Genomic DNA, 144179 nt, shown 5'->3' on the forward strand with positions numbered 1-144179 from the left:
CAGGCGAATGCATCAGGAAGTTTTTAAAACCGGAAACAGTCGTCGATAGAGCGAACTACAAGGGACAATTTCAAATCATCTGCATATACTAATCTGCAGTCAACACTGAGCAGCGACACAGTATCATTGAAGAACAGCAAGAACAAAAGTGGACTTCTATTGCTGCCGCGAGGAACTCCTGAGAAGTTTGAGAACGGATATGTACAAAGTAGGCGAGGTTTATTCGCAAAACTCTACCACATAAGTAAGAACAAGTCAGTGTATTTCCGGAACTGGCAATTCAATCCAAATAAAATCAAATAGGAACCTATGGAACTATGTCGAACAACAATCATTAACAAGTTTATAACAAAAAGCATTTTTTCGTAACAAGTGCTGAAACGCATCTAGTCTCGTTAGTATTTAAAATCACAAAATTTTCTAACATGTTATAAGTTAGGAATGTTATGTTTGTAAAAATGTTTTCATTTGTGAAAACCGTCCACTAGCAATAATTAGAGTAAATGAACAATGACCCAGTAAAATGATACTCGATAGAAGTAAATCACGACCAGAGACTGTGCCACTGAGAAAGGAAAGGAATGTTAGTCCGATACTCGTTGTTCCTGGAGACAGCGGGTACCACTGCATCTTCACAGGTATCACAGAAAAGGAAATGTATCAGTAGAGATGAGAAAAGATCAGGATATATCTTGGTAAACAACACGATCCTAATAGCGAACATGATGCACGAAGCGATCAACGCAGGAATTCACAAAACTCCAGACAGCCGGATCTTTTATTTGATTTTTTTCTTGATAAAACGATTGATCAAAGGATTGATAGAAAAAAATATCGTCAAGCGAGATGTAATACTGTAAACAATTTGTAAACTGTAAATGTAAATTGTAAACTGATTCTCAAACCAGTGCTCTTTAAATGTGCACGGAACCACCCGCGATCCCATTTCAACCAGAATATTAGTTGATTTTCTGAATTCGATTGGTTAAAATGTGGTACAACTAATCGATTGTTGTTTTAACTAAACTGTCATTTTTGTTTTTCGGTTAGCAGAAACGATGGTTGAAACAACTAATTTAACTGCTTGAAAAAAATGCTGTCAATTAGTGAGGACACATACCTTTCAATTTCAACAAATATTTTAGTTAAATAACTGGTGTTGTTATTGAAACAAAATTCTGCTAGTTCAAAAATAAATCGGTTTTATTTGTTTTAGACATTGCAAATAGTTGAATCAACTCGAACAATGTTATTGATTTGCGAAAATAATCAAAATATACTTACTGATACACGTCATTATCTTTTTGAAATAAGTTCGGTATGTTGAGATACATGAAATAAATATCGTTTCTAAAATATAGACAGTATTTTATATTGACATGTAATATCATTAGTTATAAACAGGGCTGGGAAAACCACCGATCACTGCTGATTTCAAGTGATCTTAACCAAGGAATAAATTATCATTACCAATTCAGAACTGATCTGATCTCAAAGTGATTTTGATTTTTGTATGATCATGATCATGTCAAGTCGAGATCAGTAAAGATCTACATTCTAAAAATATACTTCTGATTCGATCGGAAATGATTGATGTAGAAAAACGTTTTTTATCAGCAAAAGTGCTCGGAGGGGCGAGTAAATTAGCGAAATTATTGAATTTACCTAAAATGATTATTGAAAGATGATGTCTTCAAACGGTTGAACTAAAGTTATGCACTGATAATTTTAGTCAATTTATAGGAGCTTACGTGCATCAGCCGCTGGGAATTGTTATTTTGCGACGGCAATTCAAACGCGCCATTCAATCGCAGCGCGTTCTGTGTGTTTGAAACCCTTCGCTCTTGTTACTTTTATACATTAAATTCATGTCAAAAAGCGTTTTATTGCTAATGCATGAACATCATCATCGGTATCAAACAGCTTAAAGTAAAACAGTCTGCTGGAAGTAAATCAATGATCGAATTTGAAGCATAAAATTTTTGCGCATACCTGAAAAATTACGTGATGATCATTCATTAACATCTAATTTGTCATCAAATCTTTTTCATCTTAAACAAGGTTAACTTTATCACAACACCGCTGTTAGATAAACACTTGTTATCATAAGTTTCTCAACAGAACAGAGTTCAACTAAAAAAGTTGTTGATTTTGCATTGCGATTATTGTTTTGCTTTCAACTGTCTCCGGCATTTGACAACATTCAAAACAACATATTTTTCAACTACTTTAATATATGCTAATCAAAAACCATATTGGTTGAATCAAAAAGAAATTAGTTAAATCTACTATCGCAAAAATTAAAACTGCGATATCGCAATTTTATGATCGAAGGTTTCTCCGTACGAATAATCAGTTTATCTCATCCGTGTTTTCTAAAGATGACTTAAATATCAATTTGAAATTGAACTAAGAACATCATTTAAGGTGATATGTAGTCAAAAAAATGCGCGCGAAATTTTAATTGCTTGAGTTGAACGAATCGTCGCACACGTTTTGTTGGCTTGTAGAAGATACTGATTTTTTCGTCATGTATTGTCAATATTACATAATTTGAAAATACCTTAATTTAGTCTTTATTGTTATTGATTATTATTATTAAACTAGAACTATGAACCATTAGTATTTATAATTTACTAACATGTGATTATATCAACGATTTGTTTTAGTCTTTGTTAAGACGTAGAGCCGTCTTGAGCTAGCTTTTAATATGATCAGTATCTAACGGGGAAACAGACTGGAAAACTGACATATGAACACAATGATGTAGTGAAAACCGCGAAAATGTTACCGCAGAGACGGGACTCGAACCCGTAGCTAACTCCTAACTGGGGAAATTGTTTTTTGTAAGTGAATACCGTGGTGGCTAAGTACAGCGAAGCATGCATTGCTGCACGTTTTAGATACAAAAAATAGATAGAGGCTTTTTCTAAATGTTAATATAAAACGTGTTTAATCCACCTAGCAGTGAGATGATACCTTTTTTTACCAATCTGCATGTGTTTTTTGCATGAATATTCTTCGGTGTTTAAGTTTTCATGACATTATTTAAATGACCGTCGTTTTAAGCGACAATTTGAGATTTTAATTACTCATTACTCTGTAATGTCGAAACTGCAAATCGGATCGAATTTATATCTAGAAGTGTGATAATTGATTAAAGATGCCATGATATGTAAGTTCCACTTTAGAGTTTACGGTAATTTAAGGTACTTCCAGAGCCGGTATTCAGGAACCAGCATAACCCAAACCGATTCGTATGGCCATATGACGAATAAATTACAACTGTTTTGAGTCCAACTTTGAAGCTCAATCCCATCTTCTATATCGGTTTGAATTTTAAAAATTCATCATCATGTATTTCGAGAACCGGAAGTCATAATTGGATAAAATTAATTAATTTTGTATATAAGTTTATTTTAATTTGAATTTTTGTTTCTGATATTTGATTAGGCTTTTTTTTGAGAAAACGATTGAGCTTTGAGAAACGATTTTATACTGGAACCGGAATACTAAAATCGGTATGGCCGAAGTCAGATAAATTCTTCTGAATAGCTGTATAGTTTACATTTGTTTCAAAATATTTGAAAATCAGTGAAGACATCTTTGAGAAATCATAGCACGAATTAAATTTTTAGGTGCCTTCTGAATCGACAAAAAGTTAATTTTTTTTATCGGCTATCCAAATCTGCTAACCCGATAAACCTGATTAATTTATGTGGAATAGACATTTTTATACCAATCACCCTGTATCCCCGAAACCGGATGTTGGATCTGGCTGAAGAGCAAACTGTTTTATAAAATCTTGAAACTTTTCATTCGAATCTTAGATGATTCTTAGAATTCATTTGAATCTTAGATCGGTTCAGCCATCTACGAGTAGAATGAGTAACACAATTTTGATTTCGTTTCATATATCATCCTGTAGTTCCGGAACCAGGGGTCGGAACCAAACATAATTCAGGAACTTTGTTTGGGAGCATACGACTTTTCGTATGAATCTGAATTTGTAGAAAAGAAATTTTCCGAGAAAATTGAGTGAAATTATTTGTCACACACGCATTTGCTGTTCTCGACGAACTGATTCGAATGGTATATGGATGTTATGTTCTTCCAGCATTTATTGCTGTAAGTAGTTTAAAACAATATAATTTAAAAAAATCTGCCATCATCTGGTTTATATATGTCATATTCGAACGATTATGTTGCCAAAAACGAGCCGTGCTAAAATCGGTCCGAGGCTAAATGTCATGGAAAAGGATGCTGTACACAGTCTTTTTGGTACTTAGAAACAATTGTATGTAACAGAATAAAAAATCGTGTTTTCCGTTGCTCCCAAGCATTGCTTTGTCATACAGCGCTCAAAACTCCTACTGCTGGAATTGGGGGAAAAGTCGTTTACACAAAAATTTCGATATCTCCGTTAAAAATGGACGGATTTTAACAATCTATGACTTGTTGGATAGGTATTATCGTGCGGAATCTTAGTCTGAAAACATATTCTGTTTTCAAGGTCAATTGTGACAGATACTGTCAAAAAACTGAAAATTTTGACATAAAACTTCGTATAACTCAAAAAGTAAACATCCGATCTCAAAACCATTCAATAGCGTTTTGGGTGACGGGGAGACCTTTCATTTGCAACTTGTTTGATCAAAATCGGTCCTGCCATCTCTGAGATCTCGACCTCTTAGCTGACAACACACATACAGACACACACACATACACACACACACACACACACAGACATTTGCTCAGTTCGTCGAGCTGAATCGATTGGTATATGTCATTCGGCCCTCCGGGCCTCGGAAAAATTTTCGAAAGTTTGAGCGAATTCTATACCTATTTTTTATATATATAAAAAAAGGTAAAACGTGCATTTTATGTAACATGATTTTTCCGCTGTATTTTTATCAAACTTTTTCCGAAGTGAAAATTTTTAGCCATGTTTTTACCACTCCGAATAATTTAAAATGTTTGTCTATACGTGCGTCTTTCTGCAGGTGTTTAAGTAGCGAGGAAGAAGTCGTGGAAATAGTTGTGATTGGTTTCTGTACTGAAATATATGAATTGAAAATATTCAGAAAGTCATGTCATTTACCGAAAATAGTTGGATCATGTCATATAAAAAAGATGTTGTTGCCAAAAACAAACCGAAATATACCTTAATGCAAAACTAAACGTAGCTGTACACCCAAATCTCCTTCTACGAATCTTATATATGTATGGATGTATGCTTACACACTCACTCGTCAGCATATATGTGTATATATTTATACATATAAATGATCGCTTTTACTTCATCAATATTAATTGTATATGTATTAAGAATTACAAATATTTGCACACATGTGTACGTATAATAATACATAAATACATATATAAGTTTCGTAAATGTAGGTTTGGGTGTATTCAATCTATCAAGTACTCAAAAAACAATGACATATAATAGCATTGAACTGTTGTCCAGCTTTGTTTTGAAGCAATTCGAATTATTGCCTGTAATATATGATGAAAAGGTAGCTATAGAGAGCAATTCGGTAAACCGAAAAAAATGCATCTTACACCAATTTTCTACTGGATCCCCGGAGACCGATAGAGTTGTATACCGCTCGACTCAGCTCAACGAGATCGAAAAAAAACAGAAGTATAAGTGACTTATCGACCAATAGCTTTTTTGTATCTAAACACTATTTTGTCAGAGATTTCTTCAATAATTTCAACAACCAACAACGTTTCGTCTTCGACTCGTCTGTGCTTAACAGTTTATGTAGAACTGTTACGCCACCTAGCAGAACAACATAAACCACAGAGCAGACATAAAGATTTAGATAGTGGTCATTTAAGAGTTAAACTGAAAAAACCTTTCATTTTGTATAAGCGTATTAATTTGTTATTAATCAAAGATGACTGAACAGATTTCGACGAAAGTTGGTTCGCGTGAACCCGCATTTGTGGCGGCGCTCAATAGATTTCGACAAAGTTAGAATAATTTAAACGCTACTGTTAGATCACTTATCAATTATCTTATTAGTGACGTAACCGTGGCTTTTTTATCCCGCCTATTTTTCTGAGATTCCTGATCCGAATTCAAAAAAAAATGACGTATTTTGATACTACTTTTGAGTTATTTGATAAGTTTGCAAATTCATGGCGTTCAGTTTCAGTTTGAGTCTGAATATTTCAAGAACGATTTTTTCTTGGAAAATGGTCACTGTGTGTAAGTGTCCATACATTTTATATACTGTTTAAATGACAGTTCATGGAGTTTTTCTGAATCTTAAAATTTTTTGAATTTGAATTGCTATGTACTGATGACGCGAGCACGAAACGTAAAATCAAATAAATTAAAAAAATTGAATGTACACAGATCGAAAACCTCTAGCGATTTTACGTCTTTTAAGATGCACATAAATGGAGCGTCGTAATTCACACAAATTTATATTCCAGAACATGTAAAATTGTGTGATCCGAAAATTACATGGCTTGATATCCAATAAAATAAAAAGCAAAAGATTGGGAGGTGGCAGCGCGACTTGAACCGAGAAACATTAGTTCAAGAGCACCCCAGTTAATCGACTGAGCCATGGAAGCACATATCAGCTTGATGGAGAATTGATACGAATAAATCCATACAGTGGCAATTGCTAGCCGCGCGCAAATTACACTCGGAGCAAGTACAATTCTGTACGAATGGAATATTGCGTTATTTGACACGTTAAGTAGTTATGAATTGTATCGTTTGTAGAACTACGTCACTTGTAAAATTCATAATTTTTTTCTATGTAGGTTAAAAAGTTTGTCCATAGAATAATAATGTGTTTTCTGTAGTTGTATTTTTTCGGTTTATTTTCTACTTCTTAGAAAAGCATTACTGTATATTTTTATAGTGCTCTATTGAATTTCTGCAAACATATTCTTAGACACCATTTTGGTCGTCAAATGGTGAGATAACTAAGTCCTTACAAGTCCCTATCTCATGCCTCCCCGAGCGTCTATGATGACATTTGGTCAATAGAACGGCGTCGACTGGGTGCTATCGCCTTCTGCGTTAGTAGCAGAATGAGAGGGTGCGAAATGGCTTGTAGGTTGAAGCCCATCCTAAAATGCAGTGTTCATCATAGTATATTACAACATATAATTCTGTTGTTTATTACATCATGTATTATTACTATTATTTTAATTATTATTATTATTATTATTATTATTATTATTATTATTATTATTATTATTATTATTATTATTAGAAGAGCGTAACTTACATTACGACATCAACTGTTATATTGTATCATAGCATATTATTTCATATATTATCGTCTTACACTATTTTATGTTATTATATAATATGTTGTATGGTATTATACTGCATTGCATTATATCATATTATATTGTATTATATTATATTATATTTTATTTTATTATATTATATTATATTATATTATATTATAGGGTTTATTATGAGTAGTACTACGTACCTCTGCGCAAAATATAAATTTGTTTTCCTTATAAGTTATCATTTTTAAAGTAACTTTCAACTAAATATCAAGGTCGTCACAAGGTGAGCTTGGTTCTCACTGGTTCCTGTTTCATGCCTACACGTGTGTCTGTGGTGACAAATGGTCTATGGAATGCGTTGATGGCAGAATGAGAGGATGAGAAATGACATATAAACTCAAGTAATATAATATCATTGCATATCGCAACATATCATTTTATTTATTCTATTATTTATTATATAATTCATTGTACTATATTATATTGTTTTTTTTTGTTATTTTCATAATTATATTTATTGTTATTATTATTAATTTGTCCTCAATAATAATAACATATATTATTTTTATAGATGTACACGGAACGACCGAAATTAGCTCTGCGCCTAATTCGTATTACTGTTTTTGAATTAGTTGATTTTAACATCAAAATTTCCAAAATAACTATAAAATTAGTTAAAATTGAGAATTTACTTTGCTGAAAAAACTCTTATTTTTAGAGAATGTGTTTAGTTGGTGAATATCCTGGACACAAACCAGCAATATTTCAATCCAACACGAAATTCTCATTGACAACTAATTTTGTTATTAAAATCAGAAAATTTGTTTCTATTTATCTATCACCATCATTACTGAAGGACAGCACAAGGAAACCAAAACTGAAATGGGTATTAAGAAGTTTATTAGCCAAAAACTCATGAGAAGTGTCAAAGCAAAACAATCCATTAAAAAGCTAAAAAGGACAGTCTTATTGAAACTGCTTGAAAATTGTTTTGATGTTTTTCGCATGTGTTCGATATATCTTTATTTAAATTTCTAAACCGATATGTAAAAATGTCGTAAACTGTTAGTGGAAATCGTATTTATTCAGAATTTGTGCGCACTTGAAGCGATTGTGCGTAATAATGTTTTAACGCGGAACAGTGAAGTGAATTTCGAATGTTTCACTGTAATTGTGAAGAAGTTTTTTTGTATCTTCAAACCTTCCGAGCTGCGCCGTCCGGTGTACTATTTGTATTCGGTTTTTGTTTTCCGAGTGCTCAAAGTTTTCAGTGAGAATGAAGAAAACAGTGATTAAGAAGAAAAAAATTCAAAACGATGTTTACGTTTGGTTTATGTCTTTTTCTCCACTACAACATCGTATTTATACCTGCCAATATAGAAAATACAACCGCGTCTGAAATTTTTTCGGCAGTAGTGTGCCATCTAGTGGCTAGTAGTCATTACGGTGTTACCGTTTCGGTGACAGGGCGCCATATAGCTGCAGATTGCAGAAGCCAATTCAATCATTCATATTGGTTGAAAACAACATTATATTTCTTTAATTCAACTAAAAAATTAGTTGAATGGAAATGAAATGTGCCTTAGCTAAGAAATGACAGCACGTTTAATTTGTGAATTCAACTAATAAAAATAGTCATTTCAACAAATATTTTATTATTATTAAGGGAATGAGAATAAAAAATTTAAATCAGCAAAAGTAAGATTTTTTTAGTTGTCTCAAAAAATAACTAACTAAAATCAGCAAATCAACTAAATTTTTCGCGAAAATGCTGATTTCGGTCGTTCCGTGTAGATATTATTATTGTTATTAGAAGAGAAATATTCTACTTCCTACAGTATTGCGAAGATAGAAGAGCATAACTGACACTCTACATTAACTGTTATTTTATATCATGTTTTGTAATATATTATATTATATTGTATGACATTGTATTATATTATAATTAATTAAAATATATTATATTATATTATGTTATATTATATTATTTTGTAATCTATTATATCCTTTTATGTTATATTAATTTCATTACACTATGTTTCATTGTATTTATCAATATAAAACATTTTGCACGGGGGCGTAAAGAGGAGGGAGCATCAGGGCATCGGACGAATTGATGACTGGACGAGGGATTGTGGATAGCCAGCCCAAGTCACTTGAAGGAAACTTGTTTCCTTCTGAAGGTTTGACATGAGTCTGACGCGCCCTTCTCAAACAAACCATCAGGCGGGTTCAAGCATGTATAGCGATATGCTTCATCCATGCACTGGATATTATGGTTGGAAGAGCATCTTTTATTCCCGCGGAATACGAGTAAGTGACTCTACTTACGTATCCGCCCAACCCTTTTTGTTCGCTTTTCGGTAACAGCTATAGTAAGAAGGTGAATGGATGAGTCATATCGGGGCTACTGTAAGTCTACCCGCATCCACTGGCAAGTCCTTGAACTGATGGTGGCTTCACTTCACATCACATCACATCACACATATTCTTAGACACCATTTTAGTACCAGTATCAGTTTCCGAGTTATAATGTTTCGAAGAAACAGCATGCCTTTTTCGAATATCAGTTTTGGATCAAATCGATACCATCTTTTGAGGAAAGTTATAATTTAGGAATTATACAAAGTTTCCAACAAATCAGAGCTGTTGTTAATTTCTAGAATTCCAGATTTCAACTTTCGTGGATTTGGTTAAATTGAATATATCGTATAATAACAGGTTGGCTAAATCTGCACATTCCTAAATGAGACAGCCTTTGTAATTTAGTCCTACCTACCGTGGTTGTAAAATAAACGACGCGACTGATGGCTGGAGAAAATGATTCACCAGACCACTCTCAAATTATGCCAATAATTCAGCAAACACCGGAATCTGCGATCAACTCGGAAATATAAATTTCGCTTCTCTTCATATTGCAAAGTAAACCGGAAATTCTGGTTTGTGGCAAATTAAGCGCACATAGAGTCCCTTATAGCAGTTTTCCGCTTGAAACTTCAACCAAAACAGAGGGAAAAGGGATTGTCTCGCGTGACTGAGAACAGCTGCCGTTTGTGAGCCCGGAGAGAGCACTCATTTTCCGACTTTTCTGTTTCTGCTTTACATCGCCGCCCAGTTTCATCGCCGGTTCTCTCTGAGTGACACGGTTGGGTTCCACCGTCAGAACGGAACCAGCTGTCCACAGTGGTGTGTGAAGGCTCCAGCTGCAATGTTATCCTAGATTCAGTTACAATACAGAGTTCGTCTGGAACGCAGCGTTCTGGACCATTCGCGGTAAATATACTGGAACAAGGACCAAGTGACTAAGTGCGCTTGTGGTATTTTGTGACCTCACAGATGATAAACGTTTGTGCTGCTGAGTGGAACACTTTGTGCTAGAAATTCAAAGCTGGATTAAGGATTAAGATTTAATACATTCATTCGAAATATTTGGCTGACTAGTGCTTTTTGTGAAAGACTGGAGAGGAGTGTTTGTGTTTTATTCTCGCTTCATCTTCTTGAATGGAATTTGATTCCACATTAGGTGGTGCAGCATGTTTGCATAGTGGCGCGAGTGACAAACTTCAATTTGATTGATGAGCTTTTGATGTTCCTGGTATACTTACCTGGTACTAAACCAGAACAGTGTACCGATTTCTTCGGTGTCGCCGGCTGCCGTTTGCAATTACAAATTGCGGTAATAGATCATTTGCACTTGGCCAGATAGGACTCGACGATCTCAGTGGGAAGCATGTGCACAGGAAGTGCTAAGCAATAAAATTTTTAATAAAACCGTTTTCCGTGTGGTCCTCACAAAGGAATGCATGGTTGAGGCATGAAGTGATTCATAGAGCGATAAAGTGTGGAAAAATGAGAAGAATAATTGCAAACCGATGATTAATGGAGGTCTTGTTTTTTTACGATCAATAGTGTCTGTTTGCACATAAATTCATTGATAAGAATAACAACGATGGCGATGTAGAGCGAGCGAGAATGATAAATTGGAAAATTAAAAGCTTGTAGTGAGTTAGTGAGTCTTGCAAGGATTAACCAGCGAGCGTCGGTTGAAATGGCCATACTTTCAGAAGGATACAGTGCCTGACCGGAAAAATGGAATCACGGATTATCAGCAGTCTTTTGGGATTATTTATTATTCTGCCCTACATTACTAGCGATGATTTAGGTAAATTAAATAAATTTTTTTTTGATACAAATGGATGAACTGTCTACTAAAATATTTAACATTGAATATTTAATTTTTTTTCACAGTTTTTCTTCCAATGATTATGCTGAACGTTATAGCCATTCAAAATATACTTTGCTTAAGTGCCTATTGTGCACCCTTTTACGAACAGTGCGTTGGATTTTTTTTCATATTCTATTCATTCATAGCTATGAAAAGTTTTCCACAATTCCAAAGTTCTTTCGCAAAAAGTTTTATACGCCAACATGAGTCAATTTTGAATCTTTCGTCTTCGTATGCTCTTCGGACGTGTAAGTAGACTATAACAATAAAGTTTAAGCGAGGATTATAGACGTCGTCCTCGCACATACAATGAGCACTTTTGTACATCGTCTAGCACACCTGGAACAAAGCGTTTTGCTGTCGTCCATAGGCGTTAATGTGTCCCATTCGTGCATTTTTAATGTTTGTAAATACAATAAACAATCCATTGTTGCAAGCCATTTCGTGTTACACTTCTACGATTTATGGTCGCTTGAGAACCCACTAAAAAATTAATTAATAAAAATTTGTCACCAAACAGTTCTCAATGCATTTTTTTAAAGCGATATATCTCGGTGCCATTGCTAGCTGTCGTAAAACGCGTATCACAATTAAAAAAACATTCGTAAATTTCATCTGAATTTCGTAACGAAGACTAATTACCATGTCCGATTCGCAGTGAATATTCGGTTTGTTTTTTTTTTTTATTCAAGAATATAATGTTTAAGGCACACTGCTTAAGCTCTAAGATGCCAAGGGCTTTTACTAATTTTAATTTACGACTAACTTAAAACTAGGGTTGTATCATTGAGTAATGTCATATTTGGGTCGCAATGGTTGACTTTGGCAGATCCAGCCTTCAGCTGGTGATCGGCAGTGGCCGGTGAATTGAATATTTCATGAGAGTCTTCCATATGGCGTTGGTGAATTTTCATGTTGGCCGCATTCTTCGGTCCGTGTGGGTCCGCGGGAAACACCCCCAGGCTACGAAGGCCCGACGGGTGGCCCACAAGCTGGTCATCGACTGGAGCGGTCTTCCGCAGGCGGTGATGGTGATGTTACGGAAGAGAATGAAAAAAGTAAATATTGTGGGAAACGGGGTAAAAAGGGGGTGTGGGAACAAAATGTTTGGAAACGACGAAGATCTAATTAGTTGCCATCGAGATGGAGAAGAAACAGGGAAGGGGGAACGAAAAAGTTAGTGACAAAAAAAAGATCTTGTTAGCTCCAATGAAGATGGTGAACAGGGACTGGGATCGAGAGAATCGGGCGGATGTTAGTGTCGAACCTGTAGGTGGAGATTATACTTTCTGAGTGAGATGTAACAGATTACACTTGCATATTAATGTGTTTAAGGTACTGGTATATGAGAAGCATATATGAACTATCCCGACTCGCCAACACATCCCGAACCGGAACCTCAGGCGGTCTACATCGGGCCCTGACGGATTCCAGTAGCTTCGATCTGGCGTCGCGATACACTACGCACGACCACACGACATGCTCGATGTCCTGATAACCGTCGCCACAGGTGCAGAGCCCGCTCTCCACGATCCCGATACGCCGCAGATGTGCGTTGAATGTATAGTGATTTGACATGAGCCGTGACATAACGCGAATGAAATCACGACTCACGTTCATCCCCTTGAACCACGGTTTCGTTGATACCTTAGGAATAATGGAGTGTAGCCATCGTCCCAGTTCGTCATTCGTCCATGAAGTTTGCCAACTTTCGAGAGTTTTCTGACGAGAAATACTGAAAAATTCATTGAAGCAGATTGGTCTTTCATAAATATCACCTTCTAATGCGCCCACCTTAGCCAATGAGTCTGCCTTTTCATTGCCCGGAATGGAACAATGCGAAGGGACCCAGACTAACGATATTGAATAAGACCGTTCAGATAAAGTTCTCAAGTGTTCCCGTATTTTCCCCAGAAAATAAGGGGGGTACTTTCCTGGCTTCATTGCCCGGAGAGCTTCTATTGAGCTTAGACTGTCCGTGACAATGAAGTAATGGTCTTTGGGCGAGGTTTCAATGATCTCGAGGGTGTACTGAATAGCAGCTAATTCTGCGACGTAAACTGAAGCCGGATCACTGAGTTTGTACGAAGCGGTGATGTTTTGATTGAAGATACCGAAGCCTGTGGACTCGTTGATGTTTGATCCGTCAGTGTAAAACACCTTTTCACAGTTGACTGTTCTAAATTTATTATAAAAAATATTTGGGGCCACTTGAGGGCGCACGTGATCCGGAATTCCACGAATCTCTTCTCTCATGGAAGTATCGAAAAACACAGTAGAATCAGAAGTATCCAACAAATGAGCACGGTTGGAAACAAACGAAGAAGGATTAATATTCTGAGCCATGTAATCAAAATAAAAGGACATAAAACGGGTTTGAGAATTGAGCTCAACTAACCTTTCGAAATTTTCAATCACCAGAGGATTCAAAATGTCGCATCGAATGAGTAAACGATATGAGAGATCCCAGAACCGGTTTTTCAATGGAAGAACGCCCGCCAGCACTTCGAGGCTCATCGTATGAGTCGATTGCATGCAACCCAAGGCAATACGCAAACAACGATACTGAATTCTTTCCAGCTTGATGAAATGAGTGTTTGCCGCGGATCGGAAGCAAAAGCATCCGTATTCCATCACGGACAATATCGTTGTTTGGTACAGCCTGATCAGGTCTCCTGGATGGGCACCCCACCACGATCCGGTTATTGTACGAAGAAAGTTGATTCTTTGTTGGCATTTTCGTTTCATATACCTAATGTGACATCCCCATGTGCCTTTGGAGTCGAACCAGACCCCGAGATATTTAAATGTGAAGACCTGAGCTATGTTTTCACCCCCTAGTTGAAGCTGTAGTTGTGCTGGTTCTCGCTTCCTTGAAAATACAACCAGCTCAGTTTTCTCCGTAGAGAACTCGATACCCATTTGAAGAGCCCATGTGGATAAGTTGGCAAGAGTATCTTGTAACGGCCCTTGCAGATCGCCAGCTTTGGGTCCTATAATAGACACAACGCTGTCATCGGCAAGTTGTCTTAGCGTGCAAGATGTGTTGATACATTTATCGATGTCGTTTACGTAAAAATTGTATAAAAGGGGGCTTAAGCATGAGCCCTGAGGAAGACCCATGTAACTGAATCGTATTGTCGACAAATCACCATGCGCGAAATACATATGTTTCTCAGACAATAGATTATGTAAAAAGTTGTTCAAAACTGGCGAAAGACCATGCTGATGCAGCTTCTCAGATAGGATGTTTATGGAAACTGAGTCAAAAGCCCCCTTGATGTCTAGGAAAACTGACGCCATTTGTTCCTTACGAGCAAATGCCATTTGAATTTCGGTTGAGAGCAACGCCAAACAATCGTTCGTTCCTTTGCCTCTGCGGGAACCAAATTGTGTATCTGAAAGTAAGCCATTAGTTTCGACCCAATTGTCTAGACGGAAGAGAATCATTTTTTCGAACAATTTCCGGATACAGGGAAGCATAGCAATCGGCCGATACGAATTGTGATCGGTGGCTGATTTTCCTGGTTTTTGAATGGCGATCACTTTCACTTGTCTCCAGTCATGTGGAACAATGTTGCCCTCAAGGAACTTATTGAATAAACTCAACAAGCGCCTTTTGGCGGGGTCAGGCAGATTTTTCAACAAGTTGAATTTTATTCTGTCTAATCCCGGGGCTTTATTGTTACATGACAAGAGTGCAAGTGAGAGCTCTACCATCGAAAACGGTGTTTCGTTTGTACTTGGTGTCGCGGCGCGGGTGATCTTCTGTTCCGGAACAGAGTCTGGGCATACTTTTTTAGCGAAATCGAATATCCTATTCGGTTTGTGTTATTTGTTGCATTTTGGTGCCCTAGAGCAATGACTTCGAGAATTTATGAATGCGGGATGCTGCACCAGCTACGATTTTACGTTTCGTGAGCTCAAACTTTGTTTTTCGTGTGAAATGGATACGCAAATCAAAATATTTCGTATGATTTTAATTTAGATTGATAGATATTCATTCGAAGTATTCTAGGCCATATTTATGGTACAGTAATTCCTGAAATTAGTAACAAGTCATCAAATGTTTCACGTTTTCCGATTTGACTAAGCTTATGAACGAGACTTTAATGTAGCAAACCATGTTGTTTTGCTTGGTGAATAAGACCAACTGAACTCAAGACTATTTTTTGAAAAGTGCGAATAAACTTTTGTAAAGACTGTCCCAGAAAGTATGGACGCACTTTGATTTTGCTGTAAATAATTCACTAGTGTTAGATGTTTAAATTTTTTTCGATATACTGATAATATTAGACTACAACAGAATATTATTCTCAACATTTGCTACTGAGCCATTGTAGACTAGCTGGCGCACCTTCTTGCGAACGTTCCTCATTAAATTCCATACAGACTTCTTGGCGACAAGTTTTGACACTTTTTCCAATCTTTTTGGAACTGTTGAATGGTTTCGGCTGCCGAGACATGTTTCCTAAGATGTGCCTTCATCAATGCCCAAAATTCCTTAATTGGTCGAAGTTGTGGACAATTTGGTGGATTCATTCTACCGTTGATCTCGAGTAGTGGCAAGAAGCAAGATCTGGCCAAAAGATAACAGGATCCTTGTGGCTTCGAATCATGGGTATAAGTCGTTATATTTCGCTGTTTATTGAAGCAGTGGTGATAAAGGGATTCGAAATCTTACCGCAGCTACAAATTGCTTACCAGACCATAGCTTTCTTACCAAATTTTTCGACTTCAATCGATGTCTCGGACTGATTTAACACTTCCCTTTACGCACCGTATAATATTGTGGTCCCGGCAAAGATTTGTAATCGAGTTTCACGTAGGTTTCGTCGTCCATGCACGGAACGACCGAAATTAGCTCTGCGCCTAATTCGTATTACTGTTTTTGAATTAGTTGATTTTAACAACAAAATTTCCAAAATAACTATAAAATTAGTTAAAATTTAGAATTTACTGTGCTGAAAAAAACTCTTATTTTTAGAGAAAGTGTTTAGTTGGCGAATATTTTGGACACAAACCAGCAATATTTCAATCCAACACGAAATTCTCATTGACAACTAATTTCTTTATTAAAATCAGAAACTTTGATTCTATTTATCTATCACCGTCATTACTGAAGGACAGCAGTGTCAAAGCAAAACAATCCATTAAAAAGCTAAAAGGGACAGTCTTGTTTAAACTGCTCGCAAATTGTTTAGATGTTTTTCGCATGTGCTACGATATATCCCTATATAATTTTCTAAACCGATATGTAAAAATGACGTAAACTGTTAGTGGAAAGTGTATTTATTCAGAATTTGTGCGCAGTTAAAGCGATTGTGGGTAATAATGTTTTTACGCGAAACAGTGAAGTGAGTTTCGAATGTTGCACTCTAATTGTACACGTCAAATGATGTTTTTTTGTATCTTCTCATTCCGGGCTACGCCGTCCGGTGTACTACTTGTATTCGGTTTTTGTTTTCCGAGTGCTCAAAGTTTTCAATGAGAGAGTCGATTTCGCGAAGTCGAAAGAAGAAAACAGCGATTTAGAAGTAAAATTTTCAAAAAGAAGTTTATGTTTCGCTTATGTCTTTTTCTCCAATACAACATCGTATTTATACCTGCAAATATAGAAAAGATAGCCGCGACTGAAATTTTTTTCGGTAGTAGTGTGCCATCTAGTGGCTAGTAGTTATTAACGTGTTAACGAGCGCCATATAGCTGCTAATTGCAGAAACCAATTCAACCATTTATGTTGGTTGAAAACAACGTTTTATTTCTCTAATTCAACTAAAAAATTAGTTGAATGGATATGAAGCGTGCCTTAGCTAAGAAATGACAGCACGTTTAATTGGTGAATTCAACTAAAAAAATAGCCATTTCAACAAATATTTTATTATTATTAAGAAAATTAGAATTAAAAAATCTAAATTAGCAAAAGTAAGATTTTTTTAGTTGTCTCAAAAAATAACTAACTAAAATCAGAAAATCAACTAATTTTTTCGCCAAAATGCTAATTTCGGTCTTTCCGTGTGATTATGCAATTCAAATTTCCAGCAAGAATCGTATTGTACAGCTTTCAAACCCTCGGTCTGATCGATGCTTCTTGTTTCTGACTATGTTTTGGTTGTTTCTGCTTTTTATAGGTTCGAAGATTCAAACGTTCTTTAGCACTAAGAACATTTGACTTCGAAGTGCCCAATTTTTTGGCCACATCCCGAACTGAAACCTCCTTCTTGTGCTCGAACGCCTTCAGTATACGTTTATCCAACTGAGGGTTAGCAGGACCTTTTTTTCGCCCCTTTTTTTGTTTATCCTCAAAGGGGTTATCCTCCTGATTGCATTTCGCACGGTTTTTTCACTTACTCCTTCCATTTTTGCTATCTTTCTCAGTGACAGTCCGCGTTCTGTGCACCATTTGTACACAATTTTTCGACGTTGTTCTGCTTAAAGTCCACGCAACAAACGAAACGAATCAATGAAAACGAATAAACAACTGCACAGGCGTTTAAGAAAAAAATAGGAAATCAATCGTGCCCTCCAAAAACCTTTCCACAAGAATAAAAACCCTAATTAAATTAAAGTCCAATATCGGTTCTCACAGCAACAATTTTTTGTTGTTTTTTTATTTGGAATTTTGGAAAAACGTTCAATTTTTTCAGTGTACACTGCTATGTAAAAATTTGCACTCACATCTATGTTCATTTTTCAATCTTTCCCAGACAGCTCAATGCAACAGATTTGTTGACAATGATGTATAATAAATGAGTTATAAACATTAACCTTCGATATTTTTGGATTTTTTTTTTGAAGAAAAACAAAAAAAAATTATCACGTCTTTTCACATCAATACGTTGGTTTCGATTTGATTTTGGCCTCACTAACTCTGAAGAACACTCTTTCCACCAATCATTCGACTCTTTCTGGTCGCAATTTCCGCACCTCTGTATCGAGCTTATCTCATAAAAATTCGGTAGGATTTGCATCTGACGATTGTGGTGGCCGTTCCATGAATTTGAGAGCGGTGCAGCTTTTTTTGATCTTAAACAGTTTGTTTAATGTTTTGATGTATGTGTGAGGTCGTTATCTTGCTTAAAGTTTTTCTCATTTTTTTCTCGTTTTTCCATCGATTTTTACCAAGATGTCGAAACCAGCGTAGCAGAAACACCTCTTCACCAGCACACTGCCATCGCCACATTTAACTGTTGGCTTGATACATTTGGGAGGATATTTTTCATTAGATTTTCTGCGAAAGTACGTTCTCTGTTTGTCACCAGTTCCCATTGTTCAATGCATTGGTTTTTGTGTTTGTTTTGCTCATTTGATTCGTTTACAAACGTTAACTAATGACATTTGATAAAATATCGAAAAAGAACTTATTTCCTTACAACTAATAAATTAAAAATCAAAAGTTCAAGAATCATTCATTAAATGTCTTGCCATCAAAAGACGAATATCAAACTGTCTGAAGAAATTGAAAAAAATGACGAATAAAAGTTTGAGTTGGGTCACAAATGGCGACTTTACAGCCATGCCATGTAAAGGGTGATTTTTTAAGAGCTTGAGAACTTTTTTAAACAATAAAACGCATAAAATTTGCAAAATCTCATCGGTTCTTTATTTTAAACGTTAGATTGGTACATGACATTTACTTTTTGAAGATAATTTCATTTAAATGTTGACCGCGGCTGCGTCTTAGGTGGTCCATTCGGAAAATCCGCTTTTTTATCGACAAATTTTGTTCAGCGATGAGGCTCATTTCTGGTTGAATGGCTACGTAAATAAGCAAAATTGCCGCATTTGCAGTGAAGAGCAACCAGAAGCCGTTCAAGAACTGCCCATGCATCCCGAAAAATGCACTGTTTGGTGTGGTTTGTACGCTGGTGGAATCATTGGACCGTATTTTTTCAAAGATGCTGTTGGACGCAACGTTACAGTGAATGGCGATCGCTATCGTTCGATGCTAACAAACTTTTTGTTGCCAAAAATGGAAGAACTGAACTTGGTTGACATGTGGTTTCAACAAGATGGCGCTACATGCCACACAGCTCGCGATTCTATGGCCATTTTGAGGGAAAACTTCGGAGAACAATTCATCTCAAGAAATGGACCGGTAAGTTGGCCACCAAGATCATGCGATTTGACGCCTTTAGACTATTTTTTGTGGGGCTACGTCAAGTCTAAAGTCTACAGAAATAAGCCAGTAACTATTCCAGCTTTGGAAGACAACATTTCCGAAGAAATTCGGGCTATACCGACCGAAATGCTCGAAAAAGTTGCCCAAAATTGGACTTTCCGAATGGACCACCTAAGACGCAGCCGCGGTCAACATTTAAATGAAATTATCTTCAAAAAGTAAATGTCATGTACCAATCTAACGTTTAAAATAAAGAACCGATGAGATTTTGCAAATTTTATGCGTTTTATTGTTTAAAAAAGTTCTCAAGCTCTTAAAAAATCACCCTTTAGAAGGAAGGTGGGGAACTTTAGAACTAGTTTACAAACTAAAACAAGTAAACCAAGATTTCCCATTGCACGGATATACTGACAGCATTTTGAGTGAGAAATGGGTGTACCTTTTCCAGTACCTTAGGTTTTAGTTTTGGTGAAATGTGCAGTCGATTTTATACATAGGGCTGAAATTGAATTGATTGAAAAAGTATTTATTTTAATTCAATCATCATGCGTGAAATTTTCGAGAAATGATTTTCTTGAAAAGATTCGTTATCACTAAAAACAGTCTGTACCGAAAAATCTAATGAAGATACGAAAATTCGCCCAAGACATGAAACGTGCGTCTTTTCCTTAGCTTTCAAATAAGCCATCCCAGGAAGCAATTGTATTGTTTATTCAATGAAAACAGTTTAATGTTCATAAACAAATAGAAAATTTCAAAGTTCAGTTTAATTTTTTTTTGTTGTTGAAAAATGTAGCTTTAGGGGTTCGACTCAATCATGGCAAAGGTTTAGAGTGAAAAGATTAATACTTTCGGATTTGAGGAGAAACAAACTTTTGTTATGATTATAAATACTTTTTGAACGCACTTGGCGATGATATATTAAAATTAGCTTAAGAATTCTAGATAGTGTTTCACAATTATTAGTCTATTTTTCAAATTTAAATGTTTTGATGAGAGAGTTTCAAAACTGCATTTTTAATGTCATTATGATCGGTGGTGTCTCGTACACAAACCTGCAATTTTTTTAACCTCATTGGTTCCTTCCCAGAATATGTTTTAAAGGTGGTTAAGACTTGGGAATGGTCACTAAGCTCATTGAATATTGTGTAACTTTGAATCAAAATCAAATTTAGTCGTCGTCAAGTTCGGACGTGTTTTTCATTCGCTCCCAGTGCCGCGCGCGAAATATTATTTATTGTTTATTTTAACTGTTTTTAGTTGTGTAATCAACATGAGTTGTGAAATTTGTGCACTGGATACCTCCGTCGACACAATCATGTGGACATGCGTTGGCTGCCCTCGAAAATTTCACGCGGCTTGCATCGGTGTTACCATTCAGCGCGGTTCTCTCAGGAAGAGAGACAAAAAAGCAGATATTAATTCTTATGTGCTGCCATGTTGCGAGGTATGTCAAGAATTACTACAAGTAAAGATGCATTATAGCAGCCTTGTTGAGCAACAAAAACTGCTGGAGAAGCAACTTCAGGCCAACACGGAAGTGCTGCATAAGTTTGCTTTTCAACAGGAGAAGCCAACTGTAATACATGAGGCGATTGACGGACTAGAAGTCTTACTCACTACCATAAAAAATGAACTGATCGCACTAAATAAAAATAGCAGTTTGCCGGGAAGTGTGACAAGTATTAAAAATCACATGACTGCACTGCTAGATACAGCTTTAAAGTCGCTGTATCATCATCATCGTCACCAGACTCATGCCCCAGTTTGGATGACGAATTGAACTGTAAAAAACACGACTATTCTGTATGGCGTTTATTAGGCCCCAAAAAAATATGGAAAGCTGATTGGAGTGAGTACGACGCACGCCAATCTAGGTTCCAACGTGAGCAAAATGAGGCTGACAAGTCAAGAAGGCGCAAAAAGCGAAATTCAAGAAAAAATTACAATAACAGTATCAATATTCTTTCAACGCATCATTCATCTACAAAACGATATTGTAATAACATTATTAGTCACAACATGAATAATAATTGCAATAACTATAATAACAACAACTACAACAACAGCCGAAATAATCTTCCACCTGATAGAATGCTTCTTGCTGCAGCTAAGGATCGATTTTCGGGACCACCAACAAATTACAGACCTACAATTAATTTTCAAAGAGGACTGACGATTAATCCTTATCGAGAGCATAACCTGCAACTAACGATGCCGAATCAAATGTCTGCTGAATGTTCGTCTACTGATACGTGCGTGGCGTGTCGTGCTCAACATTCGTGTTTTCGGCAATTTTGACGCATTACCCAGAAGAAGAGAATAATGACAATATTATCATAAGTCAACAATCATGTTCAATAAGATCTCCTCATCTAGCGTCGTCGACAGAAATCGTGGCATATTGTCAAAATTTTAACCGTATGAAGAGCGGACTTAAGATTAATGAAATCCATAAAAATATTTTAGGGTGTTCGTATGGAATTATTCTAGCAACCGAAACTAGTTGGGATGAAAGCGTTAACAGCACGGAAGTCTTCGGAAATATTTACCACGTTTTTAGAAATGAACGTGAGCTCCATACATCTGATAAAAATCGGGGGGAGGTGTTCTTATTGCTGTTTTAGCAGAATTTGACGCCGAAATGATAACCACTACGAAATTTAAAGAATTTGAACACGTATGGGTAAGAATTCATTTAGCAGGTGAAACACATATTTTTGTTTCAGTATATTTTCCTCCTAACAATGCCAAAAAAGCCACATATGAAAAGTTTCTGCATATTGCTGATGAAATAATTACTAAGCTTCCATCGGAAGTTAAAGTTTATATATATGGAGACTTTAATCAGCGCAATATGGACTTTATTCCAGACGCTGAAAATGATAGCATTTTACTACCTCTCGTTGGGGAGAATGAAACACTTCATTACTTATTCGACAAAATATCCGGTTTAGGTCTTAATCAAATTAATCATGTAAAAAATCGGCAAAACTGTTTTTTAGATTTTTTATTTACTAATATTCACGATGATTTTTGTGTAATAGAATCACCAACTCCATTGTGGGAAAATGAAGCTTTTCTCACAGCAATCGAATTCTCAATATTTATACATCAGATTAATAGACCCGACGACTACGAATATGAGGAGATTTTTGATTACCACTCAGCAAATTTTGATAGTATTAGTCGTAAGCTACGAGAAATAGATTGGCAAGAACTCCTTAGAAACGAAGGAAATGTCGAAATTTCAGTCGATATTTTCTACGCACGGCTGTACGACATAATAAATGAACATGTTCCATTAAAGAAAATTAGTCGACAAAATAATTCAAAGTATTTGGTTGGTATAACGAGCATATTAGAAACCTAAGAAATCGAAAACAAAAAGCTCATAAAAAGTACAAAAGAGAAAATAATAGTGACAATTTATCGAATTACATACACATCTGTGACCAACTAAGTTTAGCAATTGATACTGCATTCAAAAAGTAAAACTCAAACACTGAATAGGAAATAAAGTCTTGCTCAAAAAAATATCTTCAGTTATGTTAGAAACAAATTGAAATCAGAAAACTTTCCGTCAAGAATGTATCTACAGGAAAACATTGGTAATAACTCACAAGAAATTTGTAATCTTTCCACTAAATTTTTTCAACAAATCTACAAGAAGTGAATATTTCTTTCCAGAGTTTACTGAGGATATTAATGTAAATCAGATCGAAGTGACATAATATACATAATAGATGCCCTAAGCAAATAGGATGTTTCTAAAAGTTTCAGACCTGATGGGATTCCCATGTTTAGTAAAAATTTAGCACTAGATCTTGCAACCCCTTTGTTCTGGCTTTTTGATAATTCACTTCAGTCTGTAGTTTTTCCAGATACGTGGAAAACTCTTTCCAATTTGCAAAAATGGGAAAAAGCAGACATATGTAACTATCGGGGGATTACCATTCTTTCTTGCATTCTGAAGCTCTTTAAAGCGAGAGGTAATGGCAAACTGTTTAGTCAAATAAAAAATAGAATTACTCACATACAACATGGATTTTTCAAAGGACGTTCCACTACTACTAATTTGCTTGAATTCGCCCACTATACCCTGACCGCTATGGACAAGGGAAATTACATTGAAGCTCTTTATACAGATTTCAGCAAAGCATTCGATCGTGTTGACATACCCATGCTTATGTTCAAATTACAGAAATTGGGAATCTTACCAGGTCTCCTTAAATGGTTGGAATCTTATCTAACAAATCGTTAACAAATTGTAAAATTTAAGGGTAAAAAGTCGAGCCCCATTCACGTCAGTTCCGGGGTCCCCCAGGGATCTCATTTAGGTCCTCTTTTATTTATCTTGTTTGTTAACGACATTTCCTTTCTTTTAAAAAAAATAAAAATTCTAATATACGCAGACGATATAAAACTATTCCTAGAAATAGAGAAAAGTGAGGATGCCAAGGTTTATCAAGAAGAAATTCTTTCTTTTTATACATGGTGTAACAAAAGTCTTCTTCAACTAAATGTGAAAAAATGCAGTAGAATAACATTCAGTAAAAAACGAAATACACCTGACTTGATACTTACTCTTGGAAGTCAAACAGTTTTGTCAAACGATTTTGTTACTGTTTTCACGATCCGTATACAATTAAAACATTATACATTACCTATGTTCGGTCAGTACTAGAATACTGTAGCTTGGTTTGGTCACCTTACTTAATCACATAGGAAGATCGAATTGAATCAGTTCAAAAACAATTTTTGTTATTTGCACTTCGTAAATTAGGTTGGACAAGACTTCCTCTTCCGTCCTATACAACCCGCTGTATGCTGATCAGTATTCAAACATTAAAAGAACGCAGAGAATTTCCAATGGTCTCATTTGTAAATGACATTGTCTCGAATCGCGTAGATTCCAGTCAACTCCTGTCCAAACTCAATTTTTACATACCATCTCGGCCTTTAAGAAATCGAAATATTTTTATTACAAACCACCAGCGAACAAACTATGCAAAAAATGGGCCAATAAATCAATTGATGGGTGTATACAACAAGCATTCAGAAACAGTCGATTTCACTATGTCAAAAAACAAACTAAAGCAATATTTCAGTTCTATTCGGTAAGCCAATTATAATTATATAACTCATAATAAATTATACATTATTTAGTGATCTATTTAGAATAGTTTAAGACGATTATTGTAATTATCCTTATGGTCTTTGATTGACGACAAATAAATAAATGAAAATCCGACTAGAATGATCTCTACAAGCAAAAAATGATAAATAGTGCAGTATTTCGTAGAGAGAACAATTATCATTTACATTTCATTGCAAAATTCTTAAAGTCTATTTGTTATCCCTTACATAGCTATCATTAAAAACATAAATATTATCATGGTAAAAATGTTTCGTTGTTTTATCCATAAAAAAATAAAAATTAAACTAACTAAATTTAATAAAAAAGAAAACCGAAACATGAGATAGGACGGATGAGACAATGTTTCAAGTTCTCTTCCACTTTGGAGCTGCTTGTACAGGAGTAGATAAAGGAGATCGTAGTGATTTTTCATATAAAGTTATGATTTGATTGTATTCGATTATATTTTATCCGTATAAAACGTGCAATAGTCAAATGCTATTGAGTAACTAATTTTTAGCAGTGCCAATGTCTCTATTCATGGTTTAAACTTTCCAACAAACATAACCAAATTTTTGATATAGTAGTTTTAGCACAACAGCCACTCTTTGGATATAATACCTCACTCTAGGGACCCTGGTTTGTTTTTTTTATTTGTTTATGAACTTGGCGTGGGGACCATTTTTTATGAGTTGTGCTATCATGAAAACGCCACTGATTGAAAGTGAGGTGTTCATTATTCGGTAAACGCAAGACTTATGTTAATTCTAAGTCTTTCAATTTTATTTCATAATTGTTGTTTGGTTTTATGAAAGAAGCTCAGGGTTCATGAGGTAAGACATTAAATTAAATATAACATTATTTTTGTCTAGAAGAGCACTTCAAGTGGATAAACAAGAAGATTTATTTGCTTTTATCATGTTATCATGTTAACAATTTGATCAGTAGTCGAATTCTTAAGATAAAATTCTAGCTACTTCAGGAAAACAAGTTCTTATTGATATGAGGTTTACAACGGGATTTAAAATGAAATTTTTGTTAACTGTTTTCAATCTGCTGGGGAAGTAATCTAATGTAAAACACTTTTAAACGGAAATTTTAACCAAAAAAATAGATCCTCATGAAAACATAATAAAAATAAGATTACAAAAATTCTATCATTGCCCGGAATCTTCATGGTCATAATTTTCTAATGATTGACTTATTTTAATTAGAATTCATCTCAGTAATGTCATGTTGTAACAATACTTGTATAGATCACATTTCCGTGAGACATCGTTTTCAACAAAATCCACAACGCTCAAATTAATATATGATTTCTCCCAAACTGCTGAGCCAGTTTTGGAACTTCTCTGTCATTTGTGACAAGTATTCGATTTCTGTCTTCGAGAATTGAAATTGTTCTTAGGTTTTCTAAACAGCTATAGAAAATTTCCTGATAGGTTCAATTCGCTTAGCTTAGTTAAAGAAAATTTCCTTTTCGCCCAGGTGTTTTATTTTCTTTTGTAAATCGTAATACTATGGATTACATAGAAGTATCACAAGAACGTTGATATTATTGTCGATGAACATGCTATTTTGAGCTTTTGAGACAGTTTCAATTATGTAAGGATTCAAATGAATTTTTCAAAACATTTTCTTAATGTACATTATTTCCGATTAGCTGTATGGTATTTGAATATAGCATAATTGGATTATTCATCGTTTAATTTGAAACTCTAAATGTTAATTTTCCTATTGGGAAGTGATCTGAGTCAAAGTCTGCGTGAGTCACCAGTTCACTACAAAAGTATCCAGAGAACCAGATCAATTGATCACAAAGATAAACAAGTAGGGTTATATGGGAACTAAACTGAATATTAACCAAACACTTCAGAAAAATCATATAAATAATAACCAAATACTTTAGAAAAACAATGACACATTTTTACAATTGATTTAGTACAATATTCAGGTAATTTGAATTGTTTTTAAGTGTTGATACATATAATTTTGCATTCCTGCGTAAAACAGTAGGTATGTTTAACGGAAATTCTGGTCATTCATGTAAAATTGTGTACGATTTACGTTACTTGAAAATTTCGTAATATTTTGATGTGCATCACAAAGTTTATTATGAAGCAAGCGACCATTCTGGTTACTGGCACTGTTTCAATCAAAATGATCTGCATTCATATTTCATATCAAGAAAAAATTACATCTTTGTAAGTCGCCTAGAAAAAGCCATAATTGATCAGAAGTGTTTGAATGGTAAATACGTCGCAGTAATAAAAAAGATTTCATAAATGATTTGTTCTCAATTCTCAAGTCAAATTTCGATAAGTTAAGAATTAAAAGAAAGCGAAATTCGTTGTTTAATTTCACGATGGACAAAACTGGCAACTCTCGTTCTATTAAACCTGTCAAATAAATGAAGTTTAGTTGCTAATCAAAATATCATTTGGTTTAAGAAAAGTTTTGGTATCACTAGCAATATGAATTGTGTGAACTTAAAGCTTAGAAAATCTACTTCAGTTGATTTTAAAGAGCGAGAACTACGAACGAACTCAGGTTTGAACGAATAGCGCATACAAAATTTCGTTTTCTTCCGTTTCGCCTTCGGTTCTTCAGTGCTTTAGTAGTTCAATTCGTATGTCCACCTTGTTGTTCATTTTTAAATGCAAGGCAGATGCAAAGTGAACAATTTTTATGTAACACTTCAACGATATTGCACCGAGGAACAATATCTTTTCTAATCTCTCACACAAAATGGAAGAGGAGATGTTGCAGAGGTACCTTCATCAGTGGTTTTATTCAAAGGATTCTTTTGAGCATAAGTTATCACAATATTAATACCTTTGAAAACATCCTTGAAAGTTCTATTGAATTTTACGTTCTACGAAAGCAAAACATAAATTGCTTAAGAAGACGTCTGTAGTCTTCCAATTCATCCACCAAGGATCGACATTCTTCTCTTCGTCCGATTTAATATGAGACATCCACTTTCAGAAGGCACTAAGAAAACTCAGTATCTAATGTTTTAGCATCTTTGGTCATCACAGCCACTGATGACAAAGATTGGGGTTATTCCCAGAAAGACGCATCCATTTGATTATTTTTTGAATTTTAGAACAATGTCGCTGCGATCCGATTCTGAAAGAACATCATAGATGTTTTCAAAAGGAAGTTCTTACGTTTTTTTGTTATTTTCAACATCAGTCATGCAGCCTTTCTGGTCCGTTTTGAAGTTGGTATATAAGTTATTATTATTAACGGCTGGCAACTAAAATTTTGGAATTTTTTCGAGGCCTGTATGCTTAACAACAAACGAGCTCAGAGAGAAAGGAGAGTGTGTATGTGTTAGCTCTCTCTCTCTCTTTCTCCTCTTCCTGCTGGTATTTTCAGTTTTGTTTATGCTTGCTCAGTTTTGCTCAAAATGCCGTTGAAACAAGAAGTATTTCGCTAGCGCGTTGTACAGTTCTAAAAAACTGCACAGAAATCTCGGCAAAAAGTATACGGTACAACATTTTAAAAGCGAAAATGTTGCGGCTTCGACCCTTTACAATATCCTAAGATCCCCAATAACTGCTCGCAAGAAAGTTAGTGGAAGACCTGCCAAAATTATGAACGCAAAAGGACTTCGTTCTCTTTCTCGTGCCTTCAACAACAAGGATTCACTGAGGCAACGGGACACCTCAAAAAAGTTCAACTGTTCTCACCAGTACATCTGCAAAACATTGAAAAGAGTCGGAATAAAGTGCCGAAAGAAGACACGAGCCCTGAACGCTGAAGTCCCAATGCTGGTTGATCAAAAATTATTCCAGAAAAGGTTTTGTTTTGGGCGACGAAAGTTATTTCCCTCTTTCGTAGACGTACACATCTAGAAAAAATCGTGTAAATTTACGTCTTCTAAGACCGACACATTCGAGCATCAAAAATAACTCATTTTTACAGTAAATCGAACACAAGTTAAATGCATTTCGCTATATTTTTATCTGCTGAAACAAGTAATTGTACACGTCTGCTTGAAAAGCGGAATATGTTTGACGTACATTTAAATCATTCTTGTGCAATTCAATCATTTTACGAATTACATTCTCCTGAATTGAGTCATATATGGATTTACGTCACCTGTAAATTTCATAATTTTTTTCTGTGTAGATTCCCGGAAACGATCGATACTATTCAATAGATAGTTCTATTGCACCTACGAACTTAAAATATAAGTTTAAACAGAAGTTCGACCAGAAGGTGATGCTTGCCATTTCCGAGAAAGGTATTTCTAAGCCATGGTTCAAGCCCTCTAGTTTTCAATCAATCAAGATATGTACCAGAACGAATGTTTGAAGAAAATTTTGATCCCGTTTCTTCAAAAACATCATGCGTATGGACAATACGTGTTTTGGCCGGATAAAACGTCATCGCACTACGCCAAAATACACAATCGTTCCTGAATACCCATTCGATCCCATTTGTCCCCAAAAACCACAACACAACAAATCTGCCTCAGTGTCGCTCAATCGAAGATTCCTTCGGGGTTTTGAGCTCCTTGGTGTACAAAAATGACTGGAGAGCCACGAATGGCAAACAGTTGATTGGTAGAATCAAGAGATGCATTCACGAAGTTGACATGAATGCCGTACAACGTTCCTGTTCCGACATCAAGCGGAAGCTTCGCCGAACATTCGATTACGGACCGTTTTGAAATGTTTACTAATTTTGGTTAATTTAATAGTTAGCTGATAGAACAGGCTGATTTAGTTTTAGTCTTGAAAAAGATTGGTAACCAAGAATTATAATTCCTTGAATGAATAGGCGTAAAAAACTGATAGATTATTGATTTTTGAAAAGATTTTTTAATGTTTCAGGTAGCCTTGAAAACGCCTAGGACTAAACTTCTAAGAATCTAGAGCGATTCGTGTGCGGTATGAATGACTGCTCATCATCGACTGATCGTGTTGAATTTATGCTAGTTATGTCCACCGTTCGTCCCAAATGAGATGCAAGAATCCTGTTGATTTTTCATATGTTTAACCAGGAAAATACTAGATTATTTTGATCAGTACCTCTAATCACCAACTCCAGCGAACCGAATGACCTAACTTCTCTAAGAATAATTTTCGGAAATATTTCCGTTGAAATATAAATAAATAAATGTGTAGCGATATGATGAAATTCTCCCTAAATATTAGAAACAGAAATAAAACCAATGATATTGACAATAGTTGTGTAGTCATATGTCATAGGGCGACACCACTTAACATGTCCGTGTGTGTGATTTTTTATATTTAAGGACCTTTTGACCGATGTCATTTCGGTCCGCACTGCCGATTTAAAAAATGAAAGATAATTATTGTTTGGCATCCTAATTTGCATACTCCAGCATGATCTGCCACAGTTCGCTTTACTCCACTGAATCGCATTGTATCTCAGAAGCTCATCCACATGTTCCAGACAATAACTCACAAACCCTTCCCGCTGGAGTGGACCATCACTACAACTTCCAGCAGCGTCGGCATAGCGAGACTGCAGATGAAAAAATCAAAGTCCAATTTTATCAAAAGCTGTAGATTCCACTGAGCACGCGAGAAAACAAGTAATGTTGCACACAATAACAGAACATTTCTCTTGTCAGAAAGTCATTGGCTGCATTTCGAGCGGGAGGCGCAAACTTTTGTGAACAACTCATTAATTTCAATTTCAATTCCAATGTTCAGTTTTCAATAATTTCTCCTAAAAATGAATCTCACTTACTTTTCTCATGACCGGATTGGCCGATTTTCACAAACTTAGGTTCAAATAAAATAGAAGGTAGCATCGTGAAAGATTTTTTCCTCTGGAAATCGTGGTAAACATGTTTGGTAGATACTTCGCGCTATTGTGATCACGCAGGTAATTATGTGGGGCAATGAAAGATTTATCTGATTCATGAGCGTTTGGGAAAACATTCTTAGGACAACGATTCTCTATAGGTGTAGTTTTGAGTCGTACAAGTTCCAGTGTGTATTGGTATTTTATTACAGAACTTATGGGGCATGAAATCAGAATAAACAAATTCGCAGGTATTTGTTCCGCAGGTATTCTTTCCTTTTTACACTTTATAACCCATATAATATCTGTTCCGTCCTCATCAACCTCTATCGTCGAGATCGAAACTCACTTATCTTAGTGCTTATCAGTCTAGTCTAGAAGACTGATTTCTAAAATCAAAAAATATTAATTTATTTATTTATTCTGTGTTTTATAGTCCGACTTATGTCTTAATGATCCAAATCCTACTAACTATTGCTACTACTAACTATTGCTCAAAATCCTACTAACTATTGACATGGGAAAACCCGTGAAATTGGTGACATTTGCGGTATCTACGTTATGAGACGCCTTGTAAATTAATTGTATGTAACTTATTTATAAGAAAGAAAATAAATCCTATGCTACATAATGGTCGCATGATAGACACGACGAAACAAGTAGGATTATGAGGGTGACAATGAAGTCAAAGTAATGTTACGGATTCACTTCTCATCATACGAAAATGCAATATGTTCCGACGTAACTTTTCGGTAAGCTTTTTCTTACGGCATGTTCGCATTAACTGTTTTTGATCGCCAACTGGTCACCGCAACAAAATTTGACAAAGAAAATGTGGTACACAACAAGGTGAAGTTGAGTAATGATTTCATATCGGTTACCATCGGTTACCAAAACAGATACAGTGTCGTTTCCGTATATTTTCCCGGACAATAACATTAAATCGATAAGTAGAGAAAAATCTCTCAATTTAAAAAAAAATGGTATATTTGAGCCTATGCTAAAACAAAGAGCAACTGGAAATTCTGAAGAATTCTTGCCAGTATTTGTGCGGAACAAACAAATGGCAACGATTATAAACAATGAATACAACATTCATTAGGTATCAAAAAATGCATTTTTATTTTTTGCGTTTAGTAAACTGTTTCAACTTTGATTGATGAAACACTAATAATAACCACCAATTAAAATTATCTGAATTAATCTAATGAATTAACCAATATCTGAATAAATTTCAACTTTAAAGCTCCAAATTGCATGTGATGCGAATGAAAATATGAACATTATTTGTATATCGGTGCTCTAAAACCCAACATATCGATGACACGAACGTTTTCAATAAGGACAATGGTCAAATTCACCATAAATATAGACTAGCACATACATTTTGAGTAGATATATCGAGTTTACACAACCTTGAATTCTATATTTTTTAGTTTTGATTATCGGATGCAAATATTTGGTCATAATGAAAAAAAAACCTCTTCTTAATCCACCTAGTGTGTGATAACGCCTTTTTCTTTCTTCAAAACAGTCTCATAAAAATATTTTTTATCTTTTTATTAAATTGTTTGTGACACTAATTTGGGCTCTTTTTTGACACCAATTGATTCAGATTGAATCGAGTAGTTCACAAAAGCATGCTTCAGAGTGTATGTCATATAGTAGGCATCATTTTTTCAACCAAGCACTTGACAGAGTGATGCTAATCTGAAAACCCTTTTCAGTCCACGTAGTGGAATTTTCATATATCTTGAAACATCACCATAGAAAAAAAATCAAAATCCCCGAAAGTCGATTTATTAAAAAAAATTGAGATAACACTAAATCTCGACATTTCATGCAATTTTAAGATTTTTGGCATCAACAAAAATTTTCGATTTCGGAAATTTCATGTACTTCCCCCTATGGTGCTTTTTAGAGATCGAGAATTTTCAAACTTTAACCGCTGGGCAGCACCCCTTACCCATGTCCGATTTAGCTCAAATTTTGCATGAGGACTTTTTCCGAGGTGCCTAAACTTTTGAACAATAGCGTTTTACGAAATTAGAGGTGATCAAAAAAAATTTGGCACCCTTATACACTTTAGAGCGGTAAAAAACAACGTGCTTAGTCAGTTACGTCACTTATACCATTATATCTCCGGAACCAAAAGTCACAGCCATTTGGTCTTCGAACTTGATCAATGGTCCGATAGTAGCTTTCAAACGAATGTTTGTTGAAATCGGTTCAGCCATCTCTGAGAAAATTGAGCGCGTATAAATATTTTCGAAAAGTGCACACACACAGGCGCGCGCACACACACATACACACAGACATTTTTTGATCTCGTCGAAGTGAGTCGAATGGTATATCACACTATGTGTCTCCGAGGCTTCGTTCAAAAGTTTTTTTTTCCACCAATTCTAATACCTTTTTATAGAGATAATCGAAAACATTAACAAAATGTTGTTTGACACAGACGTACATGTGACTGATATAAAATCAAATCAAATATTCGTTACTGACAACTTTTTTTGCATTCCTCGGTAAATCGCACGAGCTCCTCCTCTTGCACTTCAGGTTACATAGACTCCAACTTATTCTATGAATTTGTTTCATATAGGTTACAGTCATTGAAGGGTAATAACGTGTGCTACTTGAGTAGCCGATCGCACATGGGCAGTTTAATTTTACATTATTCTGTAAATAGACTCAATATTGACGTTAGCTAGCTATTAATTATCCTAAATTTGTCCGATTAGCAATATGTGGCTCTATTTTAAAAGCTCTGTTCAGTAGCCGCATTCAAATTCATTCATGTGCAAATGAGCGACATAGTAAATTGGCTGGTCGTGGTTGAGCAATACAATCACCATATTTACTACGAGATTTATAGTTTTGGTTTTTGATATTATTCGTCACTGAAACATTTATGATCGATTTTGTACCGAATTTTAACATGTTAGTATTCGATTCGATGAAAAACTTACCAATTTTTAAAATCTTCGAGCTAAATTTGAAAATTGTAACCATTGCTTAGTTCAAAGCTTAGAGTTGGCTGGTGTAGTCAATAATTTGTCATTGATACACTGGTGCTTTGATAGGTAAATTGGATGCTTCCTGCAAAACAGCGCGTCTTCGGAGCATAAACATCTATTAGTTGAAATCATGGTCGTCACTGGTTTGCAATAAATTAATTATCCACGAACCAGAATGGAGAAACTCTTGACTTACCATTCGTTTGCAATGATAATGATTGCGAAATATTACCACCACCGCCATTTCTGATAAACATGTATATTAAACTGCTCCCTTTTAATTGCTAATAACGATGCCTTGTGCTTTTTGATTTCATACAGGTACCATGAAATATATGGAGCAATTGTGCTTATAAATTGGGTTTAGATACTGATGCTAAACACTGTTGACAAATATGTAGAAAAGTTTTCTAGTGAAGACACAAGCGTCAATCTAAAATTTAAAGCTATGAAACCTTTCGAATCGCCAAAGATAGTATGCGATTAGCACTCACAAAATTAATTTGTTTGCAAAATTTTTCGTTTACGCACTAACTCTAGCAATTATCACGCTTTACCCATTTCCGATTAGGCAATTAGGAACATCTTAAAAATTTTAAATTCATGAATTCATTTGATTTTTTGATATCGTTGTCATCACAAATAATATGATTGTTAATTGTTACGAAAATTGTTGTTACGAAAACAAAGCACATACTATTCGATGAATTTATTTCTCATGTTTTGTCACTATCCGGTGCATAGAACCCTTTGATTTGAGTCGAGAAAGCCAATTTTACTTACAGTTTTTCGCTGTCTGTCATAAAGCTCTTGAGGAACTCATTCTCACACCTTCTGAATCTTTTCTATGAAGAGTAGACCATCAGAACTGATTTGGCGACTATCGTTTAACCTTTTCACTGATTTTTGTTAACTTTGGGTATTATCTTCGTTCAACAATCCTTGCAATTTGGCGTTTTTTTTTTTGGGCTGACTTCTCTGTATTTTCGAAAACGGAATACACTTTGGGTTCCGTACCACAACGTCAAATCGATCGAAGCGAAAGAGTGCAGGAATATTTCGTCCAATTTGCGCTTTGAAGACTCCCTTGACTGAATCATCTTCAATTACCATCTCAAAATAGGCGAGTATTTTTTCAACGGCTCTTCGATTGTCTATCAATAAGAAATAATTTATTTTGACGTTCGTTGTGGTGAACGACACTCGCAGACAGAACTGTCCAATCGATGTCTGTTATCATTTTTGGAACAGCGTGCATCATCTGTTGGAATTTAATTTTTAGAACAGTCTACCCCGAATTTGTTATATTATTAGGTAATTTAAATTTTAGCTAGGGTAACGAAGGTGTTTTGGCCACTCTGATATATCCGGTCCTCATATTTCTGGATGCGATCAAAATGAAGTACTTTGTGTTCCAGAATTTCAAATCAATTGGCAATCTTTACATTATAGTATGTACTTCATTTTGATTACAACCAGAAATATGAGCGCCGAGTCAAAATAGTTTACAGTAGCCGAAAAACCTCCGCTACCCTATGCAGACAAAGTCTAATAGGTAGGTGAGTAGATAAGCCCTAAAGATAACTCAAAAATTAAAAATTCAACCATGTTGCTGTAAATTTTACGACAGAGGATGTAGAACAACGAATGCAATAAAACACAGCAAAATATGCAAAAAAAAAAACAGATAAAACAAGCACTAAACATAACGGAACAGAAAGCGGTTGACCGTAGTTAACTTCACGTGCAGATATTGTTGAACTTTGAGCATTAAACTCTTCAACCGGGGTCAAGATGACATGCACATTGTCTTCTAAAAATGTTCCGAAGGTAAAGTTTTTATACATTCCGCTGAAAATAATCCTTTTTCAAAAAGATATGTAAATTAGAAGAATATACGAATTAGTTCTGTAGAATTCACTTCTATTTGCATAATTACTTTTTAGAACACATCCGTCAATTTGAATATTTTCGCACCGATCAACCAGCGATTCCGGAACTCGATTCCAAATAAAATTCAAAAGAGACTATGGAGCCATAAGATCTTTCATTTGGATCTAAATTCGTGGCCTTCGGTTTAGTCATTTCTGAAAATTAAGTGATCGTTATTTTGATCATTCGTATATATCACCCTGAAAATCCGGAACTGGATGTTGGATGTTATGTGTGTATGTAGTATTTTTGTGAACTCACTTTTTCAGAGATGGCTTGGACGATTTCAATGAATATAGATTCAAATAAAAGGTATAATGGTCTCTGAATTCCTTAGTTTTAACCGGATACAACTTTCGGGTCTGGAACTACAGAGTGATGGTTGAACAAATTTGTTAAAGACCATCTGATAAATGATGATGATTGTTTGAACTGTAATAGTTTGTTAATACTGTAACAATCGGGATTTTGGAAGAGTCGTACGTGCGAAATCTATCTAAACCTGGTTTCGCAAAATGAAAGTAGAAAATCGAGGGTAAAGAAAATATGTTTGCGGTGTTCTTGGATCTCTTGTGCGCTTTCGAAATAATCTAGATCTACAATTGTTACAAACACTCTAACGCGTTGGTTTCGGAGGAATAAGTGGATTGGTTGTTATTTATTTGATAGAACCCAGAGAAACCGATAGAATCTCACATTAAAAATGCCATCAAGAAGGTTGCCAAAAAGTACGGTGTATTGTTCCGCTTGAAAAAAGATTTAACGACCGAAAGTAGAATTCTTCTGTATAAATAAATTTCTCCTCACATTGACTTCTACACATCGATTCTGTTCGTTGCTAACAACACGCAAATATTGAGATTACAGTAATTGAAACATAATATCATGCAAATGATTTCAAAATGTGATAGAAATATTTGCTTTAATCTTCTCTTGCATAACAATGGATTTAAGTGATTATTTATCAATGGAATTTCTTTTTAAAAATCCTAAACGGTATTCTGTCTCGAAATTTGTGACTTGAAGAAGTGACTTGCATAGGTTCAATACTAGAAATTGCATAACAAATGATCTTGGTATTTATATCTCATTTAGCCACACGGAAAGACCGAAATTAGCATTTTGGCGAAAAAATTAGTTGATTTTCTGATTTTAGTTAGTTATTTTTTGAGACAACTAAAAAAATCTTAATTTTGCTAATTTAGATTTTTTAATTCTAATTCTCTTAATAATAATAAAATATTTGTTGAAATGGCTATTTTTACCTTTTTTACCTTTTTTTATATATATAAAAAATAGGTATAGAATTCGCTCAAACTTTCGAAAAATTTTCCGAGGCCCGGAGGGCCGAATGTCATATACCAATCGATTCAGCTCGACGAACTGAGCAAATGTCTGTGTGTGTGTGTATGTGTGTGTGTCTGTATGTGTGTTGTCAACTAAGAGGTCGAGATCTCAGAGATGGCTGGACCGATTTTGATCAAACTAGTCGCAAATGAAAGGTCTCCCCGTCACCCAGAACGCTATTGAATGGTTTTGAGATCGAATGTTTACTTTTTGAGTTATACGAAGTTTTTGTCAAAATTTTCAGTTTTTTGACAGTATCTGTCACATTTGACCTTGAAAACAGAATATGTTTCCAGACTTAGATTTCGCTCGGTAATACCTATCCAACAAGCCATAGATTGGTAAAATCCGTCCATTTTTAACGGAGATATCGATATTTTTGTGTAAGCCTTATTCCAGTAGAAGGAATTTTGAGCGCTGTATGAAAAAGCAATGCTTGGGAGCAACATGAAACACGATTTTTTATACTGTTACATATAATTGTTTCTAAGTACCAAAAAGACTGTGTATCCTTTTTTATGACAATTTGCCTCGGACCAATTTTAGCACGGTTCATTTTTGGCAACATAATCTTTCGAATATGGCATATGTAAACCAGATGATACCAGCATTATCGAGTTGGAAGTAATTCCATAATTATATTGATTTAAACTATTTACAGCAATAAATGCTGGAAGAACATGACTTCCATATACCATACAACTCAGTTCGTCGAGATCAGCAAATGCGTGTGTGACAAATAATTTCACTCAATTTTCTCGGAGATGGTTAAACCGTTTTCTACAAACTCAGATTCATATGAAAAGTTGTATACTCTCAAACAAGGTTCCTGAATTACGTTTGGATCCGACTTCTGATTGCGGAACCACAGGATAATATGTGGAACGAAATTAAAATAATGCAATTTATTTTTCTCGTAGATGGCTGAACCGATCTAAGATTCAAATGAAATCTAAGAATCATCTATGATTCAAATGAGAGGTCTTAAAATCCTATAAAACCTCTTACTTTTTAGTCAGATCCGACTTCTGGTTTAGAAAATGCAGGGTGATTAGTATAAAAATGTCCATTTCACATAAATTAATCAGGTTTATCGGGTTTGCAGATTTGGATAGTCGATTACCAACTAAATTTATTTCAGTTTGAGCGGTATTCGTTTTTGGATTCGGAATGTACCCCCAAATTTTAATTCGCACTACAATTTCTCAAAGATGTCTACACACTGCTCGGGTGAATTTATCTGATTTCGGCTACACCGATTTTAGAATTCCGGTTCCAGTATCGAATCGATTCTCAAAGCTCAATCATTTTCTCAAAAAAGACCAAATCGAACTTCAAAAACAAATATTACAGGACTTAAGGTCCCATACAAAATTGGTGAATTTTATCCGATTCTGGAATTACAGATGATGAGTTTATAAATTTCATGTAAATTGTTTGGCGTAATAATTTATGGCCATTCGAATCATTTTGGGCTATGCTAATTCCTGAATACCGGCTCTGGAAGTACCATAAATAATGACGAAAAATTCTAAAGTGGAACTTACTTCGACATCTCATGGAATGTTCAATCGATTGTCGCACGCTAAGATTGAAATTCGATATGTTTTGCAGTTTCGGCATTACAGGGTAATGAGTGATTAAAATCTCAATTTGCCGTTTAAAACGACGATAATTAAAATAATGTCATGAGAACTGAAACACCTAAGAATATCCATGCAAAAACACATGCGTATTGATAAAAAAAGGTATCATCTCACTGCTAGGTGGATTAATCACGTTTTTATATATATAAAAAATAGGTATAGAATTCGCTCAAACTTTCGAAAATTTTTCCGAGGCCCGGAGGGCCGAATGACATATACCAATCGATTCAGCTCGACGAACTGAGCAAATGTCTGTGTGTGTGTATGTGTTTGTGTCTGTATGTGTGTTGTCAACTAAGAGGTCGAGATCTCAGAGATGGCTGGACCGATTTTGACCAAACTAGTCGCAAATGAAAGGTCTCCCCGTCACCCAAAACGCTATTGAATGGTTTTGAGATCGGATGTTTACTTTTTGAGTTATTCGAAGTTTTATGTCAAAATTTTCAGTTTTTTGGCAGTATCTGTCACAATTGACCTTGAAAACAGAATATGTTTTCAGACTTAAATTTCGCACGATAATACCTATTCAACAAGCCATAGATTGTTAAAATCCGTCCATTTTTAACGGAGATATCGAAATTTTTGTGTAAACGACTTTTCGCCCTATTCCAGCAGTAGGAGTTTTGAGCGCTGTATGACAAAGCAATGCTTGGGAGCAACGGAAAACACGATTTTTTATTCTGTTACATTCAATTGTTTCTAAGTACCAAAAAGACTGTGTACAGCATCCTTTTTCATGACAATTTGCCTCGGACCGATTTTAGCACGGCTCGTTTTTGGCAACATAATCGTTCGAATATGACATATATAAACCAGATGATGGCAGATTTTTTTAAATTATATTGTTTTAAACTACTTACAGCAATAAATGCTGGAAGAACATAACATCCATATACCATTCGAATCAGTTCGTCGAGATCAGCAAATGCGTGTGTGACAAATAATTTCACTCAATTTTCTCTGAAAATTTCTTTTCTACAAATTCAGATTCATACGAAAAGTCGTATGCTCCCAAACAAAGTTCCTGAATTATGTTTGGTTCCGACCTCTGGTTCCGGAACTACAGGATGATATATGAAACGAAATCAAAATTGTGTAACTCATTCTTCTCGTAGATGGCTGAACCGATCTAAGATTCAAATGAAAAGTTGCAAGATCCTATAAAACATTTGCTCTTCAGTCAGATCCAACTTCCGGTTTTGGAGATACAGGGTGATTGGTATAAAAATGTCTATTCCACATAAATTAATCAGGTTTATCGGGTTAGCAGATTTGGATAGTCGATAAAAAATATTAACTTTTTTCAGTTTTAGTGGTATTCAGTTGTCGATTCAGAAGGCACCTAAAAATTTAATTCGTGTTATGATTTCTCAAAGATGTCTTCACTGATTTTCAAATATTTTGAAACAAATGCAAACTATACAGATAGTCAGGTGAATTTATCTGACTTCGGCTATACCGATTTTAGAATTCCGGTTCCAGTATAAAATCGTTTCTCAAAGCTCAATCGTTTTCTCAAAAAAAAAGCCTAATCAAATTTCAGAAACAAAAATTCAAATTAAAATAAACTTATATACAAAATAATTAGTTTTATATATACATACAAAAATTAATTAATTTTATCCAATTATGCTTCGAAGTTGGACTCAAAACTGTTGTAATTTATTCGTCATATGGCCATACGAATCGGTTTGGGTTATGCTGGTTCCTGAATACCGGCTCTGGAAGTACCTTAAATTACCGTTAACTCTAAAGTGGAACTTACATATCATGGCATGTTTAATCGATTATCACACTTCTAGATTTAAATTCGACATTACAGAGTAATGAGTGATTAAAATCTCAAATTGTCGCTTAAAACGACGGTCATTAAAATAATGTCATGAAAACTTAAACACCGAAAAATATTCATGCAAAAAACACATGCGGATTGATAAAAAAAAGGTATCATCTCACTGCTAGGTGGATTAATCACGTTTTTTTAGTTGAATTCACCAATTAAACGTGCTGTCATTTCTTAGCTAAGGCACGCTTCATATCCATTCAACTAATTTTTTAGTTGAATTAGAGAAATAAAACGTTGTTTTCAACCAACATAAATGGTTGAATTGGTTTCTGCAATTAGCAGCTATATGGCGCTCGTTAACACCGTAATGACTACTAGCCACTAGATGGCACACTACTACCGAAAAAAATTTCAGTCGCGGTTATCTTTTCTATATTTGCAGGTATAAATACGATGTTGTATTGGAGAAAAATTTTTCTTCATTCGACTTCGCGAAATCAACTCTCTCACTGAAAACTTTGAGCACTCGGAAAACAAAAACCGAATACAAGTAGTACACCGGACGGCGTAGCCCGGAATGAGAAGATACAAAAAAACATCATTTGACGTGTAAAATTAGAGTGCAACATTCGAAACTCACTTCACTGTTTCGCATAAAATCAGTATTACCCACAATCGCTTCAACTGCGCACAAATTCTGAATAAATACACTTTCTACTAACAGTTTACGTCATTTTTACATATCGGTTTAGAAATCAATATAGGGATATATCGTAACACATGCGAAAAACATCTAAACAATTTGCGAGCAGTTTCAACAAAACTGTCCCTTTTAGCTTTTTAATGGATTGTTTTGCTTTGACACTGCTGTCCTTCAGTAATGACGGTGATAGATAAATAGAATCAAAGTTTCTGATTTTAATAACGAAATTAGTTGTCAATAAGAAGTTCGTGTTGGATTGAAATATTGCTGGTTTGTGTCCAGAATATTCGCCAACTAAACACATTCTCTAAAAATAAGAGTTTTTTTCAGCACAGTAAACTCTAAATTTTAACTAATTTTATAGTTATTTTGGAAATTTTGTTGCTAAAATCAACTAATTCAAAAACAGTAATACGAATTAGGCGCAGAGCTAATTTCGGTCGTTCCGTGCAATCGAAAGGTTATGCAATCACTGTGAAAACCGACTTTTGAACCGAGGCTCGGAGGGCCGTGTGTCATATACCATTCGACTCAGTTCGTCGAGTACACAAAATGTGTGTGTGTATGTGTGTGTCTATTTGCGTATGTGTGTATGTAACGTTTTTTTTGCACTAACCTTTCTCGGAGATGGCTGAACCGATTTTCACAAACTTAGATTCAAATGAAAGGCCTTGTGGTCCCATACAAAATTCCTGAATATGATTTGGATCCGACTTCCGGTGCGGGAGTAATGGGGTAAAATGTGCAAAAAAAAGAAAATATATGTTCTAACTTTTCTCATAGATGGCGCTACCGATTTTCAAAAAACTTAGGTTCAAATGAAAAGTCCTGTGGTCCCATACGTAATTCCTGAATTTCAAGTCACAAATTTCTGAATTCTAGTCCACCTGGTACTTAATTTCAGGTTTTTCAGATTTAAAATTTGTCTTCAGAATTCTGCTGCAGAATTTAGTTCCAAAATTCAGAGTCTTCAAACTGGAATTGAATTATAGAACTGGATTTCAGTTCTAGAACTAAATTAAAACTGAATTTCGAGCCTGTTTGGTTCTTGAACTCAGATCCAGTTTCTGAATAATTTAAATCGGTTCGGTACCGAATAAAGCTTAGTCTTAATGTGTGTCGATGGGCGAGCATATTTGATAAAAATTTGCACTTAATTTTCTCGTAGATGACTGGATCGATTTTCGCTAAACTAGGTTCGAATAAATGGATGTATTGCCTTACACTGTTGTTAAATTTTTGTTATGATCTGACTTCTGAGATCTGCATGAGGAAGGCAAAAATATAAAATAATAAAATACAATATAATATATCACATCCAAGCTAGTACAAACTTTTTTAAAAAGCTGTGTAAAGCGTACAAGTGAAAACCCATTAAAAATCACCGTTGCACACGACTTTGCACGTATGAATGTCCGTTGGATATCTGTTCTCTGTGATATAACATAATATAAAATAATATAATATAATATAAGATGATATAAAACAGCACAATATAATATAACATAATACAATATAACACAATACTTATACTTTTAATATATTATAATGTAATACAATATAATATAATATAATAAGATAATATATGAAATAATATGCTATGATACAATCTATAATAGTTGATTTCGCAGTGTAAGTTATGCTCTTCTTTCGTCGCAGTACTGCAGGAAATATAATGTCTTTTTTTAATAATAATAATAATAATAATAATAGTAATAATAATAATAATAATAATAATAATAATAATAATAATAATAATAATAATAATAATAATAATAATAATAATAATAATAATAACAATAATAATAATAATAACAATAATAATAATAATAATAATAATAATAATAATAATAATAATAATAATAATAATAATAATAATAATAATAATAATAATAATAATAACAACAATATATAATACAATGTATTCAATTCAATATAAAACAAATAATGCAACAAACAACAGAACCACAATAAAAAAAAAAAAATTTCGAAGTTTCCCTGATCTAGACGGGCCTTGAAAAAAAGTTCGTGTTTCAAAAGGGCAATAAATCGAAGCGTACTCACAAGAAAATCAAGTCTTTCTTTTGGTCTTGTGAAATCAAACCACTGGAATGGCCTTTACAAAGACTGATTTCTATTGAGAGGTTACCAAAAAATAACTATTTTGAAGCCATGGAACGCACCTGGGAAAAGTTAGTTGCACTTCACTTTTAGAGGTAGATAGAAAACGTGATGAGTGTCTGAAGCAGATTCGAAAGGCCAAAGAAGGGCGTTTCAGATATATTTTTTTACAATTTTCTTTCTGTTTTGTATATTTTTAAGTGCACGTTTTCAAATATTTTTGTTTTACATAGACATATTTACAATCAAGCAAACGTCCATAAAATATTTTCTTTTGTTTGCAGGACTACTTTCCAGCACGCTGCGAGCATTTCGACGAACGGGTTGTGAAGACGACCTGATGAATCTATCCTGCCCGATCGGCACCAGCATCAGCGTGGAACTCGTGCAGTACGGCAGAACAGGTATGCCTGCAATATCTTGTTAGATGTGGAAAGTCGAGAAATTCGATTATGAAATTCCTGTTCCTGGCGTTCACAATACCCTTTCTGAGCAAAACCTTATCTGATCTTCCCAAGGAAGGGTTTAACGTTTGTATTGTTGTCGTATCCGCACCATTTCTGTAGACGAAAATTCTTCGCTGCCGTGCACTTTTACTGACAGCAGCCGAGATAGCCACTACTCTCCAGAGGCATCCACGATGGTATCGGACAGCCCTTTCATCTTAGGCAATGTCTCACTGGCGCTAATGGAACCCAGTTTAAACGACACCATTCTGTCCGATAAAGTGAAAAATAAATGTACGCAGCATTACGTGCTACAGGTGAGTTTGTTGTGAAAAACGATTTCATGTACCGAAAATGTCTTAAATAAGGGTAGAGAAGAAAAAAGTGGGATAATGTTCTACAAGTCCAATATTTAAGGCCTGGCCAATATTTAAGCATGTGTCTTGTCACATTTGTTGCCCAGTAAATCTAGTGTTTCAAATATGACTCAAGACACTTGCAAACAGTAAATTAATTTCTGTTATCCCACTTTTGGCTATTTCACCCTAACTCTAAATGGTTCTGATTCAATAATGTGCCTTGGAGTTTTTTGGGTTCAGTTCCAATTAGTACCAACTATGTTTGCCTCACTGTTGTATCTCTATGACAGCTTCGGTCTTCTAACGGTGCTTAATGGATGTTTGTTTTAAAGTAGTTTTGGAAACTTTATTCAACCGGTTAGGAAAAGTTTATAAATCCTTTTATTTTGACTTCTGAACATGAAATAATACAATACAGAACAAGTCACACAATGAGAAATAAGTGATGACGAAATCGATGAAATACTATCGGTGTGGCCATTACTCAAGAATGGATATTTTTCAAAAAGGTAACACACATTTTCCCCCTACCGCCAATGGACCTAAAACGACTTTTTTGCTTCGACTGATTTATACCGAGGTTTTTCTTGGCATTCATCTGTTCTTATCTTGTAGAGACCTTTTTCGCCTTGTCTCGGAGCTGCCGCCAGGTTTGCTGTTCTTTTCTTCGTGCAAACATTGATTCGGAATGTTAGGTAAATCAGGAGGAAATGGTTGTAACGTAATATGTCAGATATTCCAAAACCCTAGGGATTATACTTTCGAGTTTTCTTGGACGTATAGATAACAGATTGAAGTAATACATATATCAGTGAAATGGTCAAAACCAAATATTCCTCTATTTCGCTTTCCATATAGTTCATTAGCTGTGATGAATAGGGGTTAGATCGCAAAAAGTACGTGCCATTATTTTATGTTTGGCAGCGAGTCCTCGCTAGGAGCGCAGTATATATTATTTTTTGCGGCATGAAGCAGACATAAAATATTAGGAGCTGGTCCATAAAACATTTGAATTTCTAATATAGAGCTTTTGATAGCTAAAGTTACGATTACAATTTGGTGTAACTTGTTCCGTTGAACGAATTTATCAGAAGAAGCGTTATTCTAAATGAAATATGGGCTTTGCTTTGACCAACAATGCAGTGAGTTCCTAGTCCGCAGCGAAACGGTGATGATAGTGCGACAACCGGAGTGGAAGCGAATTACAAATCAACAGCAAATATTATCTTTTTTTGTAAGAATAACGTAAGGAACTGTATCCTGTTTTTCTCCAAATTATCAATTTTCAGGAAAAAATTACTCTACTGATGGGTATTTGAGCCGGTTGAACAATTTTTTTCAATTTTGTGCAGATAATCGCACAAACTGGATAACACATGATTTCTGAAGTAGGTCAAATTCAATCTACTAAAATAGATTTATGTTGTGCAAAATACATCAGCAAATTTTTGGTTTAGTTTAGTTTAGTCCATTTAACCACATTTTTTCATAATTCGTAGTTTTATGTCAACTGTCTTTCATATTCCGAATGTAGGCTGATTGTGGTAAAACCAAAATTTTTCGTATAATATGTTAAAAAGTCATCGAATAAAATTGACATATCTCGGTTGATTTTTCATTAGGGCGTATAAATAAGTGACAGTTTCTCTTTGTTTACTTTCTCTTCTATGAATTACCAAGCGGTTTTCACATTTATCACTCAACTCTTTGCATAAAATGATACACGAAACTTTCCACTTTCAAACAGAGTAGCTAAATCAAAGAAAATCTCCTTAATCACATCACAGTAATTGAAAGAAAGAGTGATTAAAGAAAAACTGTCACTTGCTTATACGCCCTAATGAAGAATCAACCGAGATATTTGTATACCGTTTTATCCCATAAATAGATTTATAGAATGGTAATCGATACTCAAAAACACGATACAGAAAAACGTTTGAGTGTATGAACCCAAATTTCTTCAGAAATAAAATTATTTCCTTCTGTACATGTTTGCTGTACACACAAAAAAAATTGAATTTTACAAATGACTTAATCCCTCATACGATGTAATTCATGAAGACCTAATTTGTCAAATGACCGAAAATTTCCTTTGTCATGACTTAATGTTAGATTAGCTTGAATTTTACTGGTTTCAATTGTAACTTGCATTCTGCTAGCAGGTGCGATGGTATGAATTTAAATGCACCTTTTACCAGCCAAGCAGTTGTGTGCTTCTGTGGCTCAGTCGATTAACAGACGTGCTTTCCAATCCAATGGTTCTCGGTTCAAGTCGCGGCGCTCGCTATCAGTATTCATTTTTTGTTATTTAAATGAATTTCATGTTATGGAATTTTGGACACAATATTAAATGTTCTTCCACGTAAATTTGCGCGAACTGCGACGCTCCATTTATGTGCATCTAAGAAGATGTAAAATCACAGGGTTTTTTCGAAGTGTGTATGATAAACCAACATTAGTTAGAATCCTTCGACAATGTGAATGAAGCAACTTGAAACCTATTATATTATCCAAAATGATGGTTCGAAACTTTTACCTCTCGTCAACCTGTATTTCCGGTACCAGAGATCAGAATCGAATACATTTCAAAAGCAGTTCATTCGACCATAAAAGCTTTCAATTTAATCTAAGTTAGGTTAATTCTGTTCAGTAATCTCGAAAAAATCAAGTATACACTTTTGTAATTGGTGCACATTGACATATACACAAGATCAAAATCAACACACACGAACACAGACATTTTGCGATCTAGGCAATATGTTTCGATTCCACCCCGGTGGCACGATTGCCATCTGCATACAATTGGCTTGAAGCCGAAAATTTTGGTTCTTTGGTTCTATAGTTCGCTGTCAAATGTTGTGTTTAAGCAGTGTTCACACGTTCACATTTTTCTTCATGCGGTTGCACCAACATAAGGAAACGATTTCGATGGAATATAATCAAACTATAATAAACCACAGTTTCTTTTTCTTATTCAAAACGAGGTCAAATTACTTGTTTTATAGAGAATACTAGACTAGAGTTATATTTATTTTGGGTTTGAAGAAATTAATTTTTGACACCAGTGTGGTTTGATTGTATGGTATGAACGTAGCTTAACATATTGTTGACAACAACGCCACCAAAACAAAATGCGTCGGGGGGTGTTCGATTCACTCGGCCCTATGGGTATTGATTTAAAAGTTTGACACACTGTACTGTGTGTAAACTTTTGATTGAAATTGCAAATAGACATAATACCACAGACTAACAGACAGGACACTCAAATCAGATTCTTCAATCATTTTAACGGTCATTTCGAATATTCCTTTATTTGGGACAGCACACGCATGTGTCATGATGGCGCCACGTTACCCTATCAAAAACATCCTGTCTGTCATCTATACTGTGTTTATTTTTTTCATTTACCAACAGAGTTGCCATTCATGCAGAATTACCTGTAATGTATTGATTTGTATACGTCCATGCGAATTTCATGCAGGATACAGATTTAATACATATTGCCAAAACTATATACAGAATTATGCCTACTTCTCATCCTCCAACGCAATACAAAATCGAACCCGTTTTGTTACGATATTCACTTGCTTCTGGTCTACCGCCACTTAATTTCGGGTGAAAACTACCAACACATTAAAAAATAGTCTAGATGAACAACGTTGAGTCAAATAAATGGTTACCTTCCAACATCGCGAAAAAGTTAAATATATTATCAACGTAATCCAATAATTTATTGTGACGATTCATTTTCAAAAATTTTGATGAAATCAGGCATCCCTGCAAGCAGCTGATCGGTGTTGACAAACGAGGGGAAACCAACTAGTAAAAAAACTTTTACGTAACACAAGGGGTGTATCAATAGTAAATAGTTCGCGCAGTACAATATAGGTGGAACTAGTGCATTACGAAAAATTATTTTTATAAGAATTTACTCATACTGTCATGTCTGTTAGTCTGTGATAATACTGCGAGTTTATTTCTAATATGCAAAAAAGTGAAATGCAAAGTTTTACAGTAAATTCAGGTATTTATTCTATAGCAATACACACGCACTGTAGTCAACTAATGCATTACTGCATCCTTAACTTCAAATTGCATAGCTGTTCGCAAACAAAATATCGTATAGGCTGGATTTACGTAAATCTGTCGCCAACTTATTTGGACGGCTCAGTGCAAAGTAAATTTTTCCAGTTTTCAAGGATAAACCAATCTTGCATACAACTATTTCAACTGCCTTGAACAATTGCCGTGATGGTAAAGAATAGGAAAATAAAAAGAACAGTGGTCGCGCACTAAAATTAAGTGTCAGGGCAAAGAAAAATTTGCTGTCGAATGCCAAAAAAGATTGGATAATTAACGAGCTAATTAGCTAATTAATTTTGTTTTTCAAATTCGATTGTCCAGTGTACTTCTAAAGGAAAACAAGGCAATGTATCATGAGCGTCAGCGAGCACCAAAATATATCATGAAACAACTAAAAAAATACCAATTTGCTGTCGTTCACTTCGCCGTAAACACTGCGAATGGAAAATTTATCATTTTGGACAATGAATCGTGAATTTGCGCAACGTGATTTAGATAACCTAAGTGGAGGTCAATGTTTATGTTTATATCAAGGAACGCCGAAACTGAAACAATTAATTGAAAAATATCACGCTGGAGACGGAATGATGTTTTAGCTGGATCTTACACGGTGTCATCATGTACAATCTTCCAAATGTACCCCAAGCTCGTCCAAATAAAAATCTTTAATATGTTCCTAAACATATCGACATCATCACTGTCCAAATTCCAATTGGAGATGTTCGTCGCACTTTGCAAAAGATCCTCTAGCTATTAAGTATACTGAAAATGTATTTGGTGACAGTTCATGAATAACAATAAATACTACCATGAGAAAATTTTGATTCGAAGTTTTTGTTTTCAAATGATGTGCACTAGAAAATAGACTGGAGTTTGCGTGGAGCACTCGTTGCATGCGGTCGCAGTTTTTAATTGGTCAGTGTTCTTTCGCTGTATTTCGCTCGGGTTTCGCCATCCAACGCGGCGGGCAGATTCCCCCCCAGACGGCTGGCTATGTCTGCCAACCATTTTTGCAGGAATTTTGGCAACAATGCAACAACCGTTTCCGGCAGAGAATTTCGCCTAGCGGTTATTAATGATTCTGTTTCTGTTGGATACTTGCCATAAGCTGCCCTTACACGAGACAATATTATTGTCAATACAAGGAGTATTGACAATACTTTTGATCGTGTAAAGGAAACTTCATTGGATTGACGAAAATATTGTCAAAAAATCAAAACTGCTCATCAATCCGACAATACTTTCTCTCCAGAGAAGAAACTATCAAATATGTGCAATGAACTCTCCTCTCAATGTTTCAATGTTCAGTTGCAATATTTGAAGCTTCAAACGCTTGATTTGTTCGAAAAATGCGGACTCAAGTTACCAAGTCAATTGGATTGACGGTATTGACAATACTTTGGATTGACAATAATATTGTCACGTGTAAAGCTGCCCATACGTTTTGAATCGGTTCTACATTTTTAGCGTCTTCGTTTTATTTTTTTAATGGAAAGTACATATGACAGACAATAAATTGATGCCTTTCATATATAGTAATTATGGAATATGTTATTGCCAACAACATTGCTTTCTCACATACCCATATTTCAAACTCATTTACCTCATCTCAAGATTCGTTTTTAATGTACATGCGAGATGAACGAATATCAAATGAAGTCGAATAAAAACAAGATAAAAATAGGGAAGAGAGAAATGAACAAGACACATACGGCGAGATAATGACGCAATTTCGCCTGGACAATTTTGACAGCAGCCGGATGCAGTCAGTCTTCTGACGGTTGGCAAAATTTCTTACAAGCGGGTATACGCGCTCGGTTTTTGCCTTCCGGTCACTGCAGGTTCAAGGTGCGGTTGGTGATATAAAATACAGAATTGAGATAGAAATCTAGGCTGATGCTAGACGTGAACTTTATTTGTAGAAATTAGTATTTTTTCGGGATAGCAGCATGAAAAGTCGCTTCATGATAGTTCTACCCAACGAAATAAATGTACCAATCGCGAATGTTCAAACCTTTTCGTTAGACTATCCCCACCGGAGCGTGGGTAAAAGTAATTTGGCAACAATGATCATAACAAGATTCCACACCGGCAGTTGCTAAACTGGTTGAAAAATTGATATCTACTCTTTCGGTTATCAGCGGGTTAGCATTTTAGCAGCGCTTTCTAACCATATTAACCGTTTCTATTTTCACCCATGATTACGAATTTCTAGAATGACAACCGCCGGTGTGGAAACGCGGTTGAGCTTCAGCATCAGTGATCGGTGCTGAAATGAGTATTTAAGTCAAATATAAACGCAATGCGTAATCATAATAGACACGCTACCCACTGGTGGGTATGGTCATAGTAGTGTGTCGTATTCAGAGTTGCAATTTGTAAGTCATGTCAAATGACCTTAACAGGCTGACTAAAATCATCGTCAACTGTATTCGGTACGGTGAAAGTGACAGTAAAATGAGATTCTTCCGAAAATTTTCATATTAGCAGCAGTAATTTGCAAAGATTTTTTTGAGTACTAGAATGTGTAGCGATCCAGTACTATTTATTTTGTGGCCCTTATTACCGTTCTCACTTCCACTTTCACATTCACTTCAATTACATGTCACTTCACTTGATTTTCCCTATTACCAGTATCACGCATAGTGAAGTGATCGCTGTAGTGGAAAAAACTCATTTTTTCAACGAAATGTTGGTGGCGTGATGTTCATAATGACATCAAGTTCATCCAAGTAATTACTTTTGTCTGTGAAGCGACTTCCATAATAAGGACCTACATTCACTTCTCTTGATATCCACCGTGTAGTGATACCCATAATAAGGGTCGCAGTCACTTCACTTGGTTTTCACCGTGTAGTGAAACCGGTAATAAAGGCCTGTATGTTTTATTTGTAATTTCCGGTCATTTGAAATATGGTATTGAAGCAAGTATAATGCTCAATTCTAAATAAACGGTAGTTTTCGCACAATAAATTATGATCAACATCAGAGCTAATAAAATTAATTTTAATTGACTCAAAATAGACGAAAATGACGAGTAATTACTTCGCTTCGCTTGCAAACTATGAGAACGAAATCCATGTCCAGTCAATGACATAAGCGGGAGAGAAGTTACAAAATTGTGTTTTTTCTTTCATTTGCCCTTTCAGTCATTTGCACTTTGCAGTGAAAATCCCATAGTATGTAGTGTCGATATTCAACCGAAGCTGAGAGAATCGAAAATGACAGAAAAAGGTTTCACAATAACTTTTACCCTTTGGGGCTCAAATTTGTACTAGTTTTTTTTTCAAAGAGGTTCTGGGATGTAGAGTCTTGTCATAGAGGAAAGACTGACGTTGGCAATTAGTTTTGGTTTTCAAAGAGGTTCTGGGATGTAGAGTCTTGTCATAGAGGAAATAGTGACGTTGGTAATTCAGTGAGAAACGTCTCTCTTCGTTTGTTCTGGTGTCGGTCATTTACGAATGAGACAGTAAAATATTGAAAATGAGGCTGTTGGATTGGATTCTTTCATTGAGAATGCGTGACAATTTTAAACTCTGATCAACATTACCACCTCAGAGTAAAAACTTTTTCTTCCACTTCTACTAAGATGCTTTAAATGAATTTACCCGTTTTTTTATGAGAAATCGTTAAAAAGGTGAAGTGATTCACAGTTTTCCTACAGATTTGACAGCTCTTACTGAAGGTATCATCTCTTAACAAGCAGCGCCTTTACATTTGATTGCAGCGTCATTGTGCCATTCAAACAAAGTAGAAGCAAATATATTATATATCAATATGGATCACTTTAACGAATTCAATACAAATCGAAAAAGACATCACAGTAACACCATCTCGTGACGGAACAGGCTATTAGTTCAGTCATGTTTGATAGTTTGCGTTTAGTGTGCAACCAGAAGTGAAATGCCAAAAATAATTGAGCATGATGCCTACATAGAGGTGTGAGCATTTTCATATTTAAATGTGTTTCATCTGACGAAAGTAAATATTACCTATAAATAATGTAGAATTACGCTCTGTATTACTGTCACATGTGCATTCAAAAATTTGTAGTGTATTAGTAACCTTTTTTGTCACCGCACTTTACTTTACTGGGTGAATCGCAAGAGTGATCCATATTTATATATAGTATATTTGGTAGAAGTATACTTAGTAAAAGACAGGCGGCTTTTCTGTTTTCTCTTTCATTCCCCTATTCCCTGTTGAACTAAAAATATCAATGAGAGTACTAGCATAAACATAAATTGATAAAATTCATTGTTCTTTGCAAAAAGTCATCGAACTTCGAAGTTTATTGGTGTAAATGAATATAATTCAATGTTTATACTGTTTGATTAATATTTAGTCACATCGTTATCAAGCACACGGAACGACCGAAATTAGCTTTGCGCCTAATTCGTATTACTGTTTTTGAATTAGTTGATTTTAACATCAAAACTGCCAAAATAACTAATAAATTGGTTAATATTCAGAAATTAATTTGCTGAAAAAAGTTCTTGTTTTTAGCGAATGTTTTTAGATGGCGAAAATCCTGGACACAAACCAGCAACATTTCAATCCCACACGAAATTCTCGTTGTCAACTAATTTTGTTGTTAAAATCAAATAGTTTGTGCTGTTTGGCTGTCATCATCACTGCAGAAAGACAGCACAAAGAAAACAAGAATGCAATTGGTTTTATTAACAAGTTTATTAGTCAAAAACTCATAAGAAGTGTCAAAACAACACAATTCGTTGAAAAACAAAATAGTCGCTCAATAATCAGAAAAGAAAGTAAACAAATCGAAACTGACGCTTCCCTGTACGGTCATTTGGAAAATTTACCGTGATGTTACAAGCAGCATCTACAACAATAGAGTAGGACACATGAATCAAAGAGCTACTATCCGAAATGGTAAGACATTTTCATTGGCCATTCATTACATTCAGTGCCTAACCAAAGCAGATCGTTTGTAATTACGCTTCGTGATTGTAAGTGAGAGTTTACAATGAACAAACAAAATGTTGCTTTGGAGAAGCAAATCATTTTTACAGTGCATAAGAATTCAACAAATTAGATAAAATGAGTTATCATCAGGACCGTACCCATATTTATTGTTTCTTTTGTTAAGAGGCCTTTTACAAACTTAGGAAAGCAGCTATTAGTTTATAGTGCAAAATCAATTATTCACATTATAAACAGAAATAAATTTATCAAACTCAAGAAAGTTTATTGATCAAATCAACTGACAATTCCAGTTAAAATAAATTAATTAATTGGACTCGTTTTGGCTGTAGCTAAAATTAACAGTTCGTACTAGTTGGAATCAGTATATATTTTACTTAACTCAAGAAGGTATATTGTTATTATTAACTGTCAATTTTCATTGAAATATCACTTAATTCAACAACATTTTTTACTGAAATCAACAATAATTATTTGTTAAAATCAACCATAATTTTGCTGATATTGCTAAAAATATTAGTTGAATGAAAGTGGAGCGTGTCTTTGCTAAGAAATGACAGCATGTAAATGTTGCAAAATCAACTGAAAAATTAGCAAATTCAACCAACTTTTTAGCATTATTAAGGGGTTCAAAAATAACAAATCTGAATTAGCAAATATAAGAATTTTTTAGTTGTCCTAAAAAATAACTAACTAAAATCAGCAAATCAACAATTTCGGTCTTTGCGTGCAGTGACAGGAGAAATGAAGATAATATCAAACACATCGGCAATCAATAAGCGTCCTGGTGAGTGTAATATCTAGAGAATTTAAGTTCTAACAGATCGGCTCTCAGACACTTAATATATGGTGGTTTGTAGCAGCGCTGCCAACTATACCGATTTCTCGGTATACCGATTTTTGGACTCGATACAGGAATACAGATATGTTCTCTCAAAATACCGATATTTCAATTTTCATACAGATAAATACCGATTTTCGGTTTTTATGTTGCATTCCATAGGGGTAAACCAGATCGAGCGACCTTTTTTATTTTGGTCGGCAAAATCAGTTTCCGAACTAAATCGATGTTCGATTTTTCGAGAAAGATATTGTACAGATAGATTTTTCCACCAAATACAGATTTTTGGAAAAAACAGTTGACAGTACTGGTTTGTAGAGCCTGGTTGGCAGTAGGCCAGTGACATAAGCTTTCCAATCTTCATAGTGCAAAGTTGCTAGTTGATAGTGACATATTGCAGCTTTGGTCGTATTGCGACATATAGTAAAAGTTTACAACATAGATCATCCGGTATTAGTTTACTCTCTCGCGGAAAATAACTGAAGTTCCAATGCGGCACTGTTTTGTCGGAAGAATTCAATTTGTGCATTGTCAGAACAGCCGGAGAGATCGTTCCTTGAATAAGTTTTTATTTATCTATTTCACTTAATGTAACAGATGAATATGACTTGGATAATTTTTATTGGATTGAGTATAGCAATTCTTGGGACCTTTATTTTTTTTTGGCTCGTCCAAGTCATTTTTCCGGGGATGGAGTTCAGCTTGTTTGTTTTTGCTCACTAAACCAACGCTTATTTTGCCCCGGGTGCAAAATTTCCTCGGTACGCCACTGGTTGAACATTTTCGGTCTTACATCGTGAATGTGAATTAATGTTGCCGTTGGATGAGAAATAGTTTCCCGAAAATGTTACATATGGTCTCGCTAGTTTTACACCGAAACCTCCATTTACGAACTAAACGGGGGTTCGTAAAAAGAGGTAGTTCGTAAAAAAAGTTTACGTTATTTGGGATTTGGTTCGTTAAAAAAGTTTACGTTATTTGGGATTTGGTTCGAAAAAAAAGTTTACGTTATTTGGAATTTATTTCGTAAAAAAAGTTTTGTGTGATTATTGTGGAAACCGCGCATCATATGTTTATTTTCGGAACGGATGTGAAGAGTAAGTGCAAGAAAATGATGTTTGGGTTCGTTTCAAAATCCAAGATGGCGGCTTCCGGTTTATTGAGATTGCCTAAAACCCCTAACAATATGGGTATCTTCGGAACGGAATTGATGAGTAGATGTCGGAAAACGATGTTTGAAGTGATTCTGAAATCCAAGATGGCGACTTCCGGTTTCTTGATATTCCTTGAAAACCCTTACAATATGGATATTTTCGGAACGGAATTGATGAGTAGATGTCAGAAAACGATGTATGAGGTAGTTTTGAAATTCAAGATGGCGACTTCCGGTTTGTTTATATTCCTTGAAAACCCTTGCAATATGGGTATTTTCGGAACGGAATTGATGGGTAGATGTCAGAAAACGATGTTTGAGGTAGTTTTGAAATTCAAGATGGCGACTTCCGGTTTGTTGATATTCCTTGAAATCCCTTGCAATATGGGTATTTTCGGAACGGAATTGATGAGTAGATGTCAGAAAACGATGTTTAAGATAGTTTTGAAATTCAAGATGACGACTTCCGGTTTATTGATATTCCTTGAAAACCCTTGCAATATGGGTATTTTCGGAACGGGGTTATTGAGTAGGTATCAGAAAAAGATGTTTGAGGTAGTTTTGAAATTCTAGATGGCGACTTCCGGTTTGTTGATATTCCTTGAAAACTCTTGCAATATGGGTATTTTCGGAACGGGGTTAATGAGTAGATATCAGAAAACGATGTTTGAGGTAGTTTTGAAATTCAAAATGGCTACTTCCGGTTTGTTGATATTCCTTGAAAACCCTTACAATATGGGTATTTTTGAAACGGGGTTAATGAGTAGATGTCGAAAAATGATGTTTGAAGTGGTTCTGAAATCCAAGATGGCTACTTCCGGTTTGTTGATATTACTTGAAAACCCATACAATATGGATATTTTCGGAACGGGATTGATGAGTAGATATCAGAAAACGATGTTTGAGGTGGTTCTGTCATCCAATATGGTGTCATCCGGTTTCTTGATATTCCTTGAAAACCCTTACATAATGGGTATTTTCAGAACGGGATTGATGAGTAGATGTCAGAAAACAATGTTTGAGGTGGTTCTTAGTTCCAAGATGGCAACTTCCGGTTTCTTGATATTCCTTGAAAACCCTTGTAATATGGGTACTTTCGGAAAGAGATTTAAAAGTAGACGTCGGAAAATTATGTTTGAGGTGGTCTTGAAATGCAAAACAGTGACTTCCGGTTGATTATTATCTTTTGTTTTTGCCATTTTCCTTTAACTCTTTATTCCTTTAAAACACTATACCGTTTCGAAAATACCCATATTGTATGGGTTTTCAAGGAATATAAACAAACCGGAAGTCGCCATCTTGAATTTCAAAACTACCTCAAACATTATTTTATGACATCTACTCATCAATTCCGTTCCGAAAATACCTATATTGTATGGGTTTTCAAGGACTATCAACAAACCGGAAGTCGCCATCTTGGATTTCAGAACCACTTCAAACATAATTTTCCGATATCTTCTCATCAATTCCGTTCCGAAAATACCCATATTGCAAGGGTTTTCAAAGAATATCAACAAACCGGATGTCGCAATCTTGAGTTTCAAAACTACCTCAAACATTATTTTCTGACATCTACTCAACAATTCCGTTCCGAAAATATCCATATTGTATGGGTTTTCAAGGAATATCAACACACCGGAAAACGCCATCTTGGATTTGAGAACCACTTCAAACATAATTTTTCGACATCTATTCATCAATTCCGTTCAGAAAATACTCATATTGCAAGGGTTTTCAAGGAACATCAACACACCGGAAGTCGCCATCTTGGATTTAAGAACCACTTCAAACATAATTTTCCGACATCTTTTCATCAATTCCGTTCCGAAAATACCCATATTGCAAGGGTTTTCAAAGAATATCAACAAACCGGATGTCGCCATCTTGAATTTCAAAACTACCTCAAACATTATTTTCTGACATCTACTCAACAATTCCGTTCCGAAAATACCTATATTGTATAGGTTTTCAAGGAATATCAACAAACTGGAAGTCGCCATATTGGATTTCAGAACCACCTCAAACATCATTTTCCGACATCTACTCATTAACCCCGTTCCGGAAATACCCATATTGTATGGGTTTTCAAGGAATATCAATCAGTCGGTGTTGAACAGTCGTTCGCACCGCACGCGTATAGCTCTTGGCTCCTGGAATTTTTTTTTTCTGGCTACCTAGAGTTTCATTGATTCAAGGCTTCAGTCTTTTTCAAGGCTACCTGAATCACTAACTAAGTGACTAAGTGATACAAAGAGTGATATTAGAGTGACTAAGTGATACAAAGAGTGATATTAGAGTGACTAAGAAATTAATCAGCCTTTTTTAAGGCTAGCTAGGAGTCTAATCGAAGACTAATTTAGCCTAGTTAATTTAATTTAAAATTTCATTAATTTCAAAAATGCCTGCGTCCAACCGGAAAGGCAACAAGCCTAAGGCTAAAAATAATTCAATACGGAATAAATCACAATCCGTTATTCAACATTTTTCTAATAACATTCATGATCTTATAGAATCTGAATGTAAAAATAAAAGACAACGGACGGATTTCCCTTCCGTTGATCCTATGCCGTCTAACAATATTTACGAGATTCTTCCTGAATCCGATTGTAGCGACATAGAAGAAAATTCTTCAAAAATTCCCAAAATGGACGCTTGTCGTTCTGGGAAGAAACATCAATCTATGCCACCAGTGACGGTGATGATTTCCGACTTCAAAGCATTCCGTACTGAGCTTTCTACTTTTCTCCCGGAAGTAAAAGTCTCATTTCAAATCGGACGAAGAGGAGAATGTCGAGTCTTGGTGGATGGATTGGAAGATTACGAAAGTCTTATTCGATATTTGTCCGAAAAACTTCATAAATTTTATTCATATGATATAAAATCAGACAGACCTTTCAAGGCTGTCTTGAAAGGATTATCAAATGATCAAAGTATTGATGAAATTAAAAATGAACTAAAAGAATTGCTTGGTTTTGCCCCTTCCCAAGTAATACTTATGAAAAAAAGAGCGAATGGTACTTCTAAACCACGCTCTGGAATTTCCCATGAACTTTACCTAATACACTTCAATCGAAGTGATGTAAACAATTTGAAAACTTTAGAAAAAGTACGTTTCATTTCCCACATTAAAATTCATTGGGAACATTATAAACGGCATAATCGTATTGCAAACTTAACGCAATGTCGTCGTTGCCAAGGCTTCGGTCATGGAACCAAAAATTGTCATATGGATATACGGTGTTTGAATTGTGGTAAATCGCATTCGAAAGACGCTTGTCCAATGAATGAAACCACTGATAAATTTTCATGTTCAAATTGCAATGGAAATCATAAATCCAATTATTTGAAATGTCCTGTCAGGGAAAAAATTTTAAACGCTCGTTCGCTTAGACAACAAGTCAAATCAACGACCTTAAATTTACAGAACATACCTGAAAATTCTTCTAAGGCACCTGCCAATTCGTCTTCTAACGAAAACAATTTATTGACAGGTAGATCGACCTCGTCATCATCTTCTTCTAATGTCAGTTATGCTGGTATATTAGGTAGAAATCTATCTCCTATTTCTTCTAATGTAAATAATCAAAACACAGGACCGCCTTGCAGTTCTTCTTCTAACGAAAACAATTTATTAATAGGTAGACCGACCAAATCATCTTCTTCTAATGGCAGTCTACCTACAAATATTCCTTCAATGCCATTCGCTTCTTTAAATGAAGTCGATTTAGGCGATATAACTGAAAATAAAATGATCTACCTACAAGATCAACTTTTTCAAATGATCATCCAAATGAATTCGACTTCATCACTTTTTGAAGCATTTCAAATCGGATGGAAATTTGCAAATAATATTATAATGAATTTAAAATTTAACAGTGATGTTAAATAATTATTTGAATATTTTAAATTGGAATGCTCGATCTTTGAAATCGAGTGAAGATGAATTTTATAATTTTCTCAAAGTTCACAAAATTCATATTGCCATTGTGACAGAAACTTTTCTTAAACCAAATGTAAAATTGAAAAGTAATCCACATTATGTGGTTCATCGATTTGACAGGTTTACTGGAATTGGTGGTGGAGTTGCCATTTTTGTCCAACGGCAAATTAAACATCGAATTTTACCTTCTTTCAATACTAAAGTTATTGAAAGCTTGGGAATCGAAGTTGAAACCATTCATGGAATTTATTTCATCGCTGGAGCATATTTGCCATTCCAATGCACCGGCGAACAATTAAATTTCTTTAAAGGCGATTTGCAAAAACTTACAAGATATCGATCGAAATTTTTCGTAATAGGGGACTTAAATGCTAAGCATGTCCAGTGGAATTGTAGGCAAAATAACAGTAATGGTAAAATACTTCATAATCAACTCTCAGCTGGTTACTTTACAGTTCTTCATCCCAGTAATCCTACTTGTTTCTCTTCCGTGAAAAACCCGTCTACAATTGATCTGGTTCTAACAGATCAAAGTCACATTTGTAGTGAACCGATTACTCATGCTGATTTTGACTCAGATCATCTTCCTGTAACATTCAGACTTTCCAACGAAGCTATAATTAATCCAATTAGTTCTATTTTCAACTATCATAGAGCAAATTGGTTGGATTACAGATCTCACATTGAAAATCATGTGGATCATGAAACTATTTTAGAAAATTCTGCGGATATCGACACAGCAATTGATAATTTGAATCATTATATTATCGAAGCTAGAAATCTTTCAGTTCCCAAAGCTCAAACTAAATTAAATTCTCCTATCATCGATGACAATCTTCAACTGCTCATTCGGTTGAAGAATGTTCGTCGACGACAATATCAACGTTCTCGTGATCCTGCTATGAAAAACATAGTTAAGGATTTACAAAAAGAAATTAAACATAGATTTACTCTTTTGCGAAATGAAAATTTCGCTAAAGAAGTTGAACAAATTAAACCATATTCTAAACCTTTCTGGAAACTTTCTAAGGTTCTTAAGAAACCTCAGAAACCTATTCCTGCTCTCAAGGAAGGAAATCAAATACTTCTTACAAATGGCGAAAAAGCTCAAAAACTTGCTCAGCAGTTCGAGAGTGTCCACAATTTTAATTTGAACGTTGTGAGTCCTATTGAAAATGAAGTCTCACTGAAATATGATCATATTTCAACCCAAGTGTTATCACACGATGACATTATTGAGACGAATTTTGATGAAATTAAATCAATTATTAGAAAACTTAAAAACATGAAGGCTCCTGGTAATGATGGAATTTTTAATATTCTTATTAAAAATCTTCCCGATGTTGCCTTGAGACTCCTGGTTAAAATTTTCAACAAGTGTTTTTCATTAGCTTACTTCCCAAAAAGATGGAAAAACGCTAAAGTAATTCCTATCCTTAAACCTGATAAAAACCCAGCAGAAACATCAAGTTATCGCCCAATTAGCTTACTTTCTTCTATCAGTAAACTTTTTGAAAAAATTATCTTGTTAAGAATGATGACTCATATAAATGAGAATTCAATTTTTTTACCAGAGCAGTTTGGATTTCGTCATGAACATTCAACTACTCATCAACTTGTCAGAGTAACGAACATGATAAAATCAAATAAATCTTCTGGGTTATCCACTGGAGTTGCTCTTCTAGACATAGAAAAAGCATTCGACAGTGTTTGGCACAAAGGTTTAATAGCAAAAATGTCTGATTTCCAGTTTCCTATTTATTTGATCAAAATGATTCAAAATTATTTAACTGATCGTACTCTTCAGGTTAGCTATCAGAATTGTAAATCTGAATTGCTACCCGTACGAGCCGGTGTTCCGCAGGGTTCGAGTGTAGCTCCAATCTTGTATAATATTTTCACTTCTGATCTTCCAAATCTACCCGTTGGTTGTCAGAAATCGCTATTCTGTGACGACACAAGTCTGTTAGCCACAGGTAGAAATCTAAGAGTGATCTGCAGTCGCCTACAAAGAAGTTTAAATATTTTCAGTGATTATCTGTCAAAATGGAAAATTAAACCAAATGCAGCAAAAACGCAATTAATTATCTTTCCTCACAAGCCAAGAGCTTCTTTTCTTAAACCAAACAATAATCACATTCTCAAATTGAATGGCTTGGAATTGACATGGTCTGATCAAGCTAAATACTTAGGTTTAACGTATGACAAAAAACTCACTTTCAAGGATCACATTGAAGGAATCCAGGCAAAGTGTAATAAATATATTAAATGTTTATATCCTCTTATAAACAGAAATTCTAAGCTCTGTCTAAAAAACAAATTGTTAATTTATAAACAAATTTTCAGACCAGCCATGCTTTATGCGGTACCAATTTGGTCAAGCTGTTGTTCCACCAGGAAGAAAACGCTTCAAAGGATTCAGAATAAAATTCTGAAAATGATTCTGAAGCGTCCTCCCTGGTTTAGTACAAATGAGTTACACAGACTCACAAATATAGAACCATTAGATGTAATGTCACATAATATTATAAGCAAATTCCGACAAAAATCGATGCAATCTTCAATTGAATCGATTCGCTCTCTGTATTAGTTAGTAAGTTAGTATATAAGTTCCTTTTCCCCATTACACAATACAAGTAGGTTTAGAATTTTCCCTACACAAAAATCTCAGAATTGCGGAAGCAAATGATGTCTTCATGGTAATAACCAAATCATATATATATATATATATATATATATATATATATATATATATATATATATATATATATATATATATATATATATATATATGTATATATATGTGTATATGTATATATATATATATATATATATATATATATATATATATATATATATATATATATATATATATATATATATATATATATATATATATATATATATAACAGGGCTGAAAAGTCACCACTTGTGGCTGAACACCCAATTTAAATCTTAATAATTTAATTTTAACTCATATTCCAATAAATAGTTATTTAAAAAAAAAAAAATAAAAAAAAAAAAAAAAAAAAAAAAAAAGGAATATCAATCAACCGGAAGTCGCCATCTTGGATTTCCAAAATACCTCAAACATCATTTTCCGGAATCTACTCTTTGAACCCGTTCCAAAAATACCTATATTGTAGTAGTTTTCATGAAGTCGGAAATCGCTTTCGATGAATGACAAAACCTCTTTTTACGAAGTAGGTTCGTAAAAAAAGTTTACGTTATTTGGGATTTGGTTCGTAAAAAAAGTTTACGTTATTTGGGATTTGGTTCGTAAAAAGAGGTACGTAAAAAGAGGTTACGTATAAAAAGTGTTCGTAAACGGAGGTTTGGGTGTATAAAAAGTGCTCAGTGGATTTGGAGATTCTGAACATGCATTTATCGAACAAGATTCATTTAACTGGAGTAAGTCCGACTGTGGAACGGAGTTCTGTTTCAATGAATATTTATCACTATCTGTTCGGATGTTTTCGTTCCGATGGAAATACATGTTGTGAATTCGCATACTGTTTACAGTTACGAAATATTTTTTTTTGTATATGCTACCAAACAGAGAAAACTCGGGTTGGCCGGATTTTAGGTGTTTCGTCATATGTTTGATCATCTTTTTTTACACTGTCTTCTACGGAATTACACGACGAGACGAAAAAAAGAAAAGTACGTTGAAGTTTTAATTCAACATGTCACTGTCGAAGAAGTTTTTTATAAAACTCGAAAGATCGGCAATGTATTGTACACTCCGAAATCGGGCATTCAAAATATCGTTTATATATACATTCGCATATGGTAAATGAAATGTTCTAATCTTTGAAAACAGCCACACAAAACATACGACTTATTTCAGTTGCCATTATTTTCGCACAGAAAAAACACTAAACTATAAGCAGATGGGTAAAACTTGATGTGGAATTCAACGCGTCAGCTTTGTTTTTCAATTTTTCAATTAATGTTGTGTTGATTTTACATGTCGGTTGAAAATTAAAAGACCTCTGTTTTATACGTTCTCTTTCTTGAAAATTATTATGATATAGTATCGTTTTATTTGTCCAGGTTTATATCTTGCGGTTGTTGGTATCCAAAATTGATCTTTTAAGTAACTTTCAAATCATCATAATTGACTTTCATTTGAATTTTTTTAAATGTAAAAGGTATCAAAACAGAGTAGAATCAATTATTCTGAAAGAATCTAATTGTCAATTTGATCATTCGCAAAAAAATCTAAACGCTAAAAGTAGAGTAAATTTCTAATTTGTCACAGTTTAGTGCATCCACCATCATCTTTATTTTTGTATTTATTGTGGGTACCTTAAAATTATTTCATTTTTAATGTAATCGTGTCTTGCATACAACCCTTTAATTATTTTTCTATGTTCTGTGGTAGAGTGAAATGCGCTGGTAACTTACATTTTAGGAGCATTTACGCACTCATTTTTAGCCAGATGGCTTTTTGGTGTCACGGGCTGTTCAATTACATTACTATTACTCTGTATTGGAGTAGGTTACAATTGATTACACGAAACATCTTGCGCCTCCATAAAATATTGAAATGTTTATATAACTATCAATTCATGCAAGAAAAACAAAATAAAACCCATCTACTCGGAAATCCTTGATTAAAAAGATCCACATCATGTTACTGCCAAATAGAATTGTATGTACATGAAAAATGCATAATATGGCCTGTCAGTCAAAACAAAACATCACATGCTTTTTAACATGAATCAGATGGAAGCGAGATGTCTGTTTGTTTATCCACGTGTATGGTCCCATGCGGGTATTACATTATTTTCGTAGCCCACGATTTTATTAGGACTATGAATCGTTTGGTTTATGGAGATGCTTCCTCTGACGAACCAAGTTGTATCATTGTGTTGTTGGCAAGATTATACCATGATTTCATATTGACTCTTGGGTCTGAATTCTTGAAATCGTCCAACTGTTTTGATTCTTTTCTCAAATATTGATAATTGATTCCATTTGATTCCAAAATTTCTAAAAGTTATTATGAAATGCAATTTGATGCCACTTTTTCAACAAAATTTTTCAATAAATAAATACATTTGGATAAAGCTTTGACATTAACTTATTGAACAAAACTTGTTTTAATAATTTAAATAATTATTAATTTCAAAAAATTTATACAATTTATGTTCTAGGCCTTTGGAAAATCGTTCAAATTTTTATAAAATTTATGTTCTAAATTTTTATACAATAAGTATGCGTTCATTGTATTATCGAAGACAACCAAAGCGGAGCGGGATAACTCTTTATTATTAATTACTCGGAATCAGTTAGGCTCAAACTTTATCTTCTCACTTCATCATAATATGTATCTATTTATATATCTTTTTATAGCAATTAATTTCTGATATATGAACAAATTTAATATGTACATGGCTTACTTATTTTCTTTAGTTATTTTTTTTTATAATTATATCGAGTATAATAGTTTCGCATCATAACCATCCTTGCATTCATTGTCCTCTTTGAGAGCTGTCATTGATTTACCTTATGATAAAAAAAAGAACCGGAATTTTCATTTTAAAATTCCCGCGCTTGTCCAATAGGTAAACTTTTATTCTCTCAACGTTGGCAACACTTTTATACACATTCTGTCAAATTTAGACGCATATCGTACGATTAGTTTTTGTTTGGCGTCTGTACAAAGAAGTTGAAAAATTTTCGTGTGGCGATTTTTGTAATGGATGAAAATTTAGAACAACGTGCGTGCATCAAATTTTGTGTTGCAAATGGATTTAAGTGTTCCGAAACGTTGAAAATGTTAGAAAAGCCCTTTGGTGAATCGTGTATAGGAAAAACACAAGCATACGAGTGGTATAAACGCTTCAAAGGTGGTCGTACAAGCTTGGATCATGATGAGATCCCTGGCCGCCCAACAACATCTGTTACTGAAGAAAACATTGAATCGGCGAAGCAAATTGTGTTGCAAAATCGTTCTGTACCGATTAGAGAGATTGCTGTGTTGTTGAGCATCTCTTATGGATCAGCCGAACACATTTTAACTGATGTTTTGGGTTTGAAACGCGTCGCTTCTCGGCTGGTGCCAAAAAAGCTGAATTTCATTCAAAAACAGCATCGTGTGGCCAAAGAGATGATTTCCAACGCAGATAGTGACCCCACATTCATCGAATGCATCACAACTGGTGATGAGGTGTGGATCTATGAATATGACGTCGAAACCGCTCAACAATCGACCGAATGACGCTTCGAAGGCGAGCCGTTGTTCTGAATTTTCATCCATTATAAAAATATATAATATGCGTCAAAATTTGACAGAACGTGTATAAAAGTGTTGTCAACGTTGAGAGAATAAAAGTTTACCGATTGGACAAGCGCAGGAATTTTAAAATGAAAATTCCAGTTCTTTTTTGATCATAAGATATTATAGTTTTACTATTCAGCTACCTACACAATTTATGTTCTATTTCATTAATCTCTACGGTGTTATTTTAATGTACCTTTTCTTTAAGTACAACAATCAGATGTACTTTTACATATGGAATGGCTTTCTTTTATAGGTCGGAAATGGATAATCATTATTATTTTTATTTTCAGCTTTCATAATTCTTAAGTCAATTTTTTAAATAGATGTAAGTCAATTTTTTGAATAGATGTAAGAAACCAATGTTTGATGTTTGGCATAACTATTGATTTTTTTCATTTTCTTATTTCCCTACAAGAACAGAATTTAATCGAGTTGTGGTATGGGATGGTTGTTGTAGGCTAGTACCATCAACATACATATTTTCTCTACTACAATTCACTTTCATACCATACGCGCGTTTACCCTATCGCCTTTCTCCAGTCAAAAGTCTTCCTTCCATTTTATCGATTAAGGTTTTTCGGCTCAATTTGGTCCCTTTTCATCTGGTTTGTCGTCTGTATAATGACACAAACTCTTCTCCCTTTCTAATCCAGTTAGTGTTTCCTCAGTGTATTCATTTTAAGGCCTGAGGACAGTTTATCTTTTTTCTCTTCGTTCCATTTTTTCGTAGATAGCTAAACCGGTTTCAACAAGCTTAGTCATGTTTGCAAACTGCTATTGGGTTATTGATCAAATTTGAAGATCAAATGCATTTTTTCTTTCCGTTCGATGTTCTTAGAGATCACTAAACCAATTTCAACAAGTTTAGTCTCGTTTCAAAGTTACTATTGGTTCATTGAACAGGTTCACAACTCAAAAGGCTGTCGCCACGATTCCGCAGATATAATGGACAAAATGACGTAACCGACAAAGCACAAGGTAGTTTTATAAAATTTGTTCATGTCGCCTTAAGTGAGTATATCAACAAAAATGCAAAGAAACTATTCGATTGAAACTTCTTTACGTTTCGTCTTTGACTCATCAGTGTAGAGCAGTTCAAATTGAATTGCCTAATGCAAAACTCGATTCGATTGAGCTTAAACGCGAAAGAAGAAACAACGATTTCATTCTAATAGTGTGTAATACCCGTTACTCAGGGACTCGGCTCAAAGTAAGAAAGACAGAATACAAATTGACTGATTGAAATCTGATCGAAAAACAATTAGTTCACAAATGATACTTAAGTATTGAACTTGTACTCATAAATAGCAGAATGTAGAATGTGCATGTGCTACTAAGCCATAGACTAAGAAGAAGAATCGGAACCGAATCAGTGCAGTTTGACCTAAAAACACTTCTTAGTTCATCATAATACTTTGCTTTCATTATGTATTGGAAGTACACCATTGGAAGTATTTAGTACACCCAAACCTCCGTTTACGAACAGTTTTTTTTTGTGTTACCTCTTTATACGTAACTCTTTTTACGAACCAAATCCCAAATAACAAAAACTTTTTTTACGAACCAAATCTCAAATAACGCAAACTTTTTTTACAAATCTACTTCGTAAAAAAAGGTTTTTAAATACAATGAAAAAGATTTCCAGCTCATTTATATTTCATGGAAATTACAACAATATGGGTATTTTTGGAACGGGTGTAAAGAATACTTTCCGAAAAATGATGTTTGAGGTATTTTAGAAACCCAAGATTGCCACTTCCGGTTTATGTATAATTCTTGAATGCCATTACAATTTGATTATTTTCATAACGGATTCGATGAATAGATGTAAGAAACCAATGTTTGAGGTGGTTCTGAATTCCAAGATGGCGACATCCGAGTTTTAGATATTCCTCGAAACCCTTACAATATAGGTATTTTCTGAACGGGTTAAATGAGCAAATGTTGGAAAACGATGTTTGAGGTGGTTCTAAAATCCAAAAACACGATTTCCGGTTTATTTATAAACCTTGAATGCTATTACAATATGGGTATTTTCGGATCGGATTTGATAATTAGATACCGGAAAATGATGTTGAGGCGTGTTTCAAAAATGAATATGGTGAGTTTAACGATATGATTATATGCCATGTGAAAAGTAGATGTGTGTCAGAAAACGGTTTTTGCGATCGGTTTTTTAGTCTAGATGAAGACCACCAGTTCATCGTTATTGCTTGAATATTGTACTATATAAATAATTTCGAAACAACCATAACAAGTAGACGTCTAAAAAGCTTGTCCCGGTGCCTTGCATTTATATTCTTATAGTCGTATTGTATGATTTCAATATTTTATTGAAGAACTGAAATTCTCAATCTAATTGAAAAGCAACTTCAAACCAGTGTTGCGAAAATATCAAATAATCAAATCTCACCGCTGCAGAAAATCATGCGCGATTTTCGACAGCGATTATCACTATCTACAATATCAATGATAATTGTGATCACTCGAAGTGAGTATGGAAAATATCACACCCCGTCCAATATCACCATAGTGATGTTTCGTAAACTCACACATGATTATAAATTATCATCATTGAAAATCATTCTCACAATTATCAGCCATGCAAAGATTTTCACTATCACATGGTGATATTCAATGAGGTGAGTGAAGTTTTGAAAATCAATTTCAACCAAATCTTATCATGCAGTATGATTATTTTTGGAATGGGTGGTGTCGAATCTCGATGTCTGAAGTAATTTGAAATTGTTGATAGTGAAATTCGGTTCGTAAAAATTCATCTAAACCCATGGCAATATGGATATTTTTGAAACGGGTATGATGAGTAGATGTTAAATATCGATGTCTGGAGTCATTTTGAAATCCAAGATGGCGGCTCTCGGATCATGAAAATTCATCTGAAACCATGCAATATGGGTATTTTTGGAACGGGTACGATGAGTAGATGTTGAATATTGGTGTCTGAAGTGATTTTGAAATCCAAGATGGCGGCTTTCGGTTCATGAAAATTCATCTGAAACCATACAATATGGGTATTTTTGGAACGGGTACGATGAGTAGATGTTGAATATTGGTGTCTGAAGTGATTTTGAAATCCAAGATGGCGGCTTTCGGTTCATGAAAATTCATCTGAAACCATGCAATATGGGTATTTTTGAAACGGGTACGATGAGTAGATGTTGAATATGGGTGTCTGGAGTCATTTTGAAATCCAACATGGTGGCTCTCGGTTCATGAAAATTCAACTAAACCCATGCAATATGGGTATTTTTGGAACGGGTATGATGAGTAGATGTTGAATATTGATGTCTGGAGTCATTTTGAAATCCAAGATGGCGGCTTTCGGTTCATGAAAATTCATCTAAACCCATGCAATATGGGTATTTTTGGAACGGGTATGATGAGTAGATGTTGAATATTGGTGTCTGAAGTGATTTTGAAATCCAAGATGGCGGCTTTCGGTTCATGAAAATTCATCTGAAACCATGCAATATGGGTATTTTTGGAACGGGTACGATGAGTAGATGTTGAATATTGGTGTCTGAAGTGATTTTGAAATCCAAGATGGCGGCTTTCGGTTCATGAAAATTCATCTGAAACCATACAATATGGGTATTTTTGGAACGGGTACGATGAGTAGATGTTGAATATTGGTGTCTGAAGTGATTTTGAAATCCAAGATGGCGGCTTTCGGTTCATGAAAATTCATCTGAAACCATGCAATATGGGTATTTTTGAAACGGGTACGATGAGTAGATGTTGAATATGGGTGTCTGGAGTCATTTTGAAATCCAACATGGTGGCTCTCGGTTCATGAAAATTCAACTAAACCCATGCAATATGGGTATTTTTGGAACGGGTATGATGAGTAGATGTTGAATATTGATGTCTGGAGTCATTTTGAAATCCAAGATGGCGGCTTTCGGTTCATGAAAATTCATCTAAACCCATGCAATATGGGTATTTTTGGAACGGGTATGATGAGTAGATGTTGAATATTGGTGTCTGAAGTGATTTTGAAATCCAAGATGGCGGCTTTCGGTTCATGAAAATTCATCTGAAACCATGCAATATGGGTATTTTTGGAACGGGTACGATGAGTAGATGTTGAATATTGGTGTCTGAAGTGATTTTGAAATCCAAGATGGCGGCTTTCGGTTCATGAAAATTCATCTGAAACCATGCAATATGGGTATTTTTGGAACGGGTACGATGAGTAGATGTTGAATATGGGTGTCTGGAGTCTTTTGAAATCCAACATGGTGGCTCTCGGTTCATGAAAATTCAACTAAACCCATGCAATATGGGTATTTTTGGAATGGGTATGATGAGTAGATGTTAAATATCGATGTCTGGAGTCATTTTGAAATCCAAGATGGCGGCTCTCGGATCATGAAAATTCATCTGAAACCATGCAATATGGGTATTTTTGGAACGGGTACGATGAGTAGATGTTGAATATTGGTGTCTGAAGTGATTTTGAAATCCAAGATGGCGGCTTTCGGTTCATGAAAATTCATCTGAAACCATACAATATGGGTATTTTTGGAACGGGTACGATGAGTAGATGTTGAATATTGGTGTCTGAAGTGATTTTGAAATCCAAGATGGCGGCTTTCGGTTCATGAAAATTCATCTGAAACCATGCAATATGGGTATTTTTGAAACGGGTACGATGAGTAGATGTTGAATATGGGTGTCTGGAGTCATTTTGAAATCCAACATGGTGGCTCTCGGTTCATGAAAATTCAACTAAACCCATGCAATATGGGTATTTTTGGAACGGGTATGATGAGTAGATGTTGAATATTGATGTCTGGAGTCATTTTGAAATCCAAGATGGCGGCTTTCGGTTCATGAAAATTCATCTAAACCCATGCAATATGGGTATTTTTGGAACGGGTATGATGAGTAGATGTTGAATATTGGTGTCTGAAGTGATTTTGAAATCCAAGATGGCGGCTTTCGGTTCATGAAAATTCATCTGAAACCATGCAATATGGGTATTTTTGGAACGGGTACGATGAGTAGATGTTGAATATTGGTGTCTGAAGTGATTTTGAAATCCAAGATGGCGGCTTTCGGTTCATGAAAATTCATCTGAAACCATGCAATATGGGTATTTTTGGAACGGGTACGATGAGTAGATGTTGAATATGGGTGTCTGGAGTCTTTTGAAATCCAACATGGTGGCTCTCGGTTCATGAAAATTCAACTAAACCCATGCAATATGGGTATTTTTGGAACGGGTATGATGAGTAGATGTTGAATATGGGTGTCTGGAGTCATTTTGAAATCCAACATGGTGGCTCTCGGTTCATGAAAATTCAACTAAACCCATGCAATATGGGTATTTTTGGAACGGGTATGATGAGTAGATGTTGAATATTGATGTCTGGAGTCATTTTGAAATCCAAGATGGCGGCTTTCGGTTCATGAAAATTCATCTAAACCCATGCAATATGGGTATTTTTGGAACGGGTATGATGAGTAGATGTTGAATATTGATGTCTGGAGTCATTTTGAAATCCAAGATGGCGGCTTTCGGTTCATGAAAATTCATCTAAACCCATGCAATATGGGTATTTTTGGAACGGGTATGATGAGTAGATGTTGAATATGGGTGTCTGGAGTCATTTTGAAATCCAACATGGTGGCTCTCGGTTCATGAAAATTCAACTAAACCCATGCAATATGGGTATTTTTGGAACGGGTATGATGAGTAGATGTTGAATATTGATGTCTGGAGTCATTTTGAAATCCAAGATCAGCAATAAAAATATACTACGAAAGTAAGAAAATTGTTTGAAGTGATAGATTAAACATAGCAAATTTTCGAAAATATGTATAATTGGATTGTGTTAGTTTTCAATCGCCAATCATTTGGTTGACAGCAACCAATTTGATGTCAACAATTCGACTACCAGAATGCTCAACAAACGAGTTCCTTACTTTTCCCAAGCTTTAGAACAGTAGTATTGGTTCAAGTGCAATATTTGCAGAACTGTCGATGATAAATTTTTGATAGTGATTCTTAAATAAATGTCTGCTTTCGCACAATGAATTCAAATCTACAATACCGTCTCGAAGTGTTGCACTAATTTTTCAAAGAAAATTGTCCGTTTTTATTCGAAATTTGAAAAAAATTACCTCTATAAACAAACGGTAAGTAATGTCGGAAACATTACTGCAAAATCGACGTTAATGCGCAATAGCCTGCACAGTTGTCTTCTAGTAGACCTACAAGCTTATGAAATTAGAATTTAGAGATGCAGATTATAGCGACAAAATTACAAGGTTGTGTAGCAGATACTACCAATCACGGTGACGTTTAATATTTTCAATTCACACTTAATGCCATTTAATATATAGTAAATGGTTAATTGATGAGTGTTACTTGCCGCTAGATGACACTCAACTCCCGAAAAAGTTAAAACTCCGTGGTTTTCACTTCAGTTTTGGTGGGTAAAACACGGTGATAGATTGCATTCACGAGAATAAAATACCAACACCAAAAAAGAACTTCCATGCACTGTCCACCCTTCTGGCATCAGTTGTAGTTTCTTTCCTCTTTCAAATTCATCATTTCTCCGTTTTTAACAACAAAAATATTGAATGCAACACTGGAACCTGCAGAAAAATCCGACCGAAACACAGCGAAACAACGCAGAGCAACAAAGAAATACAATCGCACGCGACGAGCGTTCTACACAAACTAAGTTCAAATTTTTCGAAAAATTTTCATAAACTAGAAGTTCACATTTTGGATATCAAAATGACTCCAGACATCGATAATCGACACCTACTCATCATACCCGTTCCAAAAATACCCATATTGCATGGGTTTAGTTGAATTTTCATGAACCGAGAACCACCATGTTGGATTTCAAAATCACTTCTGACACCAATATTCAACATCTACTCATCATACCCGTTCCAAAAATACCCATATTGCATGGTTTCAGATGAATTTTCATGAACCAAGAGCCGCCATCTTCTATTTCAAAATGACTTCAGACACCAATATTCAACATCTACTCATCATATCCGTTCCAAAAATACCCATATTGCATGGTTTCAGATGAATTTTCATGAACCAAGAGCCGCCATCTTCTATTTCAAAATGACTTCAGATACCAATATTCAACATCTACTCATCATATCCGTTCCAAAAATACCCATATTGCATGGGTTTAGTTGAATTTTCATGGACCGAGAGCCACCATGTTGGATTTCAAAATGACTCCAGACATCAATATTCAACACCTACTCATCATACCCGTTCCAAAAATACCCATATTGCATGGGTTTAGTTGAATTTTCATGAACCGAGAGCCGCCATGTTGGATTTCAAAATGACTCCAGACATCAATATTCAACATCTACTCATCATACCCGTTCCAAAAATACCCATATTGCATGGGTTTAGTTGAATTTTCATGAACCGAGAGCCGCCATGTTGGATTTCAAAATGACTCCAGACATCAATATTCAACACCTACTCATCATACCCGTTCCAAAAATACCCATATTGCATGGGTTTAGATGAATTTTCATGAACCGAAAGCCGCCATCTTGGATTTCAAAATGACTTCAGACACCAATATTCAACATCTACTCATCATATCCGTTCCAAAAATACCCATATTGCATGGGTTTAGTTGAATTTTCATGGACCGAGAGCCACCATGTTGGATTTCAAAATGACTCCAGACATCAATATTCAACACCTACTCATCATACCCGTTCCAAAAATACCCATATTGCATGGGTTTAGTTGAATTTTCATGAACCGAGAGCCGCCATGTTGGATTTCAAAATGACTCCAGACATCAATATTCAACATCTACTCATCATACCCGTTCCAAAAATACCCATATTGCATGGGTTTAGTTGAATTTTCATGAACCGAGAGCCGCCATGTTGGATTTCAAAATGACTCCAGACATCAATATTCAACACCTACTCATCATACCCGTTCCAAAAATACCCATATTGCATGGGTTTAGATGAATTTTCATGAACCGAAAGCCGCCATCTTGGATTTCAAAATGACTCCAGACATCAATATTCAACATCTACTCATCATACCCGTTCCAAAAATACCCATATTGCATGGGTTTAGTTGAATTTTCATGAACCGAGAACCACCATGTTGGATTTCAAAATCACTTCAGACACCAATATTCAACATCTACTCATCATACCCGTTCCAAAAATACCCATATTGCATGGTTTCAGATGAATTTTCATGAACCAAGAGCCGCCATCTTCTATTTCAAAATGACTTCAGATACCAATATTCAACATCTACTCATCATATCCGTTCCAAAAATACCCATATTGCATGGGTTTAGTTGAATTTTCATGGACCGAGAGCCACCATGTTGGATTTCAAAATGACTCCAGACATCAATATTCAACACCTACTCATCATACCCGTTCCAAAAATACCCATATTGCATGGGTTTAGTTGAATTTTCATGAACCGAGAGCCGCCATGTTGGATTTCAAAATGACTCCAGACATCAATATTCAACATCTACTCATCATACCCGTTCCAAAAATACCCATATTGCATGGGTTTAGTTGAATTTTCATGAACCGAGAGCCGCCATGTTGGATTTCAAAATGACTCCAGACATCAATATTCAACACCTACTCATCATACCCGTTCCAAAAATACCCATATTGCATGGGTTTAGATGAATTTTCATGAACCGAAAGCCGCCATCTTGGATTTCAAAATGACTCCAGACATCAATATTCAACATCTACTCATCATACCCGTTCCAAAAATACCCATATTGCATGGGTTTAGTTGAATTTTCATGAACCGAGAGCCGCCATGTTGGATTTCAAAATAACTCCAGACATCGATAATCAACATCTACTCATCTTACCCATTCCAAAAATACCAATATTGCATGGGTTTTGATAAAATTTTACGAACCGAAATTCACTATCATCAATTTCAAATAACTTCAGACAATGATTTTCGACACCACCCGTTCCAAAAATAATCATACTGCATGTTAAGATTTGGTTGAAATTGATTTTCAATACCACACTCACCTCACGGAATATCACCATGTGGTAGTGAAAATCGCGCATGGGTGATAATCGTGATAATGCTTTTGAATGATAATCATGTGTGAGTTTACGAAACATCGCTAAAGTGAGATTGAACGGGTGATGATTTCCCCCATACTCAGCGGTGATATTTGATGTTTTGAAAATTTCGCACACCGATATTAAGTGATAATCGTTTTCTAATATCATTCTCAGAATATCAAATGATTTTCTTCATGATGTTCGGCGATGATTTTGTAAGTGATAATTACCAACAATTATTATCGGCGATAATAACTGATTTTTGATATTTTGAGAATGATAATGCCAACACTGCTTCAAACATAAATATTTTCCTTCAGATCAATGATCGTGTTCTTGAAATGTTTTTACTTTCAGTGATACACAAATTATATCAGTTTTTTAGGGTACTTGAGTGTATCAAAAATAACCTATCCACATACATTTGTGTTGTACGCATGTATTTGTGATGGTTTTACCTTTTTGCCTTTCTCATATAGAAACGTTATGCAATCACTGTGAAAACCGACTTTTGAACCGAGGCCCGGAGGGCCGAGTGTCATATACCATTCGACTCAGCTCGTCGAGTACGCAAAATGTCTGTGTGTTTGTATGTGTGTGTGTATGTGTGTGTATGTGCGTAAGTAACTTTTTTTTGCACTAACTTTTCTCGGAGATGGCTGAACCGATTTTCACAAACTTAGATTCAAATGAAAGGTCTTGTGGTCCCATACAAAATTCCTGAATATTATTTGGATCCGACTTCCGGTTCCGCAATTATGGGGTAAAATGTGTAAAAAATTGTGAAGATAAGTGCACCAACTTTTCGCAGAGATGGCTGAACGATTTTCACTAACTTAGGTTCAAATAAAAGATCTTGAGGTCCCATAAAAAAATCCTGAATATTATTTGGATCCGACTTCCGGTTCGGGAGTTATGGGGTAAAATGTGCAAAAAAAGAAAATATGTGTTCTAACTTTTCTCATAGATGGCGCGACCGATTTTCACAAACTTAGATTCAAATGAAAGGTCCTGTGGTCCCATACGTAATACCTGAATTTCATGCGGATCCGGCTTCCGGATCCGGAAATATAGGGTAAAGTGGATTAAAAATAGTATACCATCACTGAAAATTCGGAAAAACCTTGAAAAATTTTGAAATTAATCGACCTCAAATCTTTTCCAATTGATAGTTTTTATCAGTAGACGATTTCGGTTATTCTTTCAAAAAATCGCAGAGAATTATTTTGAAAAATACCACAGTATTATATATGATAGTATGATTGATATGAGAAAGGCATCATTATACCACTAGGTGGATTAAAACAGGTTTTTTTCAATAGTATTTTGCGTATTAAAAGAATACTTTTAGCGCATTCTAATTTCATAGGTATACACATATAACACATGGATCTTGAACAGATATTAATAAAAGCAAACCGCTTCGGCTGCCACCTCCGAGATTCAGATTGTGTTCCTAATATTGGAATACAGTACAGCACTAAAGCTATCTTTGCTCTACTGCAAAAAAAAACATTTCTTCAAAGTTTTAATATTATTTCTTGAACGAAACAATACACCGAAACCTTCATTTACGATTGAACGAGGGTTTGTAAATGGAGATAGTTCGTAAAAAAAAATTACGTTATTTTGAACTTACTTCGTGAAAACAGATTTATGTAATTAATTTGGAAACCCTATTATCGGAAAGGATGTGAAAAGTGGTGCAAGAAAATGATATTTGGAGTCGATTCAAAATTTAAGATGACGACTTCTGGTTTATTGATATTCCTTAAACAAACTTTTACAATATGAGTATTTTTGGAAAAAATTGATCCTTTACCTCGTACAGTTAAACTTGAGTATAATTAAAACCGGATGAAATTTAAGTTATTCCTTCACGAATTTTCGAGCTTTTGATCGAACGCTCTTCACCAAGTTCCGGACAAGTGTTGCATCGCATGTTTTGGACGCTTGAGCCCAAATTTGTTTGAACTCCTGCATGTTCCCAGCTGCCTTACCATTCGATGGGTCGAAGCTGAGGGCAATTTGGTGGATTGATATTTTTCTCAACGAAATTTATACCCTTTTCCGCAAGCCAATTGAGAGTGGTTTTGACATAGTGAGCCGACAGTGGAGGTGTACTATGCTTCTTTTATAAAGGCAGCAATCTCTTCTGGAGACACTCAGATCGATAGATTTCTGCATATATAGTTCCGGTAGTGTAAAAAATGGTTGACTTCAAACCACAGGAACATATTGCTTGCCATACCAGTACCTTTCGACCGAATTTCTCCACTTGAATCGACCTGTCCGCATCGCTTACATCCTCCCCAACGACGACAGTAAAGCATTGTAGACCTGGAAAGGTTTTTGAGTCTTCCTTTACATAAGTGTCATCGTCCATCAATACGCATGCATCCGGACACTGCAAAAGACTCGAATACAATTTTCGGACTCTTGTTGTTGCTCGCTTCTTCTATTCTACACTTAGTTTCGAGATTGTCTGCTTTTTGTAGGTATTCAGGTGATTTCGCCTCTTGATACGATGGATCATTCCGACACTCGCTCCTGCTTTTTCGGCCAAATCACGTATTGACATTGATTTGTTCTTCATGATTGGAGATCCCACTTTCTGGTCCAGTTTCGGGTTGAAAGAACCGGGTTTCCTGTCTCTTCCTGGTAGTTCATCCAAAGAATAGTGTTCCCTAAACTTATTAATGATGGTTTTAGCACTGGCATGATAAATTCCAAACCACTTCGCCAATTTTCGCATAGTAATAACCTTTCTTACTTAGCCATGTGTCCAGAACCTTAATTTTCACTTCCTTTTCAATACGCGACATTATGAAAACGCAGAATTTCAACCTCACAAACAAATAAATAAACGAAAGCTGACAGCCAAACGCACAGCATGCTGTTTCCTGAGCATGACAACGTGCTTAATTTACCTACCAGTGAAATGATACCTTTTTTATCAACCTGCATGTGTTTTTTGCATTGATATTTTGGTTCTCATTACATTTGTTTAATGACCGTCGTTTTAAGCGCAATTTGAGATTTCAATCACTCATTACTCTGTAACGTCAAAAAAAAAAAAAAGTGTGACAATCGATTGAACATTTCATGAATGATATGTCGAAGTAGGTTCCACTTTAGAGTTAACGGTTATTCAATGTACTTCCAGAGCTCGTATTCAGGAACCAGCATAACCCAAAACAATTCGTATTGCAAAAAAAAATAATATGACGAAATTGAAATAGTTTTGAGTCCAACTTTGAAGCTTTTTGGAATTGTCATCTTCTATATCGGCTAGAATTTTAAAAACTCTTCACCCTTTAATTCCAGAATCGGCAATCAGATACACACACACACACACACACACACACACACACACACACACACACACACACACATACACACACATACACACACACACACACACACACACATACATACACACTCACACACACACACACACACACACACACACACACACACACACACACACACACACACACACACACACACACACACACACACACACACACACACACACACACACACACACACACACACACACACACACACACACACACACACACACACACACACACACACACACACACAGTATATGACACTAGTCGGTTTTTCAAGTGATTGCATATTCTTTCTATATGAGCAATTGTCTGTTTATATTGATGTTATTTATTGGTTACAGTTTAATTTGAGAACGATATGAAATAGTAGATTTACCGGAAACAACGTATAATTTCAGTATATGTTTACAACTGTTTGAATCAGTCTGTCGTCTGATATGTAAGAAAAATACAATATAATTTTATTCTACCAAAAATCTCCCAGACATGCTCTGATGTTTCTCAACAAAATTGAATCAACGAGATAAGATAAAACTAAACTTCCTATCTACGGAATAACTATTTAATCCAAATAATTTCAGTACTCCATACTACAAATCGTAGTCGAGGCTTGTCAGAAGAAACGGAAATGTACGTTCCGGGCTACGCCGAAGGCCTTCGATAGCGTTCCGTGTCCGGGCATACACAAGCTAGTGGAAGTGAGCCACATATGCCGACCGTGTAAGCTTCTTTCCTTCAAATCAGGCAAATTGATTCGGTCATTAAAAGAATGTTTTTTTTTGCTTCTCGTCCCTACGCTCTTTTGTACTTTTCCCACCGCCGTCGAAATGACATCACGATGAAAACGCAGTTGAGTTTCGGAGCCTGATTGCCTGCGAGAAGGATGTGATTCGATTGGCCTGCGGTCGTTACACAAGAGTTGCCATCTATGGTGCCAGCTACGGTCGCACGGCATACGAGAGCTCTCACTGTACCCAGACGGCAGGCTCCAAGGAGGAAAGTAAGTAAACAAGGCGTAATTGGACTACCATCCGTTTATGCTAAAATTACACTTGACTTTGCAGCCTGCCTGTCGCCCCACACAAGTCACACACTGACAGAGATCTGCCAGGGGCGACGAAAATGTACAGTAGCCGTAGAAGGATCCACCTTCGGTCAACCTTGCCCGGAAAATGTTCGGGTTTCCCTGAAAGTTGTTTACGCATGTGGTAATACTCCCATAACGCTTATCTCTACTACAATGGCCTATCATTATATAATAAGCGAGAAAGTTTTGTTTCCCATCTAAAACATGATATTTCTCTTATTTTTGTTTATCCTTGCATACCTCATCATGGCGATCAGTATCGCGCAACGTATTCCGGGATCGCTATATCACGCCACTAGAGGATGATGAAATGGATGAACAATTCGAGCTCAACGAGCTGTACGATGATGAATTTACTCCCGCCCCCAATCAAGTGGACGATTCATCCAGCAGTGGTCAGATGAGCCATAAATTTGCCGACGAACTGGAAGCAACGGTGAAGGCTGAGAATATTCTCACACAGAGTAAGGATGGTAAGCCTTATTGCTGATTATTGATCTCAATCCATCGTAAAATATTCATTTCAATTTACGTACTGTCTTCCACTTTTCGTTTCAATCATCTACGGAAACTCGTATCGGCAAATAGCTAAAACCAACAACCAGATCGATAATCGCCTGCTAGTAATCGTCGTTCTGGTAGTTTTCTTTGGATGCTGTCTATCGATCGGAGCTTTGGTGGCTTATCGTATGAAATTGCTATCGTCAACAGACCACGCCTGCATCAAATATTCCGAATCGAGCGATCCGCAGCAATCCAGCACAAACAGTAATCCGCAGAACGAGGACTTCAGTCTGGTTGAATGCGTTGCGGAAACTGTTCCCGTTGCGGTTAAGATGAAGGTATGTACCCAATTCATGCCGGCTATTACGATAGAACCATTGTTCGATTATGGCATTATCTGCTATTTTCGCATGTACAACCCTGAGTTTTTCTACCGACGTTCCGGTCAATATGCAATTTTGCAGAATGGCACACCGGTGTATTTATTTTAGCTGTGCAAATTGTGTGCACGAGTATCGATGCATCGCTTCATTGCAGTCCGTTTAATAATTGAAAATGCGAATTATTAATATCATGATTTACTTGACAACATCACGTCTGAGTAAACATTTCAATAAATGCCGGTATTTTGGTGTTTGACTATAGCACCCGCGGTGGTCAGATTTTTAGATTTGTTTTTTTTTTTCATTAAGTAACCCCGGCATTATCCGGGCACATGGGAAGACATGAAATCGCATTAAAAAAATTCAAAACGAATTCGATAATTATGACATTAAAATAACTCATCAACCAGCAATAATACGAGTTCAAAGTTTTTTTTTGCAGTCAATCACTTCGCCTCTTCTCATTACAGTTTATACTGCTGACGTTGGAATGCAAACAGTTTGGCATTTTAATTTCAAGTTACGGTTGTCAAACCGTAATGAGGCAATGAAAAGAGACTTTCTCCCAGAAAATAATGGCCTGCTGTGGGGCTTATAATTCCATTATTGAACGGAAATTATAGCAAAGCAACCTTTGCCTCAAGCGACCGAGAGCATCCGACAAGCGGAATTTTATAGCAAAGTTAATGTTTCGAATAATTTATCGCAGATTTTTTGGCATTTTAGTATATTTTCAAGACGTGAAATATGTTTATTGAACAGTAAAAATGTAATCACCGGACAACAATTTTGCGATTCACCGGATAAGAAACAAATTGTTCTTTTATAGAATTTCGAGCGGTTTTGTGTCAAAAAAAAAAAACATTAGTGCGAATACGTTGCGTACTTACGACTTAGTAAGATTTTGATCTTGGTTTTTTAAACGTATTTCTACTCACTAAAAATTAAAAAAACCAATTTTTTTCATCTATCTATCTATGTAATGATGCCTTTCTTATATTGCTTATATATTCAAAAACATCACTAGAAGATTCACTCGGCCTTCCGGGCCTTCGTTCAAAAGTCGGTTTTCACAGTGATTGCATAACCTTTCTATATGAAAAAGGCAAAAAATTTGTGTTAAAATAAAACAGTGTCTCAATCAAGGATGGCTTTTATCGTATCAAAGAACGCTCACTAGCAGCTCTTCACACGATTCAATTGGTGCCAACAAAGAGAGACGGATATCATCACAGCAACAACAAAAAAATCGGCATGGTTCATTTAACATAGAATAGACACCAGTGCGAGAGCGAATTTCTCTCGATGACCTGTCTGAGAATCAAAGGTTAGCTCGTTGCTGTGGGGATTCTCTCTGAAGCAACAAACGGTCGCTTATTCTCGTTTCACGATCCGATTCTGTATGGGTAGTGGATAATTGCGATAGAATCATTTTACTATTGCAGCTTATTTTAACTATGTGCATATAACCTTTGTATAAGTAGTGTTTATGAAAATGTATGTGAGCTCCACACAAGGGTTTTGAAATATTGCAACCTAGTATGAGAATCATCAAGTCGAATCATCGATTCGATTTTCTGTGATAACTGTCAACTCGCGATTCTCTCTTGGTAAATTCCACACAGCACCAATCATTTTCTCATTTAATTCATCTAAAATGTCCTATACGAAATTCCTCAATTTGATCCAGATCTGACTTCCGGTTGCGAAATTACAGGTTGATGGGTGTTTAAAATATTCAACGGTCATTAAAAGCGATGATTCAAATCCGAAAGAAATTTTCTAAGTTGGGCTTGAAACTGTTTTAATTTGTATAATATATTAGTTCTTCGGCATACGAACTAATTTTAACTGTTCTGATCCCCGGTTTCTTGTTCTATAATAGTGGTAAAAAAAAATCAAAAATCGAACTTACTAATTTTGCGCAGAGATGGCTTAACCGATTTTCGCCAATTAAACTTGTTAAAGGTCTTATGGTTTCATAGACTGCTATTGTATTTTATTCGCATCCGGACTTTCGGATCCGGAATTACAGGAGGAATTTTGTTTAAAATTTCAAACCACTTCGTATTGTAGGTTAAACTAGTTGATGCCAAACAAACTGTTTTTTGTCTTCTTTCAAGGCACAAAGAAAAATATTTAAAGAAACTAGCTGAATTACCCGGCGTTGCTCGGAAATGTTTCTAGAAGGGAAGGCCGAAAAAAATTCTCGAAGTTATCCTGTTTAGTGAAATACTCTGATTGTAGTGAAACATAACTTAGACGGCAACTTGATTGCACAATACTCCGTTCATGTTCAGATTGCGAATGACCAATGTCCCATCTCAGATCTCACAATAATCATAATTTTCATGGTATTCTCGACAAATTGGGTCAGTTTTATATTTTAACCCCTTTTGTTACAAACATTTAAAACACCTTTCTTTCTATAAATACCTTCTTAGTAATCTCTGAGTTTCATATGTATATGTGCTTGTAACGTACATAAATTATTATGTATATGTGCTTGTAACGTACTTCCGTGCTTCATTACATTCGATTCACAATACCTTTGACTTCCATGGGTATAAATACTTGCTACTCCCTGCTCTTTATACAAATTTTTATGACATCATTATTTCCACGTAATCGCTCGAAGTTTTCCATCTGATAATGATTATTTTATAACGAATGGCTGGTTAACATCATAACTGTATTCGTACTATAGAATAACGTTTTTATATAATTTATTTTAAAAATGGCTTTAACCATAAAATGGTCGTACACCTGGGAGGAAAACCTATAGAATAATGATTCAGTTAATACAGTCGATAGTTTTCTCAATTTACATAATAAAATGCACATTGATTGTATGATTTAGTCAATTCATATCAATGAATCAATGTTGAGAATACTTATTCCTCCTTCCTTTTGTGAATATTTTTGTGAACCTTACTAAGTTGCTAGAAATATACTGTACTCGTAAAGAAGTACCAATTTTTCGTAAAACCCGATCAATTTTTCCTTACACTTTCCATATTCACCATGTTCGGGGCACTTACTCCACTCTCTCACGCTCAAAATAACCTTATAATCTATTTTGATTCAATTCCTTTTTGTCAGTGAACTTACTACAAATCTCCTGCATGATTACCCTGAGTAGTGTAGAAAGTATCTGTGCTATTCAAAAAATATTGATTCCCACCTTTCGTACATGTGCCAAATTTGGTGGCGATTCGTTTAGTTATTCCGTAGTTATGCTGACACTTGAATACACTCGCGTTCATAGGCAGATAAAGATTATTTGCGTTTAGTTCTTTGAATTTTATGGCAAAATGGAACCAGATCCTTTGAAATTATTTAAAAAAAATTGCGTTGCATTCGAATTAACAACAACGATACTATCTACTACGAGCTTGAAATTCTTGTCACTCTCTTGTTTTACAAAAAATGGGAGATGAAAATTTACCATCTCTGAAGAGCAATATGTGCCAAGTTTGATAGCAATCCATTCAGTAATTCCTAAGTTATGCCATTACAAACATCACCCCCCCCCCCCCTTTTTAGAGGCACTTGCTACATCCACACCCCATACAATCATATATAATAAATGCAAAATGTTTCTATGGTCTTAAAATAAGTATCGATTCTCGTTAAATTAGACAAATTTTTTCATGACATCCCCCCTGTTAAGGACACTTACTACGCTCCCTCCCCCATTAAAATACTCTTATGACCTTCTCAAAAGAGCAAGAAATATCTGTGCCAAGTTTGGTGGCAATCCGGTCAGTAGTTTCGGAGTTATGCCGATTAAAACATTACACCCCCCTTTTAAAAGGAACTTGCTACATCCACCCCCCGTATAGTCATATCGAAGGTATCCAAAATGTTTCTATGGTCTTCAAAATGTATCGATTTTTGTCAAGTTATATGAATTTTTTCATGACCCTCCCTTGTTTATGACACTTTGACACTTGCTACGCCTCCTGTACTATAAAAATACTCCTTAAACCATTTCTGAAATACAAGAAGTACCTGTGCCAAGTTTGGTGGCAATCCGTTTAGTATTTCCGAAGTTATGGCATTACAAACATACAAATTTACTTCCATTTTTATATATAACCTCTCTTTCCGATGAGAACTCACTAAAAAGACTTTATTCTAAAGTAGTTCCAACCCGTTTTCCATTCGTATACATATTCTTGTTAGTCTATATCTAAAGTATCTCTCGAATAAACCATTGGTATCTAGAATATACTCATTGGGTAGCTCTGTCAATAATCAACTCAAAAATCGAACACAGTATTTTTTTACCTATCATAACATATATAATTGATTTATGATTTTAAGAGATTTTCATGTTTTCTCGGTTATTCAAACTTACGTCACTTAAGGTCATTTACGTATAACATCTAAGCTTGAAGAAAATAAACTCCTAAGTTACTATGAATAATGTGCTTTTATTTTATGAGTTTTAGAATATTAAAAAGAATAACTCTCTTGGAGTTGTTTATCTGAGAACTGAAGCAGAAACACGAACCAGGTGAAAGATTGCCATAATAACTCTGCGGTACTGTTGAAATTTTACTCTTGTCGAGTTTGGCTTTGTTGTTTGTAATTCAGTGTAAAACTTTTACATTTCTTACTGCCAGCTACAAAGTGATTCATGCGGAGTTAACCTAATCGTAAAAGCCAAGCAAAACATCAGCCGAACAACTTTTCAGGAGTTGGAGTAATACCAAAACTGACAAATTTGAAAGCACTGAATTTCATTTTGTTTGTCAGCCTTCACTCGAAGCTATATTTTCGCCAAACTGTTTTCGTTTGCGAAAAGAAATATCGTCTTGATTGAAATTTTTTTCTTCTTCACTTTTTCGGCAAACAAACAGTTCTCTGATATTTTTGTTTCTTTTCTCTTTCTAGCAACCTAACCTCGAGCATCCATCATCGTCCGCTACGTTCCTTCCGACGTTTAAAGTTTTTAATCACTCCGATGCTCTTCCCCAGATATCGACCACAATGTTCATCCTGCCGAATTATATAGTTAGTGAGTCCAGTTTACGGGGCAGCCAAAAAGTCTCGACAGGCCAACCGGGGACCGAAAATCTGAGCTTGGCCGTGACAGATGTAGCAGTTGTTCCCAGTACCGGTGTTGAGCCGTATCCGTGTGCGGTGACCTCCTGTGTTCAGTGTAAACTTTTAAGTTGGCAAGCCGGGACATCTGCAACGAATGCGGTCGAGCAGAAATCTGCCTTTCGCTACAATCAATCATTCAAAACGTCTGCAAACGAGCGTGAACTTTGCCAACACAATTCTTTTTTATGGCTGGGCTTGAGAGTCGGGGTGATGTAAACTTGTAGGGTAAAGCTGTCAAGATTGATTCGTGCACTTGCTAGGGTTTATCTTTATCGATGTATGCATCAATATACCATTTCGGTTACGTTCCATCGGTGCATGATAGCAACGATGGACTCACTCTCAGCTCTGCTAGACACCAGAGATCGTAATCCTCTTGGCAGCTTTACCCATTCAAAACAAGTGTGCTTGCTGTGAGACGAGGAAGCAATTTGAAGTTTGTATCCAGAAACTGATACGCTAACACCGTATGCAAATATGTACCGCATAGACGGGATGAGAACAAGAAGATCCAGCATGTCAATTTACGTGCTCACAACTGTGCATCATCACCACCGAGAGAAAAAAAAATAAAAAAAACTGAAACCAAGCGAATGTCAAATCGTATAGATATAGACCTATGCATGTCGAATAAAGGAAACATCGCTCTATCATATAGAGTTTTTCATTCAGATTCTGGAAAAGTGTAGCACATACTTTTTTGTCTGTTCGATATGTTCATCGGAAAAGCCAAGCGAACTTATTTTTCTGCAAGACTTCTCTTCTGTCAAGCGACATAGCGATACGAAGAGAAGCTCGATATAAGAAGCATTTTATTCTTACAAAAAGAAAAACAAATCTGTCCAATATAACAAAGTGTAAATAAACGAATAATATTATGCACATTTCTCATTTGTGAACAAAAATAACATAAAAAAATATGTAAAAGTGTTAACATTGTTCAATAAAATTTTTCTAAATAAATCAATCAATATTAATTGATGACACTATGCATTATTTTTCATAGCTTATATTCCCATAGATGACAACCCATAGAGAAAATTCTTTTCAGTAAATTCCAGCAATTCAAAAAGAATATTTTTGACGTCAGTGATTCTTCCTACATAACTACATTATATTTTTCTTATCTCCTTTTTGTTGTTAGATTCGTCAAATGCTGTTGTAATCATCGTTCGGAGACATTTCTCGGTAGCAAATGTAATATTTCGTCCTGGAAATGAGAATTTATTTTCGGACTTCGTTCTGCGATTTCATACCATTAATAGCCTATTGTTAGAGATGCAGATAATCACTTCAAAAGTCAAAAGATTATCAGTGTTGAGTCAAAACGAATTGTGATGTTCGTTAGCAGTAACACTATTTATACCAGAATTCGATTGAGTTCTCGAATAACCATCAGAATAATTTCACAGTCCATTGTGGATAAAATGGATTAAAACAGAGGTTAAAATAAAGGTCTTAAATTTGTTGTTCAATATAGCGCGAAGATGCGATAAGAAGATCCGGCATGTAGAGAAACGGAACCATTATCAATAAGTCTCACATGCTTTTTTGTTTTGCGCCATGATGAGATATTATTGCTGTTGGTCGTTGAGCTGTGGAAGAGACTTCCGTACCTTTTCAGAGAGGAACTGAGCGAATAGGGTTGACGATAAACTCTACTAAAACAAAGTAGGGTTAGGGCTCCCTATTTCATCTCATTCATAAGGACGTTACTTTCAAAACCTGATTCAGCTACTAAAATCACTATGTTTTTTTTTTTTCATATTTCTGCTTAATTCGCCTTGCTCCACATGGAAAATTGATTCACATTTCTTGGAAATTAAAATAATGTTAAGAAAATCATCTAAAAACACTTCTTATATGTTCACTACTCTGCTCCTAATTCCATCTCATGGGATTTTTATTCATCCTATCGTTGGTCCTTTATTCGTCCTATTATTTAGTAATTACGACAGCAATCAAAACAAAAGATTGCACTATTACACTCTCAGGCTCAAAATGTCCGATTATTTTTTAAAATATTAGACCATTTTTAACTATAACTATGAGACAACACACGATATTTTTAGAAGCAGTTTTGAATCATTTCGATGTTTAAAAATTTTGGGTCGTTTTCGGTACTTTTCGTTTTAAATTTAAAATTTTACTGTGCAGTTAATTTGGTAAACTTAACAACAAAACAAGAAAGGAATTGTTTTTATTTAGGCATTAGCCCATCTAAAAACAAAATACAGAGCCAGAGACGCCATTTATACAGACTAATTTGTATTGTATAGATTTTTGCGTTGATTTAAATCACAGTACAGATTTTATACAGATTTCCTAAATGTAATACAAATTAGACTTTTATCTCTAAGTATCTATTAGTATTTGATTGCAGTAATTCTTTGAAAGTTCATTAATCAACGGACAAATCGCATGTTAAAATGGAAATCTTCGCAGATATGAAGAATTATCTTTTAACATCATGTTATTAGTGAAAACAGATAGAGCAGATATAGACTTTTTATGAAGAGCAATACATATTTTCTATGAAAATATCTGGCATCTCTGTGCACAGCTGATGAAACATACACACTTAACAGCGTTATGTTGGCATATAGCGGAAAGAAACCAGTGCTACTATATTTGCCACAATGGTTATTTCATTAGTATTTAACACATTCATCCGGTAATATTCAAAGTTGAAACAGTTTTATTCAAATATAAATATCAATCATATAATTTAACTAACGTCACGGATACTAAAAAAACACTTGACAATTTTTCGAAACCAAATGGGATAAAAACAAATCGCAATCAAGTGAATTAAGTGAAAAATTTGCATCTCATATATTCTGAAGACTTTTATTGCTTGTCGGGTAATTTCTGAAATTTTTAATTGTTAGTTTAATAAGTGGACAGTTAACATTATCAATTATGAAGTCATCCAGCATTCAATAGCAGTGTAATTGTGTGAAACAGTGATGATGTTTTGAGACGAATCGATTAGTAGATAATCAGAAACATGACGAACTGTAAATGTTAAGACGAAAATGTGTCCTAAATCGAAAAGTGAGTTTGTTTGAAATGAAAAACACGATCATCGAAGAAATTAAAACCATTTATTCCAATGGAAAAGTGTGATACAAGCTTAAATATTTATTTTTAAACATTTCACAGTTTGATTCAGGTACGTTGTAAGATATTATTCATGTTCAAAGTAATGAGGTGAAAGGATGAGATGGAAATAGGAGCTCAGATGAAATAGGGAGCCCTTACCCTACTACTAAAACGTGAAGTTGGACAATGTTTAAATCCTTCGTATCTACTCAAAAGTATATTATTAGATATTGATGATGAGGTAATTCTTTGTGCCTCTTAAAACCATGCACGCCATCGATGTTCTGGGGTTTACAAATATCGATATCAGGCGCGTATAAAACAAACGTATGGAAATTGATCAACAAATTCAGAAACACCCTCCGAAAAAATCTTCTGGGTACGCGCCTGATCGATATAGAATATATAGATAATTAGTTCGTACATCATATGCCAGTTATCGGTGCTACTTGGGTTGTGGCTAGTAGAGAACGAGATAGCCCAAACGGGATTGGATCCGAGATATAAAATTATAGGGTACGATTGTCGACATTGTCGAGTTTGTAGAGCTTAACAAAACATCCTTTGACCATCTAAATGGTTTGTTTTATGTTGCTACATATTAAAATCTTATTTCTACAAACTGTGACCTCCTGAAGAGCTTGACGTCTGAAGCTCAATTCGCTTGATCTGCATGGAAGAATTCAATTCTTTATTGGGATTTGTTTTATGAAATAAAAAGTTTTTGCCTTTCTTTATAGAAAGGTAATAAAATTGCTTAACATTTGATTCAGCTGAACGAAATCGGGAAAAGTATGTGTGTGCATCTTACGAAGATTTTTCTCTCCGCTCGATTTTATCGCAGATGGATGAACCGATTTTCACAAGCTTAAGCTCGTTTGAATGCTACCCTTGAGTTGTGAATCAAGCTCGAAGATCAATTGGCTGCAGGATTTGATTTCATAGTTATAATGATATAATTGACGTAACCAACGAAATGCAATTAAGGGACGCTCAATTTTTCTCAGAGATGACTGAGCCGACTTCAACAATCCTAGGTCCGTTTGAAAGCTTCTTTTACATCATTGATCAGGTTTGAAGATCAAATTGCAGATACTTCCGATTCCGTAGATATAATCATATAAGTGACGTAACCGACAAATCATCTTTTTTTCCATTTTTTTTAAAGTTAGTATGACAAATTTATGCTAGTTCCTTTTAGAATTTTGACCACAACTTTTAATATTTCGGAACATCCTGTAAGGGTAAATGCGAGATAAGTTTCTATGGACATTAATTAACGAGAACCATGTAATGGAACAGTTTTAAAGAGTTTAAATGTTCTGTACATCGTCGTTTTTAATGAAGGTTTGAAATTTGAAACACTCATCACCCCCCAAATTTACACCAGATATTAGATCAGGATGCAATTTAACAGCCATCCATGGGACTATAAATTCACTTATTTGAGTTTAATCTTATGAAAATAGTCCTCTTTGAGAAATTGAAATGAATTCCTTCCTTCAACGTTGAAACCGTTACGAAGTTTTTATACTTAATTTTAGATATATTCGGAGCGAAGGTTTATGAGGTTCTTTGCAACGTCATTTTAAACGGCGCGCGGATTGAAAGTTTTATGAGGTTCTTTGCAACGTCATTTTAAACGGCGCGCGGATTGAAAGTTTTAACCTTCATCACGCTTCAACATCGGAACCAGAAATCGGAGCAAAGAAAAAATTAATAACCAACTTTCATTCTTTTTTTATTCAATAATGTAATATAATTTTAGGCACACTGCTTAAGCTCTAAGATGCCAAGGGTATTTTCTAATCTTAATTAACGACTAACTTAAAACTATAATAGTATCATTAGATTATGTCATCTCGGGTTCTAGTAAATCGTAATGGCGATCGGCAGTGGTCGATGAGTTGAGTGTTGCATGAGTCTTTCAGATGGTGTTGGTCCGTGTGGGTCCGCGGGAAACACCCCCAGGCTACGAAGGCCCGGCGGGTGGCCCGCATGCTGGTTTTCGACTGGAACGGTCTTCCGTGGGCGGTGATGATGATATAGCCGAAGAGAATGAAAGAGAAGTAAATAATGTGGAAAACGTGGTAAAAAAGGGGATGTGGGAACAAAATTTCTGAAAACGACAGAGATCTAATTAGTTGCATCGAGATGGTGAAGAGACAGGGAAGGGGGAACAAAAACCAACTTATATTTGAATAGGTTTGTTCAAATCACTTCTGTCATATCTGAGAGTTCTTAATGTTTGATAATTATTTCCGAAACACGAAATCTGGGAGGGGTAAAGTACAGATGGCTTCATTTGGTCTTCAAACAATAAGTTCTACAAACTGGAGAAGATTCTTAACCAGATTTAAGGAATTCGTTTCTATTTACGTTGTCACTTATGACAATACACTCATGAAATTGAAATATTTACACTAACTGCCTTATAATCCCAAAACAGGAAATCGGATCCAGATAAAATTAAAATATGAAATAGTAAGAACTTTCATTTGAGTCTAGGTTTATAAAAGCTGGGTAGATATATATTAAAAATTGAGATTATTTTTTTTTCATTTTTTTCACATATTAGTTATATCACCCTGTAATTCCGAAACCAGAAATTTTGGTTTCAATTTTTTTACTATCTGAAGCATCCCGAGTCAATACACTAATCGTTTCAATTCTGCTTAGAAATTAAATGACCTAGTGTGAGTTGAGGTTCATTACAATGAATTCTACCCTGTTGTCATGGAATCACTAGAGCATTTCTATACTTTAGTGGCAGCTTACTAGTTTAGAAAAACCTGTTTTAATTCACCTAGTGGTGTAAACTATAATACTGTAGTATTCCTTAAAATAATACTTTTTTCGATTCTTGAAAGAATAATCAGAATCGGTTTAGTTGACCGTTTACCGATAATGACTACCGATTGTAGTAGTTTCGACGCCGATTTAGAATTTTTTCTCGTTTTCTGTTTCACCCCTGTGAATGATGGTATCAAATTTTTAACACACTTTACCCTATATCCGGATGAAATTTAGGAATTCCGTACAAAACCACAGAACCTTCCATTTAAACCTAAGTTTTTTAAAATCGGTAAAAAACAACCTTTTTCTATGAGTGATGTATTGAGTTAATACAATGGAACGACAGTTTTCAATGCAAAGTATCATTATTTCAGCGCGTTGCTCCGGTGTGTGAAGCGATTCATGGCATAAAATTGTATTGAATTGACGTTTCCAAAACATATCTGATGCAATCGCTCGGTTGGCAAATATGAAAGCGTTTACACACCGACATACAAGATGGAGAACTCTGTAGTTTTGAGGTCAGCCAAGTATTTTTTTCGTTTTCTGTTTCGCCCCTCTGAGTGATGGTATAAAGGTTTTTACACACTTTACCCTATAATCCCGGAACCGTAAGTCGGATCCAAATGAAATTCAGAAGATTTGTATGAGATAATTAGTGTGCAAAAACTTTGCATACTCGACAAACTGAGTCAAACGGTTTATGACACTCGGCCCTCCGGGCCTTGGATCAAAAGTCGGTTTTCACAGTGATTGCATAACCTTTCCGTATGTGAAAGGTAGGAAACCTTGATGAACTTTAGTGAGTTTCTGTTAGTTGTCGTTCATTCAACTCCGGTTATGACCCTTAGGATCGTGCGCCAAGGCTTGTGAGTTTTGATCAATGCAAAAACACGTTTTTAGACACCAACCTTTGGAGAACTTTGAAATCATTGATAAATTTATAACAGAAACTTGAGTTTTGTATCGCTGTGGAAAACCTAATGAGATTCACGTATTGTGTACATTTTTTTGATCCGGGAAACTAAACTGATTCTCCCATAACCATTTAGCTAAACAATATTGCACTTTTCAAGATTTCAAACGGCATTCGAACGTTATTTATATCCGTTACAGAATACAAAACAATATAGGAATTTATTGTTAAATAAGTTTTCACGATGCTGAATAATTTCCACTCTGTACAAACTTCACCAGTGTGTTGTAAAGGGTGATTTTTTAAGAGCTTGAGAACTTTTTTAAACAATAAAACGCATAAAATTTGCAAAATCTCATCGGTTCTTTATTTTAAACGTTAGATTGGTACATGACATTTACTTTTTGAAGATAATTTCATTTAAATGTTGACCGCGGCTGCGTCTTAGGTGGTCCATTCGGAAAGTCCAATTTTGGGCAACTTTTTCGAGCATTTCGGCCGGAATAGCCCGAATTTCTTCGGAAATGTTGTCTTCCAAAGCTGGAATAGTTACTGGCTTATTTCTGTAGACTTTAGACTTGACGTAGCCCCACAAAAAATAGTCTAAAGGCGTCAAATCGCATGATCTTGGTGGCCAACTTACCGGTCCATTTCTTGAGATGAATTGTTCTCCGAAGTTTTCCCTCAAAATGGCCATAGAATCGCGAGCTGTGTGGCATGTAGCGCCATCTTGTTGAAACCACATGTCAACCAAGTTCAGTTCTTCCATTTTTGGCAACAAAAAGTTTGTTAGCATCGAACGATAGCGATCGCCATTCACTGTAACGTTGCGTCCAACAGCATCTTTGAAAAAATACGGTCCAATGATTCCACCAGCGTACAAACCACACCAAACAGTGCATTTTTCGGGATGCATGGGCAGTTCTTGAACGGCTTCTGGTTGCTCTTCACTCCAAATGCGGCAATTTTGCTTATTTACGTAGCCATTCAACCAGAAATGAGCCTCATCGCTGAACAAAATTTGTCGATAAAAAAGCGGATTTTCCGAATGGACCACCTAAGACGCAGCCGCGGTCAACATTTAAATGAAATTATCTTCAAAATGTAAATGTCATGTACCAATCTAACGTTTAAAATAAAGAACCGATGAGATTTTGCAAATTTTATGCGTTTTATTGTTTAAAAAAGTTCTCAAGCTCTTAAAAAATCACCCGTTATGTTGCGGACTGTTCATGTCAATGTTATTAAAAATGTTTACCGTTTAAAAGTTGCTGCTAAAGTGAAATTATAGTATTTGTGTTTTCTCGAAAGCGCATCTCCAGCATTTGTTTCATCAGCAACATACATGAAAACGGAATTAGAAATGCTCTGCCAGTGAACCATTTTGCAGACGGAGTTAAAACAGACAATCTATCGTTGAATTTCTACCCCAAACCTCCGTTTACGTAATCTTTTTTTACGTTACCTCTTTTTACGTAATTATTTTTACGAGCAAAATTCCAAATAACGTAACCTTTCTTTACGAACCAAATCCCAATTGACGTATACTTTTTTTACGAACCTACCTCATGAAAAGAGGTTTTTGCATACAATGAAAATGATTTCCGGCTCGTTTATATTCCATGGAAATTACTACAATATGGGTATTTTCGGAACAAGTTGTTTGAGGTAGTTCTTAATTCCAATAAAACCCTTACAATATGGGTATTTTCGGAACGGGTTTGATGAGTAAATGTAGAAAAACAACGATTGATATGGTTCTGAATTCCACCATGGTATAGCCATCTGCTTCAGTTTCTTATATCCTGAATTTCGCTTTGTTTAGGGCACTTGTGCAGCATAAAATTTCTTGATAATCTGAAACTGATTTCATAGGTATTTTAGTATTTTTCACTAAATCCGGCAATAATTTAGATCTGCCAGAGATATTATACTACTGCTTTAAAAATGTAAGAGCCTACTCATGAAAACCGTTCCGAAAATATGCATATTGTGAAGATATTCTAGCAATTCGAGTAATAGCGACATAAAGTGTAACGGTTTTCAAGGAATATCAATGAACCGGCCATATTGGGATTCAGAACTACCCCATATTGTAGCAGTTTCCATGGAATATAAGGGAGCCGGAGGGAGGGTTTGTAAAAAAAGTTTACGTTATTTGGAATTTTGCTCGTAAAAAGAGGTAACGTAAAAAAAGTTTACGTAAACGGAAGTTTCCAAATAATGTAAAATTTATTCAATTTTTTTAAAATTTTTTTTTCAAATATTGTCAATTTTTGAGAACATGAGAACACTGTTTCATTCAATTACCAGAAAACTTCATTTTGCATATCAAAAGATATTTTTTCCGGTTTTCAACGGAACGAGAGACCAAAACAATACATAAGCCTTACTTTAAATAAATTTTAACTAATATAAACATATCGCTAATGGTAACAAATCTGAGATCAAAATGTTTTACAATGTGCTTCGATGGATATTTCAATTTCAATCAAATTCGGTGGACTAGCCATCAAACTATATATCTCAATAGTATTTCTATAATCAACTAATGAAACTGTTGAAATGCAATATTATTATCAGGTGTGTTGTTCAATTTATTCGCACTAATCAAGTGTTAATAATGCTGTTAGAGTTGACTCACACGTAAAAAAAGTTTCATATTCTCTATATCGTACCGTTGTTCACAAGTTACAGGAAAAATATCAAAATTTGCTCTGAAATCGCGAAGGTTATTTTCATTCCATTACCTTCAATATTGGCTGATTTTCCTCGAATCGCTGGTGGTACGGTCTATCTTAGCTACAGCCTTAGCAGCCTCACGCGGTGTGATAATGTTTCACTCGTTTGAATCAAAACATGTTTCCATTCTGGAAAATCCCACATTTGGTATGTATTAAGCGTACTGATCACGATGTGCTCCGCTAAAGCAGAGAGGATAATAAATCACGTCAGATTGTACATACTAAAGTTAATTGAAGTCGACTATCAGAGCTTCATGATGGTGAGTGGCACGATTGTGGCTTAGCTCGATATCATTTGGGTGGTAAGACAGCTTTACTTTTGCGTTATAATTCACCGGGTGTCGCTAGACTGCACTTTTGGTAGAAAACACTGCAGTTTCCACAGCTATTGAAAGGAAATTTCGAGTGCCGATGGCACTAGCACAACATATCCGTCACACAGAAGTGTCGAACATAAAATCCATTTCGTTTTCAGTCATGTGTAGATTTTATTTATTTGAATAAAACCTGTTGCATTCCATCTAGTGGTATAATTATACTATTCTCATTATCATTAACAAGAGGAATTGATGCAAGTTTTGTTATAACATCTCGATCACTCATCGTCCAACATTTCCTGAATAGAGAACGCATAAAATTTTATTGCTTCCTATCGGCTCCAGAAACCTTTCAATTGAACCCAAGCTTATGGAAATCGGTTCAACCATCTCCTAAAAATCGAACTGAATTCTGTTGTGAAGTTTTTGACCATAGTTTCAATGAGCTTTACAAATCCATTTTGAATTGCGGTTTGAAATTTTCGAAACTCATCATCCTTTCATACTGGAACCGGAACATAATTGAATAGAAATCTTCGATTTTTACCGTTATCTCTAGTACCTCCGGAATCGAAAACCAGTGATCGGAACAGCCGAAGTGAGGGTTTAGATCATGAGGTAACAAAATCTGCGAACTAAAAAAAGTTATTAACTTTTTTTCAGAAATTCGCTTTTTCATATGTTTTTTAAGCTTATTGACTTTATTCTTTTTTTAGTTCCGGAATTGGAAGTCTGATCCGAATAAAATTTTGGGATTTTGTATTTGATCATAAGACCTTTCATTTGGAAAAGCGAGTGCACAATGCGTTTTAGCCAATTCTGACGATTTGTTTTGATTAGCATATGACAATCGGTCCTTCTACACGGTCATAGAATAGTCTTTCTTTGTGTGAAAGGTTAAACACTTTTGAAGTTGAGATTTTTACACTAATCAACCTGTATTTTTATTTGGAATTTCAAGGTTAGACGTTCGATTCAATTTTCTTGGAGAAAAGTAAACGCTTATTTTTGTCACAAACACACATAATCATACTCACCGATATTCGGCTATCTTATAGTACTGATTCGAATGCTATATCACTAATTTGTATTCCTATTCGACGAGACTACAAAATTTGGAGATAAAAATGTTTTGTTACCTTGGATAATTTGTCCGTATGGGTTGTAAGGCTTGGTATCAAATTCTCCACGATGGAAACAGAGCATTCAAGGAAGCATGCTTCCGCTTAATTTCAGCTTCAGATGATGGGAAGAATGTTCATCCAGGTCTCGACTTCAATTGGATCGATTGGTTCGATTGTCACCGAAGAAAAAAACAACAGAATCTTGGTGGGAATTTCGAAAATTATATCAGGTAACAACACTTTCAGTAATGAAGTTATGGTAGGATTTACTCCAGTGAAAGATCGCCTTGATGAGCTGTCATCATATATGCTAATACGATGTAAAGTAGTGAATAAATTACCTGCAATCTATAAATTACATGCCATATCAATCCATTCTTATGTATCCCAATTTGAGTCAACATCTTAAATGTTCCTGACTCCATCTTATTTTTCGACACAGAATGAAGTGCGTGGAGTGTCGGATCACCCACGCTCGTTGAAAATCCCAAAAAAAATCCAAGTAACACATATAAACTTATAAATTCTACGATTGTGTTCTACATCCAATGTGATCAAAACAGCTCACGCACCGGTGGGCGCTAGCTCATTTTTAGTTGGTAGTAAAAGCAAAATGGTCAACAGGTCGGGTTCAATGTATGCTTGGCCAATTCATATGTGAGGGAATTTTTTAAAACATTGCTATGTTCAATGCAGGATTAATCCAAGCCATTACTTGCAAATACCTTGCGAATAGCAAATCATTCTATACAGTTGGAATGATTAAAAATGGAACGAAGAGCAAACTTTTCAATACTTTAAGGGTGAAACATCTTAAAGTGTTGAATTAGGCAAACAAGAATATGTGTTAATTGCCTAAACTTTTTACTAAAAATTTAAGTTCATGTCCTTTTTTCAAGTTTATCTCAAACAGAAAGCTATATCTATACCTGTCGTATTGTAGAATTCCATGATCGTCGGTCTCGGGAGATGTTTTACGAGTTTTCCTGAACTCTTAGGGTCTCCAGGTATGATTCGGTAGTAACAATTATGAGAAATTCTCTCGGCTGTTGAGTTGTTGTATGAAAAGTGAACCAAAATGTTTGTTTAAGTCGCATATATTTGTATATAAATTCATTGAACTCAACTTGCAACATGATCGATTAAATCTCATTACGACTAGAGTAGCCAGGTTTCACTTGCAAACTGTTGGAAAATTTAAAAAATTTGGGATGCCAAGAGTTCACACAATTTCTATATCTTATTCAATGACAGGATGAAAATGTTGATCTGCGAGAATGCTGTGTTCATTTAGAATCTCTTCAACGAGACTTAATTTCGAGATTCGACGATATCCCTGCTTGGATTTTGAAGCGTTTGGCAAAGCCATATTTATAATTTTAAGACAAATTTATTGAGTTGATAAAATAATCAACAGTTCATTAAAGTGTTTTATCCTAGCTTATGAAATATTTTCGAACACAATATAATAACTAAATAACTGCAATCTTCTCTTTTCAGGAATTGATGACGCCAGAGATATTGTAGCTAACGTCATTAAAATAGCTCCACTCAGGGGACAAAACTTAAGAAAAAAGAATTAATGAATGTTGGGAGAAGCCTGTATTCTATACAAAAGCTGATAAGGGAAATGTGGTGGTTATTCTGAACAAAGAAGATTATTATACCTAGATAACCCGTGAAATCTAAAATAGCCCTAATAGAAAACAAAGAACGACCCTTTCCTGACATTACAAAACAAGTTGATAAAACTTCAAAAAAATGCGTTCTATATAAATCTAAACCACCTCAAGGTATCCCTACTTCACCCAAAATAAAGGGTTTACCGCAAATTCACAGACCTGGTAATGACATGAAGGAATTTAATTCTTCAGTTGGGGCTCCCACCCAGAAAATTTCCAAATGGCTGGTTAAAGAATTTAAATCCATGCAAAAAAAAAATTACTAAATCAACATGCAATTCACAAGAGTTCGCTGCACAACTTCAAAACTCGGGTACTGTCAAAGATGATGAAATAATGGTCTCTTTCGATGTTACCGCCCTGTTCCCACATGTACCCGTAGAAGACTCCATTAACCTGTTAGATGATTGGTTACTTCTGGTTATCTCATGCTCGCCTTTGCATGGACGTGAATTACTTCAAATTTAGAGACGATTTTTATAAACAATTACAGGGAGTCCCGACGGGCAATCCTCTCTACCCTTTCTTATGTGAATTGTTTATGGTGATCCTTGAACCAAAATTAGCGATACAAGGATTATTACCTAATCGCTGGTGGAGATATGTTGATGATATTCTCTGTGTCATAAAACGGGATAGTCTAAATAGCTTTTTGGAAACGAAATTAAATTAACTTGTGAATAAGTAAATAACAGCAACTTACCTTCCTTAGACATTCTCATCATGAGGAAGGTGAAAACCCTATCTTTTGAAATTTATAGGAAGCCAACCAATACGGAGAGAATTATACCTTATACTTCTAATCATTCTCATCAGCAGAAAATGGTAGCTTTTCACCATAGGATTCATAGAATGCTCGCTTTGTCCCTGGGAAAAAATGCTGTATTAAAAGAGAAGAAATTTATCATTGGTATTGCAAAGTTCGGATATTCGGAGCAAACAATCCAAACAATTTATCTATATAAAAATGCAGAGATCATTCTTTGTAATCGCATCACGTAAGAACGGATGGATGGATTCACACAATTCTTTTTTTATTTGATCAGTTTTTACCCCCACCGGGTTCGTACATAAGAAAAAAATAGGAAAACTTGCCGGAAAAGTGGTAAAAATCCATATTGTTGATTTGTATGGACTATGGAATTTTCCGTTGAAGAAGTCGCCAATGATTGCTAGATCTACGATTGATGTTTGGCGCGCAACGAGTTGCGTAAGTGTTTGGTCGTCGAAGAAAAGAAAACTAGATCGTAGAAAAAATCGTTTGGCGCCCAACGAATAGTTTTGTGTGGAGATTTCACATGCATACTTGATTCTTGTTATTTGTCATTCCGAGTTGACTGCTAAATTGGATATCACAATTATTGCTTGCCATATGACTCAATAATGGAATGCATATGACTGTTCTAGAAAACCGCTGTAGGCAGGAGAAAAAGCTATCGTTTACCAGTTGATGGATTGTGTTCAATGGAGTTAGATAAATAATATTGGTCATCGTGAGCGAGTTAAACAAATCAGAAAATTTTTAATTGAATCAATAAAGAGATTGTTCTGTAGAAGCGCTAATGTCGAACTAATATATTTTCCTTGCTTTCTAATGATTTAGCGCACATAATAAGTGGCCATTAGATAACAATGCTCAATATAATTATCATAATGGGTTTATACTGCCATTTTATATTTTATATTCTGGGAATAATTTTCAAATTGGCAAGATCAATATCAAATTAAAATTTAATAAGCAACCAAAAGTTCCACTGTACCTGACAGGCCCGTGTGGGGTTTCAAGAGAGGGTTCAAGGAGGGGTTCAAAAGAAGGGGGCAGGTGTTCAAGAGAGGGGTGGGGGTTCAAGGAGGGTGGAGATTCAAGGGAAGGGAAGGGAAGGCGCACAAATTTGAAGGAAAAGTCAAGTTATTTGCACTTTTATATAATAGTATTGTGCTGTATTTTTCACGGAACCTGATGTTTAAAATATTTCCATTTTTGCGGAGAGAGGGTGGGACAGGGGTGAGGATGTAGTTGTTAAAACCCCTAACCCCCCCTTCCCTACGCACGGGCCTGGTATCTGAACAATATCCACTTTATTAGAGCCCTAAAGTACGCGTGGCACTTTTTGGCAACTTGAATATTCAGAATAAGTTCTGAAAAAACTTTCTTGCTGCTCAAAAACTGTACAAGGAACTGCTTCAAAGTTTATTCTGTTGCGTCGGGAGTACATTCAAGTATGAGTAATTCCTTAAAACGGACTGTTGAGAATGGTTTGTACGCTTTGTATTTATATGTTAAGTTTATCAATACAAAATTCTGGTTAGTGAGCTTTTTTATCCATTACCGAAAGCAAGAATCACATCTGGAAGAGAAAGCGTGACACCTTATATCCATTATGTCGAAGCCATTAGAGAGAGATTCTTTATTGACTCAAATGATGGGATGACGATCTGTGCATTTGCTCAATTTTTTCTTAACAGAAGTATTTCACATTTTCACATTAATTTTTGGTGATATTGCTTTTTTGAGCTAAAGCGAATGTGTGCCGAATTCCGTTGATTGTAGGATAAGTAATCAGAAAAATAATGGAGATAAACGTTAACTACTTAGTCGTTTGACAATTCTGTCCGAAAACATAAATTTGAACAAATAATTTTTGAGAGAGACGAAGTTCGACGGGTGAGCTAGTCCTAAGAAAGTAAGAATGTTGAAGAAACAATCACTTAAACCAACCATCAGAAAATTTAAAAATTTCAAAATAGGAGGTTACCACAGAGATAACTATAATGATCCCAAAGGGGTTGTCGATATAAAAAGGTTGGAAGCCACTGAAGTAGGAATTGTTTGACTAAAGAGGAACCACGACCGCGAATATCATCCCTGTGAAAAATGTTTCAACCATAGGGAGAAATTTTGGAAATCGTCGATCTAGCCAAACAGATTTGTATCTCAGTCAGCAGTACATATATTGTACAATTGTGTAGTAGTTTCCCATCTTGTCGAGACACACCTTTATTACGCACGGACTGCAAAAAGCAATACAAGTGCACAAAATTAGATTGCAAAATGAGCATCATTTTTGTTATATATACGCGATAATTCGAAACAAATGCACAAATTTTTATCCTGTGCTTTGAGCCAACACATATACTAGAGATAGCCCATCTCCTTCTAGCTAATGGGTTCGGTTTCTCTGCGGTCTGCAACCATCGTAGTCTGTATTTCTGAATGATAATGATGCGTAAAACTTTGAGCCAATTTTGAATCATATTCAATACTCAAGTCAAATTTAAGATTACTAAACTCAAACAATCGTCCTAGTAAATAAAGGAGTAACAATCGAAAGGAAGATTACCAGAGAAAGTATGGGTACAATCGACGACCAACTTTGCGTGGGAACCGAAAGCCAATTAAAAGTATGTTTGAATTTTCAGACACCAATTAACGCTCCAGCAGTGTGATGTAAAAGAGAAAATACATAGATCAGCGTTTTCTGCCGTCGTCATGCCTGCGAGCTTAATTAGGGGAATTAATTTTCATCGTTTTTCCCATTATTGTTCCTCCACTTATCGAAACCATCCGAACGAAAAAACGAAGTCGTGCGGCATGTTAATTTATTTCATATTCGAGTGTTCATTCCATTGGTCGTGTCAGCCCCCATATCCTTCTCATGCCATGATGAATCAACTTCAAACAAACCAAACAATGTCACAAATTAACTAAATCCTTGATTAAAGTAAGGAATCGTGACCTCTTTAATTTGATTCATTGAGACTTATGCGAAACTTATAATATGAAATCAAATCGTTCTATTATTTTCAATATGCGAATATACTTTCAAAACGTTGAATAAACTGTGTGGCTCAGTTCTATACAATAACTAAGTTACCACGTGTTCCCTCATTTGGAGACCGTCAGTAACCAGTGCGCCTCCATTACAGCAATCATTTGTAAAATTAGATATCCTTCAATTATTGGTAACAGTACAGGTAATAAAGTTTTTTGTTTGGTTGGTTTTGTAGGGTGATTCTGAGATTCGTAGGATGATCTTGTCAGGAGTCTGAAAAACGTTATCCATCTTACGCGTTAGCGAATACAACTATGAAATGAACACCACGGAAAAGCTACCGCAGATAATTTACACTTGCTGAAGATCTCGCAACATACCATTAAAAATGAAAAAAAAATTGTTTGATGTTTTTTTCCCATTTGTTCGTCACATAGCAAGTTGACGAAAGGAACAGTTTTAGCACCAAAATAATTAACAACAATATTTAAAGGAACAAACGAAAGTAAATAAATGCAACAAAACAAAACAAACACCACTGGGCGAGGACAGGGCCGTTGAAACATGTTAAGCCTTGGTGGGTAATTTTTCGTACCGGGAGGAGCGACTTAATATTTCGAAGTATTTGTTAATAATATTTGGTTCGGTATAATTTTGTATAACACTCGTAAATTCGAAGAAGCTTTTTTGGTATTTTGTCTTGAAACAAAATTTCGCATTTAAAGGTCAAATACGACATAAAACTTGAGGTTGTTCGAGCTGTTGACGTAGGACTATACAACTAGATTGAAAATCACTGCCAATATTTGTTTTGAACATTAAGTCTGCTGTCTTTTGTGTTCCGTATTAACTTATTTGTGTCTGCAAATTTTTGAAATTATATCCTTAAAAAACCTATTTTAATCCACCTAGTGGTATAATGATGCCTTTCTCATATTACTCATTACATCATAAATAAAATCGTGAAATTCGCAAAAACAACTGTTTATTGAATAGAAATAGGATAATTTGGTCGGATCTAATCTCACAAACTCTATAAAACCTGTTTACCCTGTAGTTCCGGAACCGAAAGCAGTATCTACAACAAATTAAGGAATTCCGTATGAAACTGTAAGACTTTTCTTTTGAACCTATAAGTTTGAGAAAATCGATTTGGCAATCTCCAAGAAAAGTAAATGAGATCTTTTTTGCAGTTTTTGATCACTATTTCCAATTCTTCCGAAACCGGATTCAGATAAACGGAATAGCCGAAGTTGGTTCGTTTACTACCAACATATACGACCTACAAATTGGAACAGTTTTGAACGTAGTTAAACCTATACTTACTATCTCATGCTCTATTTCGATTAAACCAATTAAACGAAATCTAACAAACGAACCTGAGTTTTTGTTACTTCTGCATATGTAAGTCAAACTAAACAGCATAAATCATGTAATAGGATTATTATTATTATTATTATTATTATTATTATTATTATTATTATTATTATTATTATTATTTTTATTATTATTATTATTATTATTATTATTAATATTATTATTATTATTATTATTATTATTATTATTATTATTATTATTATTATTATTGACATCACTACACAACGTGTACGAAATAGAACAAAGCACGCCTTGTTCGTTTTGTGTTTTCTTCTTCTTTCCGTGTTGTACATATTGTCACTCTATATGGCGATTTGAAAACTTTGACACTCATCGCCCTGTAACTGCGGAACCGGAAGTCGGATCCGGATGAAATTTCACAGAATGAATTTTAATTAAAATCAAGATTTGTGAAAATCGGCTCAAGCATCGCAGAGAAATCGAAGTGAATTTAGTTTTAGGAGTTTTTCTTCTCCACTTTCGGTGCTCTCGGAACAGGAAAAGAGGGTAGTGCCAAATTAAGTTTTCATGCCCACAAACTAACAAGCTCTGCAAACTAGAAGAATTTATCAGACAGTTTTATGGGATTTGTACCTGTTTTTAACCATCGTTCGTGGAAAAATACTAATAAAATTGGTAATTTTCCACTTATTACGCTTTAGTTCCGAAACCGAAAGTCGGATCCTGATAATGTTTTGCAAATTTTTAGGATATTATAAAACATTTCATTTGAATCTTAGTTTGCAATAATCGGTTAAGTTTTTCCAGAGATAATTGAGTGTGAACTTTTTCTCAAATTTTCACATATTACCATATAATTCCGGAACCGGAAGTCACATTCAAATGAAATTCAATAGCAAGCTATGGAACCATGATACCTTTTATTTGAATCTTAGTTTGTGAAAATCAGTTCAGCCATCTCTGAAAAAAGTGAGTGCATATTTTTTTCACTTTTTTGGTCATATCATCCTATATCTCCGGAACCGGAAGTCGGATGGGAATGAACTTCAATAGCAGGCTATGGAACTATGAGACCTTTCATTTGAATCTTTGTTTGTGAAAATCGGTTTAACCATCTCTGAGAAAAGTGAGTGCATATTTTTGTTACATACACACACATACACACACACGGACACATACACACACAGACATTTGCTCAGTTCGTCGAGCTGAGTCGAATGGTATATGACATTCGGCCCTCCGGGCCTCGGTTAAAAAGTCGATTTTCACAGTGATTGCATAGCTTTTCTATATAAGAAAGGTGCAGCGTCCTTAGCAAATTTGCTGGTTTGCATTGGCGCAGCAGTTTTTGTTTACGCGCTCTTGGAATGTGCTCGGGGTTGCTGCGGTGTTTTTTGTTTACGCGACACTGAGGTGCTCTGCGTAAACAAAGAAATTTCACGGACAACCGCGGTAACGTTCACGATGGTCTCGGGTTTAGGCCGAACAGCTAGTGAAATGTTAGGAACATAAAAACCACTAGTCGAAAAAAATCAGAGTTCAGTTCAGTAGAGTTCAGCTCGGTTCAGCACAGACCAGACTCAATTTCTGAAGAATTAAGTGAAAAGTTAGAGTTCAGCTCGGTTCAGCACAGACCAGACTCAATTTCTGAAGAATTAAGTGAAAAGTTAAGTCTAGTTCGGAGTGTAATACAGTAAGCCGTAGGAGTATGCATAGTGGGCATTGTGAGGGTCAAGTATCAAGTGACCTCAAAATCAAGCAAGAAATAATGTTTTCGGAAGGCATCTAAAGAAGTGAAAATTGCTGTAATGAATAGAGATTTAACAGATTCATGTGTAGTGTTTAAGATCACCATGAAGTGTTGTGAATAGATTTTCTAACTAGTGGAGTATGCACTAGATTGTACTGCAGTAGGACATACGTTCATATGTGCGTAAACTTAATGATATGCCGAACTTAGTGAGACTGCGTGAAGTGTTAGCCTTATTAACAATCGTTAGTGACTTTTGTTAGATTGTGGGAAAGAACTCCCAAAACAGCCTAATCCTGCACTATTGAGAATAAGTAGCTGTTAAGTGAAAAGCATAAAAAGATAAACTATAAACTCAGAAAAAAGGTGAATTTCGTGGTATTACTCCGTATAGAACTAAAAGAAACGTCATCTTCGTTATTCTGCCACCCGCCACCGCTCGGCCGGGAGCCTACAAGTGGTGACAGCGGTGGTCCTTTGCGAGGCGAAGGAAGACATCATCGGAACGCAAACCCAAGTGACTACCAGAATTCGGAGATGATCGGCAGAAGGGGGATGTTCATCATGTTGATCGAGTAAGTAATCCATGCACATTCAGTGCGCTTTGTTCGACATCTACATTCAACAGTGAATTGGGGCAACCACGTCTGATCGGGCCGTTGTCAAATATAGTACTATAAATTCGCAAAAAGAAAAAAAAAAAAAAAAAAAAAAAATGAAACCTAAGTTAATGATAGCATAATTGTAAAATGTCAGGACCGTGCATTGATACTAAAAGACGAGTTATTTACATACACGGCTTGGAAATTATCTACATCACACAGTTTGTTTTTTTTTACGTTGAGGAGTAAAATTTCTGATAGCCCGTTAGAATAGATTTTCGATGGTTCTATAAAGAACCGATTCGATGGTTTTATGTAGTGATTTTTGGTTTATATTTACAACTAATCTTCACATATGGGAAATACCGGAGCGAGTAATTTTGAAATTATCTTAAATGGATCAGCTCGGTAGAATTAATGAAATTGGCGAATATATTGTGAAAGAGTACGAAAATCTCTATAAAAATAAAACTAGACCCCGATCATTAGCTGGGATAATTGCAAAAAGAGAGACCCTTCTCGACGCATTCAGGGAATTAGAGAGACTAATTGGTGGTTACGAAGCGCGCGTCAGTGTAGATTGTTGGAATACATTTACAGACCAGTTTGAAAACGTAAAAACAAAATACGACGCGGCAATTAGAATATTAGACGAATCCACTATTATCGAGGCCGAGCAACTAAAATCGCCCATATTACAATTAAGTGTGGATTTAGACACAAACAAGCGCGCCGGTAACAGCTCAAACACCGCAAACATGAGCCAAAATAGGAACGAAAACGCCGAAAGATATCGGTTTCCGATGCAAATGGCGATACAATGTATTCCAGAGTTTCATGGTTCAGTGGATGAACTCGAACCATTTTTAATACAAATAAGCTATTTCGCAGACGAAATACCATTGGGGGAGGATCAAAAACCACTATTGAATGTGGTGTTGATGAAATTGAAAGGGAAGGCAGCGTCATTCATAAACAGAATACGAGCTAACACATGGGAAGAAATGTTTCAAAATCTGAAAAGACAATTCAGCATAAGAATAACCGTTGAAGGCATTTTACAGAAAATAGAGACATTAGAGCAAGGACCGTCGGAGACATTTACAAATTATGCTGATAGAGCACTGCAAATTTATGAATGCATCGAAGAGATGCAACGAGATCAACACACCGAAAGTTCCTTCGCAGAAAGGAGCTTGAAAATACATTTCATTGGGGGATTACGAAACGCAAGCTTGAAACAGGCAGCGAAAAGTCAAAAGGGTATTGCATTTAGAGATTTGATACAATTTTTGCAGGATGAACATGCGGAATGTGATCATCTGGAAAACATAGTACAACGATTACAAGCCTGTCGGATGTCAGAGAACAAACATAGAACTGCAGATCAGTTGGGCCATGTTAGAAATAGATTCTCAGGTCAGCATCAACAGGCTCACGGCAGAGCTCCACGACAACCAAATTGGGGGAATTCTTGGAACCAGGAAAGACCTGGCGGAAGTCGATCAAACGATAATAGGAGGTATTATCGAGAACCTGAAAACCGCGGTAATCAGTATAGAGAATCCGGACGCATGATGCCAAATTATCAGAATAGCTACGGAAACCGAGATGATAACAGACGTCAATATAATCGTCAAGACGAAAGATATCAAGTACGAAACCAGGGCGTGAATAACCAAGCTGAGGGCAGAACATGGCGAGAAGACAGAAATCGAGAAATGATGTATAGAGACCAGTCTCCCGCAAGAAGGTACGATGGCAGAAACTACGATCAACAGATTAGACACCAAGATAGCACGCAGAATAACGGCAGAAGATATAACAATCAACAATCCAACTATCGAAAAAACTAAATTATGGGGCGTATGAGTTGACAGAGAACCGAACACCCCATGAAAAGTATAACACATGGAATGTAATTAAGAAAATACAAAACAAGGTGGAACAAATTGACCACCAATTGGAAAGAATGACGGATCTTTCAAACAGAGAAAGAAGTTCGAGTAAAACTCGAGAAGCGAATACTATAAGCCATTCATTGGCAAGAAATTGGTTCAACGCATTCGAAATTGAAATGAGAACCACAACGAGACCTAACATTAAGAAAAAATTCCTAATTGATACCGGCGCTAGTTCGAACCTAATAAGCAGAAGATGCGCGGAAGAGATAGGTGCATACAGAATAAATATTAAAGAACAAATTCATTACACAGGAGTAATGAATATTCCGCGAATTAGTCTCGGTACTACAGAAGCAGACTTTTTAATAGATAACCTAAAATTTAGAATAAAATTTGACGTCGTCGAGGAATTAGGATTTGCAGGCATCCTTGGAATGAACTTTATAAATAAGCACGTTACTAATATAGATATCCAAAATGGCAAGATAATCTTACAAGAAAAGCAAATTGTATTTAGCATGGAAGCAAAGCCGATACCAAAGTGGCTACAATATGCTATGGGAGATACGGAGCGACAAGCAGAAGGCCATAATCAGAAAATTACAGGAGCACAGAATTCGCTTCATGATAATATAGAATACAAGTCAAATACAAACAACCTAATATATAAGGAAAATCAATACCCAATGGTAACCGAGAAAGGGTGTCAAACTGAAGAAAATATACGTAGTATAACGAAAACCAATAACATAAGCTGCCAAACCGAGTTCATTATAGCAAACGTAGACATAATAGGTAAGACGGAAATCAAAACAAATAACTATGACATATATAATAGTGTACATGACAATGTTCATAACAAGAATAATAATGAAAATGACACAGCCGATTTTGATTACAAACAAATGATAAATGAACCAGTTTTTAAAAGGGAAAAGTTTACCACAATATGCAAGGATGTAGACGAATTCAACGAAAACAAATCGGGGCAACAAAAACCTATTCTCACAGAAGACAACTATGACCTTAGCTTAGTGGAAAACAACAAATTTAAGACACTACAAGGATCACGTAGAATAGAAAAAGTTCTCGAAGTGCTAAATGCTGAAGTCTTATGGCGTTTTCGTTTTTAATTTGCACTACACCGGTGCAGTGCTACACGGAGGCATGAATAAACGAACAAAAATGACGAAAACATAAACAGTAACCATGGACTACCATAAACGATTCCATTGCACAGAGCTACACCATACTTTTGATGAGTGCTACACCAGTGGTGTCGGTGCAGAAAAAGTGTAGCACTGGTGTAGTGCAATTGGCAAAAACGAACGATTTCAGTGCCACCTTACCTACACCGGTGTAGTGCAATTTAAAAACGAAAACGACATTAGAGGGTAGTTTATCAAAGCGTAATAAATATGAAATAAATAAAAAGCACGTGAATAAAAATGATAACAATAATGCATCGTATCAGAGCAATCATGAGTTATACAAAAACGACGATCGTTCAGATAGTATGCTCCCCGGTTGTGGAACTACTATTACTAATGAAGAGGAAAAGGAGTTTATTGACAGAGAGTATGACGAGGAAGACAAATGGTTCCTTGATTTAGATACAAATCAAGACGTAATTCTTACGGAAAATAAAAGATACGGTCAAATAACTGGTCGAGACCGAACGGAAAAAGTATTAGAATCACTAAATATGAATCATCTAAAAAGAGAAAATTTTAGGGATATAGAGATGATTATGGCATCATATAGCGATGTATTCTATCTGAAGGGGGATAAACTAACTATCACTGATGCGGCAGTGCACGAAATTGAGACCACGTCAAACGTGCCTATCAACAAACGGCAATACAGATTTCCGGAAGCTACAAAGAAGCATATTAACGAAGAAATCGAAGAAATGCGTAGGCAAGGTATCATAAGGCCTAGCAAGAGCCCATGGAATGCTCCAGTATTATGCGTACCAAAGAAGGACGATGAATATGGCAACAAGAAGTATCGAATTGTAGTAGACTTCAGAGCATTGAACTTGGTGACAAAACCCTTTGTATACCCGATCCCCTTGATCGATGAAATCTTAGACAACCTAGGGAACAGTAAATATTTTTCAACTTTGGATTTAAAATCGGGATTTTATCAAGTACCGATCGACCCAAAGGATGCTGCAAAGACAGCCTTTTCCACTCCAAAAGGGCATTTTGAGTTTACGCGGATGCCTATGGGGTTAAGAAATAGTCCATCTACTTTCCAAAGATTAATGAATACTGTCCTATACGAAATAAAAGACGTCAAAGCAATCGTATACTTAGATGATATAATTGTTTTTGGCACTACCGTGGAGGAACACAATAACAACTTAAGTAAGGTGCTGAAGGCTTTGCGTCAACATAATTTGAAAGTTGAGCCGGGCAAATGCCAGATATTGAAAGATGAAATAAAATACCTAGGGCATGTGATAGATCAGAATGGAGTACGTCCTATGGAGGACAATATAATGGCTATCAAAGAAATGGCAGCACCTAGAACGGTCAGAGGCGTCCGCTCATTTCTAGGAACGGTAAACTTCTATGGAAAATTCATACCGCAACTAGCAGAGAAACGTAAACCGTTGAACGACCTCTTGCGGAAAAATGTAAAATTTGTTTGGACAGACGAATGCCAGAAAGCATTCGAGGAATTAAAATTTTTTCTGACATCCGACACACTGTTAGTTAGACCGAACTACAAAGATACGTTCGTGATCACAACAGATGCTAGCGAGTACGCCATTGGAGCTGTACTATCTAACGAAAAGTCTATCGATAGACCAATAGCATATGCCAGTAGAGGCCTAGTAGGTGCTGAAAGAAGGTACCATACGATTGAGAAGGAATTGTTGGCCATTGTCTGGGCGGTAAACAAGTTCAAACACTTCATTTATAATCAAAAATTCATCGTCTACACAGACCACAGACCGTTAATTTCAATATGGCACTTGAAGGAAACTTCGCCAACGCTAACACGGTTACGATTAAAATTACAAGGATTGGAAATAGACATTCGCTACAAACAAGGCAAGGACAATGTCGTAGCAGACTTTTTATCGAGATTGCCCGAACAGGATAAGACCCCACACACCATATCGGTAGTAACGAGACAACAAAAACGCCAACACCAGCAAGCAGAAGAAGATCTTGCGAAGCAGAAAGATGCAGAGAGTAGAGTGAACCCCAAGCAAGTTAGGGATGAATCCGGGCGATTCGCGTTATTTGAAAATAAACAGAAAACTGAATGGAACCCACACATGGACGGGTTGGAAAACATCGATTTTGGATGCGATGAGAAGGAAGATTTGGGGGGATTCTCGTACCTCGAGGAGTACGATATATGTACCAGAGAGAACGACATTGAATTCAATCGATTAAAAATTTCGACAAAGAAAATCGACGAAAACAACGCTGAGGCTACATTCGTAATAGTAAACAGCAAATCAGCATACAAGGAATTGGAGGAAATCGTAGAATTACCTCATGGTCTAAAGGACCACTTGAACGGAAGGATCTTTGAAATTCCGAATAGGAAGCTATGGGGGTTGATTTTGAACGGGTCCAAGAAATCATTAACAGATACACACGTACTTTTGGGAGGGCTAATGGATGCCTTTACAAACTGCCCCGAATACGTAAGAAATGCGGAAACCATTCAAATCATTTCATTCAGGAACTTGAAAAGGGCTCCTGAGTCGACGGCACTAAGGTTTATTGCCAAGAAATTTGGCAAGATATTCACATTATACGCCCCAGAGAAGGATCGAATGCTTGTAGCAGAGGAGGATCGCGAGACAGTATTAAAAGAATTCCACGATTCTCCCTTAGGCGGACATGTAGGTAGCAAACGTATGAGGATGCGAATGAGCCCGCTGTTCCAATGGAAAAATATGCGCCAAGACATCGAGAATTATGTCAAACAATGCGACTCGTGCCAGAAAAATAAGATTGGCAGGGCAAACAAAATTCCGATGAAGATAACTACAACATCTTCTGAACCATTCGAGAAATTATATATGGACATAGTAGTACTCCCAGAATCAGACTGGGGTAACAGATATGGTCTGGTTATGCAAGACGATCTGACCAGATATTTAATCGTAGCACCCATGACAAATCAAGAGAGCTCCACAGTTGCTCAAACATTCGTAGACCATTATATATGTAAATTTGGGACACCGGCCGAACTGGTAACCGACAATGGAACAAATTTCGTAAGTTCTCTAATGAAAAACGTATGTAAAATTTTAAAAATTAAGAAGATTACTACAAGTACCTACCACCCACAAGCAAACCTCGTGGAGAGATCAAATAGGGAATTGAAAACTTATCTTAGACAGTACGTGGGTAGCGACCCAACAACCTGGGATCAGTTGTTACCATTCTTCACGTTCGAATATAACACGACCATAAACTCATCTACTGGCTACACGCCGTTTGAGTTATTATATGGAAAACGGGCAAATATTCCGAATTCAATTTACAAATATGACAATGATGGTTTATACTACGAAGACTACGTGAACGAAATGCGATCGACATTCAAGCGATTACATACTCAAGCACGAGAAAATCTAGTAAATTCCAAAGAAAAACGGAAGGAGTTGTACGATAGAAGCTCCAATGAATGGCAACCAATGTGGGGAGACTTGGTACTAGTTAAAGCCAACCCCACAGGAGCAGGACAGAAATTACAGTCGCTATGGAGAGGACCCTACGAAGTAGTTGCTCTCCCTAGCGAACAAACGACAACTATCAAAAACGGAAACAGATTAGAAAAGATTCATAACAACAGATTGAAGAAGTACACGGATTAAGTTTCTAATGGGAATTTATATTGGAACAGTTTTTGGTTAATCATTGAAGTATCACAAATTCAATCGCTATAAAGTATCACAAATTTAGCGCCAAGGTCAATATCAGGCTAAACGGATATGGACTTGAATTTTTTCTTTTCAACAACAGACGCACTCGAGAAACAAAACTACGCGGCATAGTAAGCTGTAAACATTAAACAGTCCAACTTTCTGCCGCGCACAGCAAAACCAAGCAAGCGTTGCATGCGCCAGAACGATGGGCGCTCGGCAAAAACAAATGAAACCATCGCGAAAAAAAAAATACAGGCTAAACTCGATTTAGAAGCACCTATGAATATGCATGCAGACGAATGCGCGCGACTAAGCATGGGCAGCGAAAACACATTTCATATTTTTAAGGATTATTAGTATCAGTTGTTTTTTTTTGTACTATAATCTTAAGAAAAAAATTCTTTCATTAACAAATCCAAGAGTTTTCACGTTTGGAATGTGTCTGCTTGTATACATTCCAGTATCATGACGGCTATCGAAATATTAGGAGAAAACAGCGGAAGTTACGATGGGAATCTCGTGTTACAGAAACTGGGGATAGCGCGAACGATAAGCGGATCATATGATGTTAGGGTGAGTGTAAATTTGGAAGAATTACTAACAATTATGGATAGAACTAGACAGGGGGTACAGTCCCTGGTGGAGGACTGCAAAGCTGCACCAAGAACGATAGATCCTAACCGGTGCAGGGAGTTAATTAAAATGCTTGAGGAAGATAGCAAAGAAATATACGACCTCAGAGAAATGATAAGGAGATCGCCGAGGGGAAGGAAACGCCGAAGCGTGTGGAACGCGATAGGGCTAATGGACTCCGAAGATAGGAGAAGAATGGATATGGATATAGATAGGCTAAGAGGCAATGAGGAAAAAATAAAAGAGCTAACGTATCAACAAACTGCAGCCGTCGATTCAATTTATAACTTGGTGAATGAGTCAGTGCATCAGATAGATCTGAAGGCTATTGAAACATATCGGAAAGACGAAGAAATGAAAAACGAGGTTCTCAGGGACATGAACCAAACAGAATCAACAAGAGACTTATTGTTGATGGAAATGACAGAAATAAGAAAAGTAGTGGAATGGCGAAACATCGTACGGAGAATACGTCATAGACAAATACTTGCATTAAAAATACTAGCCGGGGAGGCGGGAGCAATTGAAATAATAACGGAGCTAGCAGAACCCATGCAATTGCTAAAGGAAATGGAGACACAGGGGAAAAGATCGACGGGAAATACAGACTTCCCGCGAACAGAAAACGGGTATTTAAGTTTGGAAATATTTAACATGGCCAGAATCACACACATTATGGATGAAAGAGGTATATTGAAAGTAAAACTAGCGATACCACTGGTTACAAAAGCAGAGTTTACGACACTAAGGGGAATAGTTATGCCACGAATGCATGGTAATATAGTAACGCTAACACATCTCAAGAGAAACATAATAATGGTAGCGAAAAACAGGAGATGGGGATATGTCATAGATGATAAGACGTACAAAGGATGCAGTGACTATATTGGGACGAAGATATGTAATATGACTAATATGGAAAGCAATCTAGAGACAAGCAGCGAGTGCCTCGCAAATATGGTTTTTAAAGGAACGGCAAGGACCTGTGATGCCCGCGCACTTAGGTTAAATCATACAATGTGGTTCGAAACAGCGCGGCCAAATATATGGGTGTATGTGGCGCCAAGATCAACAGAAATTAATATAACGCAAACTAATGGCGAAAGAGTTGAAAGAAAAGAAATATTAGGAGTGGGGACTATGGAATTGAAACACGGCACGATTCTGAGAACTAGTGAGGTAATCATCAGACACCAAGATAAAGAAGAAGCCGAGGAACCAATATACCTCAGGAAAATCCTGGAGGAGCCGATAGAACAAAAGGAGATATCTAAGCACACAGATATACCGGTATTGGATAAAAAGAACACGCTCTATACGTTTATAAACAACAAACGCCTCTTTGATATAGGAATAGATGTGAAGAAACTAAAGGAAAGAAAAATAGAATTACAGAACATGACTTACGCACCACTGGAATACCCATGGATAAGCATAAGCACGATTATCATAATAAGCCTGAGCATAATAAGTGGTTGTGCCTATTGTCATAAAGGAAAAATTTCATGCTGTAGCACAACGAAAGTTATAAAAAGCAACGGAAACGTCGAAAGAAAGAAAAGCAAAACTTCAGACATAGAATTGTACGATATAACGATTACAAACGAAAATAGTAAGGGAGGAAAACCCATAACTAAAGACATGATATCAGGGCCTATTTTGATGAATAAGAACGGAAGAGCACGACCGATAGCGGAGACTCAAGAAGAACCAATACCGACAATCTCTGTAGAACCGAGACAAAAAAGCACCAACAGAGAAACAGAAACGGAAAATGAGTATGTGGAACCGTTCACGATAATAGAATTAAGAAATAGAGAGATAGGAATTGGCAGCAAAAAAGGGAATAGCTCGGAAACAATACGAACACCAAAAAGAAGTACCCGCAACATATCCGTTATTTAAAGAATGGCAGCTAAAGCAGCAGCGACGAATCGAAGCATAAATTCACTGTTTTTTGTTCCACTCACAAAACATAACAAAACGCATCGAAAATGTGTGCTTGTAAATTTGCACGTGGTGTGTAGGTAGGTCTCTAAATAAATATTACGATTTTGAAAGTTTCTCTGCCGTGTGTTTCGAACCGCTCTTGCGTACGTGTATCCTATTTCGAAATAGTCCCCGCCCCCCCCCCCCATAATACAAAGTAAAGAGAACTTCTTCTTCTAGAGTACCGATCAGACTGTTTAGAAATTTTACTTATTAGGGGAGAAAACCAAGCCGTGTATGTATCTCAAAATTATAATTATAGCATACTAAACTTTCAAATAACCTTTGTACGTTTTATTGTTCCCAGCCAAACTAAAAACGCATATTGTATACTAGCCTTATTAAACAAAAGGAATAATAAAATACAGAGCAAAACGAAAACACATGAAATCAAAAACACCTAAGCAATCCGTTTCAGGATACTTCAATTAAGGGTGATAACAGCTGACTAGATAAAATCGGAATATTTTTCTGTCCACAAAGTCAATAAGCCGAGCTAAAATTTACAATCCAAGATTATCAGTAAGTTATGAAAACTATACAAAATTTTTTAATACCCATATCCTCGCGCCTAAGTCCGATACCATCACAATCGACTTGATGCTAACCCTTAAGGTATCATCAAGCTCAGTAAGTAAGGGGGCATGCAGCGTCCTTAGCAAATTTGCTGGTTTGCATTGGCGCAGCAGTTTTTGTTTACGCGCTCTTGGAATGTGCTCGGGGTTGCTGAGGTGTTTTTTGTTTACGCGACACTGAGGTGCTCTGCGTAAACAAAGAAATTTCACGGACAACCGCGGTAACGTTCACGATGGTCTCGGGTTTAGGCCGAACAGCTAGTGAAATGTTAGGAACATAAAAACCACTAGTCGAAAAAAATCAGAGTTCAGTTCAGTAGAGTTCAGCTCGGTTCAGCACAGACCAGACTCAATTTCTGAAGAATTAAGTGAAAAGTTAGAGTTCAGCTCGGTTCAGCACAGACCAGACTCAATTTCTGAAGAATTAAGTGAAAAGTTAAGTCTAGTTCGGAGTGTAATACAGTAAGCCGTAGGAGTATGCATAGTGGGCATTGTGAGGGTCAAGTATCAAGTGACCTCAAAATCAAGCAAGAAATAATGTTTTCGGAAGGCATCTAAAGAAGTGAAAATTGCTGTAATGAATAGAGATTTAACAGATTCATGTGTAGTGTTTAAGATCACCATGAAGTGTTGTGAATAGATTTTCTAACTAGTGGAGTATGCACTAGATTGTACTGCAGTAGGACATACGTTCATATGTGCGTAAACTTAATGATATGCCGAACTTAGTGAGACTGCGTGAAGTGTTAGCCTTATTAACAATCGTTAGTGACTTTTGTTAGATTGTGGGAAAGAACTCCCAAAACAGCCTAATCCTGCACTATTGAGAATAAGTAGCTGTTAAGTGAAAAGCATAAAAAGATAAACTATAAACTCAGAAAAAAGGTGAATTTCGTGGTATTACTCCGTATAGAACTAAAAGAAACGTCATCTTCGTTATTCTGCCACCCGCCACCGCTCGGCCGGGAGCCTACAAAGGCAAAAATAAACTAACTTAACTGTTTAGTTTATATGGGTTGATGATGGAACTCGATTTCCTCAAATACAAAGAAACAGCTGATTTTCGATCAAATTGTTTCCAGTGCACAAAAGAAATCCATAAACAGACCTGGCGCTGATGTGCGTAACACTTTGTTTAAGAAGTCCTTATTTTTCGAAAGTACCAACCTGCAGATTACATGTGCCCTATGCAAAGAGCCGACAATTCGGGTGGAAACACATGAAGGAATAGGCAAATTGAGCAAAATTAATCGAGAAGTTACACGCAGTTCAAATATCAGTCAGATATTAGTCCACATATCGTACCACGAGTCTAATGCATTTTAAACTTCTGCTGTCATGTGAGTAATTGAGTAAATATTGAAGTAAGTGTGTAATTAAGTAAGAAAGTAAGTAAGTAAGTAAGTAAGTAAGTAAGTAAGTAAGTAAGTAAATAAGTAAGTAAGTAAGTAAGTAAGTAAGTAAGTAAGTAAGTAAGTAAGTAAGTAAGTAAGTAAGTAAGTAAGTAAGTAAGTAAGTAAGTAAGTAAGTAAGTAAGTAAGTAAGTAAGTAAGTAAGTAAGTAAGTAAGTAAGTAAGTAAGTAAGTAAGTAAGTAAGTAAGTAAGTAAGTAAGTAAGTAAGTAAGTAAGTAAGTAAGTAAGTAAGTAAGTAAGTAAGTAAGTAAGTAAGTAAGTAAGTAAGTAAGTAAGTAAGTAAGTAAGTAAGTAAGTAAGTAAGTAAGTAAGTAAGTAAGTAAGTAAGTAAGTAAGTAAGTAAGTAAGTAAGTAAGTAAGTAAGTAGATAAGTAAGTAAGTAAGTAAGTAAGTAAGTAAGTAAGTAAGTAAGTAAGTAAGTAAGTAAGTAAGTAAGTAAGTAAGTAAGTAAGTAAGTAAGTAAGTAAGTAAGTAAGTAAGTAAGTAAGTAAGTGAGTAATTTCTGAAATTTCAAAATGCCAGAGTTGATTCGTTCAAAATAAGTTATTTTAGACGACACCAGATCTCAACGTTTAATGCAATTCTTGCAGATGCAAGACAATTGGCATCAAAACAAATTTTCAGAATTCCATGTAGGCTAAACAAATCCTCAGCGAGTAATAATCACATCACAAAACAAAAATTAAAAAATTAAATCAATGTCCCAGAAGTGCAATTTGATTTTCAAATTTCAATAATCGTTCTCAACACTCATGCATACACACACTTGCGTAAAAATCCTATTTATTCTCTTGTTAAAATGTGCATATCCAAACCCAGTTCGGTTGAATTTCTAGAAAGCTGATCACAAATCGAGACTCAACCGCATCAAAAACTTTAAAGGACACCTATCCCAGGATGGATTCTCAGTATTGAAATGATTGACGAACTAACTGTTTGTATGCTAACAATCAACTATGAGGCCGTTGTAAACGAAAGGTCAAGTGCCGAAAAAGAAGGTAGGGTTTAGACTAATCAAATTTTTTATTACGTTTGAGATAAAGTAAGGGCATGTCTGATCTTAAGCTATCATGAGCATTTTCCTGGTGGCTAGGAACAGAACCAATTAACCTGCTGGTGTAGGAGAGATTCTGCTGCATCTCGAGAAAAACGACCTTTTGAAGCAACCGTATCTGTCTGGCTCGGACTGCAATTAATGCTATCGATGTAAAATACTTTACTGTACCATTTTTAAAAACTTTTTTTTAATTTCAGTAATCCGCCTGAGGAAGGAATTAAAACAAAACTACCTGTAACGTTGGTTGGTGATTTCAGTTCTGCTCCCAATGCTGCCGTAAATAAATTATGTGAAACAGGCGTAAAAATGATTTTTAAAAAGCCCAGGAGTATCTAGATCGTATTGGTGATGAACATTTTTACCATGATTTTGGCGTTAATTGGAATTTACGTGATTTACCCGTAATGAGAGGTAATGGAATCGAATTGAAATTAATGAAACATTGCTACAAGTTACAAGCCACAGCAAAGTTACACTTCAGATCGACCGCAATTAAGTATTCGAACAACATAAAATTGATATAGAATGTGTAAATATAAAAACGAATTTTTAAGCTTGAATTGCATTATTGTGATGAAATATAAGTTTGTTTGTTTCTTCAATAGTATGACATAAGTAGCACATCAAACTAACAAATTACATAACAAAGTAGAGTCTTGGTATTAAATTCTTTTTGTGGAATTTGGTCTTTCTACTTCAACAGATTTTGCAACCGATTATTAGCGTACAGAATCCTTGCATGTCTAGTGCGGCGACACTAAGAATTCATGAAAGTCAGGCCTTTTTCATGAAAATAAAGATGGAGTGTGCGTTATTTATGTACTATCAACATATGGTTCCATGTTTTCCCCACATTTATAATAATGCTTGCCATTCTCAATAATTTTTGGAAGTTGCCGCCACTGACAGAGACGATAGCATAGACGCTACTATTTGCACAGAGTTCCATCGCACAAGCGGAATTGGTATTGAACTGATATGCACTTTTTGCGATTCGTTGGAGCGACGAAGGAGGTTGCGGTACCATCAGTAAGTCGACCTTCTGCGGAATTATTTAATGCACACGAGAGACAATAATTGTCAATGTATTTCGTAATTAATTTTCATGTCATTTATCCCAAATCCCAAATGAACTGGACAATGTGAAAGAAGCTGATATTGTGGATATTTTACTTTTCTGATTGCATAATTATATAATTACATGATTTTTTCGTTTAGCAAACGCAAAAACTAAAACGAAAGACATTAACCGAAAATGTCAACAACAAGAACAATAAAAGAAACTAACGCAACATAACGTAGTTTTCGGTTACGTCTTCTGAAATAAGATCAAATCTTGTATTGGGATGGCAACGCAGGTGGTACCACTCGAGAAGGCTTCTGAACCATTCGTTGCCAGAACCAAATTGATATATCATGTCAATCGATATGCTATGAAAATCAAACGCGATATCAAGCGTGAACTCACATCACTGGAACAAGTTACCATTTTTTTTCTACAGCGAAGTATGCTTACTTAGTTCCGTAGGAATGTTTTGAGAACCGTTTGAGTGTATCCTTCCGTAACAAATTGAACATTTATACTGCCATCGCAGTAAGCTGGAGTAAAGCAGTACAGAACTGTCTTCTGTGCTGCTCCCAAATTCATACGGACTTAGTTGAGCGTCCAATTAGAATGTTATGAACTGTTCAGCGGTCTCGATCCGAAACTTTGCCGCCGGATGGAGCAGATGGAATCAATCGACGGATGAAACTTAATAGACGTCTTCAGTATTGCGAACCTTTTTATATTGCATGGATAGATTCGACTCATGACTGGTTTTTCAAATAGGCTAATGCATTTCTCCGCATACGCTTTCTTCAAATTGTTGTAACTCGGAAACTATTACTTGTAAAATAATGGTGTGCTAGAAGAAGTTTCAGGGAATCAAAATAGGTGAAATGAAAATTGTCGCGTTTGCTTCGGATTTTAGCGTCTTTATAACAGCAGTATATCACAATTGTCGAAATAATTTTTCAGTAATAGTACTCCTTAAGGTCAAATAGAAGATATTGCATCCGACTTTTATAAAATTCGTTGATTGAGAGTAATTTACAAAATATTGAGGGGACTCTACTAATGGCCTTCTTGGATTCGGTTATGTGGCTTCGCCACATCAGTTATACAGGAGACATGACCCTTTGGGCGAAATGACCCTTTCGGCGAAACGACTTTCGGCGAAATGGCTTTCGGCGAGATGACCCGCTCCCTAATTAAATATAATATAATTATACAATACAAGTCTTCTGCCTTATATTCGTCCCGGGTTGGCGGTTCAATGCATAGGACGCTGGTCTTACAAGCCAGTTGTCGTATGTTCGAGCCCCGACCTAGAAGGATTCTTAGTGTCAGTAGGATCCATAGTACTAGCCATGCAATGATTCTGTACACTAAGAATCGGCTGCGATGTCTGTTGAAAGGCCAAATTCCACAAAAGGAATTTAATGCCAAGACTTTGCTTTGCCTTTTATTCTTTTTCTTTTTTTAACGACTAAGTTTAGTAGTCAATATTTATTTTTTCTTTTTGCGATATTCTCCTAACCAGAGATCATTTTTTTTGTAGAAACAGACAATGAAAATTATAGAATGATAGTACTCAAGGGAGAGCAAGGATGTGAAAATATAGAACGGAAAAATGAGACGTGACAGAGGGTCATTTAAGCAAGCAGAAATCTTCTAGTAACTTAACTTTTACCTTCTACCAGAGGAGTTGGGCTTAGGCATCTGAACAATGCGAATCACCCAAGTCTCTGATATGTCGGAAAGTAGTGATAAAGGTCTTTTACCATTTACTATCCGAACCGGCAAAAGAAAAGTTACCAGAAGTTGTCACTTTCTACTTGCGACGGCATTCTCACACACAATGAGTTCTTCACTGCATGGATGTTTTTTCTTCATCTCTATACGGCTAGTTGAATATCGGAATGGAAGGTTTGTGCGAACTATTGCTTATGTGCCCAGAGTCATGCCTTTTATTATATTATTATCCGATAACAAATATTCGAGTGATCTGTAGTGTTACCTATGATTTTGTATATTTGTTACTGGAGTTTGCTTCTTTTACCATTCCATTCAGGGCAGAGATGGACAAAACCGTTCGTTTTGAAGAACCGTTCAGAGCTATATAGTTGTACCAAAAGAACTAGCTCTGTTAAACCGCTCTTTTGTTTTTCGACTTTTTTTATGTTTTAACATGAGAGTCGCAAATTATGTTTTGTAGTTAATAAATTCAAAAATAGTTAGTTCATTTTGACATGTTTACCAATTATTATTTTTTGTGTACTTCTTTAAACCTCATGAATTCAACCTTTACCATATTCCTAAAACCTGCAACCATTCCAAAGCACTCATTTTTTATACTCTCTCTTTTATTATCTCTCTCTCTCTCTCTCTCTCTCTCTCTCTCTCTCTCTCTCTCTCTATCTCTCTCTCTCAAGAATTCGAATTACTCCATTTCCATTGAAAAATAATAGAAAACTATCATTTTTTGACCTTTTGAAATTCTAAGTAAAACCAAAATTTATCTTATCAAAAATCATTCGTTTCAAAATTCATTATAATATCTACAATAAATATGTGATATGTAGAGATAATACTGACCTTTTTATTCACTGTGAATCAAAAAATTTGCCTATTTACACCTCTGCTTTAAATAAGAACTCCAGTTCACTCATTCTCCTAAAATGATCTGTTTGGGTGGTTTATTTATTCCAAAACCTTTGGTCATTAAGCAGGTGTATACCCAGAAAAAAATTTATGAGCGGGTTTCAGAACATTATGATTAATTTCCATACGCATGACAATATGTACGCAATTTTTTGGATGAAGTCTTTTGTTGAAAATTTTTCATTCTCTAATTGACCTAAATATGACGAATTTTGCTCTAAAACATATTCGTAATTGGCAAAACTTTCTCAAGTTTGAATGAAACTTTTTGAATATGTAAACTTTGTCTGTCTGTCTTATAGAAGGGCCAAACTTTTTTAACTATTTTTATTGAAATAGTTGACGCAAAATGACAAAACCTACAAAAATTTTTTATATTATTGATTTTCACAAATCTGTCAAATCACAATTTACAATAAAAAATATTACATTGTTATTGCCTTTCTCATATAAAAAGGCTATGCAATCACTGTTAAAACCGACTTTTTAACCTAGGCTTGGAGTGCCGAATGTCATATACCATTCGACTCAGCTCGACGAACTGAGCAAATGTCTGTGTGTGTATGTATATAATAAAAATATTCACTAACTTTTCTCGTAGATGGCTGAACCGATTTTCACAAACTAAGATTCAAAAGAAAGGTCTCCTGTTCCATAGCCTGCTATTGAATTTCATCCCGATCCGACTTCCGGTTCCGGAGATATAGGATGATATACACCAAAAAAATAAAAAAATATGCGCTCATATTTTTCAGAGATGGCTAAACCGATTTTCACAAACTAAGATTCAAATAAAAGGTCCTGTAGTTTTCTTAAAATTTCTAGACAATTTTATCCAACTCCGACTTCCGGTTCAGGAACTCAAGCGTGATAAGTGTTAAATTACCAATTTCATCAGTATTTTTCCACAAACGATGGTCAAAAACAAATCCCATAAAACTGTCTGACAAATTCTTCTAGTTTGCAGAGCTGGTTAGTTTGTGGGCATAAAAGAATAACTCGGCACTACTGGTCCCCCCCTTTTTCTGTTCCGGAAGCATCGAAAGTGGTGCAGAAAAAACTCACTTCGATTTCTCTGCTATGCTTGAACCGCTGTTCACAAATTTTGATTCGAATTAAAGCTCATATTATCTTTAAAGCTACTGTGAAATTTCTTCCGGACCCGACTTTCGGTTCCGCAGTTACAGGGCGATGAGTGTCAAAGTTTTCAAATCACCATATAGAACGACAATCCGTACCGCACCGAAAGAAGAAGAAGAAAACACAAAACAAACGATGCGCGCTTTGTTCAATTTCGTACACGCTATGAAGAAAACGAAACGGTTACCGATGTCTGCTGCCAGTGTGTAATATTGGTAAAAGACGGTGCTGCGGTTGATAAAAATTATAGCTATTTTATGGTCAGTACGACCGAAAGAATAAACGAATGTCAATGAATTCAAATTTATTCAAAAAAATATGAAATTTTCACATCCAGTAGTGCAGTAATACAGTGCCGATGGTGTAGTGATGTTAATAATAATAATAAAAGTAAAAATCCTACTACATGTTTTATGCTGCTGATTCATGCTGTTTAGCTTGACTTACATATGCAGAAGTTTGTTAGATTTCGTTTAATTGATTTAATGGAAATAGAGCATGAGATAGTAAGTCTATGTTTAACTTGGTTCAAAACTGTTCCAATTTTTAGATCATATTTAATACTTAGGCCATACCGGACATCTAAATCCAATTTCGGTAGAATTGAAGCCGTGCGAAATGCAATCAGGAAGTTCGGTGAGGATAACACCTTTGAGGATAAACCGAAAACGGGTCGAAAAAAATGGTCTTGCTAACCCTCAGTTGGATAAACGTATACTTAAGGCGTTCGAGCAAAGGAAGAAGGTTTCAGTTCGGGATGTGGCCAAAAAAGTGGGCACTTCGAAGTCTAATGTTCTTCGTGCTAAAGAACGTTTGAATCTTCGAATCTATAATGAGCAGAAACAACCAAAACATAGTCAGAAACAAGAAGCATCGATCAGGCCGAGGGTTCGAAAGCTGTACAATACGATTCTTGTTGGGAATTTGAACTGCATAATCATGGACGACGAAACCTACGTGAAACTCGATTACAAATCCTTGCCGGGACCACAATATTATACGGTGCAAGAAGGGCAAGTGTTAAACCAGTCCGAGACATCGATTGAAGTCGAAAAATTTGGTAAGAGAGGTATAGTCTGGCAAGCAATTTGTAGCTGGGGTAAGATTTCGAATCCCTTCATCACTACTGCTTCAATGAACAGCGAAATATACATCAAGGAATGTTTACAAAAACGACTTCTATCCATGATTCGAAGCCACGAGAATCCTATTGTCTTCTGGCTAGATCTTGCTTCTTGCCACTACTCGAAATCAACGGTAGAATGGTATACTACCAAAAATTTCACTTTCGTCCCAAAAGACATGAATCCACCACATTGCCCACAACTTCGACCAATTGAGGAATTTTGAGCATTAACGAAGGCACATCTTAGGAAACATGTCTCGGCAGCCGAAACCATTCAACAGTTCGGAAAAGATTGGAAAAAAGTGTCAAAACTTGTGGCCAAGAAGTCTGTACGGAATTTAATGAGGAACGTTCGCAAAAAGGTGCGCCAGCTAGTCTACAATGGCTAAGTAGCAAATGTTAAGAATAATATTCTGTTGTTGTAGTTAAATATTATCAGTATATCGAATAAAATTTAAATATCTAACACTTGTGAATTATTTACAGCGAAATCAAAGTGCGTCCATACTTTCTGGGACAGTCTTTAAGTCCGAACAAACTTTCCTATTTCTATTCAATGAACAGTTGTTTTTGCGAATTCCACAGTAATATTTTTGATGTTATGAGTAAAATGATAAAGGCATCATTACACCACTAGGTGGATTAAAAAAAGTTGTCAGTGTAGGACTCGGATAGACGATTTCCGGGTAAAATCGTATTCGGAGTTGCCAGCATAATTTTTAATAATTTAATTTACTAATCGAATTTTACACTTAAAAATTCGAATTCAAATTCAAAAAAGCGCCAATCATAATTTGAATGAAATTTTGTCTGCACTGAAACCGTTCGTTTTTACCAGTGCTACACTTTTTCTGCACCGATACCACTTTTGTAGCACTCATCAAAAGTTTGGTGTAGCTCTGTCCAATGAAATCGTTTATTATAGTCAATGGTTACTGTTTATGTTTTCGTCATTTTTGTTCGTTTATTCATGCCTCAGTGTAGCACTGCACCGGTGTACACAGATAAAAATATAGTTTCATCTTTTCTTTCTGTGTAGTGCAAATTAAAAACGAAAACGCCATGAGATTCATTGGAATCTTGAATGGTTGTGACCTTCAGTTTAGTTTAGTTTTCAGTAAAAAGCCACTGGATAAAAAACTCAGTTTGGACTAGCGATAGTTTTTGTTTTAAAAACTTCAATTCCTTGAATGTGGCCATCTGGCAGTATACGAATGGTTTGTAGGGAAGGTAATCACCAATCTTGGGACAAAATTAAATCAAAATCAAAAATGGGCTTCTTTGTAAATCGATTTGGAATTTTTGATATCATGTTTTTTTTTTCAATATAGGACTCGATAGAAATTTTTTTCAGTTTTTTTGATTGAAAAAATCTACTGAAAAATGAAACTGTTTAGCCCTTTTCGAAAGACACACTGGATAAATTTTGAAAAAATAAACAAAGTATACAAAGTGACTTTTTGACACAAAGTATAGATGTTTAGAAAGTTTCATTCAAATCAGAGAGGTTGCTGCCAACATTTGTTCGAGTTGGTGCGAAATTCGTCATATTTATATAGAAGAGTTTTCCTAACATAATTATTTTTTTTAGTTCGGGAGGAGTTTGTTCCGGGTTGGTGGTTCAATGCATAGGACGCTGGTCTTACAAGTCAGTTGTCGTATGTTCGAGCCCCGACCTGGAAGGATTCTTAGTGTCAGTAGGATCCATAGTACTAGCCATGCAATGATTCTGTACACTTAAGAATCGGCTGCGAAGTCTGTTGAAACAGAAAGGCAAAATTCCACAAAAGGAATATAATGCCAAGACTTTGCTTTACTTATTGCGGAAGGGTTTTTCAAAGATATTAAAAACTTGGTGGACATTTTTACAAAGTGGGCCAAAATAACATAAATGCTAAGGAGGGCCAAAATACCTCTGTTACCATATTGTCTTTGTTGGTCGGAACCATTAAATACAATGTCACATATAATTATAACCAAGTTCCCACAAAATAATAAGGATGGAAAGTCACCGCTTCTGACTGCACCCAATTTAATTTTTTACAATACAACAAAATTAATTCACATTCCAATTAAAAATATCTTCCAACTGTCAACGTTTTATTGAACACCTCTCACATTAACTGAAATGACAATGCAAATCAGCAAACCCCAATTGACAGTGTTTTAAACATTCGGGAAAAATATCAACGCAACCAATAGTTTCCGTTTCCGTTAAGGATGGTGAGAAACTTCAAAACAATTATTTGAGTTTCCATCGACATATCCGCATTGGACCGAAAATCAAACTCAGCAAATTCAGCGTAATTCCTGCTCGTTAAATTCAACAAACGGGATCCATCAAATGGTGGATAAATCGATTCTTTCTTTTAATCGCAGTATGATTGAATTAAATATCCACCAGTTCTGACAATTCGGGGCACGTAAAGCTTTCGGAGCACACACATCGGAAGCATTTATTTCACTTCGGTTTATTTGTCACAAAAAATAACGAGCAGGCAACCGTTCGCGAAAGAGACACGACAGTGGAATGATTTAAAGTGGACATAAATTTCCATTTTCACATCCTTACCGTTGCGACAACGATCTCGGGCTGCACGCTGAGCGTGGGAGGATTCGGGTGTGCAATGGATAGAACAAAACAATGGATGGAACTGGGAGTCGAGAACACCGACGTCTGTGCGCTGTTATATCAATTTATGGCACAAAAATTGAACAATAATGTAGCTGAAAATGGTATTGCTACCATTTCAAAGTCTCGATCGTAAACTGGCGGTTTGATGGAACTTTGGAAAAATATGAAAAAAATAGAGCATAGCCAAACTTGCGGCCGTTATCATTCTTTCTGTTTCGGTAGCAGCAGCGACTCAGATTTTCCGTCCGATCAGTGGTTAGGGGTTGGCACATTGTCGTTTTCGGCTTTTTCATCAGCACGGTTCTGGCATACTCAATCCTCGAATTCCCTAAAGCGTGTAATAATAATCGTAAACAATAGATTCGTCGATCCAATTTAAATGTAAATTGAGGTCTTTATTCGAGTTCGGTGCTACCGAGGAGGGATTGAATGATGGACCGTTTACTGAATCTCATCTGAATTTTACCCTAACAAGTTTAACCACCGGGATGGAAGCAAACTTAGAAATCAGTTACGATAATGACGGAATTGAAATCGCTAATGTAAGCTTGACAAGCCACAGGAGTGTGAGTTTTGGGAAACGGCTCATAATTGAGTCATTGTCGTTTCTCACGGACGGAACGAATGCACTACAGTTTCTAGTTGTTTGGTGGAAATCACCACAAATCACAAGTATGTGGTCAATTGTTACTCGCTCATTTGTGATTGTAATGTAATTAGTGTCCGTTACCACCAATCTAAATCATTTAATAATGCCTAACGTATCGTGCAAGGCTTATTGGTTCACCTGTGGAAACATAACTCATCTTAAATTGCTAATAAACAACAACGAAATCAGTCCAATTACGAACATCCTGCATCGGTGTCGGCTAAACTAATTCAAACAACGACAGTAGCCGGAAATAGTTGCCGGTCTGAAAATTGAATTAGTAAACACTTTTGCCGATGCATCGTATGAGAAGCAACACAAACAAGCGCAAATAGAGGCTTGGTTGACGCTAGTGACGGAGTGTTTACTTGTTAGCATATCTTTAGCAGCTATTACTGATCCATCGGACTATCGGTTGACACAACAATTCATCGAGGCAGTTCGTCCGAAGTGTAGTTCAGGTCATAGATCAGTACAGTATGAGCCCGTTTGTTTTTGAAAAGGGAATGATACCTTGGAATGATAGTTTGGCTCGATTTTGATGTTTGGCACTCAGAAACATTGACGAACCCAATGAATCGATATATGTGCATGCAGTGTATGATGATCTTGGGTCTGTAATTTCTGCACTTTCACTGTAAAATTCGGATACAATCAGGTACCGTAACGCAATTCATAATATACTAATTCGTCAAACTCTCGATTTTACAAGTATGATGGTAGTTATACAATTTTGATTTGCACACAGAAAATCATTCTGAAATATATTAGAAAAGCCAAACCTAAAACCTAAAGTAAAATTTGTGATGTTTGTACATGTCTTGCTCAGAAGTCTTCAATGATATACAAGAAGTACGTATGTGTAGTTTAGTAGCAGTTGTGCAATTCCAAAAATAACTGCAAAAAAAGATGCTCAGATTTGGATGAAACTTTACGTCTTTAATATGGAAAGTGTGTTACTTGTACAAAAAGCTGGGCAGAAGCAATTTGCAAACCAGTAGCAAACTTTAAGATTAAAATCAGATAACTTAATGATAAAACTTAACATTATACTGTTTGAAGTAAGAGTTAAAATATCAAAGCTAATAATTGATGTTTTAAATCGTTTTTTGTTCGAAGAAGGAACTATTGTATTAGGTGTACTTAATGCATTTGAAATATTTCATCAATAACAAAATAAGATGCGTTAGCTAATATTGATGTTGAACAACTACTATACTATTGCTTGGTTCCTTTGATAAAATATCAAGAGAATACCAAGTATTGCAATCAGAGCTAATAAAAGTCATTTTCATTGACTGAAAAATAGAAGGAAATGACAAGAAATTACTGTCACTCTCAGTTTCACTTGCAAATTATGAGAACGAAATCCATGTCCAGTCAATGACATAAGCGGGACAGTAGTTTCAAAATTGTGTTTTTTCTTTCATTTGCCCTTTCAGTCATTTGCAGTTTTCAGTGAAAATCCCATGGTATGCAGTGTCGATATTCAACCAAAGCTGTGAGAATTGAAAACGACAGAAAAAGGTTTCACAATAAGTTTTAACTGTTGGTGCTCGAATTTGTAGTAGTTTTGGTTTCCAAAGAAGTTCTGGGATGTAATTACTTCGATTTGCCATATTATAGTCACTTTTTATAGCAGAAAGAATGAGAATTGAAATTCTGCTATTGCTATCTGAAGACGTTAATCTTATCACCGAGGAAAGAGTGACGTTGGCAATTATGCTCTCTCATTTTTTCGATGAGAAACGAAAATGCTTCGTCTCTTTTCGTTTGTTCTGGTGTCGCACATTCACGAATTAGACTGCTGGAATGGTTTCTTTCATTGAGAATGCGTGACAATTTTAAGCTCTGATTGCAATGACAGCCTAGCAACATCTTATGATAGTAAAAATTGATATTACTTTGCTCTTTGTTCGCTACCCGAGTAAAGTCTAACATCAAAATGAGAACAAATTGAAATCTGATTATGATAGCAACATCAGATTTAAATCATAATATGATATCGACTCATCGAATTTTCACATTATATTATCATTTTGCTGTTAATCATAGCTCCTTACCACATTGGGTGTGAAACGATAGAATATCCATTAATTTTAGCTCCGCATACACAGACTCAACCATGTATGGAGAACAAAAAACCCGGATACCTAGTTGCGTCAATGCGGGACAGTTACATATCAGATAATATTTAGTACCCCAAGTACCACGTTAAGTTACTGTCCTGTATTTTTCTACAGATTGTGCAATTTATCAATTTGGTTCATATTACTATTGTAGTAACTATTGTGTTATGGAAAAAGCGCAATTTTTCTGTGTTGTGCAACATATCTTTAAGTTCTTCCGTTGTCACGAACATTTATTCACAATTATTGTGCAAGTGATACAAAAACTCATGCATCGATTCTATTACAAATGCAGCAATTAAATCAGCGAAAAAACAATTTTGAAACTACTACGTAATGTAAACAAGAATTGAATTGATGTTTACAAAAACATAGCAAACATAATTTCTAATGAATAAGTTTCACATTTGATTTTGAATACAACTGCCCTTAACACAAACATGGAGTTTTAAAAATATTCTGCACATAAATAAATGGTAATACTAGATATTGTAGAATTGATCTTTTATGTTTTAGTAAATAGAAAATTGACAACGAACTGCATTTTTATGGTGAAACATGTCTTCGTACGCCTGAAATTTTCAAGCGCCTTTGAATGTACGTGTTTTGATGATTGCACATCAATTTCTATGAAAATAACAATCTATTATTTCAATGAATATGATCGGGATAAAGTTTTTTAATATGTATGAGAAAGCTATAAAACATTCATACACCTTTTCAGACGATTTTAATCATATTGATGGTTCAATTAATCTAAAAAATCTTGAAATGAATTGTTCTTCAATATTTTCCAATATGGCATCGAGGATAACATTGTGTCCAATATGGCATCGAGGATAACATTGTGTTGGTTCACCCAACGTAATGATTTATTTTACCTAAATAAATGGAATTATAAACATGTAAATATTGAAAAGAGAACTTTTGGTTTTTATTTTTTTGCAAACTAGTTGACTTAAACAACAATACAGTTCAGTCATTCATCTTAGTGAACCCGACATTTCTGATAGGCACTGTAGGTATTATTTTGGTGAGCCCATGTGCTTTAGTTGCAAAAACAAGTTGCTCAAGCGGTAATATAGAACTGTGAGAGTACCTATGATGAACTTTACTTCTCGTTAAATATCTTTGAAAAGTGATGTCAGGTCTGTTCATTTTTCGCGAGATGAAAACCGAATACCAATTATCTGATTTGATTTTTGTTTTCATTGCATATGTAATAATGTATTTATGAAACATTTATGATAATATTCTCATGTCGGCAAGTTTTAAGTTCATTTGAAGCAGATAAACCTGGTACAACTTTTTTGCAAGTGTCGAATTGTTTTTCTGAAAATGAAGTAAACTACTCACACTGACCTACAATTTCATGAGGCAGTCAAGACAATGCGGACTCGGCAGCAAAATAATTTTTATTGCGAGGTTTTCAATTCGGCTTATCAGAGCGGAGAGCATAATTCCACTATTTTTTTCTTCACAAGAGATATACAGCCATTTCGGCACATATTGAGTCCGATACAATTATGACAGCCATTTGGAAAATTTCTGATAAGTTGAACAATTGTTTCAGTTACTTCGTTTTTACATGACGATGTGAAAATTTTGGCAGAGCTTCTATAACTACTAGTGCAACATGGGCAAGTTGGTCATTTGCTGCACAATTGTTTTAGATATACTTAAAATTGTTCTATAGTTATTTTTTCGGTATTATCGTAAAACTTAACAGGTATAAGTTGCACACCCGGTTTTAATATATTTAAAAATCTTTTGAACATATCTAACATAAAAAAAACAATTCAATTGTAGAACCTCTTGAAATTTCAATAAGTTACATTTGCTACTTGGGACCGTAATCACATTCACACAAATCACACGAATAATACTCAGCACGCTGAATAGTAACTGCAATGATGCTTGGAAAAATGCAGTAGACACTTTGAAATTTTCAAATTCAAATCTGGTAAAAATGTTTTTGTCTGAGCGTAAGTTTGCAAGCTGCGCCAGTAGCTGCCATGTTTGGATGCAGCCCAAGAACGAATCTTATGCTTTATTCAACTAGTTGAAAGTGGTAAAACTGGTTCAGGACCAACGAAATCGTTCGTTGCACCAGCTCTAGCCAGCTCATCAGCCCATTCATTTCCAGTAATACCAGAATGGCCGGGTACTCATAAGAAGTAAACAGCGTTTGAAATGCTGAGATATTCAATGTGACATGCGATCACTAGATTCAACTGTGAAACATTCGAACTGAGTGTTTTAAAGGTTGCCTGATTGTCGGAACAAAAATAAATTCGTTTACCACAGATTCTGTGCTGAAGTGCCGATTGTATTCCACACAGAATCGCGTAGATATATGCTTGGAATACAGTACAGTATCTACCAAGCAATTAGACTGCTCTAGCCTCATTTCCCGACAGTAGACACCAGCGCCAGTACAACCATTCAACAGAGAACCGTCCGAAAAACAAACTATGTGTTCATCAAGTTGTCGTTCCAAATATCCAGACAACCATTCCTCACGGAGAGGATATCTCACATTGAATGTTTTAAAAGAAAAACTGCATTTGAGATTTAGGTCACTAAGAGCGAGTATATACTCATCCGAGGTAAGCATTTGAGACCACAAGCGAGTGTGGCTAGTAGCATAATCTAAAGGGTTACTGTTCCAAAGCCCTGTAACCTTAAGACGGTATGCACAAGATAATGCTTCTTGTTTTAGGAACACATGTAGTGGTTTAATGCACAGTAGCGCCTCTAGAGTAGCAGTAGGAGTTGTCGTGAATGCTCCTGTCATCGCCATTAGGACCATCCTTTGGAGATGATTTAGCTTTGACTGAACTGTCGCGACTTCTCCTTTCTGCCACCATACCAGACATCCGCATGCTAAAATTGGTCTAACTATAGTTGTGTAGATCCAATGAATGTATCTGGGTTTGAGTTCCCATGATTTTTTAAAAGCTCGTCTGCATTCGCTGAAAGTCATGCAAGCTTTTTTAATGCTGAAGTCAGTGTAAGCAGACCAATTCAGTTTTGAATCAAGAATAACCCCGACATATTTAACTTGATCAACCACTGCAACCTCTGAATCGAAGAACTGTAACGGATGAGCTCCAATAATTATCCTATGATGAGTGAAAAGCACCATTGATATTTTGCCCGGATTTACAGATAATCCAACCTGACAACACCATTGCTCAACAGAACGCAGGAGACCTTGGAGATTTAAAATGAATTCGAACTATTTTCGCTGTAACCGATTTTTTACAGAAAGGCACAGCTTAAAATGAAAACCTTGCAAACAAAATCAAAAAGGTGTTTGGTATTGTTCGATTTTTTGTTGAAGGGCACAAAAAAATATGCTTCTTTTCTTTTTATCGGATCAGTAATCATGAACCAGTGAATTTAGTAATAGTGTAATTTTGATTACCCTTCGTTAATAAGCGTCCGTAAACATTTGAAAATCACGTTGATCAACAAATCAAGTTTGGAAAGAAGTAAACCTATGTAAACATATCACACAAAATAATTGGTTACTTCCATTCACTTTAATGCTTCGTAAGACTAGATTATAACAAAAATAAATATATTCTTAGTAATAATTTAATTCATTGTTCAAGTTTCAAGATCTACTCAATGTGCATCAAAATGCCGCGAATTCTTTCATATTACAGCTTAGGATTAATTATACATTAACAAACATTGTCATAGTAACGACCCATGTAGCGATTCAACATTTGTTGTTTTATGTCAAATAATAATAGAACTTCAACTGACGGTGAACCAAAATCAACGAGGGGTCCTATTTGAATGGTACATGAGAAATCATAGACCATTACATCTTGAGTTTATCTTTTTTTAACGATTATGTGAATGGAATAGAAGTAGCAAAATATTTTGTGTGGTGTTTACATAGGTTTACTTCCTTCAAAATTGGTATTTTACCGTAATTTTCAAATGCAATATCGACGCTTATTAACGAAGGGTCAACAAAATTGCACTATTACTAAGTTCATTGGTTCACGATTACTGATCCGATATTTTTCCGTGGATCGTATGGGACTTTGTAATCTTGAGTTTATCTTTGGTTGAAACTTGTTTCGATACTAGCTTCAAACAAACGGTTTGACAGCACCTTGGGTGAAAACTGGGTTATATTTGGCATCAAGCGAAAAGGACATAAATATGTGCCTTGTGTTGCTCAATTGATTCACTTGTTCATTTGATTCGAACAAATATGAAGTTGAATTAAAAATTGTGATTTCGTATATTTTAGAACGCCTTATAAGTTTTCGGTAGTTGTCAACCAAAACTGATTTACATTCAATTAGCACCGTTCGCATGGCGTACTGTGTTATTTATGTACGATTCAGACGGTCCGTCACCGGAACGTCAGCGTCCGTCAATATTAATTTAATACTTTCTTTACCGGAATGCTCTCACGTTATGATCGTTAAGAAGTTCCTCCATAAGAATGCATGTAACTAATTTTGGCGGTGACGGTGACGGAGGTTGACTGTGACGGACCGTCTGAATCGTACTTAGTCGCTCATTCTAAACGTGAATCAGATGGCTAATATTTGCCGTTTAGCATACCGTTCATAACTTAAGCTTAATATGCTCGAGGTTGCTCTCAAATAAATCCGAATTTTGAAGTTTTTAGTTTCTAGTGTCTCTCAAACCGATTAGGTTTAACATTTTATTTCGAATGAGAAATAATCAGTGCAAATAGAGAACGGTGTTGGAAATCGACTCGGTCATCCGACAGTTTAAATCTTAAATCACAGCTTTGACATTAGAGGTAAATTACTGTGCAACAACTAACATACGAATCGTTATTAATTTTCACTTAACTGCAACCAAGAAAACTGCCTTTGCATTTGATATTTTTCAGCTGAATAATGCCGGGGCTAAAAAATAAACATATTATTTTTTTAGATCAAAGTATCGCTGTTTTCCTCAATTAATTTTGGAATGTTTAGAATACGGACCCAAAACAGATGGGGAATGAGCAGAATTTATTATTTAATTAGTCGTAATTTATGTTTCTCTCCGCTAATTATATGCCGTATTTTAGCGAAGCATTATCAGCCCTTAACACAGTTACCCATTTATCGGCCATTGGTGAAAAACACAGTGCGACACAATCGCTAATTTATAAGCAAACTTAAATCATTCATCATTGGTCTACAGTGATTGTGAGTAAGTCATTTGTCAACTCATCCATTCCATTATTTTCAGCTCGAAATTCATCCTGAAACATGAGTCAAATGGTTTCTATCAGCAGCCAGTCGGATGTCGCTGCTATAACACGGAACACCGAACTGGGACAGGAAAAGGAGCCGGAAGTGAATAAAAATGCTGCCGACATGACTGGCACCGGCAGTGTCATTGACAACCTTGAAGACGAAGAATGCCGGGATCCTTTTTGTAACGCTGATAATCCGCAAATAATTACTTTTCAAGATGTTACATCGGCAGCGTTTAAAATTAAGCAAGGAATCGAATTCACGCCCTGTCCGGTATGAACCATTAAGAAAAACTTCTACCTGTGAGGCCCAGAGGAACTGTGGAACCAGAGGAGAAGACCTTGATTGACGGTGCTTTAACACTAATTGGCATTTTTATTACACATTTTTTCTTCCTTTCGGCTCACGTTAGAAATCACATATTTCCGATATGATCGATATGGACATCTACCTCAAAAAGGAATTTTTGCAATTCACGGGAAGCTTCAAGGAACGTGGGGCCCGCTATGCGTTGATAATGCTGTCCGAAGAGCAGAAGAGAAAAGGCGTTATTTCGGCATCCCTGGGGAATCACGCTCAGGTACTCACAAAACACAGACATTGATTGCTTTGGAGCAAACACGAAAAGTCAGTTGAAAGAATGTTATCTTCCGGGAAAATGTAGCATTTCAGCTTCGATGAATAGCACATTACAGTTGCTTCGGAAGTGATTTTCGATGACATTTTATTTCCATAGAACTGTTCTCCCGTGAGGGAAGTACAAGTGTAGTCAATATCTGTATCATCCGTTTGCTCAGTCAACTTGTGATTGAAAATATGTTTATGAACCACTCGTGTTTCAGCTTTGTTGGCAAAACAAACGCGAAGCGAAGTCGGTATGACGAAGTGCAGTGAGTGAATGAATAGCTAATGACGTTTTCAAATTGATTGGTGACAAACTCACGATGTGGAAGTTTATTCTAGCATGGCAGATATGAACCAAATGTTCATTTTCAATACTGGAGCACATTTCATCCATTAACAATGAAAATGTGCAAGTGGTCTGTCAGAAGCGATCAGACTTCAAACGTTTCGATATTTGCTACATTCGATGCATTTGGAATCGGCTATAGAAAATGAAGTGGATAAAACTTCGGGTGATCATCAATCGTCAAGACGCAAATCAAAACAAATTTGTGCTTTATTCAGAGACTTCACTTGTCTGGTTCGCTGATTCAAAATTTTACTTGGCGATCAACAGATGGCACATAAAAGCGCTATTCACACTAGGCCGTGACGTATCCGGAACGGGACTGGATCGGATCTTGTCCGGGTTACGCTTCAAATTTGTTTAATGCAGCTCAATGTGAATATTCTCGCTAGACCGTGTCGTACCCGTGTCTGTATCGACACACGCCCGAAGCACGGTCAAAGCATGCGTTGACTCAAAGTTACTATTGGCAGGGACTGGAATTGTCGCATGCTCCCATCCAAGGCTCCAAGATACAGCGGGAAATTCCACAAAAATCGGTAGCAATCTTCTTCCACATATCTTCTGTTGGATTCGGCATTGCATCGTCGATTAATTTTTCGGTAATTACACGACATATCTCGTGAACAATCTGGTAGACAGCCCCAAGTCTGTAACTAAATGCTATGGTTTTTTGCGTGTCTCCTGTTGCTAAATATCTGAAATCATGAGACGAACTATAAGCCATCTCAATGTTCCTTATACAATTTTTGGTTGGAGTTTTCTTGACATTTACAAAGAAATCTTGTTAACAAATGAATGAAAATACCCATTTTCGTGAGGAACAGAAGCACATCAAATGCAACGATTGTGTATGTTACTAATAGCAACGGTAGCGACTCGGAAAGTGCACGGTATGGTGAGAATATTTTACAAATAAATCCCGGCACGTTGCGGTCCCGTTCCGGATACGTCACGGTCTAGTGTGGATAGCGCTAAAATCTGATTAAATATATTTCGAACCTAAAGCACTATTTTGTTACGATTTCTTCGCGTTTCGCCTTCGGCTCATCAGTGCTTAAAGCAGTTCAAATTGAACCGCCATGTTTACGTACAGTAGTCGGTCGTCACTCGTTATCGTCCGAGCCGTCAGATAGGATATGACACCGGCATGTCGATAAAATGAAGAAAACGAAGTGCAAAACGCGAAATTGTTGTGTATTTGAATAAAATATTTGTAATGCACCACTAATATCTTAATATTTAAATATATCTCATCAATCAAATTTGCAGTAAATGGAATTGATATGCGGGTACATTGCATATGAGACAGAGAAGAGTTTCCCATTTTACTGAACCAACTCACAACTTTTATTGCAATTTCTGAAAGTAATACGGGACTGATCCAGGCTATCCAGGCAATGTTCCAGGCGATGTAAAATGGATAACACTAGGTCAGCAATTAACATACAAGACAGGCACAAATCTCCAAATAATTAATGAATCGTGCCACTTGAGTCAATTTTTCCTGTTAACCTGATTCCTGATCACCGAATCCTTTTGGGAAAAAGAGGTGAGGTGGGATCCGAAAGTAGTAGTGTACTACGAACTTCTCAAACCCAGCGAAACATTTAATACCATGGTCAACAAATGAACAATATGAATAACGTAATAACAAAGAACCGACCAGAATCAGCTCGAAGATACAGCAAAGTCAATCTGCAGTATGTCAATGTTTCTACCCATTCAGCCAAAGTGGTTGAAGAAATAATTCCTACGCTTGGTTGTGAACTCCTACTACACACACCATGTTCACTAGACTTGGCGCCTTCTGATTATCACCTCTTTTCGCGTTGAGACACGTGATCCATTAATTGTCAGGAGATGGACAGAATGCATAGAAATTTTTACGTTATTCTTTTTGAACACTCCATTATTTTTGATGAAATATCGAATACAAGAGTCGGACCACCGTTAGACTAGTTTTACGAATGGATTCCGAATATTTTTAAAATTTTCAGTTAAAAAAACTGCGCACCTTTAGTATACTTGTAATAAGGATAGAAAAGAACGATTCGTGTTTTCAGAGGTAGAAACGATTTCGTTCTACGTTTCAATTTTGTATGGAAAACTGCTATAAAAAATAATAATGAGGCGTAACAAAAATCAAAACGAACGTGCACGTTCTGTTCGATTCAGTGCTACTATATAAATAATCATTCAATATTTGAGTTCCCATTTATTTATAATCGAGCAGATTAGTGTTTACTAGAGATGGTCGGGTAAGCATTTTTTCAAACCCGAACTGGACCCGTACCCGATCGAATCCGATAAAAGTCCCGAAACCCAAAAAATAACACGAAATCCGACTTACCCGATTCGTAACCGTTGAAAATGAAAAAATCGACACCCGTACCCGATCTGAACCCGACAAAGATATCTTTTTCTGTACCCGATCCCGACCAATACCAGTAGGGTTTGGGTTCGGGTCGAGTTGCGGGTACAAATACCCGAAACCCAACCATCTCTAGACTTTACATATAGCCATGAACAATTAAATGAGATTGCAGGTTAGCAAAAATAAATATTTCCAGTATATCTTTAAAGTGTGCAAATTGATGAACGATTAAATAGTATCCACCTAGTGGTGTAATGTTGCCTTTCTCATATATAGTACTGTGGTATTCTATTCAAAATGTTTCTCTTCGATTTTTGAAAAAAACCAAGGGATTGTTTGTGTATTAACTAGTATAACATATAGAATGAAATAGTTCTCTGATCACCGGAACCCGAAAACCGGTATAATCAAAGTCGGTTCGTACGGCCACCTACTAACATACTCTAAAGGACGATTTAAATTTTTGTTGTATCCAAACATATTCAGTAATTTTTGGTAGGACCATATCACCTTTCATTTAACCCTAAGATTGAGAATAACGGTTGTGAATCTAGGTTAGAATTTTTTTACGGTTTTTGTTTCCCCGGTTTAGGTAACAGTGTACAATATTTAACACACTTTACCATATAACTCCGGAACCGGAAGTCGGATCCGGATGAAAATCAGGAATACCGTATGGAACCATAAGACCTTTCATTTGAGTTTGTCAAAATCGGTTGAGCCATCTCCGAGAAAACCTAATGAGATTATTTGACACATACACAAGTATGGTCGAATGGTATATGATGATACAATTTTTACTAGTTGTTTTTTCAAGTGATTGCATAACCTTTCTATATGAGAGAGGTAAAAACGTCGAGCTGATAGCGACCAATTTTTCATCGTAGTGACCTTCATTAATTATAAAAACTTTTAAAACACACAAAATTCACGCAAAATTCATTTAACAGATTAGATCGTTGCAATTGTCATTTTTTTACAAAAAGTATTGAACTGAATCACGATTTGTCCAATTAGATGTTTTTCGTATACATTAGCACTTAAGAAAATTTTCACTTAAAACACAAGTATTCAATTTTTTGTTCGGAAATAACTTGAAATGCGTAAATACCAAGTTTCAGGCATTTCTGGTATTTTTTAACATTGCGCACTAAAGGGTTTATCAACAGAAAAAGATTTCTTATTCAACGAAAAAATGAATTTCAACGTGGAATGTGAAACGAACATTAATTGCATTCAGTGTTGGTGATTACCGATAATTTGACAGAAGCTGCTCGATATTTCTCTATATTGTATACAACATTTTCAATTCGATAGAAGATGCTACAAGAACTCGTGTCTCTCAATGCATGAACCGTGAGAGCGTTGTTCTACATTTCTTCGCTCCGCTTCATATTCTGAGTATTAAAAAAATTATAGTCTGGTAATGATCGGTGCTGTAAGGAATTTTCCAAGAGAGAATCGCAAGTTGACAATTATCGCAGAAAGTAGAATCGATGATTCGACTTGATGATTCTCATACTAGGTTGCAACATTTCAAAACCCTTGTGCATAGATTATATGCACATAGTTAGAATAAGCAGCAATAGTAAAATGATTCTATCGCAATTATAAACTGCCCATATATAATCGGATCGCGAAACGACAATAAGCGACCGTTTGTTGCTTCAGAGAGGATCCCCACAGCAGCGAGCTAACTCTTGATGCTCAGACAGGTCATCGAGGCAAATTCGCTCTCGCACTAGTGTCCATTTTATGTTAAATGAACCATGCCGGTTTTTTGTTGATGCGATGATATCCGTCTCTTTTTGATGGCACTGATTGAATCATATGGAGAGTTGGTAAAGAGCGTTCTTTGATACGATAAAAGCCATCCTTGATTGCATTTGAAGAGAAAAAAAACTACAAAAGGGATTCATGTAGTTGTTCGAACTGTTGACTTATGTCCACAAAACTATAGTCAAAATCACTGGTAATATTTGTTTTGAATATATAGTCATCTTTTTTTGTATTCTATAAAAACTTATTTAAATTCATGGGAAATATTTTTTTTGTAAAATAATTCATTGAGAATTGTTAGTGCACAGGACCGTTTAGTTTGATGGTGTTGTTGATAAGCACTTCATAATCGAGGGCAACCTGCATTTTCTTGAATGCAATGAAACAGAAGCATTTGGATAAAGATATTTTTGTTGAATCGATTGTGGCATAAAACAAATACACATACGATCCAGTTGCTGATGGGGTTCAAATCGGTTTGCATCTGATTAGTGTTTTGAGAAGAGACTCGAAACGCAAATACTGAATAGCACACGGAACGACCGAAATTAGCTCTGCGCCTAATTCGTATTACTGATTTTGAATTAGTTGATTTTAACAACAAAATTTCTAAAATAACTATGAAATTAGTTAAAATTGAGAATTTACTTTGCTGGAAAAAATTCTTATTTTCAGAGAATGTGTTTAGTTGGCGAATATCCTGGACAAAAATTAGCAATATTTCAATCCAACACGAAATTCTCATTGACAACTAATTTTGTTATTAAAAATAAAAAATTTAATTCTTTTTATCTATCACCATCATTGCTGAAGGACAGCACAAAGAAAACAAAAATGAAATTGGTTTTATGAACTAGTTTATTAGCCAAAAACTCAAGAGAAGTGTCAAAGCAAAACAAACCATTAAGAAGCTTAAAAGGACAGTCTTGTTAAAACTGATTGGAAATTGTTTAGATGTTTTTCGCCTGTATTACGATATATCCATATATAAATTTCTAAATCGATTTGTAAAAATGACGTAAACTTTTAGTGGAAAGTGTATTTATTCAGAATTTCGGTGCGACCGTTTCTTCGGTGACAGTGCGCCATATAGCTGCAAATTGCTGAAGCCAATTGAACCATTTATGTTGGTTGAAAACAACGTTTTATTTCTCTAATTCAACTAAAAAATTAGTTGAATGGAAATGCTGTGTGCCTTAGCTAAGAAATGACAGCACGTTGAATTGGTGAATTTAACTAAAAAAATAGCCATTTCAATAAATATTTTATTATTATTAAGGGAATGAGAATTAAAAAATCTAAATTAGCAAAAGTAAGACTTTTTTAATTGTCTCAAAAAATAACTAACTAATATCAGAAATCAACTAATTTTTTAGCCAAAATACTGATTTCGGTCTTTCCGTGCATTAATCCTATGAAAACCGTTGTCTCTCGTGCGGCGAGCGGCGCATAAAATAAATCCGTAGAAGGTCCGCTTGCTCACGTTATTATGAACCGCAGATAGTGCAAGTCAGTTCGAGGCTGATTCTTGTTTTGTGAGAGTGGTTTTCTTAAGTAGGAACACACACTTTAAGGAGCAAAAATCCTATGAAAACCGTGAACGAAACTATCGTCTCTGTTGGGGGAAATCATTATAGTGGCTTGAAAGAAAAAAAAAATTGACAATGTTCGTTATTATTTTAACTTTTAACCCCCAATTCTCTAAAACATACAGTTTTATTTACTCGCATCGATGCGTAGGAATATTCTCAAGCACAAGATGTAATGATATCAAAGTCTGCTTGAATTTAGTTAAGCTAGAGGTGTTCAAGACCTGATCACAGTTTGTGCGGTTTTTTCATATTTTGATTTTGTATCGCTATACAAGAACCAAAACAGAGGTAATTTCATATGAAAATATGGGAAGTAACAGGGAATAGAGCTTTGCTATCCTTTCGGAACGAGGTGAAACTTTTTTCAAAATAGCAACGAACAGTCGTGTAGGTGGCAGTAGTGAGCTCCTTCTTTCCAACGTACAGCAATTTCAAAATTTTCGTACATTTTTGTAAACTTCGTGAGAAATAAAACTAAAAAAAACTAAAACTCAATCAATTTTGACGTGGAAAACATTGGGTATTCAGAAGATTGAGTTTTTTTCGTTGTAAAATTTATACTTCTGCGGAAAATAATTGATAATCATCGTATTATTGATTCTTAAATAAGTATTCATAAACTCATATTACAAATGAAAGACTTCACTGAGTTGGGATAAAATTTCCGATATAATACAGGGTCCGGCACTCGAAGTGTAACCAATTAAAAAAGCCATAAATTCAGTTTGGAAAATTACTTTTACTTAATTCAAAGTACAAAATATGTAGAAATAATACAAAATTCAGAATCAATTCACTTTTGCTCGATATGACCACCTTTTGCCTTGACTTGATGACTTGAGAGAGCGAAGGAGTTGCTTCGTTAGGCCGAAAGCGGTCAATTTCCGAACATTGTATTTTCTGACGAGAAAATTTTTCCAATTGAGCAATTCGTAAACTATCAAAACGATAAGGTTTACTTGACCGACCGTTCATACGAGAATTTGAGTCATCGATTGGCCACCAGGAGGCAGCACCCGCAACAGATAATGGTTTGGGCCGCTGTAACCGCAGATGGGCGCTCTCCAATCGTTTTCATCGAGCCTGGCGTCAAGGTAAATGCGACATATTATCGGGAAAGTATTCTGGAGGTTGCTTTGAAGCCGTGGGCAGACAAACATTTCGGTGGCAGACCATGGACGTTTCAGCAGGACTCGGCACCGTCTCACAAAGCTCGAGTGAACCAAGAATGGCTGAAAAACAACGTTCCGAACTTCATCACGTTCACACAATGGCTCTCGAATTCACCAGATGCGAATCCAATGGATTATTCTGTTTGGGCCATTTTGGAGAGCAAAGTCCGAACTAAAAGATACACCAGTCTCGAGGCGCTGAAAAAAGTTATTGTCCGCGAGTGGGCCAAAATACCTACAAGTCACATTCGGCCAAACGAAGCAACTCTTTCGCTCTCTCAAGTCATCAAGTCAAGGCAAAAGGTGGTCATATCGAGCAAAAGTGAATTGATTCTGAATTTCGTATTATTTTTACACATTTTGTACTTTGAATTAAGTAAAAGTAATTTTCCAAACTGAATTTATGGCCTTTTTAATTGGTTACACTTCGAGTGCCGGACCCTGTAAATTTTCCCTTATTTTTACTGTATATGTATGAACATCGAATTTGGGATTGACTTTAGTTTTGATAGTAACGATAAGCTTGCCTGTCGAACCAATCCAACAAAGTAAATTACATATCAAGAGTACAATTTCACAAAAAAACAAACAAAGTTAGGGCACCAGATTGCAATGCGGAGCTTAACCTTCTGATTCAAGAACACTTCGCAGATTATACTTAGTACATAGAAAAATCACACGGCTAATACTGCGATCCTTCTTATCCTAAGAGCCCATCTAGCTCGGGACTCGAACATACGACTGACTGACCAACCTCTCATAATCTCAACCATCAACTCGTGATTGGGGTGTGCTTTTTACTCTATTAAAAATTTAATGACTTGAAGTGTTTTCGTTGATATAAGAACAAATATATAAGAATTCCTCTAAAAGATTTACCAGTGAAAGATGTAATTGCTACCTGATTAACACAATTATCTTTCCATTATAACTTTTTCCAGGGTCTCAGCTATCATGGATGGAAGTTGGGAATTCCAGTTACCGTCGTGATGCCACTGAAAGCATCGCTTATGAAGATACAAAAATGTCGTTACTATCGTGCCAATGTACTAGTTCAAGTGAGTCATTTTATCGGCAATTTTCAGTGCACTGGTTAATTTCACCAGCATACGGGTTCACCCTAGGGAAAGAATCGTTGAAAAAACATCCTCACCCGGGCTGCCAAGTAATACTGAAAATCACCACAACTATATCTGATCTTTGTAGTCAGCTGATGAAGTATATCTAATAGCAAACAATAACTGCTTTTGTGTCATTTTCGCAGGGTGCTGATATGGGCGAGGCAAAAAAGCTAGCACTGAAAATGGCCCACGAAACTGGACTAACGTACATCAACGGTTACGACCATCCGCACATCATGGCCGGCCAGGGTACGATAGGACTGGAGATCGTTGAGCAAGTGAGCGACATCGATGCCGTTGTTGTCCCCGTCGGTGGTGGTGGCCTCATTGCCGGTGTTGCTACTGCCATAAAAAATTTGAGCCCTCAAACCAAAATCATTGTAAGCTTTTGTTGGTTGACTGCGACGGTTCGCTCCATTGGCTGAATCACGAATGTACCTGAATTTCAGGGTGTAGAATCGGAAAAGTGCCCAAGCTTCACTAAAGCACTGGAAAACAAGGCTCCGGTGTATGTCCAAAACAAGGAAACGTTGGCCGATGGTTTGGCAGTTCCGCAGGTCGGCTACAATGCATTCGCCACCACAGTTCCACTGTTGGACAAGATGATCGTGGTGAAGGAGGAGTGGATTGCTCTGGCCATCCTGCGATTAGTTGAGCTGGAGAAGTGTGTAGTCGAGGGTGCCGGTGCATCAGGGTTGGCAGCCATACTCGCTGGCCATTTGGATGAATTCAAAGGAAAAAGGTTGCAATTATTTTTCTCGTTATCAAAAAGTGTTCCCAAGCTCAGGTCAGCAATTAAACTCTTTTATTTCATTCGAACAGAGTTGTACTGCTGGTTTGCGGTGGAAACATTGACACTACAATGTTTGGTCGTTGTTTGGAACGTGGTATGGCCGCCGAAGGTCGTCTGGAAAGGTAACCCAACGATAGTCATTTTGCAGTCTGCCACATCAAGCTGTACAGAACCGGGTGAGGTTTACATTAATGATACCGTTCGCATTCGCAGATTCACCGTTCGGGTCAGCGATGGTCCAGGGGGTTTGGCGAAGCTGTGTAACTTGCTAGCTCAACTCGGTGTTTCTATCAAAGATATAATGCATGAACGTGCCTTCATACGAGATGTGAACAGTGTCGAGGTAAATAAACCACACGTTTCTCCATACAGGGGTGTAAAACGCATTCA

The 144179-nt window shown here is 35.8% G+C and overlaps 3 protein-coding genes across 3 annotated transcripts in view; all 3 read left to right on the forward strand.

The window, feature by feature from the left end:
* The first annotated feature begins 10493 nt into the window (after positions 1 to 10493).
* LOC131428068 (uncharacterized) lies at positions 10494 to 85643 on the forward strand. The gene is made up of 10 exons (XM_058591718.1): positions 10494 to 10548; positions 11185 to 11437; positions 43392 to 43511; positions 43674 to 43870; positions 78220 to 78358; positions 78489 to 78638; positions 78703 to 78846; positions 78983 to 79198; positions 79314 to 79567; positions 84515 to 85643. Exons 2-10 carry the CDS (start codon positions 11365 to 11367, stop codon positions 84941 to 84943), a joined length of 1722 nt encoding a protein of 573 aa, XP_058447701.1. The 5' UTR covers positions 10494 to 10548; positions 11185 to 11364; the 3' UTR covers positions 84944 to 85643.
* A 23404-nt stretch (positions 85644 to 109047) lies between these two features.
* LOC131428795 (uncharacterized) lies at positions 109048 to 111633 on the forward strand. The gene is made up of 2 exons (XM_058592838.1): positions 109048 to 109390; positions 109541 to 111633. Exons 1-2 carry the CDS (start codon positions 109048 to 109050, stop codon positions 111631 to 111633), a joined length of 2436 nt encoding a protein of 811 aa, XP_058448821.1.
* A 22364-nt stretch (positions 111634 to 133997) lies between these two features.
* LOC131428797 (L-threonine dehydratase catabolic TdcB-like) overlaps positions 133998 to 144179 on the forward strand; it is a 10834-nt gene continuing 652 nt past the window's right edge. The window contains exons 1-7 of the mRNA XM_058592839.1: positions 133998 to 134258; positions 134398 to 134565; positions 142817 to 142933; positions 143140 to 143376; positions 143446 to 143738; positions 143819 to 143911; positions 144003 to 144132. Coding sequence (XP_058448822.1) covers positions 133998 to 134258; positions 134398 to 134565; positions 142817 to 142933; positions 143140 to 143376; positions 143446 to 143738; positions 143819 to 143911; positions 144003 to 144132 — 1299 coding nt within the window. The remainder of the gene's footprint in view (positions 134259 to 134397; positions 134566 to 142816; positions 142934 to 143139; positions 143377 to 143445; positions 143739 to 143818; positions 143912 to 144002; positions 144133 to 144179) is intronic.

The sequence above is a fragment of the Malaya genurostris genome, chromosome 2, assembly GCF_030247185.1.
Source record: "Malaya genurostris strain Urasoe2022 chromosome 2, Malgen_1.1, whole genome shotgun sequence".
In the NCBI taxonomy this organism is placed as follows: Eukaryota; Metazoa; Arthropoda; class Insecta; order Diptera; family Culicidae; genus Malaya; species Malaya genurostris.

Coding starts and splice junctions, on each gene's coding strand:
- LOC131428068 (XM_058591718.1), top strand. CDS start 11,365: ATGGAATCACGGATTATCAGCAGTCTTTTGGGATTATTTATTATTCTG. Junction 11,438..43,391: donor CATTACTAGCGATGATTTAG/GTAAATTAAATA, acceptor TTTTGTTTGCAG/GACTACTTTCCAGCACGCTG. Junction 78,359..78,488: donor GAGCCACATATGCCGACCGT/GTAAGCTTCTTT, acceptor ATGAAAACGCAG/TTGAGTTTCGGAGCCTGATT.
- LOC131428795 (XM_058592838.1), top strand. CDS start 109,048: ATGAATACTGTCCTATACGAAATAAAAGACGTCAAAGCAATCGTATAC. Junction 109,391..109,540: donor ACCGCAACTAGCAGAGAAAC/GTAAACCGTTGA, acceptor TGATCACAACAG/ATGCTAGCGAGTACGCCATT.